Here is a 116,042-nt window from a genome sequence, read left to right on the forward strand (position 1 = left end):
GCAAGCACCAAGAGGAGCCTCAACCCTGAGAGAGAATCTCCACCATAAAGATCAGGGACCCACCCACGATATAAGGTCAACAAAGGGGACCAGCCCTAACTGTAAAAGTCGTGGCTGGGGGAACCCCCATTCCTCAACCACCTTGAGGGTGCTGGGCGATCAATGATCCTGTCTCAGGTCAGTAGAGGAGTGTTTAAGCTGACCTAGGGGAAAACTCACCAATCTGAAGCCGGGGGTGGTTGTGGAGGAGAGCATCTGGTTGAATGGAAGGTGAGACCAGCATCCCGAGAGGGAGTAGGAGAGTCTGGGGCGACAGATGGGATTCCACTCGCCTAAGAGGCAGTAGAAGAGACCATCCCAGTCACGGCACCATTAAAAACTGAAAAGGCACCCAGACAAACCACTCCGGACGCAGAAACTCACACAAGAGATTTTATTAGGCAGACGAACAGTGTCTGCCCTAAAGAGAGAGAGAGCACACATGAGAGAGCATGGTGGGGAGCTTTGCTCAAGAAGTTGAATTTCCCGGGCTAAGGATGATCAGGTCAATTGCTGAGCACTTAAAATTCAAGGGCTATGGATTAGGCCAATGACTGCCGTGCACAAGCTGACAGGTGAACCAATGGCTGGCTAGGATGGTAGACTCAAAAGCTGGGGGTGCTGTCATGCCTCCTTGCCTTCCCCGCAGGCATGTCCTACAACCAACTGCCCAGGGGGGAGCCCCACAAGGTGGTAGGGTGCACTGGTTGTAGGCATCCCGAGGCCGGAGGTGAGAGCCAGACTGCAGGGCAAACCCAGCGCCCACCTGCTGCCTGCCATGGCTAGGCAACACCTGGCAGGTTCATGGGGGCAACGCACTGCATTGGCAGTTGCAGATCTGTTGCACCACTGCGGACCTGCTCGCCGGGCAGCCTACTGAGCACTACAAGGGGGTTTCAACTTCAGTTATTGCTAAATCCTGGGACTTAAATCACTTATTCTCTTCTGTTTTCCCTCAGATCTACTTTTTTTAAATGTTGGCCTCATTCTTTGTTGCTAAAGGTCAAACTCCTTCCCATGGTAAGAAAAAAGGTTACTGTCATCCATGGTCCTTATCAGCCAAGTACCATGACCTGGAAGGAAAAAGATCCTGTTCTGACTTTAGCAGTGAAGTCTTAGGGAGGCCTTTGATTGGCTGGGCTTTGGTCTTGTTGCCATCTTTGTGATGCAACATGTGGATATTACAAGGCAAGAACTCTACGGACTGAGCTATCTCCCCAGCCCCAAGGGAATAGTACTTAATGCTCTCCCTTGAAGTAGCTCCAAGCTCCTCTTTCAGTTTTGCCCCCACCTCTCTGGTTTAAGCCACCTTTATGTCCCTCTTCAGAAATGGGAACTTAACCCAGGGATGCTCTACCATTAAACTACATTCTCAACTCTTTTTATACTTTATTTTCACTAAATTTCCCAGGCTGGCCTTGAACTTCCTCCCAAGTAAGTGGTTCTAATGCACCACTATGCCCAGCACATATCTCACACCATTAAGCATACGTTTCTCCAGGATAGGAACACTGCATTTCTTTTTTCATTGCTAGATCGCCAGTGTCTAAAAATAGTCTTCAGTTCAAAGCTAGCACTCACTAAATATTTACTTAATGCATGAATGATGACACTCAAAATGGATTGCAGTGCAAATATTTTGAATTAAAGCTTTTGTCCTACAATGTTTGAGGTATGATTTTTACAGCAAATGGGATAATTAACCCTATGAACCTATGCTGTAGAGAAATCAAGGGATATGGGGAAACCTCCTTGGTGATATGAAGTCACTAATCACATTTGGGTAGGTGATTTTTGGAAGAACTGGAGGAAGGATAGCCAACATGTCAAGCAGGAAAGGATTAAAGTGAGAGAGAAATGAGGAAGAAGAGACGAGTATGTAGCCTTTTTTTTTTTTTTTTTGTAGTCAGATTGAATTTATTTTACTGAACTTAGACTCAAATATGATCAATCATTCTAACAAGTAAAAAAATTCAAATATCAGAGGGAAATCTATTTCAATCACAGAGTATGTAGCCTTTATTTTGGGAAAAACTTTATTTCAGGGGAGCATATTTATTTTGTATTACTGGGGCTATAACTCGGGGCCTTGAGCATGCTAGGCAATCTACCACTGAGCTAAAACCCGCCTCTTTGGGGGAAGAATTTAGAGGACAACCATTTCAAGAAGATAATGCAGTTGAGATAACAGTGCCCAGGATTGACATAAAGAGAGAAGACTGACAGCAAAGAGGTGTCATCTTTTCATTCTAAGCAAAACTGGGTAAATATCACAATTAATGAAGAAAGTAAAGTATTTTACAAAGAAAGATTCATGTTTTATATTTCTGTGGATCATCTGAATTTAATGGATGAGGTTAATTTTTCAAAAACTGGTTATTCTCAGGCAAAAAAATGACTTTAAAACTTCTGGGGTTGTCGCCTCAGATACTTAGGAGGAAGATCACAAGTTTGAGGCCAGCCTCCAATCCTGAGACCCTATCTCAAAAAATACAATCTACAGATAGAGCGCTAAAGATATAAAAATAAAAGTGGAATGTTTTCTAAAATCCTCTTAAAAATTTTAAGTTTTATACCTGTCTTGGAAAAGTACGATAATGATCCACATGGCTCAGAGGATTCTCCAAACAAGAATGGGATGGTGCATTCTTTCTGATAAGATTCCAAACAGCAGTTTCTGAGTCTTAGGACCAAAGTTTCGACGTCTATGTCCTTTCATTAACCAACAAAAGGAGGTTCGCAACGGGAATCTGCTCAACTTTAGCGTTCAGCACGCATGATACCTCCCTAAAGTGCTATTTATTGCCCCTTTGGTTGGGTTAGTGAAGCCCTCTATCTATTGCTTTTGCCGTGCAGGTGATCCACGGCCTTGCTCCTGACAGGTGAGCTCTCTAACAGCTTCTGTTTAAGCCCCGCTGTCACGTGCTCTGATCACGTGTCACACCCAGGGCCGGGCGTTTATTGAGTACCGTTTCTCGGTCCTCACAGCACTGCGTTGCATCACCCCTGGCTCTGGAGTGAACCCTGCGCATGCTGGGCAAACGCTCTACCACCGAGCCTTGTCCCCAGCCCTATCGTTAACTTTTCACAACCGCGACGGCGATGGGTGGCGGCTTTTCCTATTTTGTTTTCTGCACTTGCACTCATTTTCATCCCGCCTGCTGTCCTGGCTAGCTGACTTCCCTTTGCCGTCAGGGGGGCGCCGGCGCGGTGCTCTGTGACTTCGCACTGCCTACGCGGTAGACGCCCTGTCAACGTCACGCGCAATCTCTCTCCGGGATGGGAAGCCGCTGGGTGAGGGCCCTGAAGCCGGAGCATGCGCGATCACTGCACTGTCCTGTAGGTTTAGGCGCCGGGATCGCCTGGTCAGCAGCCGGCGGCTTCGGTGCTGGGGTTCCATCTGGGCACGCCGGTGCGTCCCCTGCCAGCTCCCTGGGCCGCCGCTCACTCCGTGGGGCCGGACTTCCTGTCTCCCCGAGGCACTTCCGCCCCGGCCGGAAGCTCCGCTGCCAGCCGCGCTCCGGGTGCCGCCGCCCCGACCAGCAGCTGCAGCGGTCAGGTGAGCCTCGGGCGTGGGGCGCGGAGGCCGGGTTGGGGGCTCGCCCTGCCGCCCCTTGCCCTTTCCTTTCCTGGACTTCCCCGGTCGTCAGCGCGACCCGGGCTCTGAGCTGCCCGCCAGGACGCGGTCGTCGCTCGTGAGGAGGTGGAGCTGCGCGGGCCGCCGCCCGCGGCTCGGCGCCCGGCGAGGAGGGCCGGCCCGCCGGACTCAGCGTCGGCGCGCGGAAGCCGGAGTCCGCCCTCCGCGGTGCGCTCGGCGCCGGCCGGGGCCGCCGGGGGTCGGGGTCCCACCGCGCGGGCCTGACAGCGGCTGGCAGGGGCAGAGAGCGCGGCGTCGGCTGGCGGTGTGAGGGCAGGCGCGGCCGCCGCCTTGCGGTTCGCTCGGTGGCCTCTCCGGTCTTTTTAGTTGTCTATGAGATGTGCTGTTAAACAGCGCGCCGCCGGGTCTCCGCGTCATGGTGACGGCCTGCCTTCTGGCTTGAGGTTCGCGTTGAACTTAACCGGCTCTGCCCGTCATGTGTTCGGGTCGGAACCGGGGGAGTCGGCCTGACTCCGCTCTTCGCAGGTGAGCCTTGGCAGTTTCTGTCGCCACGACCTGTCCGCACGGAACCACCCTCACTTGTTCAAGTTCTCCCTCACCTGGGTTAATGACACCTAACTAGTCTGCTGTTTTCCTCCTTTAGTCTGTTAGCATCACAGTATCTAGAGTGATCCTTCTGAAAAAAACAAAAAATCGAATGATCTACCATTTTACTCAGTAAAGTCAAGTGTTTGGAAACCTGGTCCAGCTTCCTGCTGGGTCTCATCTCTACTAATCTGATGACTGTGCTCTGTGGCCTGCCTCCCCAAGCACTTCCCCAGGATGTCTGCCTGGAGTGATCTGTGGTTCATTCTCTTTTCCAGTTTTTAGAATACTACCTTCTGCGGGAGGCCTTCCATTCTTAACATCGTGCTTGCCCTAGTGCTTATCATCACATGACAGTGATTTATTCTTTATTCTTTATCACATGTGTTTCTCCCCACTAGGTTAGAAACTCCATGGGGGAAGGGCTTTTTGGTTGGTTGGTTTGTTTTTTGGTACTGGAATTGAAAACAGAGGGGCTCTTTACCACTGAGCTGCATCCCCAGCTCTTTTAATTTGTTATTTTGAGCCAGGGCTTGCTAAATTGCAGAGACTGACCTCAATCTTGGAATCCTCCTGAGTCAACCTTTTGAGTCCTTGCCATTACAGGCATGCGCCTCCACACCCAACAGGTCTTCTGCCTTTAAAGAATAACAGTTACAGTCTGGGCACAATAACCCACCCACATAATCCCTGCGAGTTGGTAAACTGAGTCAGGAGGATCACAAATCCAAGGCCAGTCTGGGAAATTAGAAAGCCCCTTCTCAAAATAACAATCACAAAGATAATAAAATTTCAACTGATATTGTATAATTGAGAGAAAATAAAAGCAGCTTTGTAAAACACTATAGTTTTAAATTTTTGCTTTGTCGATGATACTCAATCCATGAATTCCTCTCATGGTTCTCCAGTTTTCCCAATTCTTAGTCTGATGAAGCTTGTAGATTTCTCCATAGACTGTTTAATTACAGAAAATAAAATACATAGGATTTCAGAGGTAACCAGTCACACGAAATAGTTATCAAAATACTTTGAAACAGTAATGTAATGTGTGTTTCTTTATTAACACATTAAAGGGCAAGATCTAGGTGGCAGGTCTTTTTGTTTTACAGTAGTGGAAATGGATCCCAAGTAGGCGTGCTCTTATCACTGGGCCATCCCCCCAGATCCAGTAGGTCTAAGAAATATTTCAGCTTTGAAACAGTGATGGATGTAAACTATATTTTGAGAAATCTACAACAACTACAATGTGATATCAAAATATTTGTGATTTCTAAAAATAGAATCACAGATGCTGCTAATTCAACTGATATTTTTCTGCCTATGTGTAAGGAAAGTGCAAAATTTTAGTTAAAAGTTAGTGAAAATTTTCAGTTAGAAAGTTTTTTTTTTTGTTGTTGTTTTTTTAATGCAATAATGCCTGAAATCCTAGCGGCTCAGGAGGCAGGAGGTTTGCAAGTTTAAAAATTTTAAAAGGCTAGGCATGTGGCTTAGTGGTTAAAGGCCCCTGGGTTCAATCCCTGGTACCAAAAAAAGTCAATTTTTTTCTTTTCTCTTTTCACGGTATTGGGGCTAGAACCCAGGGCTGTGCACATGGCAGGCAAGTTGCTGTACCACTGAGCTACAACCCCAGCTCTTTTTTACTTTTTAAAATTATGAGGTAGGTTTTACTGAGTTGTGCAGACTGGCCTACAGCTTGAAATCCTCCTGCCTTAGCCTTCTCAGCAACTGGGATTACAGGTGTGGGCCACAGTGTTCACATAGTGATTTACTGCATTGCGCTTGATCAAGTTCACTTTAGTCCCTTTAAAGATTGAGGCAAGATTTCCTTTCACTGTAGCCTTTTTTTCTTTTGTTTTTCTTTTTTCAGTGTGTGTTACTGTGAATTGAATTCAGGGCCTCACACATACTGGTCAATTGCCCTATCTCTGAGCTATATCCACAACTCTTTTTTATTTTTATTTGGGATAGGGTCTTGCTAAGTTGCTCCAGTTAGCCTGGAACTTGGGATCTCCTGGCTCAGCTTCCTGAGTTGCTAAGATAACAGGTGTGTGGCACTGAGTCCTGCCCATTTCTTTTTAAAGAAAAATTATCTAACAGGTTAGAGTCACTCTAAAATTAAATGGGCTATCTTTATTAGTTAGCCTGGCCACCATAGCCTTTTTTTTTTTTTTAAATAGTTATAAGTGGACACAATACCTTTATTTTTTGGTTATTTGATTATGTGGTACTGAGGATGGAACCCAGTATTTCACACATGCTAGGCTGGTACTCTAGTGCTGGGCCATAATCCCATCCCTCTCTCCCTAGTTTTGAGAGAGACTAGTCTCTGAATCCACTGATGCCAGATTTAAACTTGATCTTCTAATGTGACTTTCTGGAGATCGTGGCTTCCCCACTGAGATACATTCCCTCCCTTCCTTTACTTCATAATAATATTCACATCCTGACCCATTTCCTCTTTTGCTTCCCAGATTATAATCAGAATTCTGAAGTACTGGCTGATGCCTGTAATCCCAATGATTCTGGAGGCTGAGACAGGAGGATTACAAGTTTGAGGCCAGCTTCAACTAATTAGTGAGGCCCTCTGCAACTTAGTGAGACTTTGTCTCAAAATTTTAAAAAAGCTGGCTGGGGAAATAGCTCAGTTGGTAGAGTGGCTGGGTTCAATCCCTAGCACCAAAAAAAAAAAAAATTAAAAAAAGCATTGGGAATGTAACTCAGTAGCTCAGCAGTAAAGTATCCCCCAGTACAAAAAAAAAAAAAAAAAGTGTTTGTGTGTGTGTATACTAAAACTTAATAGAAGGAAAAAAAATTATTTGTGAAACTGTTGGAATCGGTTGGTATGAAAAAGAAAAAGTGTGATAGGATTGGGGATAGCAGTTCAGTGGTAGAACACTTGCCTAGCATGTGCAAGATCCTGGATAGCTCCCCAACCACCTCCCAAAAAAAGAAGAAAGAAAAATGTTATAACCAAAGTAGTGGAGGAAATACCCAGAAGGATATAGGAAATGATATTGTGGCCAAAACAGTCACTCAACTTATGGTCTCAGGTATCTAGTCCAGGAAGATATATACAGTACTGTTCTGAATATCAGTAAAAATTTGCTGAGATGGGCTCATCATGGGAATGGAAATATGTTTAAAGTAATCTTACATAAAATTTGAGAGATGTATTAGGTGTGTCAGGAAAACATTCTTGTTCGGTGCTAAGAAGTGGCATTAGGAAAGCATATGTGAGAAAGGAATAAGAACTCACATGGTGGCACAGGCCTGCATCCCAGCTACTTGGATCACAAGTTTCAGACCAACACGGGCAATTTAGAGAGGCCCTGTCTCAAAAGAACTGAGGATGTAGCTCAGAGCTGGAACTCTTGGGTTCAATCTCCAGGAATGCCAAAAAAAAAGAAAAAAAAAAAAAAAGGGGGGGGGCTGGAAATGTAGCTCCATGGTAGAGCTGTTGTCCAGCATGTCTTCTGAGGTCCTGGATTCAGTCCCCAGCATTGCAAAAAAAAAAAAAAGGAGGAGGAATAGATGTGTAGATTATGTCCCAGATCATTTGGGACATAAGCCCAATATTGTTCTCTACTACAGATTATAAAGTATCACAAAAATAAGACATGTGCTGGAGATTTCAGTTAGCATACAGTCTGCTCCAAGGACCGTTCTTTGTTTTTTTGGGGGGGTTGTATGTAGTGCTGTGGATTGAATCCACAGCCTTGTGCATGCTGTGCAGTACTGTACCACTGAGCTACATTCCCAGGCCCATTCTTTTCTAGGGAGAAAATTTGATTTTTTTTTTTTGCGGTGCTGGGGATTGAACCCAGGGCCTTGTGCTTGTGAGGTAGGCACTTTACCAACTGAGCTATCCCCAGCCCGAAAATTTGATTTTTATGTCCACTTTCATTTTTCACCATATGAGTTCTCTGGAAGAAGTGAGAGGAGAGGAAATATTCCTTTGGATTGAATTCTCAACAAGGAAGAAACAATAAATGGAAGAGCATGAAATATTGTGTGGAAAATAACTGCAGTTTTTGAAATTCTCCCCAGTGTTGAATGCAGTGCCCAAATTGCTGTCTTGAACATTAGGAAGGTGTAATTTGAAAAGTAGAGTAGAAAGACCATATTCTTATGATTCTGTGTCCTAATTAAAGCTAAGCAAATCAAAGCTCTATAAAACCTAAAATTTTCCAGATGCAGCGGTACATACCTTGTACTCCCAGTGACTTGGAACAGATGAGACAGGAGGAGACCAACTGCAATAATTTTAGCAAGGCCTTGTATTAAAATTTTAAATATTAAAAAAAAAAAAAAAGACTGTTTTGTAGCTCAGTGGTAGAGTGCTCCTGGGTTTAAGCCCCAGTATTTATGTGTGGGGGGGTGGACTATAATATTAAAATATTTACAATTTAATTTCAAATTATTAATTGTTAAAATATGCATTGCAAAACTTTTTCCATCCTAAATATTTTTGAGTGTATAATTTACTTATTTTAAGTACTTCATAAAAGTCTAACCACAATATTTGTTCTTTGGTAACTGACTTATTTTACTTAACATAATGTCCTCAAGGTTCATCCATGTTGTAGCCGGTGTCAGGATTTCTCTTTTTTTTTTGTTTTTTTGCAGTGCTAGGTATTGAACCCAGGGCCTTGTGCTTTTGAGGCAAGCACTCTACCAACTGAGCTACATCCTTATCCTCAAGAATTTCTTTTTAAGACTGAATAGTATTCCTTTGTGCGTACACACACACACACACCATATTTTTCATCCATTGAAGGACATTTCCATTGCTTGCATCTTTTGGCTCTTTATGAATAATGCTGCTACAAACATGTAAGTGCATATAGCTACTTTGGTCCATACTTTTCAATTCTTTTAAAATTAATTTGAGGAATTATGTTATTATTAAGATAGTAATGGAGGGCTGGGGGTTGTGGCTCAGTGGTAGAGTGCTTGCCTAGCATGTGTGAGGCACTGGGTTCAATTCTCAGCACCACATATAAATAAATGAATAAAATAAAGGTCTATCGACATCTAAAAAATATATTAAAAAAAAAAAGATGATAATGCAGGGCTGGGGAGATAGCTCAGTCGGTAGAGTGCTTGCCTTGCATGCACAAGGCCCTGGGTTCAATCCCCAGCACCGCAGAAAAAAAAAAAAAAAAAAAACGATAATGCAGCCAGGTGTGGTGACTTCAACTGCTCTAGAGGCTGAAGCAGGAGGATGGCAATTTCAAGGCCAGCTTTGGCAATTTAGTGAGACCCCCATCTCAGGGAACAAAAGAAACCACAACAATTAAAAAAAAAACCCAGACTGATGAGAAAAAAATCAAACCAATAGGAAATGGGCAAAGTACATGAATGGGTAGTTCACATAAAAGAAGAGATACTCAGCTTCCCTCATAATACTTCTGATGGGATCGTAAATCGGAACTGCCATTTTAAAAGGGGTATTTGGTATTAGCTATCAAAATTTAAAATGTTTGTGTCCTTTGACTCAGCAATCCGAGAGTTTTGGATGGGGATTTTGGCACTGGGGATTAAATCCAGAGATGCTCTATCACTGAGCCACATCCCCAACCCTTTTTATCTTATTTTGAGACAGTCTTAAGTTGCTGAGGTTGCCCTCAAACTTAAGATCCTCCCACCTCAGCCTCCTGAGTCACTGAGATTACAGGTGTGCACCACCATGCCTGGCTCACACCTGAACATTGTAGTGATTCTGTGGCCATGTTCAAAAGTGTTTATAGAAAAATATTTAATAAAGGAAGCATATGTCTCAGTTGTAATAAAATGTGTTTGCATGTAAGTGAAGGTTGAGCAGGTACTTAGAACTAATAAAAACCATTTTTAGGGTAAAGTAATTATAGTGATATTTAAGTGTTATGGTGGTAATCAGAAATGACTTTGGTGTTTATTTCTTTGCAACCTTAATCATCTGCAACTGTCTTTCCCATGAGAAGGGAGAAATGTATGAAGTCTTTGCTGCTGGGTGAGTGGTTTTCTGATCATTGTATGCCCAAACAGATCACATGTCACATTTGGAACATGGTTTTCATTTCTTGGTGTTAAAATTTACCTATGAAATTTGTAAATGAATTATGGGGGAAAACTTTGATTTTTTTTTTTTTTTTAAACTTTTTTATTTTTTTGGTACCAGGGTGCTTAATCCCTGAGCCACATTCCCAGCCCTTTTATATACTTCATTTAGAGACAGAGGCTTGTTAAGTTGCTTAGTGCCTTGCTAAGTCTGAGTCTGGCTTTGAACTACTGATCCTCTTGCCTCAACCTCCTGAGCTGCTGGGATTACAGGAGTGCAACATTGTGACCAGCTGAGAACTTGGAATTCTTATGAGGGTGGTTTAAATAAAGGCCTGTGAATGTTTACCTGGTACAGAGGTTTGAAAGATAAGACAGGTAGAAGGGAGAGCAGAAATGATGACATCATGATGTCCTTCAAACATTCTCGTGTCAGCTGGAAAGGGAGTGCGTTGCTGTGTCACAGTTGGAGAGGGCAGTACTAGAGGATGAGAGGTAGATTTCATGTCTGTGTGTGTGTGTTTGGTCCTGGGGATTGAACCCAGTGGTGCTCTCTTACTGAGATACATCCCTAGTCCTTTTTTTTTTTTAATTTTGAGATAGGCTCTCACCAAGTTGCCAAGGCTGCCTCAAACTTGTGATCCTCCTTTCTTTGCCTCCTGAGTTTCTGGGATGACAGGCATGCAGCACTGAGTCCTGCCCATCTTTATTTATTTATATATACATATGTATGTATGTATATGTGTGAATATATTTATTTTAGTTGTAAGTGGACACAGTACCTTTGTTTTTTTGTGGTCCTGAGGATCGAACCCAGGACCTCATGTGTACAGGGCGAGCTACCACTGAGCCACAAACCCAACCCTTGCCCATTTCTTTTTAAACAAGAATAAGCTAACAATGAGAGTTACCCCAAAACTAAATGGGCTACCTTTATTCATTAGGGAGCATGTGTATTTAAAAAGGCATCCCAGCTTAATGAAGGTTTGCAGGGCACCCAGATAGGCCACCACAGAAGAGAGATATGCCACTCAGATTCACGTGATTAGGAGAGGGCCCGGTGCAGGCAATTACAGAAGATCTAGGTGAGCAGCTAACTTCAGCACGGTGTTTGAACACTACAGTGAAGGTGAGAGAGGGAGGATGAAAGTGTCGTGTCAGCAGGGGGACCAGGAAGGCATCAAGTAGGTCCAACAGCAGGAAGCAGGGTAAACTCCTTGAAGCTGAGACAGGGGTCCAGTTTTCAGGTTGTCACTGAAGATCACAGCATCAAAAAACATTATTTGAAGGGTAAAGAGACTAGGCAGGATCATCAAAAATACTGACTTGATGCAGAGCCACTTCATGATTGAACATAGATATCTTATACATCCTGTGGCTGTGGGAATGAAAAGAATTGCTACTGGAGATCAGAGAGGATCTAGCATATGGAACTTTGTAATTTGTGAATTACGTGTACTTGTTAAGCGTGTCAATGGGAATGACTTCCTAATGTCTTGCTTCCTCCTCTTGCAGTTGCACACCTTGACTTTACTCACCCATTGATCACCAGCCTATTATTTTTCACTGGTAGCCCTATTTACAAGGTGGAAAGTTAGGGCTGAGCCCCAGCCAGAGTTTCAGACTTATGGTGGGACCTTAAGAGTTTCTGGTTAGATAACTCCATGCACTCTAGTTAATGGAAATTTCTTGTAGGAATGGAGTTCTCCAACCATTTATTAATCTCTCCTCAGGGAATAGAACTCAGCTTCTGAACATAGCCTTGGCCAGACCTTTTATAAGCTCTCTGTCTCTGAACTTCCTAAAACAAGTTCCTCCCACCAGTTCCTACCAGCCCATGGATCTTACCTCAAAATCATCCCGACTTTTCTATCATGTTTAGGCTCTGGAATGATTCTGTTGCTTTTCAGTGCTACTGGGCAGGTTTGGGTCTAGGTCTAGTATCCTGGCTCCTTGCTGTCTTCCTTTTTTGCTGCTGTTGTTGTTGCAAGAGATGGAACTCAGAGCTTCACATGGGCTGGGCAAACACTACCACTGAGCTACAGTCCCAGCCATGTCACCCTTCCCTGCCCTTTTTTTTTTTTTTTTTTTTTTTTAGTATTTTTGTTACGCATTATAGCTTTAGGTAATCACCGGGGTTCATTTTGGCATATTCATAAATGCATACCTTTCCTCCTATTTTTCAACGAAATTCAGCACCATTTGATATAGGATTTGTCTTGCAAGAATTGGGGAAAATGTTTTTTATGAAAGCCAGAGGACTTGATTTAGAGGAACTAATACTGAAATTTGATAAATTTACATTCATACAGATGATAATGCTCAGATTGTTTTGTAATATGGGTATATGTGACATAGACAATTCCAGGAACAGAAGAAATGACTACCATTTCTCAGTGGCGTGGGGAGAGGTACACAGGAGTAATACCAGAGCTGCCAATAGCCCACATACTAATGAAACTGTAATTATAATCCAAGAAGGTGTGATTCACAATGTATGCTTTTATTATATTCATGTATTATTACATGGTGATATTATTAAAATATAGAACTGTTTTCTTCAATAATCCTGTAACATGCATTTTAAAAATCCTTGCACTGGCATGCATGAGGCCCTGGGAAAAGGAAATTCTTGCACTGCCACATTGTTAACCTTTTGTAAGAAAAATCAAGGTTTCATGGGACACTGATGAGGTTGTGCTTGTAAACCACTTCTGCCAACAAAAGGAGCCCAAGGTTTTCAAGCTCTGGTCTCACGAGCTCTCTGCAGCATCTGGCACTATTGCTGCTCTGCTCCTTCTTGTAAACTTTGCCTCTTGAATTCTAAGACCCCAGAGTCTGGTTTTCTTTTTTCCTTTCTGGCTCTTCTTCCTCTTACTTAGGATTTTCTTCCTTCTCCCTTTCATTGGGGGTTCTGCTGTGGATCCTCTTTTTTTTTTTTCAGTGTCTTCCACTCTCACTGTATTTATTGTAAACTACGTGTTGATAACTCCTAGGTACTCATTTCTTTTTCTTTTTTTCGGTCCTGGAGGTTGAACTCGGGCACTTTACCACTGAGCTACATCCCCAGCCCTTTTTATTTTTTATTTTGGGATAGGGTTAATTGTTGAGTCTGACCTCAAACTTGCGACTCCTATGTTGTTGGATTTACAGGTGTGAGCCACTGTGCTGGCTAGATACCCAGTTCTGGTGCCAGCATGTCTTTTGAGCTGGAGGCCCTTATCCTTCATGACATTCTAGATACCTCAGGCACCTTTTAAGACCTTCTCTTTACTTTTAGGGTTCTCTGTGTGTGTGTTTATTTTAAATTTTTTTGTTTTTTTGTTTGTTTGGTACTGGGGATTGAACCCAAGGGCACTTTACTTCTGCGCTACATTCCCTGCCTTTTTGGTTGTTGTCGTTGTTGTTGTTTCTTTTGTTTGGCACCAGGGAATTGAGCTTAGCACTGAGCCACATCCCTGGCCCTTTTTTAATATTTTTGTTTGTTTTTTTCTACAATCCCACAGTGCTGGGGATTCGAACCTGGGCCTTGTGCATGCTAGGCAAGCACTCTACGAGATGGGCTATATCATCAGCACCTTTTTTTATATTTTTATTTAGAGAGAGGATCTCATTGAGTTGTTTGTGCCTCGCTGTTGCTGAGCCTGGGTTTGAACTTGTGATCCTCCTGCCTCAGCTTCCCAAGCCGCTGGGATTAAAGGTGTGCACCACCACGCCTGGCTCCCCTTTTGGGTTTTTTTATTTTGAGACAGTGTCTTTGGTAAGTTGCTTTGGCCTGGCTAAGTTGCTGAGGCTGGCTTTAAACTTTTGATCCTTCAGTCGCAACCTCCCAAATAGCTGGGATTATAGGTGCTTACCACTGCTCCTAGTTTTCTTAAAGAAATTTTATTAAAGTCTTCTCAATGCTGTGATTTTTTTTCCCCCTCTAGGTCTCACATTTTGGATTCTGGCTGTCTTATAATGAGTGATACTTTGATGTTAGATGTCATTGGTCGAAGAGTTGAAGTAAATGGAGAACATGGAACAGTGCGTTTTTCTGGCATTGTCCCTCCTGTGGCAGGTAAGTGGTGTGTGTGTGTGTGTGTGTGTGTGTGTGTGTGTGTGTGTGTGTTTTGCAGTTTTTTTCTGTGTAGGCATCTCACTAGCACTTTTTTTTGGTACCGGGTATTGAACTCTTGGTGGGGGGGGGGATAACCACTGAGCAACATTCCCAGCCCTTTTTTATATTTTATTTACAGACAGGGTCTCACTGAGTTTTTTAGCATCTCATTGAGTTGCTGGGGCTGACTTTGAACTCCAGATCCTCCTGCCTCAGCCTCCTCAGCAGCTGGGATTACAGGTGTGTACCACCACACCCAGCTCAGTAGCATTTTTTAGTATCAGTTTTGAGGAAATCAACAACCAATTGTAGATACTTTATACATAGCATTTTATTTGACTGACAAATGTCATGTAGTACACATGGTTTTGTTTAATTATATGCTATTATTTAGTACTTCTGTTTTATATTAATTCAACCATAAAATGTTGCCTTAAGAAATTCTAAAATGCCAAGTCTTGAATTTTCATAATTTGCTACTCAAAAAATAAGTAATTTTTCTATAAAAGTCCTTTGCCATTAATCCATATGTACATGTAAATTGTAATACATAATACATTGTAAATTATTACAATTAATACATTGTAAATTGATATACATACAATTTTTTTGTTACCTGTTTTCATTTATTTGGTGTATACTTACCTGTTTCTATAAAAACATTTTACTTGGCTTTCTTAATAGTTAATTCTTCACTTTTGAACATTGCTTTCTACGTTTTTACTTTTATAACACATGCTTATTCGCACCTCTTAGTCAGTGAATATTTGAGTATTTTCTATATATTCTGAACTGGCCTGAGTGGGTACAGGGAGACTCAGTGATAAACTTAGACCAGAGGTTCTCAGTGTGTGGCCCCTAACTAGAATCAGCTTCATCTGATTGTTAGAAATGTAGGTTCTTGGGCTTCACCCTGTATCTAATGAACCTACTCTGAGAGGAAAGCCCAGCAATTTTGTGTTTTAAGAAGTTATCCAAAGCCAGGCATGGTGGTACATGTCTCTAATTCCAGTATTGCAAGAGACTGAGGAGGATTGTAAGTTCAAGGCCAGCCTCAGCAACTTAGGAAGACCTTGTCTTAAAATTAAAAGGACTGGGGAGGTAGCTCAGTGGTAGAGTGTCCTTGGGTTTTATTCCTAGTACCGCTCAAAAAAAGTTGTTCTCCAGGACTGGGGTTATAACTCAGAGGTGGAGTGCTTGCCTTCATGCACAAGGCCCTGGATTATTTGACCCTCAGCATCACAGTATTTAAAAGTACAGCCTTCCAGAAGATTTTTATGTGCACTAAGTTATTTTGGGGGGAGGTAGGGGTAACTAGGGGGTTGAACTCAGGGGCCCTCAACCACTGAGCCACATCCCCAGTCCTGTTTCGTATTTTATTCAGAGACAGGTCTCACTGAGCTGCTTAGTGCCTTGTTGTTGCTGAGGCTGACTTTGAACTTGCAATCCTCCTGCCTCAGCCTCCTGAACAGCTGGGATTACAGGCATGTGCCACTGCACCCAGCTGTGCACTGTTTTAATTTGAAGCCCTATGTAGATCAGTGATGCCTGTCTTAATGAATATTGCCACGAAAGTTTTTTTTTTTTTTTTTTTTGCCACGAAAGTCTTTATAAACAAGTATGTAAAATGGAAAAGTGGTCCCCCCTTCTTTTCCCATTTGACTGGGATTATTGGTAAATGGGAAGAGAAATAACATTTAAATAATAATGACTGTGTGCCAGGTACTGTCACGTATGCTCTTCCCCCCCCCCCCCCCCCCCGCCATGGACCTTTATTTTGTTCATTTATTTATATGTGGTGCTGAGGATCAAACCCAGTGCCTCACATGTGTGAGGCAAGTGCTCTACCACTGAGCTACAACCCCAGCCCCCTATTTTGAATATTGTAGTAACAGACCTAAGATATGGATGTTAGTAGTCCCATGTTTGCAGATGAAGAGACCAAGTCTCAGATCTCAAAGCTTCCAGATAGCAGAGCTCAAGTGTGAGTCTGTGCTTCAGAACCCTTGCCATTTCTACTCTGTTGCTTTCCAAGAACATACATATTCTCTAGATATATATTATAGCCAAATTGCCATCTGCAAGTATTGAATCAATGAGCAGACTTGGAAATTTTTAATACCCAAGTTCTTTGGGAAGCAGAATGGGGTTAGAGATTTACATTCAGAAAGCTTAATGTTCAGAAAGCTCATTAGGAAATACTCTGGAACCAGTATTCATGGAAGGATTGGGCAGAAGAAGGTGGACTGTGGTGGTCTCAACAAAGGGAGCACTGAAGTTAGAGGTCATTGATGAAATCGTACAAAGATATAGACAGACTGAACACACATTTAGTCATTACTGTCAGGGGCACTTCACCAGGTGTTGTTTTAGGGCCAACGTGGCAGCTAAATGCATTGTTGTGTTTAAAGCACTTAGACCAGTTATTGATCATATTGTTAGCTATTGTTATAAGTAAGCATTTGAAAAATTAGGAAAAAATTCTAATGTTTTACAAATGGATTTTTGTGGTTGGAGATACAATTTCCTATGATAAGCATTCCTGTAGATTGAAGAGTGTTATGTGTTAAAACTGTTTAGATGGAAGTAAAGATGGGCTGCTAATGACCATGAAGTTCTGCCACATGCCACAAAGATGGATCTCATCAGAGAAGGTAGATGTGCAAGAATTTGTACGTGTATACAATTGCATTTCTGTAATGTTCAGAACTAATCTATGATGTTAGAAGCCAGAACAGTGGTACCTTGTGGTGTGGTTGTCTTTTGGGAATGGCAGTGGGCATAAAGGAGGGGCTTTAAGGTACTAATAACATTCTATCCCTTAAACTGATTCATCAAATATGTTACTTTGTAAAAATTCATCTGGTTGTTCACTTACCATTTGTGCACTTTTCTGTATGTGAGTTATGCTTTAATAAAAGTATTCATTTTTAAAAAAGGGGGCTGCTGTGGGAGGCAGAATGCTAGTACCCCAAAGATGTCCCCAAAACCTGTGGTTTGCTCAGCTACACGCAGGTGGGATTAGGGTTGCAGGTGGAATTAAGGATGCTAATCAGCTGATTTTAAGATTGGAAAATTATCCTGGTTCAACCAGGTGGGCCTGGTGTACTCACAGGAAGCATTAGAAGCAGAAGAGGAGGCAGAAGAGTCATTGTCAGTGAAGAGATGTAGGGATGATTCACTAGCCACATCTCACCTTGAACATGGAAGGTGATCACAAGTCAGGGGTGTGTGCACCCTCTACAGCTGTGAGAGTTGCCCTGGTATGGTAAGGAAGCTGTCAAGAGTGTAAGATTCATTCAGCACTTCTGGTCTGTTTTTTTAAATGTCAAATAGCATGTAGAGAGGCCATAGTCTGGTGTCCAGAGGTACTCATTGCTACTAGGCTGGTCATTGTTTCTAGGTCTTCTTAGTGAACAAAGATGTATCTGAAGGATTACTTCTTAGAAGTAGAATAGGTTTAAGGAAGGTTTGCATGTATTACTAAAAGTTTTCAAATGTAGAGAAAAGAATAGTATAATGAACACCTGTATATATATACTTGTCATGTTGATTTAACAATTGTTAGCATTTTGCCATATTTGCTTCATCTCTTTTTTATACTTAACTTTTTGTTGTTGTTATTACTGGGGATTAAACCCAGGTATGATCAGCCACTGAGCTACATCCTTAGCCCTTTTTTATATTTTTTTTAGAGACAGGGTCTCACTGAGTTGTCTAGGGCCTCGCTAAGTTGCAAAGACTTTCTTGAAGTTGCGGTCCTCCTGCCTTAGCCTTCCTGGTCACTGCGACTACAGGCATGTGCCACCACTTCTGTGTTGCTTAACATTTTAAATTATATGCATAGTAGAACTCATCCCTGAATTCTCACTGTACTAAAAAATAAGAACATTTTCTTACAAAATAGTATGTACATGTTAAATTTTGATTCATGTTTTCTGTGGGTGAACAGAGGCCTTTTAAATCAGTAAACTCAGATTATTAAAAAAGCTTTGCTCTTTTTTTTTTCTTTTAAATATTTGTAGTTGTAGATGGACACAATACCTTTATTTATTTATTTATGAGGTGCTGAGAATTGAATTCAGTGCCTCACACATGCTAGACAAGTGCTGTACCACTGAGCCACAACCCCAGCCCCCCCGCCTTTTTTTTTTTTAAACTTTCTTCTTATTAACCTCTTGGTCTAGTTTTTGAAGATTAGTCCCAAAGTGGAGTATGTCTTTTCTTTAAAATGGGTAGTTACATGGACCTGCTTTTATGCCATCAAAATTCTTTATTAACTTTAGATGTGAGTAACTTACTATGTCGTAGGAAAAAATCTCTATCAGATGCTTATTCCACCATTTCCTGTTGTAACACAGTTTTTCACAATAGTGAAATGTTTATCATTTTAGCATTTATTTATCTACTATAGGTTTTTGACATTATGAGCTGATTTATATTGCTAGTACTTTTAAAAACAACATTCATTGATTTTATTTTATTGTGGTTTTATCTTGTTGTTGTTGTTGTTCCAAAGTTTTTAATGTTCTTTTTTTTTTTCCATGGTTTTTATTGAAATAGTAATACTTAGAGCAGGCCCAGTGGCACATGCCTGTAATACTAGCAACTCAGGAGGATGGCAAGTTTGAGACCAGCCTCAAAATAAAAAGGACTAGGAGTGTAGCTCAAGGTAGTCCATACCTGGGTTCGATTAGTGACAAAAACAGAGTACTTCAGAAGAGACACACATGGTCTGGTAATAAATCCCTACACACCACAGTGCTCTTCTTTTAGCATTTTTGATACAACTTTCAGATAAATCATACCTTTATCTGGATTTTTTTTCCCTCACTTTTATCTTTCTGCCTTTTACCAGAGCAGATGAGGTGTTTGCTTAAATGTGGCAATGGTGTGAGATGGCAGAAACAACTAAATGACTATTGTCTAGAGGAACATAGACATTATGCCTGACCAAAGCCTTTGCCTTTTGTAGACAGATTCTACCAAAGAATGGTAAATGATGATATTTATATGAAAAATTATGACTACTATAATTAAATAGCTAATATTAATTAATTAATTTCAGAACTCATTGGTAACTTACTTATTACTGGGATGCAGCCCCACTTAAACTTTGTAGCAACTTTTATTATAGACATTTGGTTATTTCTAATTAATGTCTAACCTAAAATTTTCTAGTTTCAGTTATCCTTTTTATACTTCATAGATGCAAAATGTTTGGTTCTCAGGTGTTAACTTGTTTAGGCTTTGAACAGATGTGTTCCCAAGAGAGAATTCCTTCTCTTGCAAGATAGTGCCATTTCTGAGGCACAGATGTGCTGAAGTGAGTGGCCCTTTATTATGTCAGAGGGCTGTATGAGGATTCTGTGAACTAATGTGTGCAAAGCCCTTAAGCCATAGCTAACAGTACAAATAGTTTTAAGTGTTAGAGATTATTACTGTTTTTGTTGTTATTGTGAATTAACAAAGTACTCCTTTCTCAAGATCCTTTTTTTTTCATTTGTAGGAAAATTGCCATATTGATTTTTTTTTTTTTTTTTTAAGAACTTGATGCTTTGTTACCATCTGTCAGCAAATTGAGTTAGTAAATAGAGATCTACAGTGTATGGCTCACAGAGACAGGATGTGTGATTATTAATTCTCAGATTAAGACATCATCCTTGTCAGTCCTGGCCTTCTATCTGAGATCAACATCATAGATTACCTGTCCTTGAGTTTGTTATAAATTTGAAATTGTTGTCATTTAATTGTAGTCAGAATTAGTTGAGACAGTGTCTCCCTGGGAAGGGAAGTGTGAGGCAGTAAGCCTGCACTGCTTGTTAAGATATAAATTCTGTGCTGCTATGCCCAGAGATTCTAGCAGCTCTGAGTTATGAATCACAGGACTCCTCCCCCATCTTTAATTGTGTTTTTTTTTTTTTTTTTTTTTTTTTTTTTGAGTGGAGGCCCCATTTTTAACATGCTCCCTAGTTGATTCTGTCTCCTCATGCTCTGAGAAGGGTTGTTTTTATTCTTTAAGAAGTGCTAGTGTTCTGGTAGAAAATGAGATCACCAGAAAGCCACATAGAACCTCTGGGCCCTCTGTCTAGCTGCCATTGCAGAACTGAGCTTTTTACCCTGAGCCCCTGCTGAGGCCTGTGTAAGTCATGGCCCCTGTGAAACACCTGTGAGCACGTGATGCTGCGGTTTCTGAGAGCAGCATGCTCCTTACACAGGGACTCCTGTGACAGGAGTTGAACTGTTGGCTCAGGGAAAAGGAAAAAAATTTTTTCTAATGAATTGAAACGATTCTAATAGTGGTCAAGAGAACTGCGTCTTTCTGTGAGGAAGCTCAGAGCCACATTTTATACTTCATCACTCTTTTCTCAATTATTCTCTTTGAAGGCTTTTTCCCCCTCCCCTTTTTGGGAGATTGATGACTTTTTTAAAGTGGATTTTTTAAATAATAGATTTATTTTATTTAGTTTTGTATGTGGCGCTGAGGATCAAATCCAGTGCCTCACACATGCTAGGAAGCACTCCACCACTGAGCCACAATCTCAGCCCTTGTTGATGACTTTTGATCAAGTCAGGTTTTTTTTTTTTCTTGAAGTGTTGGTGTTTTTTAATTGCAGCTCTTTTGAAGACATCTCATGTTATAGGTTATAAAAACAAAAGGCTGTCTTCAGAGGCATTGGAAGGTACTGAGCTTGAGACTGCTTAGAGTAGTGTTGAAACCAAGCTGCTTCATAATTTCCAAGAGCCTGCGGTTGTTTTACACTAACAGTGAAATAACATAGTTTTAGATATTGGAGTATTGAAAAATTGTTTTGGCAGTGGGCTGTTGTCCATATTCTGAAGCTCTTAGGGGTACCTCTCTGAGTGTAATGTAGAAATTAACAGAGAATTAAATCAGGTAAGCAATATTGCCTAATGGGAATGTATAATCTGAATTTCTTGGATTTATATCATTTAAATATAGTTACATATCATTAAAAACAACAAGTTATCCCAGGAGTTGGTCAGTGCAGGAAGCCAAGGAACAGGAGAAACAAGACGACAAAGGTTGGCACTGCCCATCTTCATCTTTTTCAGAGGTCTCAGTCCATAGCAGTGGGCTGCATTGCTCTGTGAGGTAGAACATCATGGTGGAAGAGGAAGGCAGCTCTGGACATTGATAATCAGGAAGCAGAGAAAAAACTTCTCTTACAGGGACAAAATATATACCCACAAAGCACACTCCCAGTGACCCCCCCCCTCCCCCGCCTCCGGCCACACCCTTCCTGCCTGCAGTCACCACCCAGTTAAATCCCTGTTAGCAAACTAATGCACTGATTAGCTCAAGGTTCTCATAATATTCACCTTTATAGTTTCTTGCATGGTCTCACATTTGAGCTTTTGGAAATACCTCATATCTAAACCATAACAGAGAGTTACAGGGAATCACAGTGAAAGGCTGGCCTTGTTCCTTCTGCCTGCTTCAGCTGAGGAGTGACTTGTTCTTCGTCAGGTGAAAGATGGCCTTGTGAAGTGCTTTCTTCTTGTTAACAACCATCAGCTCAACCTATTCTGAGAGTTTCTTGAAGAATATCACCAGTTGTACTTATTTTTCACGTAATGGCTTGGGAGGCTGAGGCAGGAAAATCACAGGTTCAAAGCCAGTTCAGTAACTTAGTAGGGCACTAAGCTACTCAGTGAAATGGTCTCAAAATTATAACTAAAAAGGGCTGGGGATGTGTCTCAGTGGTTAAGCACCCCTAGGTTCAATCCCTGGTCCAGGGACCAGGATTAGAACACAAAAGATTTGTGTATTAGAGTACACTAGGCCTGGGCCGGTCCTTGTTTGCAGTGTTATTCTGGCAAGTCAAGTGTTTTCCCTGAACTTCCATTTCTTTAAAACAAATCATTTTCACCTTGCTTATTAACAGGTTCTTGGGAGAAGAAAGATGGGGTGTGGACTCTTTGTGGTTTGTTGCAAGAGTTTTAATCAGGCCCCACCTCAGCCTGTTGGGGTTCAGCCTCTTTCCTCACCTTTACACGTGTTCTGTGCCCTGCTCTTGCCCCAAGCTGTGGGTGGCACCGACCCCAGCTATACTGAGTAGTTTCAGGTCCCATAAGTCCTCTGTTTCTGTCCCATAGCACCTGCACCTCCCTTCCTGTCAGATCTGTCCTTCATGGCCACTGGTGTACACGTCTGTCCTCGCTAGAAAACTGAGGTGCTTTAGGGCAAGAAAATGTCTTTGTTTATTTTCTTACTCATGTCTTTGTTGTCTATTTCCATCTGCTTGCTCTGAGTTTAATTTTCTTATTTTACCTTCTAGCCTTTGAGACAGATGATTTATTTTCATTTTTCATATGACTTATGAATCTAAACACAACATTTAGCTGCATTCCACAAATTTTCATGTGTAGTCTTGTGTCATTCTGTTGAAAATATTTTCAGGTTTACATTGTGATTGGGGGGATGGGTACCAGAGATTGAACTCAGGGTCATTCAACCACTGAGCCACATCCCCAGCCCTATTTTGTATTTTATTTAGAGACAGGGTCTCACTGAGTTGCTTAGCACCTCGCTATTGCTGAGACTGGCTTTGAACTTGCAATTCTCCTGCCTCAGCCTCCTGAGCCACTGGGATTACAGGCGTGTGCCATGGTGCTTGGCTGTGTTGATTGATGTTCTGAGCATAAGGTTAACTTGTCTATTCCCAAGATAGTCTTTCTCCCCGAGTGTTGTCTATGTGATGTGGTTTCCATTATAGATTGTATTTACTTGCAGGAAAGTGGAGCATCCCTCTGTCTTACTTTATTACTCATTTGTTTTTTTTCTTGTTCTTCTAGGACTCTGGTTAGGAGTGGAGTGGGACAATCCAGAGAGAGGAAAGCATGATGGGAGTCATGAAGGAACTGTGTACTTTAAATGCAGGTAATTCTTCCTTCTCACTTGGCTTGGTCATTTGGTCAAGATCCTATTGAATCATTGAGTGGGAGGGATGGAGAAAAGCAGCTGCATTGTTTGGTTCATGGGGTGGTTATATGTACAATTGGGATATTCTGAAAAGATACCTCTTTGATATGTGACTTAATCGTGCTGTTTGTAGGTTTTCCTGTTTTCAAATTGACTTTTTCTTTTTTGTACTGGGGATTGAACCCAGGGGTGCCCTATCCCTAAGCTACATCCCCAGACCTTTTTTCTTTCTTTATGTATTTATTTTGAGACATAGCCTCTCTAAATTACTGAGGCTGGCCTCAAACTTGTGATCCTCCTCCCTTAGATTCCCAGGTCACTGAAATTACAGGGGTGTGCCTCTGTACCCAACTTAAATTCTGACTCTTAACGTCCTAAGTGGGATTGCTTTGTCTTTTTTCCTTTTTTTTTTCTCCCCCGTTTCTGTTTTGTGGTACTTGGAATTGAACTCAGGGGTGCTCTGCCACTGAGCTACATCTCCAGTCCTTTTTATTTTTTCAGAATCAGGTATTGGTGAGTTGTGTAGACTGTCCTCAAACTTGCCATCCTCCTGCCTCAGGTTCCTGGGTAGCTGGGATTATAGGTGTGTATCACTATACCCAGACTTTTCTTTCTTGTTTGTTTTTTTTTTTTTTTTTTTTTTTTTGCCTTTGTATGTGTGTGTGTGTGTGTGTGTGTGAATGAATGGTATTGAACCCAGGGGCCTCACATGCTAGGCAAGTGGTCTGCCACTGAGCTACATACTCAGAGCCAGATCCCTAGACTTTCTGCGGGGAGCTGGGGGTGGTAACTTGGGATTGAACCCAGGGGCACTTAACCACTGAGCCATGTCCCAGCCCTTTTTTTATTTTGAGATAGGGTCTTGCTAAGTTGTTTAGGGCTTTACTAAGTTGCTGAGGCTGGCCTCAAACTTGTGATCTCCTGCCCCAGCCTCTCAAATCACTGGGCTTATAAGCATGCACCACCATGTGCAGCCTTTTGTACTTTCTGACCATTTTTTTTAATTGAATAATTGTAAATGTCATTGATTCAGTAATTTACAATTCATTAAGTGAATAATGGAGACGAGAATTAGCCTAAATATTCAGGAAGTGAACCAACTTTTAAAATTTCTGCCATAGAGTGAGTCACATGTGATTTCATGTATCTACTAACATGCTTAATTGCCTGATGTTTGAAACTGCATGAAGCTCAGAGCACTGTGGCTTTCAGATAGAGCTGTCTTCTATACTTCTGGTGTCATTTGTTTTCCTTGTCCCTCAGTGTCCCGCTTTCCCACTAGGATCGCTTACTCTCAGCCCATTTTTCCTTAAGCAGTTGCAGTGAGCAGAATGCTGGCCTGGAAATTTAAGTCTTCATGACCCTAAGCAAGACCAGACTTCATCTGAGATGAAGACCAGAATTCGGGATAGTAGACACTTTCTGGTTCACCATTTTATAACTTAGAAAGTCAGGTTAGACAAGCCAGCATGTTTTTCCAAGGTTAGCTGCCCTGCCATGGCAGACGTGGGATAGGTCAGCTCTTTGTCTTCAGTCAGTAGAGGATTAAGAGAATCCTTTTTAATGTGTTTAGCCAGATGTGGAAATAGAAATATCTCAGCCAGGACCATGATCTCACAAACCCTGCAGTGAAGGGAGTTTGCATTTTGAGTCTGCCCCAGTTTAGTTCCCTTTTCTAAAAGCTTGCCTGAATTATCCTTGGCTATATGGTCCCTGGTGGTCTGTGGATACAGTGGAGGTGTCAAAGTCTTGGTCACTAAGCAGAAAAACCCAGAGTTAAACAACTCTGGATTTTTGTTTGAGTCCTTGGCAGATGTAGGATTTACACTGCAGTACTAAGGCAGGCCTTGAGTCGGACCTGAGCTCAAGTATTAGTACTTACCTTGCCATAGCCATGTTCTTACCTCACCCATGTCTGCTCATCTCCACATATTGGAAAACATATTACCTTAGAAGTTATTTTTCATTTCATTGAAATGGGTAGTTTGTTGGCTTAAAATGTCCTGATAGGTAAAGTTATCTATGAATTTCATGTCAAGATTTGAGGCAGTACAAAAGGGAGCCTGGGGGCAAAGGTGGAAAGCCACTGGAATATAACTTGTTCTTATAGTTGTTGATCCTTCTGTTTACTGTTACTCTTTATTAGAACCTGACTCAACTAGTCAAGACTTTACCAGGATCTTAGACTCTTGGAATCTGCAAAGCAGAATGCACCCCTTAGAGTTGTCATGAAGCTAGTGCAGATGTCTTAATATGCCCTATACTTTGCTTCCATTTTTTTGGTTCTTTTTTTCTTTTTTTGCCCCCTTCACTGCATCCCTTTTAAGAATTTTTTTTTGGAGCCAGGCACAGTGGTACACACCTTCCCAGTGACTCAGGAGGATAAGGTAGGAGGATCACAAGTTAGAGACCAGCCTCAGCACCTTAGCAAGGCTCTGTCTCAAATAAAAAGGACTGCAGATGGAACTCAGTAATAAAGTGCCCCTGGTTTCAACCCCTAGTTCCAAAAAAAAGGAATTTCTTTGAAGTCTTTTTTTTTTTTTTTTGTAATATTTTGATTAGTTGTTGAACAATGGCACACTGTTTTATTTACTTATTTATATGCAGTGCTGAGAATCGAACCCAGTGCCTCACACATGCTATTTCAAATTTTACTTAAACCGTCATGATAACGATGAGTCTGAAAAACTGTTTTGCCCCTGTAAATTCATTTTTAATCTTTAGATGCTATTTTATTTGGTTTAAATTTATCCAGTTCAGGTGGCAAAATTGGGGTGTACCTATTTCAAATAAGCAAAAGTTTAAGTGAAAGTTGTCATAGCAGAGCCAGGGTCTCATCTCTTCAGAATTATGTCTTAATATCAAGTGACTGATGGTGTGTTCAGCATGAAGCAGTGCAGCCATGGCCTTAACTGGGTTTTATACAAGTTAGTTTGCCTTGCTCTGCTTCTGAAGCATTGAGCGGGATGTTTGATGAGCACAACCTTCATGAGAGTCTACCTGGTGTCTCAGCTTGATAGGGATGGTGTGCCACTGTTCAGGCTTGAGTTCCACTGCTCTGTGACATAATTTGGGAATAGCAATGCAGTTTTCAAGGTCTGACCAGTGGTTCAACCAGTTCAGCTCACTTTTATCTCAGGATGAGATACAAGTGCAAGAAAGAGTGTTGCATGATGCTAACATGTGTTTCCACAGCGATCTTCAGTAGAACCTAGGAGAGTTTCCCCTGGGGCTGAGCTGTTTTTCAGCTTGTGTGCTGGGTTTCTGTATTTATCACATGTCCCATACTCTAAACTGTCTGAGGTGGTTGGGAATAATACCTCTCACTGAGGACCAATTAAATAACGGTTATGAGTGCAACATGAAAAACTGGAGTTGAGCTAAAATCCAGGTCGTGGACTTCTCTTCATTGTGGGTCTCTAAAAACTGGACTTTTATGGAGCAGTTGTTGACTAGAGAATGAACTGGATCATCTCATAAAGCCCCCTCTGAACATGAGTTCTGATGGTACCATGTCACACTTCAGTTTCTCTCTGATCTCTTTTCTCTTGTATAATCTACAGTTCATAATAGCAATCACCTGAGCTGTAATTACCCATGGTTAATATTTGCAACATTATCCATTAATAGTCATTTATAGGTTTACCCAAAATTCATGTCTGTGAACCAGTGTCAGCATCTCCCAAGTACTTTTGCTCTCCACCTCTACCTTTTGGGGAACTGAGAGGTTCACACCTGACAGTTGACCTCGAGGACCTCTCTGCTTGTCGCTAGACAGCAGAGTAGTTCCAGTTTTCTTCTTTCAATCTAAGCTTCAGTCTGCTCTAAGCACAGCTGCATGGGTCAGTACCTCACCCACTCAGCTTTTACTTGAAAGGTTCTGTTTCCAAGCAGTGGTGTGATTTCTCTTTTCTAGTGAGAATTAAATCCTAAAATGTGATGTCCAAGCACTTACAAGGAGAATCTAACTTTAGTCCCTAGCATCAGAGAGAACACAAAGTTCCAGACCCTGTCCATATACTGGGCACCTCAAGAGGCGAAGCCCTTGATTTCTTCATCACGTGTGAGTTACAGGTTGTCGTAAAGTGTTTTGAGGTTCTTGGACGAGCACTAACAGACCCAGTGTAAAGTATTCTGGTATGATGTTAGAAGAATGTTAAGAATCATTAACAGTGGCAGTCGTTTGTAGGTAGGGGTCACCTGACCAAAAGACAAAGGCAGATCTGCTTTGTTTTTGAAAGCTTCTCTCTAGTATGGACAGAGTCATAATTGTCACCAAAAGCAGCCTACAATCAGATGCTTGTTGGCCATGCTGCTTCTCTCATGAGACAGTATCACCAGGTCAGCTCCTTAGGTAACACAGCTCTGAGAGTTCAGGAAAGCCAAGAGTTCTTTCCCCATTGGATGTTAGTTAACACCAGTTTGCTGGAAAGACTTGAATATGCCTGGGACAAATAACATTTTCAGAGAGACCAACAACATTGATTAGACACTCACCAGAGATCTGGACTTTTCCATCATCCTGTCTCCAAAGTCCAACAAGAAAGAACTTATTCTGGGAGTTTGATAATCTGTTGGGGAGTCTCACCTTTAAGTTGTTGTCAGATTCAGCAAATGAATCTTCCAAATGCACAGTGAGACTTGGATTTCAGATGTACACTAAAATGATTTGCTGTCTGCCTGAAATTCAAATTTAACTGGACCTCCTGAATTTGATATGGGATTCCTACTGGGGCCATTGGCAGATTGAGACTCACAAAGTTTCATGAGCACCTGCCGTTTCCATGAAGACCACAGTGTGGATGCTGTTGTAGTAGGAGAAGGAAGAATCTTGAACAAGCCAGAGTGCTCTCAAGGTAAACATGTTTGGATGCTCCTTTATTTCTACCCCCACCAGGACTTTACTTTTTAGATAGAGTTCAGAATTTCAGTGTTTGGGTGAGCTTCTAGATGTCAATCTAGAATTTCAGTAGAGACTGTGATTTATTACAGTTTTTGTTTGTTTGTTTGTTTTTTGGGAGATTTATTTCTGCTGATGGACCCAAGCCCAGCTAACATTTTTCATTATTTACTGGACTGTTTTGTTTTCTAAGAAACCTGCTGGGAATGTTCCATAAAAGATTGTTTTTTGCTGGACATAGTGATGCATACCTGTCGTAATCTAGCCACTCTGGAGGCTGAGGCAAGAGGATCACAAGTTCAAGATCAGCCTTGGCAACTCAGAGAGACTGTGTCTCAAAATATAAAATAAAAAGGCCTGGGGATGTAGCTCAGTGGTAGTGTGTCTCTGGGTTCATTCCCCAATACTGAAAGAAAAAAAAAAAAATCAGATTAATCTTCAGCATTGGCCCTGAATCTGTAAAGGGCCCAGCATCTGCTTTGCAACTACCTAACACCCTTGCTAATTCATTCATCTACCTGCCAACAGCTCAACAGTAATAAAGATCTTTTTTTTTTTTTTAAATATATATGTTTTCTCATTGTTGATAGACCTTTATTTTATTTATTTATATGTGGTGCTAAGAATTGAACCCAGTGCCTCACACATGCTAGACGGGCGCTCTTCCACTGAGCTACAATCCCAGCCCTAAAGATCTTTTCTTGACTTCTTCATTACCACTGTTTTAAGAAGTGTAAATGTAGGACAAAAATATAAACTACAGGCTGTGTGTATACTACTGTAAGTACATGCGCTGACTGTGCCACTGGAGCTCCATAAACTATGGGATTTGTAATTTGCATTCTTATAGATGTACTGTTTTTGTGGGGCTTTGGGGTGTGTTTGTTTGGTTTTGTTCGTTTAGTACCTGGGATTGAACCCAGGTGTACTTTACCACTGAGATACATCTCCAGTTCCTTTTTTTCTTTTGAGATGGGGTCACACTGAGTTGCCCAGGCTGGCCTTAAGCTTTCGATCCTCCTGCCTTAGCCTCCCAAATGTCTGGGATTACAGGCAATCACTTACCCCACCCAGCTAGATGTAATTTTTTTTTTTTTTACTGTGAGTTCCTACAATTTAGTTTTTTTTTCCTATTTAAGTCACATAATGTTTCAAAAGTAACCTTTACTATTTCTAATTCTAGTACTTTATTTTTATAGCTTTTTACATGTCAGATTCTGCCTAATGTCAATGTTAGGACAAAAAAAACTAGCAGATTTTGTGTGAGAGTATGTGCACGCATGTGTGTGCGCTACTGGGGAATGAACCCAGGAGTGCTCAACCGCTGACCTATACCCTCAGCCCCTTTTTTTTTTTATTTTTTATTTTGAGACTGTGGCCTCCTCACGTTGCTGAGGGTGGTCTCAAACTTGTAAACCTCCTCCCTCAGCCTTCTGAGGGATCACAGGCATGTGCCACCACCCACTGTGAAACCTTTTTTTAAAAAGCCAAGCTCCTATTCATCCTTCAAGGCCCAGCTCAGCTTCTGCTTCTTTATTGAATGTACTCTAGGGGGTTTTTTTGGTGCTATGAATAATTTTGGCACCAGCTATAAAATATTTTTTAAAGCATGAAAAAACATATTGCATTACAAAGGAAATCTGTTACATTGAAATGTAGTACTCAAGATAGTTTTGAAGCCAGGAGAGTGGTATGTGCCTGGAATCCCAGCTACCTAGGAGATTGAGGCAGGAGAATTGCATGTTGGAGATCAGCTGGGCAACTTAGTGAGAACTTACCTCAAAATAAAAAAGGATAGGGATGTAGCTATGTAGCTTAGTGATAGAGTGCTTGCCTAGCACGTTTAAGCCTTGAGTTCAGTCCCCAGTACTGCCAAGGGGAAAATGTTTAACGAGTATAATAATGTATATTTCTCTCTCTCCTTCTCCCTGCCTCTTTTTTTTGGGTGGGGGGGCAGGTACTAAGGATTTAACCCAGGGATATTTAACCACTGAGGCACATCTCCAGCTCTTCTTATTTTATTTTTTAATTTTTAGTTGTAGTTGGACAAAAATCTTTTATTATTTATTTATTTTTATGTGGTGCTGATTGGACCCAGTGCCTCACATGCTAGGCAGGTACTCTCCCACTGAGCTATAGCCCCGCCCCTTTTTATTTTTTATTTTAAACCAGAGTCTTGCTATGTTACTGGAGACAGCCTCAAACTTGAGATCCTCCTGCCTCAGCCTCCCAAGTCACTGGGATTATAGGTGTGCAGCACCATTTCCAGCTATATTTCCTCATTCAGTAACATTAAGTAATAAGATCTATCAGTACCTCTAATAGCTACTAAATTTTGAAGTAATGATAGAAATAAACTTTTTTAAAAGTATATATCTTCAAGAAGTATAACATGTGAAAATATCCCTCTCTGTGATGTCAGAAAGTTGTGAACACTGATGTGATTTGTTGATTAGGATTTATGATTAAAGGAAATACTGAATTTTGATTAGAGACTAGTGAAAATACATCTTCCCTCTTCTCCCAAAGTCTTTTTCAGTTAGCTGTGACAAACCACCCCAAAACATGTGGCATACAATGGCTGTTACATTGCTTGTGACCCCGTGTGCTGGGGAGCTGGACAGCACTCGTGAGATACTTTGCTACAGCTGTGGTGGCTGCAGTGTGTCCCTAGGGTAGCCTGACGTGACTGGGGTCTAGTACTGTTGCTGACTGGGGAGCCCGGGATCTCCTGTGAATGGGCTCAATCTCTCTCCCGCCATGGGCTTTCCTTACCACTGGCCTGAGCAGCTTCACATGCCGTCTGCCTCTAGGTGGGCAAAGCAGGAAACAAGGCTTCTTAAGGCTCGGGCCTCCCTAGGAAGTTACAGGGTGAGTGCGTACAAGAGGAATTGGGAAGGGTGGCAAAATGCACTGCCAAAGGCATGTGGCCTGGGAGCCATCTGAGGAGGCGCTCTGCCATAAGTCACCTTCTGGTCACAGCAGGTCACACCCTCCCTCTGAATGTGGCATGCCTGCTTGCTCTGGGTGGCATCAGTGGTGCCGTGTGGGTTCTGAGATAACGAAATTCTGCCAGGAATTACTACTAAAAATTACTGTAAACCCTGAACAAAAAGTGTGGTAACCTATAGTTCTGTAGAATTCTTCCTATTTGTCTGTATTTTTAAAAGTATATATTTAATTGATTATTCAAAAGATTTTGTACATAATCCTTCACTTAACGTTTTAATTCCTTTGTCTTTATCCATATTTTGAAGAGATTCCTGTCATTGTATTATGTACAATTTGCATTCAATTTTTTAAAAATCTCAGTATTTTACATCTTTCAAGTATTACATTTTTTAATGACTGCATCTCTGTGGTTTACTTAATAGTCACTATCTACTTGGGCATTCTTCAATTATAAATAAATAATATTACACAAAATATTTACAAATGCAATTTTGTTTTGTTTCTAGATTATTTCTGGATAACAAATTCCTAGGAGTGCAAATATATAATCATAGACAACCCAATCTGTAGTCTTTGAGGTTTTATGATTTTTCTGCATTTTATGCCAGAAAAGTTTCTTTTAATTTGTATTTCTTGTCATTAGCAAGGTCAGACTTTTTCCCATGATAATGTTTTTTTCCTCTCATGTAAGTTATCTGTTCCACATTTCTTGTCTGTTTTTGTACAGGGATTTTTCATGTTTGCATAACTCTTATTATACTGATTATACATTTTTCTTCATTGTTTTTCTTGTATGCTGTTTTTTTTTTAATTCAGTTATAAATGGACACAATACCTTTACTTTATTTTTTTATGTGGTGCTGAGGATCGAACCCAATGCCTTACTTGTGCTAGGCAAGCAGTCCACCATTGAGCCACAGCCCCTCTCTATGCTTGTTTTGAGTTTTTAGCATGTAGACATTTTTGAAAACCTTAACAGCATTGCATTTATAGCCTTTATTGATAGATGAAATTTTTATGTTCCCTTTCTTCCGTTTTCCAGGCACCCAACAGGAGGATCCTTTATTCGTCCCAACAAGGTAAATTTTGGAGTGGACTTTCTTACTGCAGTTAAGAACCGCTATGTATTAGAAGATGGAGCAGAAGGCCATGGGGAAGAGCAGATTATTACAATTGGGAAGAAGCCTGTGGAAACCGTTGGTTTTGACTCTGTGATAAAACAGCAGAGGTAAGAGGAACTGATAGTGGTGGAACTAACTTTGGCAGTTTCATCTGCTTCCAGGTCAATATTGCCCAACTATGTATGGACACTCATGAGTCCTTCCAAACTGGCTTATCCTTTCTATGAAAACAGTGCACTAAAATATGAGGAATCTGAGGATCGAGTGTTCTAGAAAATTAAAGTCCTTACTTAGCACAGGGTTGGTAGATTTTTCTAGATTGGAATCGAAACACTGATTTTGCCCATTATTAATATTTTCACTGTATCATCACTGTGGACTGTTCCATAACCAAGGCTGATATTTCAGCCCTTTTCTGTTTCATGATTCAGCTGGATGATAGGTTAGGTGGGGACACAGGGTGACTGACTTGCCTCTGTGTGGTAGAGTGTGCAAGTACCACCCAGCAGAATGGTTTTCTCTTCTGCTGCACATCTTAACCTTAGGAGCTTTGGGACATGCAGAATCCTGGGTCTTATCCCAGACCTACTGAAGCAGAATTTTGGGCTGTATACTTTAAGGAATTTGCTCCTGAGAAGTGCAAATGTCTTTTACAGCTGCTGTGCCAGAGCATCTCTTTTCTCGGAAACTGTGCGTGGTAGCCCTGTGCAGAGGGGTGCACTGCTTGTTGTGATAGATTCAGGATCAGAGAGTGGCAGCTGATGTTGACACAGACTCAGCACCACTGCACCAGAGCCTGGCAGGCTACTCAGGGAAGGGACAGTAGTGCCCCGGTGACTGAATGAACCAGGCACCTGCATAGTGATCCCTGGTGGCCCATAGCCCAGACAGACCTACAATTCCTCCTTGCCTTTTTTTTTTTTTTTTTTTTTTTTTTTTTAAGATCTCTGGCAGTACTGGGAATAGAACCCAGGAGTGCTCTGTCACTGAGCCACATCCCAGCTTCTTTTTTATTTTGAGACAGAATCTGGCTAAATTGCTGAGGTTGACCTCAAACTTGAGATCCTCCAGCCTCAGCTTCCTGAGTTACTGTGATTACAGGTGTGTGCACCACCATGCCTGGCTCACACTTGATCATTGTAGTGATTAATGTGATGATTTTGTGGCCATTTTCAAAAGTGTTTATATAAAAATGTTTAATAAAGGAAGTGTATATCTTGATTGTTATGAAATATGTTTACATGTTAAAATTGAAAAGGTACTTAAAACTAGTGAAAACCATTTTTTAGGGTAATGTAATTATAGTGAAATTTAAATATGTAAGTGTTAAGGTCAGAAGATGGTAGTAATCAGAATGGCTTTGGCGTTTACTTCATTGCACCTATAATGCAGGAGAACATTATTTATATCACATTTCATAATGCAAAAATGTTTTAATCATTTTGGTTTATGGAAAAGTGTAGTGGAAGTATGGACTGCTTGGGAAGAATTGCCCTCCAGATGTGGAATGCGGTTCCCCTGAGGTGGGGAGGCATGGGGTGTAGAGGGTGACTAGGGCCGTGGTGTCTGAGTGATGTTGGTAGTGCTTTCTGTTCATTTTTCTTCTTTGTAATGCTGCTTCCTTTTGGGTTGTGGATGCTGGTATCTGTATGTTATTTTTGGTACCTTTTTATATCTGAAATGCATGTTTCTAAAGGACTATTGTATAGCTTACGTGCTGGTGTGTACATATGAACTCTTGTGTTTTTCATGCAGTCATCTGAACAACTTGCAAGAGATTTCTCTAAGGAACTGTGCAGTAAGTTGTGCTGGTGAAAAAGGAGGAATTGCCAGAACATGTCCTAGTATCCTTTACACGGATTGCTTATTCCTGAACCGGACTTTGGATTTGATATCTGTGCCAGACATTGCTAGTTGCATACCCCATGTCCATTCTCCCTGATTTTCTTCCTATCAGCAAATGTTTTTCTTGGGGCATCTGGTACCCAGATAAATTGACTTCTCTGACTCTTTTGCTTGCAGGTGTGGCAGTGTGACTCAATCTGGCTAATGAGATATAAGGTGGAAGTTTCTTGGTGGGGTTCTTTGCAAGGGGACACACTTACCATTGCCTGTGCCTTCCCAACACCTGAGTGTAGGTGGTATGCCCAGGGCTTTGGCACCGTTCTTGCAAGTGTGGAGAAAGATGAATGCCTGGAGAGCAGTGACATAGAATGGGAGCCTACGGTCTTGAGGGTGTTTGGAGACCAGTTCCCCCGCTCAACTGCCCTCGTGACTTCCTTTCATGAGACAAAGAAGCGCTGTTCTGCGTTCAGGCAGCTGGCTCCATTCAGTTACGGTTGTTACCTCTTCTTTCCCTTCTCTTATCGTGTTTTTGCCATGTATTGCTTTTATTTTGATACCAGGGATTGAACCCAGGGGTGCTTAACCATTGAGCCACATCTCCAGCCCAGTCCTTCTTTATATTTTATTTAGAGACATGGTCTCACTGAGTTGCTTGGGGCTTCACTATCCTCCTGCCTCAGCCTCCCGAGCCACTGATGGTACAGGCATGCGCCACCACACCTAGCCACATATTGCTTTTATGCCCATAATTAGGAGAAGGTAAGTCAAATGGCAAGTCAAATAGACTTTCTAAGTCTTCTCCCAATTCTCTAAGTCTGCCTGACTGCTGCATGATAATTTATGTAAAATGTAGCGATGTAGGTTAGTTTGAATTGCCTCATGATGCTGCGCGAAAGAGCCTGTCTAGCCACTCTCTCTTCACTGCTGCTGGTGTGGCTGCAGGAGCAGCAGAGCTCCCCTGAGAAGTGTGCTTGGGGCATCACTTCCCTGGGGGTTGGCCCTGGGCAGTCTGGTGGGACCTGGGCCTGCTGGACCATGCAGGCTGGTCATTGCTGTCATGAGTTAGCCCTCCCTGTTCATCTGAGCATGCTGCACAAACATGATCACCTTGTGTGTAGGTTGGGCAGCTGGCAGAAGGAGTTGAAGTGGGCATGGAGAAGAGACGGGTAAGGAGAAAAATGCCACAGAATGTTTGTAGCATTTGGCTTCTGCCTGGCTCACTCCGAAGTGATTTCAGAACATCAGGAACCAGGTGGTCCAAGGCTCTTTCAGTGTACAAGAGAAGATCTGGTCAGTCGAAGGGCTAGAAGTGTAGGCTGTTTGGATGAAGAGAATTGTTAGCAGCATGTTGGAGAAGCAGCGAATGGCTTCTATACACCATTCTTTCCTGGGGAAAGAGTCCCCCACGACTCAGATGAAAGAGGTTGCAAGAGTTGATCGGGCTGTGGTTGGTCTTTGCAGAAGTGATCCCTGTCTGTAGTTCTGGATGAGTTCCTAATGCCATTCAGGTATTGCTTGTGTGTGAAAGCAGCCATCCTCTGGGTCGATCTGTCTTTGAGGGTGTTCACTGGACCACGATTCTGGCAGCAGGAGGGCTACAGACGTGAGCCTGTCAACTGGGGTACTCTTCCAGGGAAAGGAGATCAGCCACCTCCTGCCTCGCACCAACTGGCTTTGAACTTGGGGAAGAGAGTCTGTGTGCAGGAGCAGGAACTGTTGGCAACAGCGCTCCCTGAATGCTGTGTGTGTGTGAAGGAGCACTGCAGGAAGTGCCATTGCAGGGTTCAGCCTTGGTTCCAGAATACCATTCCATGTGCTGTGCTGCTCAGGAGAAGTGCATACAGCCCCATCCTCCCTAGTGGAGTGTCAGAGCCACGGCCTTAACCTCTTTCTAAGCAGCCTGTTGCCCAGGTTAGCAGACCTGATGGGGTGGAAGGATGGCCCAAGTTTTGGACTGCGAGGCAATGAGAAGCACCTCTCACATTGGTCCTAGACGGATATCAGTGTCTCTCCAGGATGTGATGGTCTTCAGTGCCTTCGGGCAGCCCAAGAGGAGCCTTGAGGAACAGCAGCATGAACAGCTCACAGCCGTCAGAGCTGCTGAGCCAGGGTTGCCAGGTGGTGGGGGAGCCCTCAGGCATTGGAATGTTTGCTGGGTCTGGTATTCCAGACACTGCACCTGCACTTTGACCTCAGGGTGGTCCTTATATTCTTCAGGACAGAAACTCATAGCCAAAGGCCTAGTGTTTCCTCGTTCCTTCTGTGTTTGCCAGCTGGGAGATCTGAGCCTATGTGCCCCAAAGCAACGTGCTACTCAGCAGCACCTAGTTGTGAGGGGAGTGTTCTGCCCCTAGTGTGCTCAGGTTATTATTATTATTTTTTCTTTTTTAGCACTGAGGATGTAACTCAGGAGCACTTTGCCACTGAGCTATATCTCCAGTCCTTTTTTAGTTTGAGACAGGGTCGTGCTACGTTGCCAGGCTGACCCCCAGTTTGCAGTCCTCCTCCTGCCTTAGCCTCTGAGTTGCTGGATTACAGGCCTGTGCCACCACTCCTGCTCAGTAGAGTGACTTTTTAAAGACCCAGGTTAGATTCCATCACACTGTTCCAAACTCAATTCCCATTTCAGGCAGAAATTGGCAAAGACTTTGACATAGCCCCTAGGGCCTTTGTGATCTGGTCTGGCATGTAGGGACTTTGGCGACCTCTTTTTTGTGGTACTAGGGATTGAACCCAGGGCCTTATGCATGCTAGGCAAGTGCTTTACCACTGAGCCACAACCCCAGCCTCTTTGAGACCTCTTTCAGAACCCCCAGCCTGGCTGTCCCTGTCATAGGCTGAACCATCCTAACCTCAGGCCTTGTTCTTGTCATTCCTCTGCTTTTGATATGCTTCTTTCAGATGGTGTTTTCCCAGTTCCTTCAGGTCTCTGTTCAAATGCCCTCTTATAAGAAGAAGTGGTCTTGCCCTGCTTATCTTGGTCACACCATGAAGACACATGCTTGTCACCTGTCTCTCCCCCACGAAGATGTTTCTTTGCCTGCGGCCATCCTCCTGGCCCTCAGTAATTACTTGTTGGGTAGATGAGCGAATTGAGTAATGGTTACCCATGTCAGAATAGAGCGTAAGGTCCAGCTCCTTTAGCTAGTCCAGTCCTCTCTCACTGGAACTCGCAGAGCCAGGGCCCTCTGAGGGCATGGTGACAACCTCTGATTAGCAGTCACGCTTGCCCTTCAGCTCTGGTGCTTGCTCAGAGCTACTGGTCCTGCTGGCTTATGTTCCTCTGAACCCCTGTGACAGTGACAGTGGGTGTCATGCTGTTTCCAGGATACTGGAGACCCTCTGAATTCCCAAATCTTTCTTGGCACTTTTGAACCTGTGTTCAGACTAACCCGTTCCCTCCCCTGGGGTGATGCCATGTGTTTGGGAATTCCCGTGGTTTATAACTACACGGATGTAGGAAGATGCAGGAGAGCGGGAAGCCTACAGCTGCTGTGCAGCTCTGAAGGCCAGGCCTGGGGTGCAGCTTGGTGCTTAGTGGATCCGTTACCAGCTCTGTTGTCTTCCCCTCATTTTTGTTGGATAATAGTTTAATTATGATACCTGGTTCTTATTCATATGATTGTAGATGTTTGTTTCAAGTTTCGAGTATGTGATGATGAGGTTTTTAGTTTTGAGTTGACAGCTGGATAATTTAAAAAAGATAAAAAGCATTATACCATGCTCACAAAAAAAAAAAAAATTTCAAGTAGAGAGTGTAAAGTGAAAAGTTAAAGATTCCTTGCTCCAGAATAAAGAGGTAATTACTTTTATGTCTTCCATGAATCTTTTGAAATTATTGTTTCTTAACATGTGCTTTTAGATATTACAAGAGTAGATGTGTCAAAAAACCTACTGGCCTCATGGGATGAAGTGATTCGTATTGCTGATCAGCTCGAAAACCTGGTGGTTCTTAATCTCAGGTATGAACTCCTGGTCACCCTATTGTCACAAAACTCCTAATCTCTCTTTCTCCCTCCCAGCATCTCTGTGGGAATGAGTGGAGAGCGCGAATGGAGTAAGGCTGCCGCTTAGTAGGTTGTGGACAGATTTGGGCTTATTTAAACTTACCTGCAATTAAATTATTCTTTAAGGGCACATTGATTATTACAGTCTTTTAGAGGATTGTATAAAGTGATTCATTAATAAGAAATGTGTTTGACTCTTGATCTGGAGGGGATGAGGTAGGTTAGCATTAAGCTGGAAGATCTTCAGGTATCTTGTAAGTCTGACAGTGAAATGTGGAGCATGGGGGGGAGGTGATACTATTGAAAGTGCTTTTTCATTTGAATCTTTTTAGTGTTTTAGGAATTAATAGATTCACTGGGATACTGTTTAATTCAGTTTTGGTGAAAATTTTCTGCTCATTTTACTACTTTGTTAATGTCACAATTTTGTAGGCCTTTCTGAAATTTTGCTATTTTTAATCTCAGAACCTGACTTTCCAAGGGGTCAGCCAGGAAAGTCCTTTGTTCCTCCCCTTTTGTTCCTTCTTGTTTAATTTTGCAGTGCTGGGGGTCAAACCCAGGGCCTTGCATATGATAGGTATGTGCTCTACCACTGAGCTGCATTCCCAGCCCTTTTAATTTTTTATTTTGAGACAGTGTCTAAGTTTCAAGGCTGGCCTCAAACTTGAAGTCATAGGGTTACAAGCTTCCCAAGGCTCTGGGATTATAGGCATGTGACATCATAGCCTGTTCCTCACTTTTCATTCTTTTTTTTGGTGGGGGGTGGCTACTGGGGGTTGAAATCGGTGATACTTAACCACTGAGCTTCAGCCTCCTGAGCTACTGGGATTACAGGTGTGTGCCACTGCACCCGGCTCACTTTTCTTTCTTGAACCAACTTTACATATACAGGTGAGCTGTACTTGGCCAAGACAGGTACTGTAGTGCAAGTAATTTGGCCTAAATGAGTTGTGACCCCCAGTAAATGGTATGGGTATAAATTAGCCTGCAGGGTCTCCATTGCTGGAAATATGGGCTAATGTTTTGGTCCTGGGGATTGAACCCAAGGGAGCTCTACCACTGAGCTACACCCCAGCCTTTTTTATTTTTGAGACAGGGCCTCACTGAGGTGTTGAAGCTGGCCTTGAACTTCTGATCCTCCGGCCTCAGCCTCCCGAGTGCTGGGATTATAAGTGCATTACCACTCCTGGCTGAACTTTTTAATGTGACTATTGAGGCTGACTACTTTCCAAGTTGAGACTTTCTCTTCAGAGAAAGATGTGAAAGGGCAGCAGTTTATTTCATCCATCCTAATAGCACAGGAGCAGACTCCATGTTTAGAGAAGAATTCTAGCTCGTGTTCTAGCATGAGATCCGTAACACTTTTAATAATGAGACTGCTGTTTGCAACATCCAGAACTTCATCCTGTGAGTCTGGAATCTTACCTTACAGATGCTTGTGCCTCAGGCTTCTAGACACCTGCAGCCTCACACAGATGCCTAACCCTGTGGGAACACTTTTGCATATTAGCTACTAAAAGGTTGTATGTTGTAAATATCAAGATTAGGTAGTGGCGGCTCACTTGGTTTTTGTTTTTAGTTGTAGATGGACACAATACCTTTATTTATTCATTTTATGTGGTGCTGAGAATCAAACCCAATGCCTCACACATACTAGGCAAGTGCTCTACCACAACCCCAGCCCCTCACTACTTTTTAAAATTTTTTAGATTTAAAAAAAATTGATGGACCTTTATTTTATTCATTTATTTGTATTTGGTGCCAAGGATCAAACCCAGTGCCTCACACATGCTGGGCACACACTCTACCACTGAGCCACAACCCCAGCCCTCACTTTGTTTTTAATAGAATTTTATTTTTAGGTTGAAACAAATCAAAGTCCTCAGATTAAACCCCAGATCATTGCTCTCTTCATTGGTTCAGTTGTACAAGCAGTAAGTACACCGTATCTTCCCTTTCTACACAGTGAAAATAAGCTGCAGTTTCCCTCTGGCTCATCAGCTGTAACTGGAACATTTTCTACATTGAAGGTTTTAGTTCTCAATCAAACAGGAATAACGTGGACGGAGGTAATTGTGTTTCTTTGGTTTATTACATAGTAATAAGCAGTTGGAAATGTTTGCTTTATAGGGAATTGAAGCACAAATGTTGCTTCATTTAAATCATCTTATTATCCAAGTAATGGGTTCTTCAAACTGCATAACAAGAGTTAAAAAAAAAATCATTGTAGTTAAGTAGTTATATCTAGGAATCCACGTTCGTTCAGCCCTTCAGTTCATTTGGATTTGCTCTGGTGGCCTGATAAACACTGGTATTTCATAGTGGTATGCAGTAGATATGTGCTGAGCTTTATTTCTATTTATTTATTTATTTTTTTGGTATGGGAATTGAGCCCAGGGGCACCCAACCACTGAGCCCCGTGGAAGCCATGCTGCTGGCTGGTGGCTCCTCCATTTTATTGCAGCATCCTTAGGCCGGAGGCCAAGTAGCAGAGATCTCACACTTTCCTTGTAGAAAGTGCAGCTCTTCACACCCACTGCTCCTTATAGACAGGTGGATTCAGAAGTGGACTCTGGGTCCTTGGCACGCAGAAATTGGCACTTAAATCTGGTAATGTCTTCAGTCATAGTTTCTCTGCCTCTGCACCCAAAATATTCCACATCAAAGCAAGCACAGAAATTCCCAGCCACATCCTTCATCTGTAGAGTTGCTGCAGAAGTAGCTCCGTGGGGACCCATAACCCTTAACCTGACCCTAGCCCTGGCACTCCACTCCCATGCTCCTTCCTTCCTTGGGAGGTTCTTACTGCCTCTCCAGGTGTAGATTTAGCCTCAGGACAGGAAGGATGCTTAGAAACATTGAGACACTTTGAGTAGTGCATCCTTTACACACCAGATTGGCATCTGGAACTGAGAAAGAGTGCTCAGCACCATTGTTCCTTGGGCTAAGCAGACTCTGGTCACCATCTCCAGCTCCACTTCATGACCGCCTTTACTAAGCCAGCCACTGAGGCTTCAAAATGCTCCAGCATGTTTCAGCACAGCCCCTCAACATTTTCATTTGTCACCCTGCCACCCCACCCGGGACCACGTGCAGCTGGTGAGAAGTGTTCGAGGCGCTGTTTATAAAACAGCAGCTGCACGGAATTGCTGAACTGACAGTGAGCATGCAGGAGGCAGCGCCAGCAGAGGCCACTTAGCCCTGAACTGATTTCCCTTCCAGGTGCTGCGGTGTGCCCCTGGGTGGCCAGTCCTCGAGGAGCTGTATCTGGGCTCCAACAGCATCTTCATTTCAGAAAGGTAACGGGCGACTTGAATGCAGTCTGCGCCATTTAGTCCCCCTGAGCGAGATGGTTAGACCCGACTTTAACTTGTAGGAGGATTCAAAGATAAGATTCTGAAAAATACTGGCCTTGAGCCTCTCTGAGGCTCAGCCTGCTCCACTATACCTGGTGGAGTGCTGCTTTTATCTTCACCTTCAATAAATCTGGTTTGCCTTTAAAAAAAATAATTTGAAAAATACTTATTATTTGTTGCCTTCACCAATTAGAAAGTCAGCTGAATGGAGGGGAAACTCACCAGGGTGACACCCTGAATTAAATATTTGTAGTTTTGCAAAAATATATTCAATTTGCCGTTTCTCAGTAGGAGTTCTGTAGAATATCCTGGGCACTTTCTCTTGTTTATTTGCTAAGGATTAAATAATAGATTTTTTTTAATGTTGGTGGTACTGGGGACCGAGCCTAGTTTTCACCACTGAGCTACATCCCCAGCCCCTCCTGTTTATTTTGAGACTGTCTGAATTTCCCAGGCTGGCCTCAAATTTGCCATTCTCCTGAGTTGCTGAGATTACAATCATGTGACATTCCCTGGTAAATAGTGAGGAAAAAAATTTTTTTTTTTTTTTTTTTTTTTGGTACCAGGGATTGGACTCTGGAGCACTCAAACACTGAGCCACATCCCCAGCCCTATTTTGTATTTTTTTTAGAGACAGGGTCTCACTGAGTTGCTTAGTGCTTCACTAAGTTGCTGAGGCTGGCTTTGAGCTCATGATCCTCCTGCCTTAGCTTCCCAAACCGCTGGGATTACAGGTGTGCACCATCGTACCTGGCTGGAAAAATAGTGAATATTTAATTAGTAGTATTTGCTTAAGGTCATTGTACCACCATATAGGTAAAAGTGTGCTTTCTTTTCAAGAATGTATTCCTCCGGACCATTTTTTTTTTTTTTTTTTAATGGACACAATTCCTCTACTTTATTTATTTATGTGGCACTGAGGATTGAACCCAGTGCCTCACACATGCTAGGCAAGCACTGTACCTCTGAGCTACATTCCCAGCCCCCAAAAAGTGTGTTCTTTTAAATAAATTAAATGTGTACTGTTGCCTCTCCTTATCAAATCATTAAGCCCCAAGCTTTCAGTTGTATCTATTTCAATGAAATTGACACAGGTACATTAAAATAGGTTGGAAATCATAATCTGAAGCTTATTACGTAATTCATTAATTTTAATAATGTCAGTAATATGATGAATATTCTTACTAATCATTCATCTATTATTTTCCTCAAAAGAGTAGAATTTATCTCAAAGTTAGCATAAGTGATAAATTTGTTACTCAATTTGTTTTTTAGGTTTTCCATAAATGGGATGTTTGGACATCATGGGTTAAATTATTCATTATTACACCATTAAATTGTATGAAATAAACACTTGTGGGAATTTTTTCAACAAAATTGGATTCAAATTAGTAAATTTTATTGTACAGAATGGTTTCATTATACAGTCAAATGCAGTTGTTTTTCTGCGGTTATAAGAAATAATATACAGAAGTTACCTGTCCCCATTATCCAGTTTCCTCTTTGATAAGAAGCTGCAGATCCGTGGCACAGTATCACAAGTAGGATCATTTGAATCACCACAAGGGTCTTTTAGGTTCCCTTTTCATGGTCACACCCACTTGCCTCCACCCCAGCCTTCCCTAATACGAAACGCCATGTTCTTGGCAACAATTAAGAGATTAACACATGTTGAAAAGATGGTGTTTTCCATACAGGCCCAATGATGTTCTACAGAGGCTCAAGTTATTAGACCTTTCCTCTAACCCGTTAATTGATGAAAACCAGCTGTTCCTGATAGCCTATCTCCCCAGGTAATTTGATCCTAAAATGCCTGTTACAGTAGGCCTAGTAAATTTTTAGAGAATGAATTTTCATATGCTATTAATTTTCTCAATAGAAATATGGTAGTGATGATAGGATTCCTAAATAGAGCAATTCCCTATAGGAAGTTTTTTTTTAATTCATTTGGAGAATTTACCTGTGAACCATATACAATGTGGACCATGTACTAGATAACTTGAAGAACGGATAATTTGACCTTGTTGATATAATACCGAGTCTGCATTTGTTAAGTTTGGGGGAATGAGACTATTTCTTAGACCCTTTTAGCAATAGACACAGCAGTAGGCACTGATGAGGCCTGTAGAATCACCAGGCTGGAGCATGAAGGGTCCTTCTGCAGGCCTTCAACTGGACTCTAGCTTCTGGAGCATTTTACATGTGATGAAAACCCAGGGTAGAGGAAAAAAGTTTTAAACCTAGACTGGTTGATAGCCCACGGCATTTATATTGTTCTGTATAATCAAATTTAACATTTGTAATTTCAGATTAGAACAACTAATCCTTTCTGACACTGGAATTTCTTCTATACATTTTCCGGATGCTGGAATTGGTATATGAGATTAGTAAAAACTCCTCCCCATCCCCCTGTTTTGTATATTAACTGGAGGTTTAACCCAGAGGCACTCTACAACTAAGCTACATCCCTATCCCTTTTTAAAAATTTTGAGACAGGGTCTTGCTATAATAGCTACCAAGACTGGCCTTGAACTTACGATCCTCCTGTCTTAGCCTCCTGATGAACTGGGATTATAATAGGCATGGTTCACTGCACCTGGCCTCCTTTCCCCCATTCTTAGCTGTTTCCTTTCACTTCTACCATATGACTTAATTCTCCTTTTTCTAGGGTGCAAAACATCCATGTTCCCGTCCCTGCAGTACCTTGTAGTAAACGACAATCGAATATCACAAGTAAGGGCTGCGCCACAGTGCGCCCAGCACATCATCACCTGTTCCCACTCTTGTGGCATTCCTAGGTTCCTTCTTCTTTAAACCTTTTAAATCAAGAGAGAAATAACTCCTCAGAGTGAAACTGCTCATGCAGAGTGAAAAATACCTAGCGCGAGCTTGGTGTAGTACGTCCAGGCAGGCCGCGGTTGGTGTCAGGGGGCAGTTGTGGAGTCAGTGTGGTCCTCCCATTGGGGTGCTCCGAGTTGAAGGTTCCCTGCCTCGGGTTAGAACAGGGACTTCTGCTCATCTGTTGTTGATTCACAAAATCTGAAACATTGCTTTTATTTCTTCTTGTTGGGTTTCAGTGGTCATTCATCAATGAGCTAGATAAATTACAGAGCTTGCGTGCCCTGTCCTGCCTAAGGAACCCCCTGACTGAAGGGAGCAAGGAAGCACAGACCACTCGACAGCTCATTATTGCCAAAATTGGTCAGCTGAAGACCCTGAACAAATGTGAGGTGAGCGCTGGTATCGTAGCGTGACTGGATTCTTTTTTTTCCCCGAGATGGGTGTTGCTCAGCTGCCCTCAAAAGTGCTGGACTCAGGTGCTGCTGCCTCAGCCTCCCAAGTAACTGAGACAACAGACACATCCCCATGTCTGGCTTTAAATATATTTTAGACTAGAAGGGAAATTATCAAAAACTGTAAAAACAAATTATATTTGGATGTTGTGAAAAGGTGTGAAATGTAACTTTCCTTCAAATGGTGGAACATTGTTTTTGTCCATTTTAGTAATAATGGTTCTTTTCTGACTCCTCAGGAGAGAGGATTACACTTAGATTAGTGCCAGAAATGCCTGTCGCTCTACTGCCCTGGCCGGTTTATTTTCCTTTGAGGAGAGGTAAAGGAGTGCGCCCGAGGAGCGCTGGTACCCTCCTGCTTCCTTGGAGGAGTTAAGGCAGAGCGAAGACAAAAGCACAGTCTCCTCCCCTTGTCAGCCGCTTCTCCCCATGGAAGTGGGAAGGCCAGGCCTGGCCACACGGTGCCGGTCCCAGAGAGGGGACCCCAAGCACCCAGCATCCTCCATCCTGTGGGCAAATGTTCTCATGAAGAAAAAGATAAAACTGGAATTCTTTTTGAACAAACTCCTGAGTTCTGTCAATGTTAAAAAAAGAAAGGTGAAAAATGTCATTATCTTATCCCTCTCAATTGGTTATTCTGTGCTTGGGCAGTGGAGGAAGGGCAGGGTACAAAACACAAGTGACTTGTTAGAAAAACACTTTAATAGACTTGTTCTTATTTCACATCAACATAGATTCTTCCAGAGGAAAGGCGAGGAGCTGAGCTTGATTACCGAAAAGCTTTTGGAAATGAGTGGAAAAAGGCTGGTGGACATCAGGATCCAGAGAAAAACAGACCAAATGAAGAATTTCTTGCAGCCCATCCTAGATACCAGCTCCTCTGCCACAGTATGTCCATGTGACCTGCGTCCTTTCCCGGGGCAGCACAGGCAGTTCAGTGTTCTTGCTTTTCTCCTTTTCTTGGGGCTATAGGTACTTTCCTGGGGCCACTTCAAGTTAAGAGCAGACAGAGGTAAATCAATAGTGTCTCTTGGCAGGAGCTGGGAGACTTTGAGGTTCCTGAAGTGGGAGAGTTGCATTTGAGGAAGGGAAAGCAGTCCTTAATGTAAGTCCTCTCATCTTTGCCACTCGACCGTAGATTTCAGGAGGTGGGTACCACACTCCCCTCCAGGACAAATGGGCAGCACTCCAGTTCATCTCACAGGCATTGGTATTTTTTAATGCCCTCTGGGTAATTCTAACTTGTGAAGAAGTTCACATGAGCACCTGGCTCCTCAGCTCTCCTATCCCTGGGCTTGCTCATGTTGAGTTTGGCATTTGATACACACGATGGTCCCTTAAATCCTCTAACCTGGCTTCTCAGGCTTCCAAGCTTAAGAATTTTAGAGTCTTGTCCCTAATATACTTTTAATTTTTTTTAACTTAATTATTATTCCACATTTCACTTATGGTATTTTCCTTTTTATGTATGTCCAAATGCAAGAAGCTCACTGCATAAATGCTTCAGGCTGGAACATTATCTGTGAGGAAGAAAACCTGCCTATGGGAATTGCTTTCAAATTACTCCATTAGCCGGCCCAATTTCCTGGCCACTCTAGGTGAATTCTAAATCACTTGAGTTGGAAGGGAAAGGTTCTAAAGCAGCTGGCAGGTATGGCTGAGCATTTCATTGCTAAGAATGCCAAAAGAGAAAAGCAGATCTCAGGAGCATGTAGATGAATTCCCTCATTTGTTGGCCCAGAGCAGAGAGGAGTACAGTTCCCCTTTACCTGCAGCTGCAACTTTTTTTTAGGGGTTGGGGGTACTGGGGATTGAACCCGGGGTGTTTAACCTCTGAGCTACGTTCCCAGCCCTTTTTAGTATCTTATTAGAGATAGGGTCTCACTGAGTTGCTTAGGGCCTTGCTAAGTTGCTGAGGCTGGTTTTGATCTTGTGATCCTCCTGCCTCAGCTTCTGAGTCACTGGTACTACAAGTGTACACCACCATGCCTGGCTTGTATTTGCAACTTCTGTTGTCCGTAGTCAACCCTGGCCCCAAAACATTCATTGGAAAAAATTACAGAAATAAAATATTCGTAGTTCTAAACTGCATACCATTCTAAGGAATGTGATAGTCATTTTGTCCCACCTAGGACAGGAATACCTTTGTCCAGAGCATCTACATTGTATACACTGCTCACCTTTTAAGTCGCTTAGCCATCTCCTTGTAGACCTGTCACAGTGTCACAGTGCTTGTGTTCAAATAATCCTTATTTTACTTGAAAAGATCCCCAGAGCACAAGAGTAGTGATGTTTACACTTTGGATAAGCCAAAGAGAAGCTATAAAATGCTCCATTTAAAAGTGTGTATCGGGGCTGGGTATATAGCTCAGTTGTAGAGTGCTTGCCTCACAAGCACAAGGCCCTGGGTTCAATCCCCAGCACCGCAAAAAAAAAAAAAAAAAAAAAAAGTGTAGGGGCTGGGGTTGTGGCTCAGTGGTGGAGCGCTTACTTAGCACGTGTGAGGCACCAGGTTCGATTCTCAGCACCACATAGAAATAAATAAAATAAAGGTCCATTGACAACTAAAAAAAAAAAAATTTAAGTATATAGGTAAAAATAAAATTTATTTTTTTTGGGGTGCTTGGGATCAAACCCAGGGCCTTGTGCTTGCAAGACAAGCACTCTACCGACTGAGCTATCACCCCAGCCCCAAAATAAAATATTTTGAAAGAGCACATTTATATAACTAATTAGTTTAATGTTACAGTTGTTCTGATAGCTATTATTGATCTGTTACTGCTATTGTTATTGAATATTATTACTGTGCCTAACATTAACTTTATCATAGATATGTACATAGAGCAGATATAGGGCTTGGTACTATCTGCAGTGCCAGGCACCCACTGGAGTCCTGGAATGTCCCCACAAATGAGAGGTCTACTGTACTGGATTTTCAGGCAGAAGAGCTGGTCTGCAGTGCTGGCACTGGGTACCCAGCCTGGTCTTGCACCATGTTAACACTTGAAGGTTTCCTGTGACTTGTATCCCAAATAGTACCAGGTTCCTCTCAGACCTTACAGAAAGGGAACAGTTTCCAAAGTTGAAACTGTGGGCCCACTTGAAAGCATGTTAAGTCTTAGTTGGAGCCAGGACGCTGTCAGTCCTGAGGAACAGTAATGTGGTGCACACTGGAGCCTTCTGTCCTTGGGAGAGGTGCACCACTCTCCTAAAAGTCAGAGCGGCTGAATCAGAGCAAACTGATGCAGGGTAGCACACCAGCGGTTGCTAGGCTTATCCTGGGGAAGGAAAGGGCTCTGTTCACATGCACCCCGATCATTTATCCCTCTTGATTTCTTCTAAAACAGAGTATGGTGCACCTGAGGATGGAGAACTCAAAGTACAACAACCATTTATGCTGAAAAACCAACTCCTGAGTAAGAATCCCAAGTTCACATACAGCTTTATATTCTAGGCTGAAGCAGACAGTGAAGGCCTATGCATTTCTTTTAGAAGAACTGAGTGAAGTGCCTTGAGTTTTAAAGGAATTCTCAGACTATTGAAATTCCTGTGTGTGTGTGTGTGTGTGAGTGATGCTGAGTATGGAACCCAAGGCCTTGTGCATGCTGGGCAATCCTCCACCACCAAGCTACACCCGGCCCCCCAAATCTAACGTTGAATGTTTTTGCAATTCCCATGCTTTAAACTCATTGATAGTGTTATAAATGTGGGAGGTATTTGAGTAGTAAACTACGTTGTGATTTGGAAACGTGTTACTTTTCTTACACTTGGAAATCCAGCTAAGTTGTCAGGAAAGGAGTGCTGAAGAGAAGGGGAAAGCAGTAGGAGGCCAGTGCTCCAGCTGTTTTTGGGAGTCCCCAGTAATTCATGGAGGTGTTAACAGGAAAAAAAATTTGTAACATCATTTAGACAGATTTCTTCATTAGGACTGATGCAAGTCATACTAACCAGCTGTTATCTGGTAGTGATGTGAACTTGCATGTTTTGTTACTGGGATTGAAGTTAGGCCCTTGCACATTCTGAGCACACTTCTGCCACTGTAAGTACCCCAACCCTGCATGCATGCTTTAAATCAGTACTCTAGTAGACATCAGTGTATTCTTCTTCTTTCTTTAAAGCACTGAAGATAAAATATCCAAACCACCTTGAACAGAAGGTCTTAGAGAAGCAACTGCCAGGTAAGAAGAATGAACCCATCTTTGCCTTCCTTGCATTTGTGATCACTGGTGTGGGTATGAGTCAGCTCTTGAGTCTAGACTAGGAATTGAAATGTTTCATTCATATCTATAAGTGTGGACCTCACAGGTTTTCATTAGTCTTTAGTATTCTAAAATATAATCAGCTGTGCTAATGTCACTCCTCTGGCTCCCCAAAACTCAGGCCTCCCATACCTTTTAGGAGTACTGGGGATTTTAGCCAGAGGTACATTACAATTACATCCCCACCCCTTTTTATTTTTAGATATGGTATAAGTTGCCCAGGCTGACCTTGATCTTGAGATCTTCCTGCCTCAGCCTCCTAACTAACTCCCTGGAAGTATAAGCCAGGCTCAAGTCTACCATAACTGTATTAGCTTATCTGGAAAAGTTCTTTGTTTTTAATTGGGAGCCTCTGCATGTGATATTTTTGCCCAAAGGGCTTGATTGGCTTTGCCTCTCAGGAATTCCTCAGGCCCACTGAGCTTATTTGTGATCATCACTCTGGAGGCTTTTCTTGTCCAAAGAGGAGACATGTCCTAGTGAACTGAGTGTTGAGGTACTGGCACATTTGTGACTTTCCTATTCTGCTTCCATTCATCCACTGATCAGGACCCCATAGAAAACATTTTCAGATGCTTTTTTTTTTTTTTAGCAGACTCATTGGAATAGTTTCCTTAGAAAAAAATGACTTCAGGATTTTTTAAAAACATTTGTGACCAGCCACAGTGGCTCACACTTGTAATCCCAGTAACTTGGGAGGCTGAGGCTGGAGGATCACAAGTTCAAGGCCAGCCTCAGCAACTTTTGAGACCCTCAGTAACTTAGTGAGAACCTGTCTCAAAATAAAGGGCTGGGAATGTAGTTTCATGGTAAAGTGCCTCTGGGTTCAGTCCCCAGTATGTGACATACATACATAAAATAAAAACGGGCTATATAACTCAGAAGTAGAGCACTCTTGGGTTTAGTCCCAGAAAATATATCTGTGCTTCTAGAAATTAGTTTTAGGGGAAATATGTCAACAAATTAGATCAATATCTTACCTTAATTTTTTTTTTTCTTTTTCTTGGTCTGGTGATTGAACTGAGGGGCAATCAACCACCAAGCCACATCCCCAGCCCTATTTTGTATTTTATTTAGATTACAGGCATGCGCCAGTGCACCTGGCTTAATTTTTAGTATACCATGGTGCTAAAGATTCCCAAGATTAACTTGATTCATAACTACACACAGGTTAAATCTGGAGCCATGAGGACTTGAAGAAATTAAATGCAGATCAGTTTAAATGATTCCAGTAGACTAAATTTACATATCTGCTTCAGTGCAATAAATCCACATAAGCAAGCTTACCATGACATTGCTTATGGTATGCACAGATGGTATTCAGGAAGTAATTTATGATTGATAACTGTCCAATTAGTGTTAATCTACCACTATTTCCTAGCAATCCAAAGTCTAGACCTACAGTATATAATTCTACTGCTATTAAATGATGAATTAAAGTTAGTAGTGCTTCTCCTTCATATTCATTTTTTCAAATTTAAATGCTGTACAGGGACAAAATAGTGAAAGAGCCAGAACTCTATTACTAGCTTTGGATGTCTTTCCTTTTTCTTTCCTACATTATGGGAATGTTATCACTAAGGAATACTGATACTCAAGAATGCTGCTGTCAGTCAGAGGCTGCAGTCTGGGAACATTTGCTAACGTAGCTCTTCTGCACTGTACGCCTGCGTGTTGTCCCAGGTACACTTAGATTCAGTTATGCATTCTGGGAACACTGCCATGACCATGTGCTGTTTCTTTTGCTCCTTGGATGAACCAGCAGAGGTTAGAATTACCACAGAAATTATGTGTGGTACATAGATAAATACCCTTTAAAAAGTAGCAAAAAGATGCAGAAATATTGCAATGTCTGTTTTTTTTTTTTTTGGCCCATGAATTTAATAAAACTTATTGGCTGGCATGAAAAAATCCATATACCCTTTTTGTAAAGTTATGTGGTAATTGATATAAAAATTGAAAATACATACATGCAGGGGCTGGGGAGATAGCTCAGTTGGTAGAGTGCTTGCCTTATAAGCATAAGGCCCTGGGTTGGATCCCCAGAAACCGCCCCCCCCCAAAAAAAAAAAAGAAAAAGAAAAAGAAAAAACATACATGCTCTTTCCAGGCTATCCAGTGTTCTGTCTTATAGCACTTGTAATGGTAAAGACAAAACCAATGTAAAGGTTGAATAAACTCTGGCATGACCATACTGTCATGCAAAGTTAAACATAAGGAAGCAGGCTAGCACTGCCACTGCTTCCACATGGCTAAGCAAATTTAAATGCACTAATTCCTGTCAGGCGTTCCGTGGCCATGTGTGCCTGCTATATTGGTTAGTGCAGGTCTAGAGGAATTGGCATGTGAAGATACACAAGCTGTGGACCAACACTTAGTTAAAGCCTAGGCACCCTCAGGTGAGCACAGAAAAGCAGCCTGGAGGCACACCCATTCAGCTTTTAACACTGGTCATAGGGAGATAAAAAGAAGTAACTATCTTCTTACTTTCTAAATAAGACAGTTGTGTTACATTAAAAACAATAGTTATTTACATACAAATTGCCACTTTCTTATAGAGACAGTGCAGGTAGGCAAGTCTCTTAGAAACTTTTGGTTTCTGGAATTGATTAGGAGTGTGTCGTTTCCCATTGGTTTGCAGGAATCAGTTCCTCACCACCTTCCAACAGTGAAAGCCAGTCCACTCAAATCTTTTGAAAGGACTAATTATCATAATCACATCTAAGAGCAAAATTGTAATTAAAATTATAAATATACCAAGTAGCTATATCCAATACACAAGAAAAGGCCAGTTTTTATTCTAAAATAAAGATCACATTTATTATCACAAGGTGCATAAAAACACACAGCTTTTACAAAAATGATAGAAAAATACTCATTTGACTACATCGTGATATTTGTGGGAACACCACACTATTGCTGTACCTCCAGCTAAAGCTTCGAAGACACTGTTTTTCATAATCAAAATCTCCACTATTACCACAACCCATCTTTGGAAAGAAGTTCATAACGTCTTCTGAACAACCAAAGCATTTGCTCAGTTAAGTTACATTCCCAAGCCTGGGGGATGCTTGTGTAAGTGGCACACATTTTGATAATCACGGATGGCTGTGCTGAAAGAACCTTGTCCATCTCTCAGTCTATACTCTTCCTTCCCAGAGGAGGCAGAGCAATCTCCTCAGGACACCTGAGCCCACTCCAAGTTTCTTTCAGTAACTCAGAATAAGAATTAATCACAAAGACAAACAAAACATTGATTTCACCCCTGCCTGTTCCTCTGAACTGAAAATATAATTTCTAGTTTATCAGATTCAGAAATGATACCTACCTACTGAAATGGCACGCAAACTGTCAAGGGCACCTGGGTCAAACACTGGCTTCACTTCTGTGGAATAGACTCAAGTCTACTTCTTATTTTCTTGGGTGAATTGATAATTGAACAGGGCAGCTGTCACTGCAGCTTGGCCTTGTTATTGTGTCCTCTGAGACATCTTCCTTTTCTTTGACAGGCTCCATGACAGTTCAAAAGGTGAAGGCATTATTGTCACGTCTTCTCAAAGTTCCTGTGTCAGAACTTTTGTTGTCCTATGAAAGTCCCAAGGTGAGTTGCCCCCAGTCAATAGTCTCAGTTCCCCACAGTAAGACATGTTAAACTCTACCACACGGCCGGGTTCTGGTCTGAGGTGGGCGTGTGTTAGACCGAGTCCCTGTGGCATGGAGGTCATGTTTTGTCAGATCTGTCTTACCCCTACCTTTGTTCTCATTTTAGATGCCGGGCAGAGAAATTGAACTAGGAAATGACCTACAGTCATTACAGTTTTATTCTGTGGAAAATGGAGATTGTCTGTTAGTGAGATGGTAACAACCAGCTTTAAAAATTTAGAGACTAGACTGTTCATCATGACTGGGGTTCACTGGAAATGATTTACTGGGACAGTTCTACTGTCAAATGAGGTTTTACAAGTTGCCCAAAGTATGACAAAGGATGTACTTTTCACTGAGAAGAGACCATTTGTAGGCTTGTATGTAATAAAGGCTTTGACTACTCATGATCTTCTGATCTTCATATGTATTTTTATAGCTCATAAATATTATATAGAATCTAGCCAGTTTAATAAAATCTGTATATAGTTAATGTCAGACTAATTTTAATGAAATTCTCTACTATTTTTAAAGGTTGCTGAAATGATTTAGTTTGTCGTGTGGGGAAGTGTCCCTTAAATTTAGGGAGACACATTCTTTACTATGCTATACCTGCTATTTTTTCTTCTCAGGTGCACCACCTTAAAAAGGCAGTCACATGCTTTTCCCTGCAGTTACACCTAAACCAAGCATGGTGTGCGCAGTTCTCAGCTCTGACTGACATTAGGTAAACATGAGGCAGTGATAAAAGCAAAATTCTTCCCTATGCACTAAAACCCTGAGAGGTATATTCATAAAAATGTATTTTAACAAGAGAACTAAATTGATCTTCAGTATTTGTTAAATGGCAAAAAAAAAAAAAAAAAAAAAAAAAACCCCATGGATATTAGTCCAGGTAAATGAACATATTTAAGCCAAGTCCACAACCAAGAATCATATTAGTTCCTTTTCAAGGTCAAACTGCCCACACTTCAAAAACCACAAAATCTGACATTATTTCCAGAAACCCCAAACTTTGGTATAAAGGATCACTGCTCATGTAAGTGAGCACACAGTATTTGAGTTTTTGGGCCTGTGTTGTCCTAATCAGGCCATACAGACCTGTGCAATCCAGGCTGAATTACTAATCATGATTTAGAAATACTTTTCCTTTCATAAAACAATGCAGTAATTTTAAATCACTTTCTAATATATAAATAAAATCGTATGCTACAGTTATCATTTGATTTTTAAGAAAGAAATCCCGCACAGTTAGTATCACACTGTCCAGGTGAAGGTGCCAGCCAGAGATCTCCTGAAAGACCATCTGTTCTACTGCCAACCCTGGCTGTTCTCAAGACTTGCGTGGAGGTTATCGTCCGCCTGCCCTGGTCTTTACACAGCCTGGACAAATCACTGTCACCTTGCCACACACTGACAAGGGTCACCGCACACTCCCTTCAGTTCCCACAGCTGCATCAGCTCGTGAGGGGAGTACTGAGGGGAGGACAGCATCCCCGCCTCGCAGGTCTTCTCACACAGCCACAGGCTGTCCTGTGGAGAGAAAGCAAGCTGAGCTGCCTGGGCACGCACGCACGCACGCACGCGGTGCTTTTATGTATGCTGACGAGGCCGAGATCATTTCCAGGACAACTCCATGGGGAACAGACTCACGAGGTTTCAGGAGGGGTATCTTCTGACCCCACAGTCCTGCAGCTGAGTGTGGATTAACAGTCAGCAACTGGCACCCTGTACATGTGCCAGTGTCACCCTGGACCCCATACATGTACAGTTTGTTTAAAAAAGGGTTAGCAAGTGGACAAGAGGAGTTTGGAGACCACTAATGGTGAGTTTTATATTTGCTTTTAGAGAAAAAGTATTTAGCACTGTTCATAGCAGCTACCATTCTGGTGAAATGCTTGCAGTGTTCTGAGAACATGCCAAGTCTTTACAAATATGACCTCATTTAATTCTCAAGGACCCTGTGAGGCCAGGTGCCTGACACACACTTGGGATTACAAGTACTAGGGAGGCTGAGGCAGAAGGATTGCAAGTTCAAAGGCCAGCCTGGGCACCTTAGCTCTCTCAGAAAAAGTGTAGGGTCTGGAGGTGTAGCTCACTGGTTTCAACCCCTGATGAGATTAAAAAAAATCATGAACTAGGGATCATTTCCCTTTCATAAATGAGAAACTGAAATTAGGAGACTTAACTAACTTGCTCAAGGTCACAGTGCTGGTAAGGTGAGTAGGATTCAAGAATCCTCAGTGACATGAATTGTCTTCTGTTTCCAGCAAAACAACAGAAAACAGAGAAACCTACTGAATTAGAGAACAAACAAATGCTGGGTAAAATTAAAAATCTTTAAAGCCTGGTTGGAGTCCATTTGTGCCCTGAAGGTACCTGGACCCTTCGGCTTTAAAATAATGGTCACGCCTGCACAGGACAAGAGACCACTCAGTGATGGCCAGAGAGCCAGCACCCCTGAAGGGCCCAGGGTGTGAGAAACGAAGGCAATGCTCCATCCCAGCCTTGCCGAGTGGGATGGAGTAGAGTCTCCCCGAAAATCTGGAGCCACAGCTCCACCTGGGTGAGCCTGGGGCCAACAGGACAATATGTGCAGCCCCCCAAAATCCCAAGGCAGAAACTGGATACATTCACAGATACTAGTGCCCTTGGTGCAGGCAGAAGAAAGTGCACACCAGGGCTGCATTTTAAGACGCCCTGGTTTCCAAAAATGTGAGGCCAGAAAGAAAACACATTAGGAGCAAAAGCTACAGAGGACAATCTAGAAGCAGCACACTGGAGAATCAGACCTGCCAAGACTGCATACTTCAGAATTCTCAGGTACAACAAACAAAAACATCATATTCAACACAAAGTAAAAGATGAAACAAAGTATGACAAGGGAACAGGACCACCAAAGCTGCCAAGCAGACTTGGGCACATGGTCTCGTTCACTGAGTAGAGGGTACGCTGCACTGGGGCCATAGCCAGCTGCAGCTTCTCACAGGAACAGTGCACGTTCCTTCATCTCCTGCACCTTCTGAGTCCAAAGTGGAAGCTGCCAAGAACCCGGAATGTAACAGTACTGTGTGAGGGAAAAGCTTGCCTCCTTCCACGGCTCTTACTTTCTGATTGGGTCTTTGCAGGTTCATTTTTTTCTGGCTCGGCAGTCGGTGTGTTTTAAAAATGCCGTCTTACCAACAGAAGACTGGGTGAAGTGGTTACCAGTCAGGAGGGCCCACGGGTCCTCACACTGCCATGCTACCAGGATCTCAAGCCAGCACATTTCTAAGTTTTAAAACTGTAAAGAATTTCTGATCAACTCTGTGAAAACCAAATTCTCCTTTGTGGGTCAGAGAACTTTGATTTGTAGCATTTCCTTTTAGTTATACTCGGAAAAATACTGGATGAGAAATGAGGTGGACAGTTCTGAATTAAACCCAGAGCAGAACTGTGGTCCAGGCTAGCCGTGCACTACGTGGCCTCATCCCAAAACTCCTGGGACTGCAAGGCCAGCACCTCAGGTCTGCTTACCTGGTGTCTTCTAGGTCCTATGGCTGCCATCCAAATGCCCATGCTCACATCTTCACCCTACACAGGCCCCAAAGTGTAAAGGTCATGACTGATGCCACACCTCCCAAATAAACAGTCTTTCCACTTCTTTTGCTATTATTCTGTTAAGGCCAAACATGGATACACATCTAAAGGCAGTGATCACTGACAGGAAGCACCACACTGCATGGTAACAGGACGACACAGCAAGCAGACAGCCCCTCCTCTCAGGAACCTTAGAATCCAGCACTAATAGCAAAGAGTGGCTCTAGTGACCAGTTAGAACTGCAGGTTGACACTATACCCAGAATCTTTCCTTCTTATGAACAGCAATCTTTATATTCACACAGATTATGTTTGTGGGCTCTACTCAGGAGTAGAATTTACTGCCAGGATTGGAGCAATAATAATCCCTGACAAGTGATTCCCAACAGAAGAACAGCAAGCCTTCCCCATGGTAAGCTGCTGCTCCGGGGATGGCACCCTGGACTGCGTCTACCTTGCGCTGCGAGCTGCCTCAGGTTGGAGATCTTCAGTTACCTGATAGGTCTTTAATCTCCCCGAGTTGCTGGCCAGCCAGTCCACGACGTCCTTGGAGACCACATACCCTGACCCGCATGCAAAGGCAGGGTACGCGGGGCTGGGGTACTCCAACTCCTGCCACTTTCCAGTTCTGTCCACTGCCCAATTCAACCTGAAACTGAGATTTTAAAAAAAGATGTGGCTTCTCTGTATTGTTCTGACATATCCTGCCACTGTCGGACTGGACTCCTCTGTTACCACTACAAAAGGAATGAGCTTGAAGAGCAGAGAACAGTGAGAAAAAACTAAGGATTCGTATCCAGTGGTATTTTATATCAAAGACAGACATACTAAGTTCTAAGTTTCTGAATGGAAATGTAACAGTACTACCGTGTTTTATTTTACTTATTTAGGTACTGGGGATTGAACCCAGGGTGTTTTATCATTGAGCTAAGACCCCAGACCTTTTAATTTTGAGACAGGATCTCATTAAGTTGCTGAGGCTGGCCTTGAGCTTGTGATTTTCCTGGGTTCAGCCTCCCAAGTTGCTGGAATTACAAGTGTGCACCACTGAGCCTGGCTCTCATGATTTGGTGTATATTAAAAAACAAAATCAAAAACTCCACCAAATCATTAGCCCTTCGCAGTGCTCCTGAAGCAGCAGAGAATGGCAGAGATGTGTCACGTTCACTCTAAAACGGACAGTTCAGCAACTTCCGAGCACCATGTATTTCTAGGGCACAAGGATACGAGCCACATCTCTTGCTCTCCTCCATTATCTCAGCCTGAGGTTTTTTTATTAAACAGATTTTTTACCCTAATTGCAGAGTAATGATAGTAAGCCAGGCATCTAATAGGAACTGCATTTCTCAAACACATTCTTGTGGAAAATGGCTTGCGCATTTCACTCTAAATTAATCACATTTGCTCAGGTACACAAATGCCAACAGCTAACCATCTTTCACTTACTTTCCCCACCAAAAATTCGGCCCCTCCAGATTCTTTTGGGTAATTCTTTTAAATACAGCTTCTAAGTCTATGTAACAGTCATCGTCTGTCTTCAGCAACAAATTGAAGCTGGTTGTTTCCACGGTCCTGTTGGCAGAAAAGGGTATGTGAGTTGGTACAACTGTGTAAGAAACCAGTGTGACACTAGTGAAGACCCCTCACTAGCATCCTATTCACAGCTGCCCCTGCACGACCTGGGCACTGTGTCTTACTCCTGTAACACCAAGAACGCTGGCTTCAGCAGGTGCTGCTCCGTCACAGTCCTCACTGTGTCCACTAAGTGACACAGCAGCAGCACCAAGCTCATGTAAGCAAAGGAAAAGGAGCACAGTGAAAAAGTACGTGGCTGAAGGAACACGTTTTCAAACAGATGTCTCGGGCGTCCACGTCAGGCTGCCACGCCATTAAACTCTGAGCCTTGCCCCATGTGTTCATAGTAAGTGCCAGTCCAATGGGGCAGGTATCATACGTGGGACGTTATTGTACAAGATGCATTCTATGCTGCTTTTCATATTCCAGTCAAGATACTTTATAATAAAAAAAAAAAAAAACTGAGTTATAACACTGAAATCTACCGTTGTAAACAATTTCCAGCAATTAAACTATTATTTATGATCCTTGGGAAGAACAAGATGATGACTTAATTTGTCCATACATCAAAAAGTGTGTAATGGCAACTAAGTGGTGACTTAGGGAATCTTCCCGCTTCAGCCTCCTGTGTAGATGGGAATAGGCACATGGTAATGTGCCTGCTCAAGGCGAGCAGCTTTTTCCAGTAGAGATTGGAAAAATAAGGTGGGTATCTGGTTGAGCAGAACTTGGATTAGTGACGTGGCTGGGAGTGAATATATATAATTAGGGGCATCTGGGTAGGTTGCTATGTGTCCAGCTGAAAGGAGCCATTTCCAAACTCACTGGTTTTTATCTACTCCTAGTTTGACACTCCCAAGGCAAAGAGCTATCAGTGCAGATGGATTAGTTTCTGCCTTATTTTCTATCATTAATACACTCATTCATCAAAATAAGAAAGCAGAGGCTAGGCCTGGGGCTGGGGCTCATCGGTAGAGCACCTGCTTAGCATGTGTGAGGCACTGGTACAATTCTCAGCACCACTACAAATAAATAAAGGGTCTTCCCAAGGAACCAGGACACAGTAGGTCACATCCCAGGTGTGCAGTTACCTTAAGTTTAAGTTTCCATTTTTTGAAATCTCAGTGGTTTGATGTTGATACATTTTTTTCTTCATCAAAAGACCAATAAAACAAGTTCTAGCCACCCAACCTACCATCGATAGAAGTTCAATAACTTTGCAGGAACATTCCGGTAAGTGTCGACAACATCCACAAAAACGATGTCACCATGGACACTGCTCTCCTCTGTCAGCAAGGCATCTTCCTCATGGAGTCTCCTCATGTGACTGGCGAGTCGCTGAGGCCGAGTGTGAAGGCTATGCAAGAGAGCATCACCTTCTGAAAGGACAGTAGAGAGATGCCATTGCAGGCCCAGAGACAGAACTTGTGTAAGTTTCTGAAGTTTGTTATTCCCAAAGGGAGGTGGGGTTACTAGGGGTTGAACCCAGGGACACTATACCACTGAGCCACACTCCCAGCCTTTTTTTTTTTTTTTTTTTGTACCGGGGATTGAGTCCAGGGGTGCTTAACCACTGAGCCACATCCCCAGTCCTTTTTGAGACAGGGTCTTGCTAAATTGCTTAGAGCCTTGCTAAGTTTCTGAGGATGGCCTTGAACTTACAAGCCTCCTGCCTCAGCCTCCTGAGTTGCTGGAATTCTAGGCGTGCACCTTCACGCCTGGCCTTTTTTTAAAATTTGAGACAGGATCTCCCTACGTTGCCCATGCTGGCCTTGAACTTTGGATCCTCTTGCCTCAGCCTCCCATGTAACTAGGATTATGGGCATGCACCCCTAAGCCCAAAGTAACACATCAGAAGGACAGCTGTTAGGAGCTTTGGGCAGGGAGATGGCTCCCATGCACTGCGAGTGGGAGAGCACGTGGGGAGCGTGGGGAGGTATCTTGCTGGGCTGAAGATGTGCACGCCTTGTGGCTCAGCTAAGCACAACTCAGGATGTGACTCTGGAGACCACACGTGACCTGGGCACAAGGACATTCTTCACAGCTCTGTTTGTAACAGTAGAGAAAACCTAGACCCTAAGAGAAAACCAGCCCAATGGTGTATATCTACATAATACAGCAGTTCCAAAAATCAACATGACCTTGAAGGTTAAAAGGAATGACACTGAAAGGTAATGAGGGAAAGGCCACTGAACAATGTGTGTGCACCACAGAAGCCATGACTCAAAAGTACACTACTCGAAACTATGCTGTCTACAGCAATGTTACTACACAGGAGGAAGTCGCACAGCCACTGAGGCACGCAGCCCTGGAGGGGCAGAGAATACAGGGCCCGGAGCACTACAGGGAGGGCGTCTCAGCGGCTCCTGGTCTTCCCCTGGTGCTGGGGCTGAACCCAGGGCTTTATACATGCTAGGCAAGGGCCCTGCCCGAGCTCCAGCCCAGCCCCAAAAACAAGTGGGAAGCAAACAGAAAAAATAAACATTTGTTAATTCTGAACAATGTGTAGCCAGATGTTTCTTATTCTTTATTTTTGGTGCATTTGTGATATTTCATAGTAAAAATCATTACTAATGTCATTAAAAGACACTTTATTTACCAGCTCACAAGCTGGTAGTGAGTCCTGAGCACGTGTACAGGGACTCTCCCCAGATCCTATGGGTTTAGGGCAGCAATTCTTTCAGGATTTTCTCAAACATCTCATAGAAACCTTCTGAAAAAAAAAAAAAACAGAAGTGAGTTGCTGAGGGGCAAGGAGGGCACAGCACGTCTGGCCAGCGCTGCTGCTGCGCTGCTGCGGAGGACGGCGGGGCCTGCAGCCCTGGCAGCACTGCTGGGCTGCCTCTGCCGCTGCCTGAGACACGCGCACCCCGAGGCATCCCTGGGCCACGGGTGCTTCCTGAAGGCCAGACTCCAGGGCCCAAGCCTGAGCGCTAGGAGGTCTGGGGTGGGGCCCAGGAATACGCACCTAGTACTAGGATTTGAACCCAGGGGCAGGCACTCCACCGCTGAGCTACGTCTCCAGCTCTTTTTTTCTAATTTTTTATTTTGAGAGAGGGTCTCATTGAGTTGCCTAGGCTGGCTTCAAACTTGGGCTCCTTCTGCCTCAGCCTCTGGAGGAGCTGGGATTATAGGTGTGCACCACTGCTCGCAGCTCAGCTGGGTGGTTTCTTTTGGGATATATAGAGAGAGGGGGGTGGGGGCCTGGTGGTACACACTTGTAATTCTAGCAACAGGGTAGGCTGAGCAGGCGGACGGTGACTTTGAGGAGGGCCTAAGCCACTTAGCCAGACCCTGTCTCAAAATAAAAAGTAAAAAGCACTAGGGAAGTTAAGTAGCAAAGGGGTAGATGCCCCTGGATTCAACCCCCAGAACCAACAAAAAGAAAGAAATTAACCCCATTTAAAAACTGGGAAAAGGATTCCGAAAGACACATTTCTCTAAAGATACGCATATGGAAAAATGCTCAATCAGCATCACTGGTCATCTCGAAAATGCAGATCAGCATCAGTGAGATCCTACTTCACACCCACTAGGATGAGTATATTAAAAAGGCTCAGACGATGTACGTGCTGAGGACGTAGAGAAACGGGAACCCTCAGGGTGACGGGCAGTGCACACCAGGGCAGCTGCTGCGCACAGTCTGGCAGCGCCTCCAGGGCCGCACGGGGTCACCAGGGCACCCGGGACTTTCACTCCCACATATTTAGCTACGAGAACTGAAAATACGTGACCACAGAAACTCGTGCATGAGTGTTCACTGCAAAATTACTCACAACTGCCAAAAGCAGAATCAACCCAACTGTCCATCAGTTAACAAGTGGAAAATATAAAATATGGCATTATATACCCAATGGAATGCTAAAAACCAAATGTTGGTCAATAAGGCTGAACCCTGAAAAGCTATGCTAAGCAAAAGCAGCAAATACCACCTATTATATCACCCCATTTGCAAGAAATGTTCAAAATAGGCAAATCCACAGAGAAGAACCAGTAAATTAGTAGTTGTAATGGGGTGGAGGAGAACAGAATGGGAATGCCTACCAGTGGGCAGGATGGAATGTTCTTGAGTCAGTGTGGATGGTTGCAGAGCCCCATGAATACACTAAAGATCATGACCTGACACCTTAAAAGGGTGAACTGTATGGTGTGTGAAGTTTATCTCAATAAAGCTGATTTTTTTCAGGGACTAAAAAGATCACTTTTTACATCAAAGTATACAAAAAGATTAGTAAAACAAGTTCAGTATGCTCTTCAACCGGCCAGCTTACCCTGAATGGTGTAAATAAAGCCACCTGCAACTCCTTCCACGCCTTCCATGAATTCTCGAGGCAGCGCGCCCTCCCCAGCCTGAAAGGAAGGAGAAGGCGCAGTGACAGTGGACGTGGAGTGCTTGCCTAGCATGTCTGAGACACTGGGCTCGATCCTCAGCCCCACATAGAAATAAATGAATAAAATAAAGGTCTATCAACATCTAAAAGAAATATTTTATAAAAAATTTAAAGAATAAGGAAATTAAAAGCGACCTATAAACTCCACAGAACTTCCTACTTAAAGGGCTTTTCAGAAAGGGTGGAATCGGAACCGTGGACGTGATGTCAATCAGTCTGTCTGCTCAGTGCCTTTCCTCTCCCTGGGCTGTGTTCCCCTGGGGACGTGAGGGCCTGTCACATGCCTGCCACAGAGCAGGTGCAGCAAGTGTTTCAGAACAAGCAGCAGCAGCATGTCACAGAACGCTCTCTTCAATCCGGGAATTAATTCCTGCCAACAGGATTAATATTCAAAGAAATCACTGGGCGTGTGACTGAATGCCCCACGTCCATTCCTGTTGGCCCAGGAATGAAAGAGGGTCCCTGACAGGACCACCCAGGCCCACTGCCACCTTCCTGGTTATCCTACATTTGAGACATTTACCTACCTGATTTGCATGTTTTAAATTTGAAGTAAATCAGAATAAATGAGAAACAGGAGAATCAGAAACCCCAGATTTGCTTCAGCAATATAAATAAAAGCAAGTACTCCACCTTATTTTCCATTCCCTGCTCCCCCTTTTTTTTAAGATGGGGTCTTCACTATGTTGTCCAGGCTGGTCTCAGACTTCTGGGCTCAAGTGATCCTCCTGCTTCAGCCTCCCAAGTAGTGGGAACCACAGGTATATATCATTGCACCTGGCTCAAAACTTCTTTCTCTTTATTTTTCAGATTTTTTTTTTTTTTTTTTTTTGGCACTGGGGATTGAATCAAGGGGTACTTTACCACTAAGCTACATCCCCAGTCCTTTTTACACATTTTTATTTTGAAATAGGGTCACATTAAGTTGCTGAGGCTGGCCTCCAACTTGTGATCCTCCTGCCTCAGCCTCCCAAGTAGCTGAGATGACAGGCGTGTGCCAGCTATCTATAGCATTTTACCTGACATTTTATTATTAAGGGGAGATAGTGAATATTCTAAGTACTGCTGAACCAATCTTCTTAAGTAACGCTGATTTTAAAATCACTGAGAAATATTACACTTTAATGATGCACTTTTTGGGGGCAGTGATAGGATCAAACTCAGGGTCTTTCACATCGGCCAGTGGTCTACCTCTGAGCTACATCCCCAGTCCCCAAAATGTGCACCAGTCTTAAGGCTACACGTCACCAGTGTGGGAACTGCAGGACCACACAGAACACTTGAGCTTTTCGTCTTCACAATGGCGACTTAACAGCACATGGCAATCTTTACTTGATACTGCCTGGGATGGGGTAGATTCTAGAACACGCTTAGGTGTAAGAAGAGCCCAACAGAAGGCTGGCTTACGGTGAGGACCCTGAGGACGCCGCCGCCGTCGCGCACCGTCACCCTGTGCAGGTTCCCCGACAGGAGCCCGTGGAGGTCTTGGCTCTCCCACACAACCGTCCCCTCAAAGCTCTTTGGGGAAGAGATAAAAAAGAGTGAGCCAGTTTCCCTACTGTTGACAGTCAGGTTACGCTAAGTGTTTAGGTTAAGACTCAAGAGCAGCTTCTTTTTTTCAAAACACATCAGTTTAGTCTTCAGCTCTAACACCAGGACCGTCAGATCTGAGACCCAGCCAGAGCACACAGCGGCCTGGCAGACGCCTCGGTTCCCCTGGCCAGGCCCCGTGGCTCTGTCTGACGGGCACAGCATGCTCTGAGTGGAGGCACCCACGTACCCGAACACTCCCTGCTGGCAGACATCCGGGCTACCAGCAGCTGCCGCCTCAGCGTGGGAGTGTTCTGGTGTAAACGTCTGCTTTCCCTGAATAACTTGTTTTTCTAAAAAACTAGATTCCCAGAGGAAAAATTCTTAGGGTGAGGTTTGTATATGTGCTTTTCAAAAGTCCTTGCCACTACCCGATGACCAGTTCTGAGCATGCCCGGTGTGGAGTGCAGTCACTTCTGACCCCAGGGCTGTTCTCTTCTAGGGACGGCCTTGTCCTCTTCTGTGCCATCTGGTGCCTGCGTTTCCTGTTCCTGTTACTCTCTGTGCAATTCTACAGAGCGTTTGTCTCAATCCTGTGCATACTGTGTACACTGGGAGCATTTTTCAGAGTTGTTTGTTTGCCACATCATACATTATTTTTTTGAAATTCAAGTCCACAAGTGTTTCCTCACTGACCCTGACAAGCGTCTCTCTGCTCACCACTACTGAACGCTGAGCTGGGCAAGCTCGCCCGCACCCGAGGTCTGACGTGGACTTGGGCCCTTGCACCTTCTAACTTGGAGCAAGCTCGCCCGCACCCGAGGTCTGATGTGGACTTGGGCCCTCGCACCTTCTAACTTGGAGGCCGCGGGCAACTCCCCAGCTGGCTCCTGACACCACGCAGCTCTCAGCTCCTCTGCCATCTCTTCCGCTTTCTCCAGAAACATAAGCCACCAAGGCCCAATCTGCCCACCACATCCACCTGTTTTATTTCCTTAATGCCACTTGCCGCTCTGCTACGTCTTGTTTTTCCACCGACTTATGGTTCCCAATGGATACAAGAAGCCGCCATCTTTTCAACGACCACATCCCCCAGCAGCAGAATGTCCTGACCTAACTAAAAATGCAAACCACTCGCCAAACACAGCGTGGAACTAAAAGCCAAGTGGAATGACCTCCGTGCAGCACATGAAGCACAGTTTCACGTATGAAATGAAGAGGTCAGGACTCGGAGTGTCTCATCCGGCCAGCAGCACAGGAAACGAGGCAAAGGTGAATCTGTCTGATGAGCCAGGTCAGAGGTTTACACACCGTTTTTAAAGCAGTAAAACTTCTTTGCTAAAACAGACCAGAACTGGGAGAACCTGGGTTCTGCAGCCATTATCCTGCTCATGTGCCCTTGACCTTTACCATCTGCCAACCTGCGAGGTGCTAGGCGGGGCCCTTGGTTCCCTGGACATGGTCCTGCAGACACACTCAGGCTGAGTCCTCCCCGCTTAGTCCTTGATGAAGCGGAAAGCGGCAATGGCCACCTCAAAGGGCTGTCCTGAGGTGAGTGGCAAGGCAGAGCGCCCCCCTTGGCACGCATGAGAAGGTCGGCTGTCCCTGAGAGAGACGACTTTCTTCTCTACTCCTTCCTAGGTGTCCTGAACCCTCTGTTAAACTCGAGGTCGAATCTGAGCTTTATAGAAACAAAACCGTCTCACAAATAGACACATGTACAGAAGGGGAAAAAAAGACAGATCAGCGAGACCTACACCAACATACTGAGCAACAGATGGGGCAGGTCGTGGCCTTGAACTTTTCTGTATTTTGCCAAATTTTCAACAGTGATCACATTTTACTTTCATACATTTCCATACTTTGATAATTAGGAAAAAAAGGTAAACCAGGTACACATGACCAACGAATAAATTCAGGGTCAATCTTCTTCCAGACACGAGCCATTATCTAAATGTCTCAGTGTCTACGATTTACCAAGCCTTGGGCTATGTGTTGGAAGTTGAGAAACAAAAATGGAAGAGCCTGCATCTTACAGTTCTAAGATGAAATCATCTACAAACGCCGCCACGAGGCTCCGCGATGAGGAGAGTCACCGCTGGGGCAAGTTCGGCTGACCTAAGCCCTGCTCCCAGGGACTCGGTCAGAAGTGGGAGGCCATTGCACGGCACACGCAGAAAACCACACGAAGGCTGGCACCAGCCAAGGGCGGGGCGGGAGCTGCCCACGGTGACAGGAAGCCCGTGGCGATGGGGGCACAATCACATCTGCGTCAGGAGGGGCCTCCGAAGAGCGGCCACGGGCAGGGGTGGGCAGGAAGGCTGGGGAAAGGGCAAGCACCTCTAGGGCCATCTGGGGAGTGGGGAGGGCCCAGGGGCTGCCTCGGCGGGTCAAGACCAGCTGCCTGTGAGGAGGCAGTGTCTCCAGAACCGGAAGAGCTATGGGAGCAGGGCTGAGGAGGCAGAACCAATGCCTCCACTGGCCCCTACGGAGGACCTCAAAGCTGTACCCTCTGATCTCTACAGAAGGACCTCAAAACAGTGTGCCCGCTGGCCTCTACAGGGAACCTGAGAGCAGCACGCCCACTGGCCTCTACAGGAAGGTGATGTTGAGGGGGAGGAAGGCAACCCTGGAGGACATGAAGCCTTCTGCTCACCCTCCTGGATCAAGGAGCACACCCTCTCCCCTGCTGCCATCGGGGTCACGTGCAGACTGGCCTTTCCACGTCTGGGAGGAGGCTGCCCCACAGCGGCCATGGGCTCTCCGAGCACCAACCAGCCAGCACCACTCAAAGGAATGAGCTGGCGCTCTGGCATGCACACTGAGTTCCGGAGTTCAGGTGGCGTCACCTGGTGAGCCTCACCTCTGACTGAACTGCGGGAACGCGAGCGGAGGGCCAGGTCCCGGCCACGGGAGGCTGCTGGGGCAAGGTGGGCCCCATCACGGCAGCCCCTTGCCCTTGGTATCTGCGCTTTCTTCTAGAACCTCAGCAGGGTGCGGTCTGGAAGCACTGATCACGGTCTAACTGGAATCAAGGTGTGGCAGGACTGGCTGACGCGGGGACCTGAGAGCCGTGTGCCCCACGATTCTGATTCAGGAGGAGACACCAGACCCACGGCTGGAGACACAGGAGGCGAGAAGCAGCGGGAGGGAGAGGATGTGCCCGTCAGGAGCCCCTGGGATGTGCCGGCAAAGTACTAAGCAGCCAGAAGGAGAGCAGTCTGGGCTGTGGTGACGGGCCACCGGCCCACAGGGTCACAGATGAAATGGCCCAGAAGAGCAGGCAAAACAGGAGGCTAGAACTGAAGAGCGAAGGGGAGGTAATGGCCACGCACAGCAGACGCTGGCGCGCCAAGGGAAAGCCCCTCCTCGACTCGAGACCACGGCCCGAGACGCAGCTCTCTCCCGCCTGCTCACCTGACCCTCTTCCCTCTGCTCCCTCAGCACACCCAGTGCCACTGCGCCTGTGACACACCCTGACCGGGCAGTGCCAGAGGAGTTCACTGGCCCAAAGGAGACCCCTCGGCACCCCAAGCTCTGGGACCACAGGCATGTGCCACCAGGCCTGGCTCAGAAACCGTCCTCCTATCGCTTCCCCGCTGTTCTGTTGCCAAATTACTTGAAAGTAAAATAAGGACATCGCAAGAGCTCACCTTAAACACGTCAGCATGGATTTCCCAAGAAATCCCAAGAAATCTTCTCTTCCTCAACCTCAGCACCACTGACACTGGCCAGGTCACTTCCCTGTGCAGCAAGGACGTGCAGCATCGTCCCTGACCCTCAGCCACCAGATTCCAGCTTGGGCATGTCTCCAAGCATCGCTAAACGGCCCCCGCGGGCAGAATGCCCCGAATGAAAAGCTGCTCCTAAGGAACGAGACCCAATCCAGAGAGGGAGCAGCGGCCCGGGAGTGAGTGCGAACACCGACTTCGGCCTTCTGAGCAGCCTCCTTCCTGGACCCACCGGCTCCCTGGAATGGCCCTCCGATCTGAGCGGTACAGCTCTGCGGCCCAGAGGAAACACGCAGCGAGGGCAAGCTCCTCGCAGTGTCGCAAGCCCCAAGCGGCAGAGCAGGGGCTCCAACTCAGTCGCATGGAACCCACCGCGCCTGCCACACCCTCGCGTCCACCCGCTCCACTCCCAGACCAGTCCTTTCACATCTTTGTGAGAAGCAGGCACCTAACATCACACCAGTGCTCCTGTCCCTTGGGACAAAGTGACCCTCTGTGTGGGAACCAGTTTAAGTGAGGTTCTGCCCATCCTGGTGCGAACGGACAGGAAGGGTTCTCCTGACCTGCTTCAGTCCAACGGAGCTAAGCCAGCCAGGGACAGGAAGACACCTCGGGCAGCGCTGCGCACAGGAAGGCGCCCACAGCACGTGAGCGGCCCAGCAGGCAGCACTTCGCCTGAGCGTGGATGCGGCCCATGCGCGGCACACAGAAATGCTTTCTGGGTCAACGTGTGTATAAACTAACCAATAAATAGTTTTCCTCAAAAACTGAGATCCAAAGCTTGGCAGCACTGCCTAGCTGAGCCACCACCTTAATCCAAAACAAAGGATAACTTAGTGGCACATGCTGGCCAGCTCGGGCGGGACTGCTGAGGCCCACAGGCAGGGTGGGAGGCTCCAGCACACGTCTGCTCGACTGGACCCCGGCCCAGGGCGCCACCCTTCAGAAAGCTGCCTTCGACTTGGAAACGTGGCCTGCCTCTCTGCCATTATCCTGCCTGCACGGACTGCATTTCTCCTTCCTTTTTTGGATAAGCAAACAATCTGAATTATCCAAATGTCTGTGTCTCATCTGTCCATCAGCACCTCCCACTAGGCTTTCAGGGGGACAGTCGCGTGGTCGTCTGCTGAATGAGCAAACACGGCAACGCGCGAGACTTTCCCCAGCCTCCCAAGTCCTCTGGAGGACAGATGCGAGCGCTTCCGCCCAGCACATCACTCCTCACCCATGGCCGGCGTCCGGCAGAGCCACCCGCCGGCAGCACACCCGTCCTGTGGGGGACCACAGTGGTCCTGGGCTTTACCTCTGGTAAGATGAACTGTTCCACGGGCTTGTACCACAGCCTGTTCACCTGCACGCCACAGCTCGGAGGACTGAAGCGCGCCGTGAGGAGGGCCTCCTGCACACAGGAGAGAGACGTGAGGACACACACTTGCAAAATCCACACCATGGTCGCCAAGGCCGTGCCACCACGGTTTCAGCAACTTTGGGGTTTTCTAGTACCGTTGTGGCTATTAAATAAATGTAAGATAATCAAAGCTGTCATGAGGGCTGGATTGTGGCTCGGGGTGGAGCTCTGTGGCACATGTGTGAGGCTCTGGGTTGGATCCCCAGCACTGCATAAAACACACACACCTACAACAACAACAAAACAAAACAAAACAAAAAAGCCACCCTGTCATGGAGTTCTCAGATGCAACTAATCCACATAACCTTAAGAAGAAACTCGAAACGCAGCCCTCAGGCAAGAGCGGTGGTGACAAGTTGGCACCGCAGACTCCCAGGGCTCCAGAGGGTGAGGAACAGACGGAAGAAAGACTACAGACGCCAGAGAGCAGGAGCACTCGAAAGCCCCTTCAAGAGAGCCTCCAGACTCTTCAGAGAAGGAAGAACAGAGAGACGGCAAAAAGAAATTTAATCTTAAACAAAACAGAGACCTTGACAGGATGATGCTCAGGACCTCACGGTGGGACTACGTGTATGCACCAGGTCACCATGGGGAGGCGTCCAACACAGTGGTCAAGACCACGCGGGTCACAACCATGAGTGCCTCAGGGGGTTATCACCACCTCTTTCATGAAGGGAGGACACTTCTGGCACTGTGTCTACCCATGGACCCTTCAGTATCCACCTTAGACCTGTCCATCCTCAAAGCAGAGAGTACAGACTTCTCCGGTTAAAAAGCACAAGGTTAATTCAACATGATCAAAGTATTTATTGTATCTGAACTAAACTACCTGATAGATAACATAAGCATTACGGAGAGTTTTTAAAAAGACTACGTGCACTAAGACAAGTACTGCAAAAATTCAAGAGTAACCCCAACCTCTAGAAGGACAACAGCGGAATTCAGAGTTATTTATCACCCCTCTGAACTCCAGTATCAATTCAATCTTTTGTGGGTGAGCAGTACTGGGGACTGAACCCAGGGACACTCTACCAACGAGCTGCATCCCCAGGCTTTCTAAATTTCTTTTTGAGACAGAGTCTTGCTAAGAGGCCCAGGCTGGCCTTGAGCTTGCAATCCTCCTGTCTCAGGCTCTGGAGTGGTTGAGATTACAGACATGTGTCACGACACCTGGCTTTTTGTTTTGTTGGCAGCACTGGAGATCAAACCCAGGGCATGCTAGGCAAGCCCTGACCACTGAGGTACAAGTCCAGCCCTTCCACGAGATCTCTGACCACAGCAGCACAGACTACTAGAGTTGAGTAACCTGAAAAAGCTCTTCACACCATGATCACAACGGCTGGAATCATTTGTTTCCTCTCTTGTATCTATGTTCATTAACACAGTAACTACAGGTGCCCAGAAGAAGAAAGAATAGGAGAAAGTGCAAAATAGACCCTTAATCTTAAGTAGATTTGTACACTATCTGTGACTCCAACACTGTATCTGTTGCTAACAATCAACAGTAACAGTAACAATACAAAAATATTTGAGAAAACAGAGTTCTGTTTCCAGCACTATCAGACTGATTATGCTATAGGTAACAAAACAAAAAAGTTGACCTGAAAGCACTGGAATTCCACCCAACGTGGAGGAGAATCAAAACCAGAAGGGACACTGGGTGCACACTCCATCTCTGTCTGAAGGCACAACTCTAGGGTGACTGAGAGTGAGTGCAGACCTGCAGTTTTTCCAGCTGAAGAATGAAGAGGACAGAGTTTCACAAACACATCAGCTAAAACTGCAGAGGAAACCCCTGCAGGAAAGGGCCACAGAGGGAGGGCCACACATCTTCCTGTGAACTCTGCCCAAACCTGCGGCTGGCTCAGGAAGCACCGTGTGAGGGGAACAGAGCAGCCCACCTGAGGCCCAAAGAACTGAACAGAGATTTCAGTCGCTGTCCTTGGCAAGGGAAGCACGTAGAGCCTGAGTCTGGCCAGTACAACTGCTGAGACAGAACAAGAAAACCAGCACTCTCCTAGGAAGACAGCGGGACCAGAGCTCCCTCGGTGACTCATGCCAGCATCTGGACACAGGCTGAAGTATGTGACAGAGGATGAACCAGAAAATGTCGCCCATTCTCAAGAGAGAAGATGATGCAGCCTCCAGGTGTTCGGACAAGCGGACAAGGGTTTTAAGACAGTCTCTCTAACGGCAGCCGAGGGTCTGCCAGGGAGAAGCACACTCAAAATAATGAACACACAGGAAAGTCTGGAGAAACAGAAACTGCAGAAGTGAGCTAATGAAATCGAAGAGAAGTACAAAACAAATCAAATAAAAAATTCCTTGGATAGGCTTAATTGCAGAATTGAAATGACAAAGGAGTAAAGGAACTTTAGAGTAACAGAAATTATCTAAATCTGAAAAACAGGAAAATCAATGGAAAAATGAACACTGGTTCACAAACAGGATGATACCAAAAGAAGTACCACGCACATACAGCCAGATCTGGGGACCCACCCGCAATTCTAGCAACTCAGGAGGCCCTAAAACCCTGTCTCAAAATAAAAAGGGCTGGAGATGTGCCTCAGTGGTGAAACATCCCTGAGTTCAATCCCCAGTTCAAAAAACAAACAAACCAACCCAGAACCCAGTAACACACACAGAATGGGAACCCCAGGAGAAGTGGAGAGGAGAAGTGGCAATGGAGAAGGTCCTCCAAATCCCCCACATTTTAGAAGAGAGATGCATTTGAGGTTAAAGAAACTTGGCGAACCCTGAACGTGACAGACAAGGAGAAAGCACTCCAAGGTACATGACATCCAGACTGTTTACAATGAAACAGAAAGAATCTTAAAGGCAGCCGCACACAAACACACCACCCTGCACACGCATCACACATAAACAACACAACCGATGGTTGTGTTCTCCCTAGCACAACTGTCACCAAAACACTGGGATTGGGCTGGGGTTGTAGCTCAGTAGTAGAGCGTTTGCCTAGCATGTGTGAGGCACTGGGTTCAATTCTCAGCACCACATAAACAAATGAATGAAAATAAAGATCTAAAAAATATTAAAAAAAAAAACAAAACACTGGGATGCCTTTTTGAAATACTAGAGGAAAAAAAAAAACTGCAAAATTCCATATCCAGAAAATATCCCATAATAGTAAAGGGGAAAAAAGAATAAAAGTAAAACAAAAATATTTTCAAAAAAATGAAAACTAAATCACTATCATTAGTAAACCTGTGTGTAAGAAACACTAAAGGTTATTTTTGGGTTGAAGACAATGAAATCAGATGGAAACTAGATATTCAGGGAGGAATAAAGAACATCAGAAATGGTAAATATGTGGGCAAACATCAGAGTATTTTCCTGTATATTCCCTTAACATGCATTCAGCTGTTTAAAGCAAACATCGTGATCAGGACCGCGGGATAGACGTGCACACAGAGGAAACCCACAGGCAACCACAGGAAACAGCGGAGGGCGTGGAGGAGATACTCCCGTGCTATGTGTGAAGGAACCACAGAAGCAGAAATTAAGTTTGGAACATATACTGTGATTCTTATGGCAACCGTGCACACAGAAGAGAATGGTACAAAGAGCTAAAGCTAAAGGGAGAACAGAAATTAAAAAGAGCATTCTAAAAAATATTCAATCAACCACAAGAAGGCAGAAGAGGAAAAACGAGAACCTGAAAAAAGGTAGAACAAAAGACCAATGGCAAAATGAAAAAAAACCCCAATGATCATGTTAAATGTAAATGGAATAAACACTTGCCATAAAAACAGATTCTAGGACTGGATGAAAAGAGACCAGACTTTTCAACGTTCATTAAGAAACACCACTTCCAGCACTGGCTGGGAAGCACACTGCACTGACCAAGAGGAATTCATCCTGGGAACAGGAGGCTAAGGCCGAGCAATGTGGCTCATCACAGGGATAAAGCGGAGAAACTCCTGGACACGGCCTGGGTGCCCATCAGGGGAGAGTGGGCAGGCGGGCACAATGCCACCACACCGCTTACTAACCACAAGGATGAAGGATACCACGGGACAAGGGAGTCTGAAAACAGGAAGCAAAGGAACCTTGCACCAGAGTACCTCAGCAAGGCTCCATGCATGGGGACTCCCAAACGGGTCTTCTCAGATACAGTGTTGTCCTCTGCTTCTTCAGATCAGATGTCCCCAAATTCAGGTCACCTCAGTTGTTGTAAACTTTTATTTCCCATATATCTCATTACAAAAAAGATCTGAAGCAGCTATTAACCTTGTATTACAGATTTTAAGGGCTGGAAGAGATGCAATACTCTTATCCCAAGAATTCCAAACTTTTATATCCATTACTAGCTGCTGAAATTCTTGAGGCTTTAGGGGAGTTTAGGCTGGGAACTTCTAATCTAGCCTAGTTAGTTATATGTCTTCTAGATCGAACACATTTATTCACAGGCAATCTCTCCCAAACCAGCATTATAATGTATCACACTACAAAGTACTCAATCAGTGAGGCAAGAAAGGGGGCTCTCCAGCCAGAGAGAACTGCCTGGTCTCCCAGCCTAGTGCACCCCAGGAGGAAGAGCTGGGCTTTGGGTCGAGGCGGCACGTACCTCCTGTTCTGCCTGGTAAAGCTTGACCGTGATGTTTCTCTGGAAACCCTCGTCGCTGGCATCGTAGAACACTCCGAGGCTGGTAATGACAATTGGGTGGAGCACTCGGAAGCTCACGCTGACGACTCGGTCCTCAGAGAGCCCTGATGAGCCTTCATCAGAAAGGCTAAATGCCTCAATCTCCTGATTCAAAACTACAAAAGTTACGAGAATAGGGGTTTTACACAAACATACATGACCTTTTACTTTACTAACAAGAAGTAGTGGAGTCTGTAATACCAGCAACTCTGGAGGCTGAGGCAAGAGACTGGCAAGTTCGAGGTCAGCCTCAGGAACACAGCAAGGCCCTAAGCAACTTAGCAAGACCCTGTCTCAAAAAATCAAGGGGTAACGATATAGCTCAGTGGTAAAGTGCCCCTGGGTTCAAGTCCCAGTATCAGGGGAAAAAAAAAAAAAAAAAAAGTAGTGAAGTGGACTTAACAGCAAAATCTAGGTAACTATTTACTATGATTCTTTCAGAAATGGCAGATTTTTTTCTAATGCTTGAAAATCAAGGGTGCGCCCAGAACAACAAAACCTATTTTGAAATTTAAGAATGAAATTTTCAGCCAAATCTAAATAAGCCATTCAATTATCAGGACAGCTTTAATGGGGTTTGCACACATGTGTGCATATGCATGTGAAAAACCACAGAAGAATACCAAATTCAAGTCATCAGGAGAGCTGGATGAACAGAAGTCATACAAGCAGTACTGACTGCAGTCATGAAATCTGGTCTTGATAGGCAAATCCCCAAAATGCCACACAACACTGACAGTTGGCGTCTCTGGTCACCTTCCCCAGCACTGTCTTCACAGATTCCTGGGTGGGGCCTGTTTCCAACCTGCAGGTTAAGAAACCAAAGCAGGTCACCCAAAGTTGGAGAAAGTGGAGGAGCAGGCACCAAACCCAGATGCAAGGACTCCAAGGCCAGTGCTGCTTCCACTCCCCCCGGGCGCCGACCGCACCCAGGCCTGCTGGATTCCTCTCTCTAGTTACCAGAAATGAATCATCAGGGGTCATGTGAAACTTGATATGGACAAGAATATCAGAGCTACTTTGAGAAATGATATAAAACGTATTTTTAAGTTACTATATTAAGCTCTTTTAGAGATGTACACCGTTCAAATTTTGATTACACCACTTCATCAATTTAAAAAAATCTACCTGCAAACCCATATACTTACTTACAAAGTAAGAACGTACATTTTGGTCACTCTTTATGTTTGGTATTAACAGATTATTATTTTCTTATTTTCAGATAAATGAAAACCATATTTGGCTGGGTGTAGGTCAGTGGTAGAGCTCTTGCCGAGCATGCACAAGGCCCTGGGTTTGATCCTTAGCACCACACAAAAAAAGGTAAAATAAATTTAAAAATTTTAAAGCCTTATAATTTCTTTCCACACACCTGGAGACCATTTAGATCCCAACCTCAGAGTTCCTAGGAGCTATTTTACACTTGGATCTTCAATAAAATGTGACTAAAGGGAAATGATGGATCCTACTCAATGACAGACATGTGCAGGAAGGAAGGAAGACGGCAGTCCGTCATGGGCCGGGCAAGCACCGTCAGAGTCTAGACTCCAAATACAGCCAGCAATCAGAATTTTCTCTTTCCTACATGCAAGAAACAAAGGATACAAAAAGTAGAAGCATACAAAAAGTAGAACAGGTCAAACAGTCTTAGGAATTTTCTATCTTAGCATGTCTTGCACTCAAGCTACGTGGACACAGGAAATTCTGTTGCTTTTATTAATCACATCATAGTATCATCATTAATCCCTCACGTCCTTTTAGGCACTGAAATAACCGTAAATGCTTCCAGGGTAGTCAAAAAGATAAAATTAGATTTGTATTAATTTAGATTTTATATAGTTAAAAAAATTTGTGACCCATGTATCATATGCATTGAAATTTTCTACTAATGCCAAGGTCCACTCCTTTGCTGTTGGTAACAGCTCTTAAGAATGGAAGTTCCAGTTAGTTTAAGGTAAGGGTTTTCTCTGGTTGTGTTTGCTTTTGGTTTTCAGTGGTAACTTGCCATAGGACAATGCAACATTTTATGGAGTTCAAGACCCTTTGGGCTTCCAGTGAAAGCTAAAGGACTCCTCCCCAGAAGAACGCAATTACAACATTCTGCTTACAACAGTAATATTAATTAATGTTAATTCATTAGACATCCTAAGTAAGAAACTCCGCTTTATAACAGACCCAAATACACAGCCCAATTTATTTAAAAAGCTAAAACCCAACCTCATAAAAAGGCAGGCTCTTTAAAATAAAACAATACAGAGAGCCACCTATGTTGTGACTGTCCCAGGCACAAACCCCCCCATGGGGTTGGCGAGTCCTGCTTCCACCTCCCAGGATCCCTTCCAGACACTTCAGCGGCCTGTCCACCTCTCGGCCCCCATGAGGCAGCTCTTCTTGTCCCTGTTTACAGGGGTGAAAGGAAGGCATGGAAGGCCACAGAGCCAGAGCAGGGCAGGTCCGGCTGCAGGGCACACCTTACCAGTACACTAGCACTGCCTCTCAAAGCGAGGTTCAGGTAACTACAAAGGCCGGACAAACTTCAAATACCAGAAGTGGTACTCAGCACACTGAATACTGGGTAAAGTTCAACCTCCCTTGGAGTCACAGCCCAACATAACAGGAAGTGCTAATAAACAAACAAACATAATAGGAAGTGCTGAAAAGGGTTAGCAATGTCCTAAAATTGGTTCTTTGGTGACACAGAAAACCTAACTAACATCAGCTTTCCTCATCCTCACCAGAAACCCGGCAAATTGTGTGTGTGGGGGTGGGGGGGCGGGTTACTGGGGGTCAAACCCAGTGCCTCTGACCCTCTAGGCAAGTGCTCTACTACTGGGCTACTCCATCCCAACCCTTTTTATTTTGAGACAGGGTCTTACTAAGTTGCTGTGATTGGCTTCAAACTGTGATCCTCCTGTCTCAGCCTCCCAAACACCTGGGATTACAGGCATGTGCCACCATACTGGGCGCCCACACATTTTTAATTCTGAGAAATAAAAAACACTACTTGCATTTTAAAAATTTATGATTCCTTTTGTAGAAGCTTAGGCAATGATTCTAAGAGAAAGTTGATTTACAATATTTGTATCAAGACTGTTATAAATCAACTGGTGAAATCAGCAGTTTCCAAAGTTCAAAATTCAGTAATTCATGATTTATCTAAGCATAAAGAATTTCTATATGCATCTGAATATCACAGAATTTTAGGATCCTAAAATTCTGTATCTGTCAAGAAGCTCTACAGATGCCTTGAGTAATTAGTCGCTGTGTCAAGAAGGAAGAAACACAATTTTTTAAAAAAGCATTTAAGTTGTTGATGAACCTTTATTTTATTTATTTATTTATATGTGGTGCTGAGAATGGAACCCAGTGCCTCACACATGCTAGGCAAGCACCCTATCACTGAGCCACAACCCTGGCCCCCAAAAACACAAATTCTGATGACAAACATGTAGTCTGTTAAAAACAGACTTCATGCCTCTCAACTGGGAGACGACTGGACTCGGCGTCAGAGCTGTCAGTGCAGCTGGGGGGCAGCCCACCTGGGTTGGAGATGTTGAGCAGTCTGCAGGAGTAGGGGTCCTCTCGGTCCTCCACAGGCACGGCACAGCCCCGGGCGCCTATGATGAACTTCACAAGCACGCTGAGGGACACGTGGGCATGGACACGTCATTGACCTTCGCCACACCCGCACCCACCTCCTCACCACTCAAGGCTTTCACTCTGAGATGCAGTGTTCACGAGGACCAATGCCTGCCGGCGGTCTTCCAGTCAGCAAAACGGGGAACAGGCAATCTGCATGTCGCCCACCGCCGCGCGGGCCGAGCGGGCCTCTGCTGCAAGGCCGCACCAGCAGCAGGCAGGAGTGTCTGGCCCGCTGCAGCAAATGCACAAGCGCTGCGAGAGCAAAGCACCCTAGAGGCAGTTTCTCAGAAACCACTGAGGCCGCAGAGTCCTCCTCTGCTTTCTTCTGTTCCCGCAGGCACTCCCGTTGCTCCAGATCAGTCTACCCCAAGGGAGGCTCCCACCTCTCTGCGACCTCCTCCGCCAGGAACACCACTCAGACGACAAAGAATGGCGCGGTGCCCTCGGATCTCTTCGCACTCTGCCCTCCTTCCACTCCCTCTCCCTGACAGTGTCGTTCACCCCAGGGACGACTCTGAAGCTGGTCTCTAGTTCAGACATGGCCTCTAACAATTTGCCAGCCACCTTCGCCTGCACACCCCCTGGCAGGTGTGTCCTACCCTGCCAGGGCCACTCTCACAGGAACGCTGTGAGATGACTATGAAGCACGGCCTTTATTAAAAATCAGAACTACACCTACCACTAAATACATCACAAACAAGGAAATGCGCAGATTCACCGTTCTCTGATTTTACTCTATTTTACTATTCTCTGTGTGCTTGAGGTTATTTGTCTCTGCAGCTGTATGATAGAGAGATGAGGCAAGGTTTACTAGCATCTTTCTCCCATTCTGCATTCAGCAATGTCACATTAGTGGTGTGCAATTTCCTTGGTGGGAATACTTACACCCTGGAATCTGGCAGAAGCACAAAGAAGGGCTGGACACATTGCTGTCTTGACTGTCTCCATTCAACAAAGTATGGAAAAATGTTAATAATGCAATTACATGTAATGTGATGCACCCATAGCCGTTACTGCGATGGTTCCCCAAATTAAGGAAACATCCTCCAGTGTTCAAGAGTACGATCCAATTTAGCCAAATCATCGCTGACTTCATTGTCTGACAGTCAAGTTCTGACATATTTTTTTTTGACACTAGGGATTGAACCCAGGTGTGCTTAACGATTAAGCCACAACTGCAGTCCTTTTTATTTTTTTACTTTGAGACAGGGTCTCACTAAGCTGCCTAGGGCCTCGCTAAGTTGCTGAGGCTGGGCTTGAACTTGCAATCCTCCTGCCTCTGCCTCCCATCTGCTGGGATTACAGATGTGTGCCACAGCACCCAGCAAAGTCTGACATATCTTTCAGTCTTACCCTTTAACATTCCTTTGTCAGTTGAAACCAAAAGTTGGCTAAGATACAAGAGTCAGGCAAACAACAAACCGACTGACTACGTGGAATTCACTCGGCGTACTGTGCCTTCTGTCACGGATGAAGTGTCGTACCTCCTCGCCGTTACGTTTATCATGAACCCACATGTGCACAGAAGCCCTTCCTTCCAGACAGCCAGGCAGTGTGCCTTCTCAGCACACCACCGAGCCTCCTGCCCCTGCGAGCTGCTCTTCTCACTTGGCACCTCGACAAGAGCTCACAGTCACCTTAGTCCCTCCTTCCCCAACCAGGTCACCACTTAAGTGGGCCCGCAGCAGCCCTGGCTGAACAGGCCCAGCTCCCTCGACCTCCACACGCCGGCAGCTTGCTCTGGTTGCTGCCCGCTCCCCCAGGCACAGCCCCTCCCCGCTTTGCCTCATGCGACCTCAGTCCCTCCTTCCTCCCCTGCCTTTCTAACACTGGCCCTCATCAGTCCCTTGGCCCCCAAACACCCCAGGCTGTCTTAAACCTATTTATAGTTCCTGGCGAAACTACCTCATCCAGTTCCCTCCAAGCTGCGAACCCTCCAAAAGCCAGGGCTATCCTGTGTCTGCATTTGTGTTCTGCGACAGAGCATGACCTGCGTACGAAGGACACCTACAAACAGGTGAGATCGACAAATGGTGTAAAGGCCCAGAACTGGGGAAGGGCCTCACAGTGTCTAGTGCTGTGTCTGGCTCCCAGGGAAAGGCAAGGCAGGAAAGCGCGCCATGACCCCGGAAACACTCCCTCCACGAAGGCCACGCGGGCAGACCCCGCACACAGCTGGCCAGCACTGGAACAGAGCCTGACGCCCACAGACACCCTGAGTCACTGCGTGTATCGACCAGGTCTTCTCTTCCAGCTGTCTTAAATGCTCTTACTAAACTCATGTGATCATTCCCAGCAAGGTGCCTTTAGCTGGTACCTATTTGTATACAGACAGCCCATCGCTTTCATAAAACAAACCAAGCTTACTAAATCTAGAGCAAGAACTGCTGTGAAGGTAGATAAATTGCTGGTGAACGTCTGAATGGCGATTCCATTTATCACATGTAGCTCTGAGGGTCGCGCATCTCACTCCAGGCCACGCAGTGAAGACACAGAGGCTGTCCTCATGGAAGTGGGGAGACCAAGGATGCCTAAGTGGACATCTAAACACAAAGCGTGCCAGCAAGTGGAGCGGGCAGCACAGCCCAAGGAGGGCAGAGGCGGCGGGGCAGGAACGGGCGCCGCCCCTGTGCACGGGAGGACAGTTAGTGGAACCGTGGTCTCGGCAGGGACGCAGGGGTACAGCCTGAGAGGAGCAGAGTGCACCTCAGTAGCAGCACAGGGGAAGAGAGGCAGGTAAGGTCAGGCCTCTGCAGACACAGAAGGCAGGGAGGGGAATGAACAGCCATCATCTGACTGATTTTAAAAGGATCACTCTGGCTGCTGTTCGGAAAATAAAAAGTACAGGGCCAAAGGTAAAAGCAAGAAATTCCCCTCAGGCTCCTGCATGATGCAGGTGAGGGTGATCAAGACCCAGATGAGGAGGGCGGGCGAAGGCAGAGGAGCCCAATTCCAGATCTGACCTAACGCAGCACCAAGGGACCCTGAGGGACTGGATGTGGCACATGGAAGCGAGGCCACAGTGACCCTGGGTTTTGGTCTGAGCAGCTGGTAGGAGTCCCTGTTTTCCGAGATGGGAAGCCTGCAGGAAGTGCATGCCCTGGAGGTGGACCTGAAAGCGGTGACAAGGCTGAGGCCTCTGGTGGCTGGGTAACAGTTCCACTGTCACTGTGATCATGCGCTAAAAAAACCTGGCTTGAAAACAGTGAATGCTGCCGTGAGGACAGGGAATCTCCAAATGTTCACTGCCAGTGACAAGAAACTCACAGCTGCAACTCACCTGCGCTGCTACTCAAAAGCGCCAGCTCAGCCCTCCCCAGAGGCCCTCTCTGCTCATGGCCCGAGTGTCTGCGCATCACTGGGAGCCCAGCGTCTAAGCTTCCCTTCACCAGCCCCTCACTAGGTGGAGAACAGACAGAGGCCCTGAGCTCCTAACCAAAGGCTGAGCCACCCCCGGCAGCAGGAGGCACGAGCACAGCGCACACTACACCCCAGTCGACACCTCTGGGAAGTTGGTGAAAGGACTCTGGGGTGGAAACGTTTAGGGATTGCTAGACTAGGTCAAAGCAAAAAAGAAATCACACTCCATGCCTACAAATATTCAGCCTGGAACCAAAGAGCCACTGGCTTCGAACTGGTCAAATCTACTTCGGGGGCCCAACAATGGGTAAGAAAAGCTGCTTCTCCCAGGAAGAGAGGCCTCATTTCTGAATCAGCACCTCTGGTGCTTCAGAACAGGGCGCTGAGCGCTGTCGGAGCAGGTGAGGAGCTGCAGAACACTTACCGCGCGCTCAGGGCTGGGTGCTGCAGCGAGTGCTTCAGCCAGGTGTTTCTGATCACATCCCGAAGCTCACGGTTACCGCGAGCTGACAACACGCCCACCACCACATCGTAGTGACTCGATTTCCACTGAGGAAAGAAGGCTGAGTGATCTACAAATAAGCAACAAGAAACCAGAAATAAGTCACGTCTCAATCACTGTTAGCTCAATGTATGTCACGAGAAGTTTATTATAAATGAAGTATCTTTGGGTATGCGGTAAATACAAAGAAAAAAATGTCTTTAATCACCCACAAACCCTCATCCAGAGATAAGGACTACTTCTAGTTCTTGACTTCCACATGTGTGTATCCACGCTCATGCAAGCATGTGAGTTTCTCAAAATGGGTAAAATGTTTATGGTAAGAATCAGTTTTAAAAGGCAATGTGTCACTGGGCGTGGTGGCTCAGGCAGGAGGATCTCGAGTTCAAAGTCAGCCTCAGCAATGGCGAGGCACTAAGCAACTCAGTGAGACTCTTCTCTAAATAAAATACAAAAACGGGCTGGGGATGTGGCTCAGTGGTCAAGTGTCCCTGAGTTCAATCCCCAATACCAAAAAAAAAAGGCAATGGGTTACAAACACTAGGCAACAAGTCCATTATGCCACAGAATCCTGGTTCTGCCACAAACTAGCTGAAAGTTATTTAACTTCTTGAGTCTCAGTTTCCTAGACTACAAAATGGGTATAACAATACTTCCCAAGGTCCTGGCTTGTTCCAGGCACAGAAAAGGCCCCCAACAGCAACACCAGAAGGAAGGTGCTCCGGCAGGCATGGTCCTACACGCGGTTATTAAGTTCACCGGGTGAAGTCGAGGGACTGCCATGCTGGAACGGGTCCAGACCCTTACTGACGTCGATGGAATCCAGCTGGCAAAACTTCCATCACATATACGTTATTCTAAAGAAAGAAGGAGCTGGGGTGTGGCCCAGAGGCAGAGCGCTTGCCCAGCATGTGCAAGACCCCAGGCTGGAGCCTCTGCACTTCGAGAAAAGCAAAAAGGAGGGCGAGCAACATTTTTAGCTAAAAAATAAAGATCATGAAACAAGTCATAAACGGTTCATTTTTCACTGTCAGTTCTACGGGGCAGTTCACTGCAATCGCTAAAACTTGTCCTTAGAAAGAGGGAAGCACGCCCTGACCTTGTTTTTCACTGCGAGCTTTAAGGTCGACGAGAGCTACTAGTTTACACAGCTCTGATGGCGATCTACTTCACCTTTCTCCAGTGCTGGAACTGACCCAGAATATCTGCAAAAATAAATTATGAGCCAGGGATCTTCACTACACTAAGTGCAGTGCTTTTATATGCCACAGATTCAGGTTCTCAGTCTAAAACACAACAAAAAACCATGCTGATGCTTTTTCAAAGGCTCAACTAAAAATGTTAAGGCTGCTACATTATTACAATAGGAATACAGGAATTGTCATGTACATATCTAATTATCCACATAAGATCATACATAACATATATTTTAAAAAGACTTCAATTCTAAAAGGAACAGATAGTTATTACACTTGTACCAAAATTGATTTTTTTTATAAATACAGAAATTATCTTTAAAACAAACCCAAACTTTCATGGATCAAGTTTACTAGCATTCATATTCACTGAACACCTGATATGTGACAATGATTATATACAGAATGTCACTTAATGCTCAACCCAGTTGGTAGGCTCATGCTGACAAAATGAGGAAGTGAGGAAGCAGGTTTAGAGAATTCAGAAAGTGCCCTAAGTCACTAGCCAGTCAGGCCAGGCTGACACTTGCTCCGAGGCGACCCGACTCCAGGCCTCGTTTCTGTTCTGTTCTGTGGCTACACAGTCCCACGCAATTTATTTGATCTTCTTATGCACAACACTAGAGAAAAAGGGGAGTCAGTGATGAGCAGAACACTGAGCATGCTGGTTGACACATTATTATTTTTTTTTTTAGTTCGTGGCCCAGAAACACTTTTTTCTCAGATGTATAACACCACCACAGAATGCACCTACTGCTGGAAGTAAATAAATCTGAGCTTGGAGGACTGAAATGCATAGGTAAAAATGAGGAGAGGAGTACCACCCCTTCACAGAGAGGCAATAACAGGAAGGACCTTCTAGTGACAGGAGGGAGGCAAATGCCATCACCAGCCAAGTCAGACATGGATTCCACAGCCGACATGCTGTCTGACCTCAGCAAGAAGCTATTTAAATCCCTGCCTCAGTTTCCATTTTCCTTCCAGTACTGGAGAAATCCAGGGCATTCTACCACTGAGCTACACCCCCAACACTTTTTATTTTAAGACAATCTCAGTAAGATGCCCAAGCTGGCCTTGAACTTGTGATCCTCCTGCCTCAGCCTCCCTTGTTCCTGAGATAGTAGGTATGTGCCACCAGGCTCAGCTGTGCCTTGGTCTCTTGTTAAGAGAACACTTGAACAAAAAAGTATTTAGATGCTCTAGTTCAGTCTTTCAAAACATCTTCTCAAAAGATTTAAAGCTGTAGAAGGGTAAAAATTACACTTAGCCTAAATGTCCCATTTAATCTGATGCCATCAGACAATAAGGGTGCTTCACAAAAGCAAAATCTCAAATAACTGAAATAGCCTTCTGAATGCCAAACAGCTATGACCTTAGTTTTGATGGTAATCAAAAAAATGTAGTCTTTCAAGACAGTGTCTTGTTAAATTGCTGAGGTTCTAAGTTACTGAGGCTAGCCTCCATCTTGTGATTCTGCTGCCTCAGCCTACGAGTCGCTAGGATTACAGGCGTGTGCCACCATACCCAGCTAACCTGTTCTTAACGACTCAAAGTCTTCATGAAAAATGCCTCACATTCATCACAGTCTCAGCATTAATTCCAGCCGCTGCCTCGGTGGTAGTTTTCACTTAGCAAGTACGAAGGTACACGAACTTTTCTCCCTGATTTCTCCATATTACTTCCAGACAAGCTTTTTCTAAAAATAAGTAAATAAACACATTCCAAGAGAAACACGTGGCATGTGAAAACCCCATGGGACTATGGCTGTAAACTACTTTTTGCTCCCACTCCACCTCTGCCATCCTCAGTCCGCCTGCTTCTCCTCAAGAGCTCTGCTCCGCGCCTTTCCCACTCCCGCAGAGGACGAATGAGGGCACATTCTGGTCTTTTAGAGATTTACGGAAGTCAGACTTCAGAAGAGTGGGCCTCTCCGACCCCAGGCCATCAACAGCGGGACAGACTCGAGTGTTACAAGGTCTACGCCCCAAGTGGGTGCTTCAGGAGCACGCGGCAGGACTGGGCGGCCGCGGTGCCCTCTGCCAATCCCTCACCACGCTCCCTCCAACCTGTTCTGCGCACCAAGTCTGACTCTGGTGCCTGAAACGGAGGAAGAAAATGAAAACTAAGAAAGAAATACAAGACGAGAGGACATAAGGATCATTCACAAAAGAAGGCAAACATCCAGCCATGGAAAACATCTTCAGCTCCACTAGGCATCAAGTCTGAAACAGCACTTTTCCTCTACCAACTGACGATCGTCTTCAGTGACAAGAACTAAAGGAGGGCAGGGACTTCCAGGAGACGGACGCTCTCCTTCATTGCTGTGGCAGCGTCATCTGGTGCTGCTCCTGCTGGACACTCTGGCAACAGGTGGACACCGTGGAATGGATAATGACCTTTGTCCAGCAACTCCAGCCTGAACACGCCAGACACAGCCACTGGGCAAAAACCCACTCACCACGGCCACTCGGTAGCCCACGAGGGCACAAGCAAGGAACCCGTCAAACAAACCATGGTGTAGCGAGGGCAATACCACAGACAGTGAAATCATCGGCGGCAACAGACACTGTCCTACATCCTGTTAAAAGAAGCAGGCTGCGAAGACTAGGCACACACTGTGTGGTTCCACTTGTGTACAGCACAAAAGCAGTCAAAGTTCTGCCCTCAGGCCAGGGTGGTGGCTTGCTCCCGGCAGGGACGGAGGAGAGCAGCAAGGGAGCTTCAGCGTGTCTCCTTAAAATCTGAGCAATTAGCTGGGGATTTTGAACTTGTGCAAATAAATTAAGCTGCACAGATACACGCCATGAAAAGAATGCATATTCTATATCAATGACATTTAAGTATATTAAATAATTTCCCCCAAACATGTCTCAGATGTAAGTGCTTTCAAAAATGGTCTAGATTATTTTTCTTTCTGTATAAAAATTAATTTTTTCTACAAAGAACTTGTTTCACTTTTATAAGAAACAATTTTAAATCATAAAGTCACTGTGGCATGCAAGCAGATGACCTAAAATGCAAAAGTCATTCATCCCCTCCCCGTTTTATTCCCTTGATTCATTCATTCAGATTACTGAGCTTCTCCTGTGTTTCCTGTGTTTAAATGCGCAGACAGCAGCAAGCAAGTTCTTCGCAACATCAGGAATAATGCGCAGCCCCAGGGACGCTCCCCAGGGGTACTGACCATTTCTGTAATATATTATGAAAGCCTAGCTACCTGCTAGGCTCTGCACCAAGTGCACATCCAAAAACCCAGCAGCGTCTAAGCCAGGTTGACCTCAAAGCGATTGTTCAACATAAGCTCAAGGAACCCAAAAAACCAAAATTCCACTCTCACATGCATGTTCCGGGACGACATCAACCACCAAACGTGGAAATCCTGAAAATGAGGAATACACACAGGCTTCTCCCAGGCCTACTGAGAAGGACAGTTACCACGTACGCGACCACAGCGTGCTCTTGCCAACCTCCAAGTTACCTTCCCAGACAGCGTGCAGGCACGGACTTCTGCCACCACATGCACCCTACCACTCCCTCTCAAAGTCAACCACTTTAGAAACAAACTGAAGCCCAGAGATAAAACTGGCACACAGCATACAGGGATAACTGTAGAAGAACTAGGCCAGGGCAAACCTGCAGAGCAAGCTCAACTGGTTTCTGACCTACTTGCCCTAGGTCTCCCCAGACTTCTGAGCACACCACAGCTCAGCATAACACCTGGCACCCCAAGTGCACCCTCGGGGAAAGTGTTCCTTTCCTTTCCTTGGGTTTCCTCCTTTCCAAACAGCCTACACAGGGAAGCACTTTCCCGCCCCCCCCCCTTTTAAATCACATCATTTTTCTAAATTAATTGTTAATTCCTACTAAGGCATTACCCAAAACCAGTACGCTGCGACCAGGAGCACCTTCCCCTACAGGCCTGGTCTGACGGCCTCTCCATGAGCCCGCTGGCCCCTCCAGGAGCCCTGACTGCACAAGGAGGCCTGCTTCCCAGCAGGTCCCGCTTTCAAGGCAAGGCCCCAGAGCACAGATCCTGCCGCGACACAACTCACTTCACTTGGGTCCCTGCTCAACCGCCCCTCTTCAGAGTGGCCTTCAGTGACTTCCTGCTGAAACATACTTGTCACTGTCCCCTGACACTTATAACTATTTTCTTATGCTCTGTCTTCCTGTCTAATTAGTAAATGCACAAGGGCAGGCCCTTTATCTTGATTACCGCTGAATTCCACACCTACAAGAGGAGCTGGCAATGTGTGCTAAGCCAACTGCCAGCTAGAGGGACTTCCTTAATATTCAGGGGAGGTAAATCACCCTTCCAGAAAATACTGTCTTGACTTAGTGGGATCGAAGGTGGACAAAGAGGCAGAAGAGAGAAAGAAGTAAATCTTAATATGCTAACTCATGGGAAGAATATTTAGCAAAACCTTGGGGTTTTCTCTCTCTGTTTAAAGAGTAGGATCAAAATGCAAAAATGCCCACATGTTTTAGTTCAAACATGGTGACTGCACAACAGGGAAGGCAGTTCTGGGAAATCTTGGCAATCACAGTCCCTATACTGTTTTCAGTTTTGAAAGTGCTTACGGGGGAAAAAAGGTGAGAGTCTGTCAGGTTTTAGATTAAAACAGCCTATTAAATATCCACTCAAAGTCAGAGTTAATTTCTTTTTTTAAAAATATCTTTTTAGTTGTAGATGGACACAATACCTTTATTTATTTATGTGTGGGGCTGAGGACTGAACCCAGTGCCTCACGAATGCTAGGCAAGCGTTCCACTACTGAGCCACAAATTCAGCCCCTCGGAGTTAATTTCTATAACCAGTATTGGTCTTCTCACTCATTGCCCTGTCCCTTTCCACAGTTTTCTTAATCTAGCCTGGCCTAACAGGGTGACAGACACCTGCCACACACCAAGCAAACAGGAAACACCTGTCTCAAACTAAGAAACTGCAGGCCCACTGAGACTGAACTGGAAGGAAGGTGTTTGTTTTACTGAACCCCCAAGACTGTTAAGGTCATAAATCTCTTAAGGGTGCTCTGCAAGTAGATTTCAGTAGGACTCACTGATTAAAAAGGAAGCCCATAAAACACAAACCCAACAGATGTTACCAAGCCTTTCAAAGGTATGGCACTTTCTTAGCTCGGTCTAGAAAACAACAAAACCCAACTTGTGAGCAGGTCAACAGCACTGTGAAACTGCACCTCCGTCAAACCATTTAAGTAATATTTCATTCTATTCAGGTCACATAAGGAGCCTTTTCTAAAGTCGGTGGTCTGTCAAATAGGAAATAAGTCAAGGCTCGGAGCCATCTGCCAAAACGGCAAATATTTCAGTTTTTAAAACTTTCTGATTGAAAAAAAAAAAAAGAACCAGCTGCTGGAGGAGAGGAGGTAAGAAAACAATCCCAACGTGTTGAGTCTTTAAAATAGCGTCTTTCTGGCTCTCCTCACCCGCCCTCGGGCAAGCCCTTAGAGGACCCAAGGCGGGGAGGCCGAGCCCCGCGGGCTGGACCGCGAGCCGCGAGCCGCGCCCCGTCCCCGCGCCCCGCCGCCGCCCCGCCGCCGCCCCGCGCAGCGCGCCCACCCCGCGGGCTCCCGTCCGGCCTGCGCGCCTGCAGGCCCGGCCCCGGGGCCCGGCTCCGCCGCAGGTCCGCCCGGCCCGCCCGGCCCCGCGCCTCACCTGCCGCGCCGGCCCCGGGGGCGCGGGCGGGCGGCGCGGAGCGCAGCCGCAGCCAGAGGTGCAGCGCGGCCCCGAGCACGCACGGGCACAGCAGCACCAGCCAGTTGCGCATTGGCCGCCCGCGCCGGCTCCGCGCGCCCCGGCCCGCGGCGAGGCCCCGCCAGCGCCCGGCCCCGCGGCCGACTCGGCCCGCGCCGCGTCTGCCTCCGAGCGGGCGGCGGCCTCGGCGCCCAGGCCCCGCCCCGCCCCGCCCCGCGCGCCGGCCCCGGGCTGGAGTCCCGCGCGGGCCGCAGGCAGGGGGCGCGCCCGGGGCCCCGCGCCCCGGAAACCGCCGCTCCCAGGGCCCCGCGCGCCCGGCGCATGCGCACGCCGCCGCGGGCCGGGGCGCGGGGGGCTCGGGGGGCGCGGGGCGCGGGGGCCGCGAGGCTGCGGGCTCTGCCTCAGGGATCGCAGGGCGGGGACCCCTGGCCGGCCGAGCCCCGCGCAGGAGAGCCGGGGGGCTGGGGGCGCCCGCACCGCGCGGAGTCCGGCGGCCTCCCCAGCAGGCCTCCGCGCGGACCAACGGGAGTCTCGCTGCGCGGCCTTGTAGTTTCTGCAGAGCAGGCCTCTTGCAGCCACTTCGTAGTGGATCCTTCTTCAACACCGTCGCACTGTGCTTTACTTTAACGGCTATTTGATGTAATGGTCGTAGCAAAGCGGTCAGTCTAGGGCGTTTGTCTACTGCTTGTACTTAACTCGTGAGGCCAGAAACATTTTTTTTCTTTTGAACGGGATTTGTGTACTTTTTAGTCGTCTCTTACAAACCCAAACCTCCTAGGACAGCCGTCGTCCTTTGCTGTCTCAGTTTCCGTAGGTCAGGAATTGGGAGCTAAGTCCCGGTTCAGGGTCTCATGAAGTCCTAGGCAGATGTCAGCGGGCGCCGGTCACCGAAGGACGGGCAGTGGCCGCAGAGCCGCGTCCTGGGTGACTGACTCGCGGCGGGCGCCTGCGGTGCGAACCCGTGGAAGAGGTGGCGCCTGCCTCAGCCTGTTGATCGCACACAGCATCCCTGATTCACTGAGGAGCGAATACCAAGGGGCCAGGATTACTGGGCGCCATCTCAGAGGCTGGCTGCTCGGGTATGGGATGCAATTTGAGCAGGACTGCTGTTTCTGGACAGTTTTCCTGAAGACAGAAAGGAACATTTTCCCTCCTGTGGGAAACAGATGGAATTAAAACACTGACAATTGTGACTGGTGAAATGTCACCAAGATCTGCCGTCCCCTCTCAGGCATCCTGTAGATATTGAGGAAGGGGAGAACATGTAATGTCTTCAAATACCCCAGTAGAAATCTCTCTTTTAGGGCTGGGGATGTGGTTCAGTGTTAAAGTGCTTGCCTAGCAAGCCCAAGGCCCTGAGTTCAGTCTCTAGTACGGCACAAAGAGAAAGAAAGGATTTTCTCTTTTAGAAGCTCTGTTGATATGCTTTCTACATTTCAATTAATAGTGGTCAAGAGCTGGCCTAGTGGCATACAACTCAGGAGGTTGAGGCAGGAGGATAGCAAATTCAAGGCCAGCCTCATCAACTTTGGTTCTAAGCAACTTAGCAAGACCCTGTCTCAAAATTAAAAATAAAAAGTGCTGAGGATGTAGCTTAGTGGTAAAATCACTCTGAGTTCAAGTCCCAGTACCAGGGGGGAAAAAAAAGTAATAATTGGTTATCACAAAGGATCTATTTTTATCCTTAAAGGTAGCAATGGCCTCTTAATAATCAATAATTTAAATTTTGTGAATAATGAGATAGCCCCAAAAGAGGAATTGTCAACTATTTTGTCAGATCCATTCATTCAGTAAACATTGAATATCTATTATGTACGTGCTGGGCACTTGATTTATGTGATTAAGTGACATCTGCCTGTGGTGACAGAGGAGAGCTGCAGACCTTAGGCGGCATATATGCATATGTAAATGTTGGAAGATGATAAGTGCTATGTAAAATATTAAAAGAGCAGGTGTGTTAACTTTTCATTGCTGTGACAAAATACCTGAGAAAAACGAGGAAAGGTTTACTTCTGCTCAGAGTTTCAGAGGTGTGATTCCATGTTCAGCCAGTTCCATTGCCTTGGGTCTGAGGTGAGGTGGAGCATCATGGCAGAAGGCAGAAGGGTGTGGCAGAGGAAAGCCACTCAGCCTAGGGAGGAGACTGGCAAGCCAGTCAGGAGAAAGGAAGGGCTGGGGACAAGACACAGTCCCAAGGGCACACCCCCAGGGCCCTTCGCCTATCCCTCCCACAGTTTCCACCATCTCCCAGCAGTCCATTCAGCTGGGAGGCCAGTGCATTTGGTGGGGACATTCCAGATCCAAACCATAACAGCAGGGTGGGGAAATTTTGAGTGTAAGCCTGAAGTGGGCAGAGTACAGTTTGTGTGTGTGTGTGTGTGTGTGTGTGTGTGTACACAAGCATACATACACACACTGGGGATTGAACCCATATCGCTGAGCCCTTTTTATTTCTTTTTTTGGAGACAAGGTCTCAGCTAAGTTTCTGAGGCTGGTCTTGAACTCGTGATCCTGCCTTAGCCTCCTGAGTCACTGGGATGACAGGTGTGCACCGCCACACCCAGCTAGAATGCAGTATTAAATGGCAGTATCTAAACAACTTGAGTGAGTGCTAAAGGTAGAAATAAGCAAAACCACCATGAAGTCTCACTGATCAAGGTGGCATCCCCTCCAGCCAGCAACCTAGCGGGGCAGGCCTTCACTGGCTCTCTGACAGCCCTGTGGCTGAAACAGTTTGGAGTAACTTGTTAGCATCCTTCAAATCCCTGCACCTCTGGGTGGGACCAGCGACCCTCCCACTTACCTGTAGTCTCCTGTGTCTGGTATACTCCAGACCAAGGTGGGTGGAGACTGCAGGAGAAAGTTCCTGCCCTGGAAGGGATGGAGTCTGGAAACCTAGTGCAGAGGTCAGCCGTCGGCGGTCGGGTGCTCCTAGTTCACACGGACCAGTCGCCAGCGTTAGGGCTGGAGAGAGGTGAGCTCAGAGGGCTGGTCACCTGCACCACCATCCAGTGCTACCAGTGCCCTGAGGAAGGAATGCACGGGCACTGTGATAGCACAAAGCAGAGCGGGCTGTCCCGGGAGAGCCCAGGACTGGGGCCTGACGCCAAGGGTGGGGAAGGACGTTCAAGGACACCCTGGGCAAGAAGTGGTGCCTAGGAATCAAGGAGGGGTGAGAGCTGCCAGGAGGGCGCTGCGGACTGTCCTGGCGGGACCTCAGTGACAAAGTGGAGGAGAGGGAGGAAGTCAGCCCACATCACAGGCTGTGCCCAGGGCCTGGCGTTCGGTTTGAGGGCTCCAGAGGAGGGTTTTTTAAAAATTTTTGTTCTGTTACAAAATCAATATGTGACTATGAAAAGAAATTTGGACAACGTAGAATAATATGTGAATTACTAAGTTACACCAAATACAAATCACGTGTTTTCTTTAGTTTTTTTTCCCACTTAAAATATTTATGTGAGTGTTATGAATAAAAGTTTATATTCACTTATTTTCTCCTATCCTATAAGTGTAGCAACTCTGATTTTCAATCAGTAATCATTTATCCACACTGTGACATTTGGTAGGCCTATCATCGGACATACAGATTGTCACCATCATTCTACTAGAGTAAGTAACATGGGCTCTTCTGCTCGCAAACTACCCACATTTCATAGAATCTTCTTTTTAAATACTATTTTCGGGGTGTCTGTTCATGCTGCCCTATCACCAGTGCATATGGCTGCCTTGAACAAGAATCTCTTATCCTACCTCCCCTGACATTGAAAATGTTTCCTTCCAGGGCTGGGATGTGACGCAGTAGTATAGGGCTTTCCTACTATATCTGAGACCCTGGGTTCCATCCCCAGAACTAAAAAGAATTCCTAATTCAAAAAGCAAAACATTTGGTATGGAATATTTTTATGGTTTTCAGTTTGTTTCTATTTCTTCTTTTGTGGCTTACCCATGTATTTGCTTTTTACCCATTTGGATGAGCTTTTTATATATTAACTTTTTTAATATATATATTTTTAGTTGTATATGGACACAATGCCTTTATTTATTTTTATGCAGTTCTGAGGATCGAACCCAGTGCCTCACACATGCTAGGCAAGCGCTCTACCACTAAGCTACAGCCTCAGCCTCTATAAATTAACTTTTCATATTTTACTTTTATTGAAAATATTTTTCTTTTGATTTTATGACTTTTAGGACACAAATATGTGTACCATTTTTATGAATCCAAATTATTAAGATTTTATTTTTTCATAATTAGGAAGTTACTGATCAGGGCATCTGATCAATATTCTTTTTTTTTTTTTTTGTATTTGTGTATGGACAGAATGCCTTTATTTTATTTGATTATTTATATGTGGGGCTGAGGACCAAACCCAGTGCCTCACACATGCTAGGCAAGCGCTCTGCCACTAAGCTACAACCCCAGCCCTGATCAATATCCTTATTTTTTAAATGTTTTAATCTATTTGAAATTTATTTTGAAATATGGTATAATGCAAGAATCTTCCAAATATATTTACTTTTTGAAATTTTTTAAATTTGTTAGATAGATTTATTTTTTTCCATACAGCTAACTCTTACCCTGGGCACATTACATCTTTACTTTATTTAAGTCTTTTACTTTGCTCTACTAGAGAGTAAACCTGGGAACGCTCTACCCTGAGCTCCACCTTCAGTCCTTTTATTTTTTGAGACAGGGTCTCCCTAAATTGCCCAGGCTGGTTTCAAACCTGTGACCTTCCTTCTCCAGCCTCCTGAGTACCTGGGATGACAGGCATCGGCCATTGGACCAGCCCCCTGCTTTATGATGTCACCTAACTTGATTGGCATTTAAACGCACTGGCTCTTGTTTCTGAACTACTTTTTGCGATCCTCTGGCCTTACCTCGGCACCACAGCCCTCTAGTCATGGGGGTTGTTTAATGTTTGTAATCCAGAGGGCAACGCCACCTCCACGTGCTGATGAGTTTTCACACGTGTCACACATGTCACACATGATGATGAGTTCTCACATGTGTCACACATGTCACACATGTCTCACACGATGATGAGTTCTCACACGTATCACACAGTCACACATGATGAGTTCTCACACGTGTCACACGTCACACATGATGAGTTCTCACACGTGTCACACATGTCACATGATGAGTTCTCACACGTGTCACACATGTCACACATGATGATGAGTTCTCACACATGTCACACGTGTCTCACATGATGAGTTCTCACACGTGTCACACATGATGTTGAGTTCTCACACGTGTCACACATGTCTCACATGATGAGTTCTCACACGTGTCACACATGTCTCACATGATGATGAGTTCTCACACGTGTCACACATGATGTTGAGTTCTCACACGTGTCACACGTGTCTCACATGATGATGAGTTCTCACACGTGTCACACATGTCTCACATGATGATGAGTTCTCACACGTGTCACACATGATGTTGAGTTCTCACACGTGTCACACGTGTCTCACATGATGATGAGTTCTCACACGTGTCACACATGTCTCACATGATGATGAGTTCTCACATGTGTCACACATGATGTTGAGTTTTCACACGTGTCACACATGTCACACATGATGTTGAGTTCTCACATGTGTCATACATTATGTTGAGTTCTCACATGTGTCATACATGTCACACATGATGAGTTCTCACACATGCCACACATGTCTCACATGATGATGAGTTCTCACACGTGTCACACATTATGTTGAGTTCTCACACGTGTCACACATGTCACACATGATGAGTTCTCACACGTGTCACACATGTCACACATGATGATGAGTTCTCACACATGTCACGTGTCTCACATGATGAGTTCTCACACGTGTCACACGTGTCTCACATGATGAGTTCTCACATGTGTCACACATGATGTTGAGTTTTCACACGTGTCACACATGTCACACATGATGTTGAGTTCTCACACGTGTCACACGTGTCTCACATGATGATGAGTTCTCACATGTGTCAGCGCCGATGCTTTCCTGCTTGCTGCTCGTGGTTACCCTGCCTCTCCCAGCCTCACGCGCAGTGTGGAGGGCTTGCCTGCTCGTCAGAACAGCCCAAGTAATAAACGGTCCATCAAAATGTGAGGCTGCAGTCCTTCTCAGCCCACCTGCCTCTCTCCAGGGTTAACTTAACCAGGTTAACTCTAACCTGGTTATTTCTTCTCCACGTATGGTCTTTACTTCTCCGGTGCTGAATGCAGCCCGTCCTTCGCCTGCGACTCCACAGGTGCCTCTCCTCCCTGCTCACTCTCGTGTGCCCAGGAGCCATGGCTCCCCCTTTCATCTGGATCCTTGCCTGCCTGTTTGGTCCCAACCACTGCCCCTTCTTCCCCACCACCACCTGCACTCATGCCACTTCTCTGGAACGCACACACGGACACAGTGCCTCCCTTTGTCCCCCAGATCACAGCTAAGGCACAAGGGGCATGTCCAACACTTTCTGCAGGAACTAGCTTAACAAGCTACAGACGGGGAACTTTAGAACCAGGTGTGAGAGGAAACTGCTCCTGGCGCCCAGGAGCCTTTTCCCGGCTGCCCCTCTCTTGCCACAGGTCCCCATCCCTGTGCTGCCACTTGCAAAAGCCTGTCCCTTTCCTCCACGAGAGGGTCCTTCTTGCTGACCATCTTTTCTTCAACAGAGCCCAATTCTATCATCAAGCCACGAAATCAAAATTGTCCCCCCAAATCCTGTACATGGCTTTGTGTGTGTAATTCTGGGGAAGCTTTTTTAATCCTATCGTCTCCTCCTTCGCGATGCTGGGCACCAGGCTCCTGGCCGGAGCTCGCCGCCTGTGAGCCGCACCCAGCCGCTCTGAGGCCCCACCATCCTGTTTCTCTGCAGTCCCCGACCATCCACGTTCTTCCTTGAGGAAAGCGTCTTACCTGGTCACGTCAACAAGCAGGCTCACCCTTGTTGTTGTTACCAAAACCCTCAAACCCATTCAGCCATCCTTTCAAGGCAGTCTTTGCCTCAGGTACACACCCTGACAATGTGCACTATTTAATGACGCCTTCTCTTTCGGCCAACTGCTGAATCCTTTTTTAGAATTTTTTTTTTTTATTTGTAGGTGGACACAATACCTTTATTTTATTTATCTATTTCTGTGTGGTACTGAGAATCGAACCCAGCGCCTCACACGTGCCAGGCAAGTGCTCCCCACTGAGCCCAGCCCAGCCCCTGAATCCTTTTTGAGGGCCTGGGAGGGACCACCAGGCAGTGTCTGTGGAGGACCCTTCTGCCCTGGCTGACGGAGTTGCTCACACCTCAGCCTGAAGCACCTTGACGCTGGGTTCCCATGCTGCTGGTGGGCCAAGGCTTTCCCCAGAAGACTCTGCTCAGTTGCCCACAAAAATGCGTTCCAGGAAGAGAAGGAGGCGGCCTAACGGTAACAGAGTGAGCAGAGAGAACAGTGGGGAGGAGGGTAGAGAGTGGCCTCCAGCAAGACAGGACATGGGTCTTGGTAAGGACCTTGGCTTTTCCTCTGGAATGAGCAGCGGAAGTGACTGATCACGTGTGCGAGGAGGAGCTCTGTGGTCTGACCTGTGGCTTAGCAGGGTCACTCACCCTGGGCGCTGCACATGGGCTGGCTGAGGGTGAGGAAAACTACCCGGGCGGGCAGAGGAGGGAGCTTGGTGCCAGCTGTGCCCTGAGATGGGCCGCAGTAGCAGGAGCCCCACCCCACTGCTCCTGGAGCCCAGGCTGGTTGAGAGGCGGCCCAGGAGGTGTGTGTGCATCTCCTCCTGCAGGGAGAGTGCGGCCGCTGAGGACGCAGCAGCACCTCTCCTGCCCAGGCGCAGGCGTCTCCTGAGCCACCACCGTCCAGTGACGACTTAAGCAGGGGTAAACAGAAGAGGGACGGCTGAGAAGACATCCGTGGCCTCTGTTGCTACTGCTGACAGCCCAGCTTCACTTTCCCTGCCCGATTCTGCCTGCTTCACTCCCTTACAGGGGTCCCAAGAGCAGCCCCCCAGAAACCCTGTTTTAGGTCTGTTCTCCAGGAAACCTGACTTCAGTGAATCTGATAAAACACAAATCAGGCTGGGTGTGGTGGCGCACGCCTGTAATCCCAGCGGCCTGGGAGGCTGAGGCAGGAGGATGGCGAGTTCAAAGGCAACCTCAGCAAAAATGAGGCCCTAAGCAACTCAGTGAGACCTTGTCTTGAAATAAAATACAAAATAAGGCTAGGGGTGTGGCTCAGTGGTGGAGTGCCCCTGAGTTCAATCCCTGGTAACCCCCCTAAAACACACACACACACACACATTAGGCTGTGATGCTTCTCAACTGAAAACTCCCAGACACGTGAGTCCTTACAAGGCCCCCCTGCAGCCCTGTACCTCTAACCTCATCCCCACTGTGGTTCCCATCCACTCTGCTCCAGGGGCTACTGGTCCCCGTTTTTTTTTTGTTTTGTTTTGTTTAATTTTTCATACTTTATTCCTTGTATCAATAGGTTAAGAAAGTGAAATTTTCCCAGGTACTGATTTATAGATACAGTTTATAAGTGGAACCAAAAAGTTCAGTTTCACAAACAGTAACATTCAGAGATCTCTTTAAATGAATTTTAATCCTTATTTTAAGCCAAGGTAAATAATTTAATGCAATAAGCTAACTACACACAAAACCTGTATATTCTGAACTACAACAGTGTTTTCTGTAGTTACATATGGTTTTAGTCAACTACACATTTTCATGAGTACTTACAAATATGTTAAAAAAACGCTACCCCAAATGCTTATCCTGCCATTAACACATTGAACATTGTCATTCCTGCTACTGAAAAGAGATGATCAGGAAAAATGAGTTTTAAAACTTAAAAAGTAATATAAGTCCCAAAAGGTTTTCAATCAAAAAGGCCTCTCAACATAGAAGCATCAACATGAAACTTTAAGTTTCTAAAAAAATAAAATAAAATAAATCACTCTTTAGAAAAGAATATTAAAACAAATTATCTTTTAAGACACATAAACATTCTTAGAAAAACTTGTAGTTTCAAATATCATTTCCTTAAAAGAAACACAAACCAGTTCACTATCTTTACTAACCTCTCAGACCACAGTTGTCTAAAAACTTCAGAATATGTAAGGCATGTGTCTCAGTTGTCATAGTCAAAATGACATTTAGATTTCACATATTAAATAGCTATAGTATAACTTATAATGGCACAAATATACCTAATACATAAATACTACTTCATCCTTTAGATAGTCAAAAGTCAGAAGGAACTGCATAATTTTCAAGATACTTTAACGTATGTGTAGTCATTAAAACTCAGTAATTAATTCAAGTATGGTTGTGTAAAGGCAGGCAATTGAAGGCTCAAGTATCAATCGAAAATCAAAGACATGGGCTAGGGATATGGCTCAGTTGGTAGAGTGCTTGCCTACCATGTGTGAGGCACTGGGTTCCATCCTTGGCACCATATAAAAATAAATAAAGGTGTTACGTCCATCTACAATTTAAAAAATATTAAAAAAAAAAAAAAGAAAATCAAAGACATGAAAATAAAGGCTGAAAACTTTGCTTCTCCATCTTTCGTTTACATGCCTAGGTATTAGGACATTACTGTAGAAAAGACACAATTATTTTATATGATTTCCACAGAAGATAATGAAATTTCATAAAGTACAAAAAATATCAAGCTCCATAGTTTGCTTCATCAAATGCTTTTCTAGCGCGTTCCAGCTCTTCGTTCATAGTAAGCAAGTCTTTAACCCTAGCAAACTTCCTTGGGTCCTTTCGAATCAAGAAGACGACATCTTCCAATTGGCATTGTCTTCCAATTGGCATTGCCTTGTGAGTCATTTCAGTGATGAACGCTATGACAAGGTCTTCGTGAATGTCCACTACTCAGTGTAAGGTTCTGGCCATCCCCAAACCCATACATCATACACTGAAATTCTTTAGAAAAAAGTCTCTTTCTTTTACCCCGCCCACCTTCTGCAACTCCTCCAGTCTCTTCATTTTCCCCCTCAAAGGTCGGATCTTCTCCCTCATCTGCCATTCCACTAGCCCACCAGCCTACGGTGCCTCGCCCCCTAGCTCCTAGCTGGTTTTACCGTCTACTGGTCCCCATTCACTCTCCGCTGGCCCTTGCACACAGGTACACTGTCGCCTTGGGACCTTCACCTTTGGCCTTTCTGCTCCTCCTCCTTGAAGTCCGTTCGGTGTTCCCTTCTCACTGAGGCCCCTGAGGCTCCCCATCTCCCCCAGCCCCTTCTATCCTAGACCACTTCTACTCCTGAACATACTGTCCCCTTCACCTGGGGTTTTGCTTGGCAAGTTGGTTTCTGTCTACGCAGGGCAGAGACCGCCCCCTCCGTTTCGCTCACTGACGTGTCCAGGACCTGACTGGCGGCTGGCACCTCGGAGGGAGGTGCTCCCTAAACCTGTTGAAGGAGTGAGCAGGTGATGAACTGGGGAATCCTCAGCTGGCTGGTCGTAGTAGACCCACGGGGTGACGTTGACCAGGTACGGTCTGTAGAGCAAAGATGAATGACACACCAACACTTAGGTGTGAAAAGGGGCAGCGAGAACAACCCAGAATGCAGGAGGAGAGCTGGGGAGTGTGCTGGAGAGCAGAGGGGGGCGGAGAGCTGCAGCTGTGTGCAGGGAGACGGGGCGATTCAGAGGAGCTGATCCGCTGGAGGAGCCTGCGGGCAGAGGGACAGTACGTGGAGGTGAGGCAGGAAAAGGAAGTGGTGACCCAGAAATGGTGTGTGCCTGGCTATTGTTAGTCAGGGAAGGGGAGGAATGGGAGGTGGAAGGGGGTCTGAGGCCGAGCCCAGGGGGCATTTGCAATGACATGGAAAGAGCCAGTAGCAGCTCTGCCATCATCTAAATCAGGGCTTTGAGGAGAAGGGAGCTGGACACATGTGAGGCTAGACAGCCTCAAGACAGCAGGGATTTCCTGCAGACGATGACCAGCCTCCCTGCCCCTGCCTCCATGAGACAGGCCAACCTCCCCGCACCTGCCTCTATGAAGTCATTCCTATTTGCACTCTGGTGGGCTGTTTTTTCTCGACAGTAGGTGGCAGTAAAAAACTTGCCTCTTTTTGCCTGTCAGTTACTGGTTTGGCGGAATTAGATGGCAAACAGGGTTGGCACGGGATAGTCAGCCTCAGTGGTGAGCGCAGAATAGATTCCATCTTAGGTTCTCCTTTGAGCAATCCATATTGTACATTTTTACAAAAAGGAGAGCACCTATTGGTCCTCAAAGAGAAAATAATGTTTTAGTCATTATAAAATAGGTTGGTTGCATTGTACTTCAGTCATTTTGCCTTTAAAAAGATGAAATTCTGTCTTCCTTCTCGTACAGGATGATTTCTATTGATTTTGCCCTTCAGCACATGCACTGCCCTGTGCAGGCATTTCTTATTCATATGGACATATTTTCAGTCAAGTTCAGGTTCAGTGGACTTTGGAATTCCTTGTTACTGGTTCTTTTTTTTTTTTTTTTTTTGCGCCAGGGATTGAACTCAAGGGGACTTAACCCCTGAGCGACATTCCCAGACTTTTTAATTTTTATTTTGAGACAGGGTCTCACTAGGTTGCTTACATTCTTGCTCAGCTGCTGAGGCTGACTTGCAGGAAGCTTACCTCAGCCTCCTGAGACTCTGGGATTACAGGTGTGAGCCACCACACCTGGCCAATCACAGATATTTTAAAAACAATTATACAAGGCAGGAAATTTCTTATTATCAAAGCTAGGACTAGAGACGTCCAAAGAGAGAACATTTTAGAGGTTCCCAAATGTAGCATGAAAGACCGTGTGTTATCAAGGCACCTGCGTGACCCAGTCTAATGTTACAAAGTTTAAAATTTAGAAAACTCTGTGAGAGGAAAAACAGAATCAAAGTACTCTCTGCAGCTCCATTAGACCACTCTGAGTTCAAAACCTAGGCTGCCTTTATTTCCTTGTGTCTGTCGGTCTTGGGTATCTAATCTGTGGAAGGAGACTCATGGGACGTCCTTCTGTGGGTGGTTTTGAATATTAAAGGAGAGAAGATGAAGGTGACGTCTGCATGCGATCACTCCTTCTCTTCCCTGAACACAAGTGCGAAGGCTTTCAGACGGCAACTAGGTACACACCACCTTAACCCCTGGAAAATATACCACAAAGACTTAGAAGAAGAAATCAGTTCTAACGATTGCTTTTAAAACAAGGGAAACAGCCAGAAAAGGCTTGAACATAATCTTAATTGGGCAATTCTTCAGTTTTGCACCTCAGATTCCAATTGTCCAGGCACTTCTTGACCCAGGGAGAAGTGTCCCTGTAAAGAAATTTGGGGACAAGGGGGGAGGGTTCTTTGCGATATTTGAATTTGTGCCAGAATTCAAACTCCTTCTGCTGAGAGTCCCCTGCCTTTTCCTGCTTAGAGAACTGTTACTCTCTCCACACTCTCTTTCCCTCTTCATTGGCATAAAGGAAACACTAAAAGCCACGCGAGGTGTCTTGCTCTGGAGACTTCCCCACAGTGCCTTGCTGCGTTACAGTGGTCCTGGTGACCAGAGGAGGCTCTGCCCAGCCCGGAACTGGCAAAGCTGGAATCACTACTGGATCCGATGACAAATGAGAAGCGCCCGTCGGTCTCTGTAGCGTTCTCTAAAATGCCCGGTTCCTGGGACGTTCTCCTGGCTTTCTGCCAGTAACCTAGACAAGCTCGTTCATCAGCTGGAGGAGCCCTCGTTCCTGGGCATTCCACTGGCTAGAGTTGGCAGTGAGTTGGGGAAGGAGGGTAGGAAAGTATGGGGAGGAGGGCTAGAGGGAGGTGAGGGGCTGAAAGGTGAAGACCCGACCTGGCGCCCGACTGCCCCAGGAAGGCCAGCTGACCTGTCCTCAGAACGTGTCCAGCTGAATGGCATCCATTCCTTCACTCGCTCTTCAACGTTATGGTGCATCTCGGGGCGCCTGGCCCCACTGAGGGTCTTCACGGCAAGCACGTCCCTGCTGGTGGGAAGGCACACCAAGAGCAGGCAGGCGGGTGGGGTAGCTGTTAGTGTTCTTTGGACTCGATTGAATTTAGGACCCATTGCCACAGGACAGTGACACCTTCACGGCTCCGTGGCCCTGTCGTCTGCACAACCAGGTTTCCCACTGAAATGAACAACTGGCAGGTTTGCAGGCACGACTGTTCAATTTCTTTCTACAAAGAAAGGTTCATGATTATAGTTAAACACATGAATGGCGAGCTGGCCCTCAGTGTGCCCAGAAGCCATGGCAATGATTGCTGCATGAACTAAACCACGCTACCCCTGCCCTGCCCGAGGGCTCCAGCCACGCGTCCTGCCTTCAGGGGACACCCCGGGCCTTCTCATGATACCCGCCTGAGTCTGGAAGCCACACAGTCCTGTGCCTGTGGCCAGTCGCAGTGGGCAGGAAGGATGAGGGCCGATGTCCCGGGCCGTGCCCACAGGGCCAATCTCAGCGAAGGCTGCCACTGCACCTCTCCACCTCACGGAGGACAGACGGAGGTGACTGTGAAACCTGAGGATTACCAGTGGCAGGGGACAAAAGGAATCAAGTAAAACGTGCTGAAAGCAAAGAGGGTCATCAGGAGGAACAGAAATAATCCCAGAGGTGTCAAGGAAGAGGGCAGCCATGGCCCCGGGGGTCAACACCCAACATGCAGGAGTGATCTGCTTTGTGACGTGGACGGAAGGAGCCGTCGGGGTCGTGGTGGGCGGGCAGCAGGGCTCCACAAGGTATAATAACAATAATAAGTAAAAACCCTGGAAACGAAATAGACTGCCCTACTGAGCAAGTCTGGAGACCCGAGAAGCATCTGATCTCTTCATCTCGCCTGCCGTCCTCAGTCACCATGGAGAACACAGGAGCCCTGTTCTGGGGAGACTTGACTTTCCCACTTTCGCCCATCTGAGAAGTCCCCCCAACGTCCCTCCAACAGTCTCCTCTACAGCAGGACGTCTTTCTCCTAAGCCTCTGTCACCACGTGCCTTTCCCAGATCGCAGGGTTCTGCAGCTCCAGACCCTTCTCTTCTGATTTCTTCATCTTGTTCTTTCTTGCTCCTTCTGTGCCTTGAGATGTGTTCGAAATCTTGCTTTTAGGAGATCAAAGAGAAAGAAAACCCAGTTTCTCCCATATTTTTGTCTTTTGCTTAGGTTAAAAATCAACATTATTTGTATATTTGCCCAAGACACTTCATTAAAATTACTTCAAAGCTTTTAGACCAAAATGTGTGCAAAGAAGTCTTGCACCGAATTGCAGAGCAAATTAATTTCAAATGCTAGCAGAGGGGTTGGTTTCAAAATTATGTTACATGAATTCAGCAAGGATATCTTAGAGCCATTCTGAGTCAGAGGACAGGATGATATTTTGATCTTGAAAGATAAAAGGGCAATTCCAAGTAGTTTATTATGCACAGGCTTCGCTATTAGTGTTGGTATAAGTATTAGGTAAATTTCCTGTATGATGTCATGGCTAGATTCTGCTCTTATTCACTACCAAACAGTTTTCCTTCTGGTTTATACACAATGAGGCGAGTACCTCTTTCTCCAGATAACAAACACTGGAAATGAAACCTATAATAATATTCTGGAGAGATGCGGTGGAACACCCGCGAGCTCACCTTCTTCATAAGGTCATAGGCAGTGGAAACAGGGTTCTCGTGACATCAGAAGACCCGGCAGGGAATCCTAACTATGATGTCAAAGGAGCTATTCAACTCCTCTAAGCCGCAGATTCCTTGTATGTAGAATGTGAAAACTAATGACTACAAGACTTTAAAAAAAACTTTATACTATTGGTGAAAGTATGCAGCACTAGCAGCTGCTTAAGAAATGAGTTCTGAGCTGGGTATGGTGGCACACACGGGTAATCCTAGCACCTTGGGAGACTGTGGCGGGAGGATCACAAGTTCAAGGCCAGCAACTTAGCAAGACCCCAGCTCAAAATGAAAAAAAAAAAAAAAAAAAAAATTAAAAAGAGGGAAGTAGCTCAGTGGGGAAGCGCACCTGGATCCAATCCCAGCAGCTAAATAAATAAATCAAGATGAGCCGTGAGGCTAGAGGAAGGAGGGTATGGCTGTATTAGCTACTCAGCCCGAGAAACCGTCCCTGAACTCAAAACTCAGTGTCATTCCTGCACATGTTCTGATGCAGCAGGAAGTGGCTGCGGGATGTGTCCTCCTGGCAGAGGCAGAAGCACAGGAGGCCATGCAGGCCCAGGCTGAGTTGCTTGGTGTCACTTCCACCCCCAGGCCCTGCACAACCTTGGGTGGGGCAGTGAGATAAAAGCCACCTCCAGAGGGAAGAGCTGCAGAGCCACAGGCTAAGGGCCAGGGCAGCGGCAGGGATGAGGTCAGGAGCAACCTCCGGGCTGCAGAGAAGCAGTGCCCGACCTCAGTGGAGGGAACTGGGCCGGGTCCGGGTCAGGCTAAGAAGATGCAAGGAGCCGGCTCCTGCCGGTGCAGCTGGTGGAGCACTTGCCTGGCATGTGTGAGGCCCTGGGTTCAACTCCCAGCACTGGAGGAAAAAAGGAAAAGAAAGGAGCTGGCAGCCTATGAACTGGGGGAGCAGGAAGAGGAGTGGCCACAGTGGACGGGTAGCAGTGAAATGTCACAGGAAGCCTGGGTGGACACAGTGGAGTGTCCTCTGCAAAGTCAGACGACAAAATGAATGATGCTGGCGAAACGACTTCTGCTGTCCACAGTCCTTGCCTGGTGTTCACAAACGGGTAGTGGGTGCACACCTGCTTCCTGAAGCTCCATGGCCTACCCGTGAATGGACGCGCACAGGTGTCCTTCCTTCAGGTCTGGTCTCGGGGAGGGTGTTGAGGTCTCCCGCGTTCCTCGAAGCTGCCATGGGATTCCAGGGAGGGGGCAGCTTCTGGAGGCACAGGCCAGGCACTGTGTCCCACATGGGGAAAAAGGCTGTGTGACTGCAGCGGAGGATGAGGCTGGGCTGGGGGTCTTCTGCTCAAGAGGGTTTGTTCTCCAAAGGCAGAGGGACCACAGCGCCAGGCTTAGGACGAGGTGTGCGCCTAGGCCGGCCTCTGCTCATGGCAGTGCCTGCAAAGGGCGCCTGGGAGGGAGGGCGGGGAGGGAGGGAGGGAGAGAGGAGGAAAGAAAGGCAGGTCAGGGGAATCCCCAGAACAAACCTGCCTGGACCATCTGGGGGGCAGCGGGTGCTGGGCTGGAGGCTCACAGCAGAGGCTGGTGGCAGGTGACCCACAAGCCACACCAGGTGGCAGGCAGCACTGTGGTCCAAGGACACCCTACTAGCCCCCACGCAGCACACGCCAAGCAAGGCCTCAGGGGGAGGTGTGGCCCGCCAGGCAGCTGGAGCCACCGTTGCGGGTCCCAGGAGGAAAAGGTCACCTGCTTACCAGGTTTCAAGCCCAGGTCACCGACTGGCTCTGGAAACTAGGAAGTGGTGTGAAGGAAGCCCCAGAGGAGCAGGGGCGTGGCCACCTGATCAGGGAGAGAAATGAGGGGTCTGGGTGCTGGGCCTTCAGAGGAAGGAGGGGAGAAGAGAGGGCGGAGAGAGTCAGGCTGAACTGGTGACTTCAGGAGGGATGGGTACCCGCGCCTCCATTGTTCACACAGCCTTGAGGTGAGTGTGCACTCGGCTCAGGGCTGAGGTGGGCTGGCTTCCCTCTGCCCTCCCGCACTCAGCAGGCTGGGCTCCCTCGCTTTGAACCCCACCTGGTGACTTGCTCATCCAACGCTCCCTCCCCGGCCCGATCATCCTACCTTTCTGAGTCATTAGGACTCTATCATCTTGACATTCTGTTCGGTTAAACATTTCACTAAAATGTCCTGTTTTTCAATGGTTATGAAGTGCCTCTGGGGCCAGACGCCCAGGCAGGTCCTGGGCTCTAATGGAGCAAAAGCCGCACCTGGTGCCTGATGTGCACGGCTGTACTGGGGTGGGGCTCCCCGGGCCCAGGCCTCACGGGGCGGAGGAGCTCGTTCCTGGAGACGCGGACTTCGCTGTTGTCAAGACGAATTCAATAAAACCCTGCGGATCCATCTGAAGTCATTTCTGTTCCCCTTCAAATTCCGTTCCCTTCTTTCCCTGCCTCTGAAAGTCCACCTTAGGGAATTGGGGGTAGACTTTCTGGTCTGTTGTTATACCTTATAACCTGTGTGTGTGTGTGTGTGTGTGTGTTAAAGTGTGTAACTATCAAAATAAAGATCTTCCATTCACTCAAACATGTTTCACAACTTTTTCTTCTTACTCAACAGTGTATTTTCAAGACTTGGTTGACATACGTAGACCTGATTTGTCTGTTTCAGCTGCTCCTTAGTCTGCGACTGTGCCACTGGATGAACGTGCCGCAGTTGACGTGAGACCTTCCCCGCTGATGGCCAAGGGGGCAGCACCGTACTTTCTGCTGGGCACAGTTCCACGCGATTCACAAATGCTCCTTCGCGTATTCTTGTGTTGGTGTAAACACTAGTTTCCTAGGCCCTGGCCTAGCAGAGCTTGCCCGGCAGTCAGGCAAGAAGGACTCTAAAGAATGTGATAACCAGGGAAATGGAGAGGGCCACTGGTCACTTCCCCGGTCTCCAAACTTTAGGTGAGGATCAGAGCAGCACAACCCTCGTTGTAAAGTAAGAGAATATACTCATGAAACCTCTGGAAAACTCCACCCGGGCAGCGGACTCGCAGCCCACCCGACGTCCCCGTGCCTGTGGGCCCGGTGTGGCCCTCCATTGGTTCCCCGTCTGCTGCCAACGAGTAGTGTGCAGCAAGATGCCCCCAAACGTCTCTGTCCAGTCCTCCGAGTTCTTTCTTGGGGACAGGAGAGGAGAATGCTGGGTCTTTGCAATGCTGGGGTTGAACACCTGGGACAGGTGATATTCTTGCTCTCCTTATCTTATAAATGAGAAAGCTGACACGGAGAGGCTAACTAACCCAGGTGAGGTCACACCGCTGGCACGTGGGGAATCAGGATTCAAACCCAGGTCCCCTGTCACATCAGGGTCTGTGTCCTGGCCCTGGGCCTGCTGCCCCTTTGAAGAGTCTCAGCTCCTGCTAGCAGTCTCTCAGTACTCACCCGCACGGCCCCGCCGGTGCACACAGGTTTCTTTCCAGTCATGCCTGGAGGTGACATCCCTGGGTCTGGTATCTCCACTGTGATGAATTTCCACAGTGCGAGCTGGAGCGGGAACAAAGCATCGCAGGAACAGTTCTGAGGCTTTCGCGAATTCAGAGCAGTTAGGTCGCTACTTCCAGCTCACCGAGCCCCTTTCGGTCACTGCAATCATCTGAGATGAGCTTCACAACATGGAAATACTTTGAGAGAAGACAGAGTGACCCATGTCCAGTGATTTTATTTATTTATTTATTTTTTTGCGGTGTTGGGATTGAACCCAGGACCTCACACGTGCTGGGCAAACACCACTGAGCTCTATCCCCAGCCCAGCCAATGGCAAAGGAGTAACTCTTCTGAGTTGTCTTTCTCTCTCCTCGCAAACCCACCTTCATACAGCTGTATGATGCTATGTGTTCTGCAGGAACTGGGCATTTCCTCTTTATAATTTCAGCCCATAAATGTAACTCAAGTCTGCTAAAACACCTCGCGTTACAAAAAGTCTAAGATGGATTCCATGTGTTGGCCTACACCAACCACTTAGAACAATTTTGCGTATTTCTAGCGCTTGGATTGCTAAGCATCCTGTGTAATCGTCGAGTCTTTGAGAACGTTTGTGGAAGTCATCCACAAGGCCCCTCACAATCTTCTCGCTGTCTTGTTCCCATTCGGGCACAAGATACGGCATGTCATTTACAAAGGACCAACATGCTTGGAGTGGCCCAAGGCGTTGATTAAGTCAAACGAGGAAAATGATCTTACCCAGGAGATGCCACCGATGCCCTTAAGGGTCAAGTGGAACTGGGCCTGGGCCCTTTGGTTAGTCCTCTCTGAAAGCCCTTTTGCTCGGCTCAGTTTGAACTAGTGAACCCACAACGCCATGGTGTGCCCCTCAGCAGTGGTGAGATAGGCCGGCTCTTCCCGTCGCTGACTCCTGGGGCCACGTCAGGGTGCTGAAAGAACTGACCTGCGAGTCCTGCCTACCTAGGCTGGCACGGGACAGGGGGCTCTCTGCTCACCAGTGGAACCTGCCTGCTGCTGGATCCCTGTGAGCCTTTCTCCTTAACGTAGAAAATGGGTGAATCGTCCGCTTCACTGGTTAGTGAATCCATGGACTGACTGGTTCTTTGTTGAGCACCCGAAGTCCCTGTTCTCCCTCACAGTGGAGCAGGGGACACGGACGACTGGAACAACAGGAAAAATTCATTAGTTCTCAGCAGGTTGTAAGAGGTGGACAGGACGTTGTACTGAAAGGCATCAGCTGTGCTGGTCAGTGGGAACATGGAAAGGGATGCATCTGTCTCCGGGAGGGACGGACAAGGAGGAGAGGGGCCTGGTCCTGCCAGGGCGGAGGCTGGGGACCTCAGTTGGAGGGGCAGACACATCCAGAGGAACTTGATAAGGCTGTGGTGATGTGGAGACCTGTCCCTCACCCCGGCAAACTCTCCAATGACCACTAGTGCATCCTATGTGCATCCTATTTTTCTGGAGAATTCAAAGGCATTAAGACACCATAACCATATGTTGTGCAAAGGCAGCTTCTAAACATCGGGTCAGGACCCACTGGTGTATGTGAAAGCAATGTAGTGCATTGTGCCCAGCATTTAACAAACGAGAGAACAGAAGAGAAAATACGGGATCCTGTGCGTGGTAAGGGTCAGAGAGCATTCTGAACCTCTCTGCAGGTTCCGAGTTGTGATATACAATGCATTTCTCTTTGTGGCCCATGGTCAAGTAGGGAGAGGCTGGCAGCAGCATGCAGCAACCTTGACAGCTTGCTGCAGTGCCCAGGGGACCGGCTCTGACCACCTGTCTTCCCCTGTTTCAAAGTCCTGTGGCTCTTCCTTTTGTGTCTCTGCTGAGCCCTGCTCCCCTGCTCACACTACCTGCTCACCTGCTCAGGTGTTGCCCTCTTCCATCTGACCGCACCATCTCCCGGACCCCTGGGAGGCTGGGAACCATCACTCTCCTGTCCCTACACGAGTCAGACTTTCTGCCTGCCCTCCATCCCTCCAGCTCTGTGGCTGGACTCGTTCCTACTTATTTTCCAAGTCTTAGCAGAAATGGCACATTTCCCACAAAGTTAAGGAAGCTGAAGCCTCAGAGGCGATGCCAAGCCCTTGCACCTGATTTGGTAATCTGGTTTTCCTTTTCTTTTTTTTTTTTTATTTTTTTTGTGCTTTTTTTTATTGTAAACAAATGGGATACATGTTGTTTCTCTGTTTGTACATGGCGTAAAGGCATACCATTTGTGTAATCATAAATTTACATAGGGTGATGTTGTTTGATTCATTCTGCCATTTTTTCCCTTCCCCCCACCCCTCCCACCCCTCTTTTCCCTCTATACAGTCCTTCCTTCCTCCATTCTTGCCCTGCTCCCTAAACCCAACTCCAACCCCAATACTAACCCCTCCCACCCCCCATTATGTGTCATCATCCACTTATTAGCGATATCATTCTTCCTTTGGTTTTTTGAGATTGGCTTATCTCACTTAGCATGATATTCTCCAGTTTCATCCATTTGCCTGCAAATGCCATAATTTTATCATTCCTTATGGCTGAGTAATATTCCATTGTATATATATACCACATTTTCTTTATCCATTCATCAATTGAAGGACATCTAGGTTGGTTCCACAATCTGGCTATGGTGAATTGAGCAGCTATGAACACTGATGGGGCTGTATCTCTGTAATATGCTGATTTTAAGTCCTTTGGGTATAGGCCGAGGAGTGGGATAGCTGGGTCAAATGGTGATTCCATTCCAAGTTTTCTAAGGAGTCTCCACACTGCTTTCCAGAGTGGCTACACTAATTTGCAGCCCCACCAGCAATGTATGAGTGTACCTTTTCCCCCACATCCTCGCCAACACCTGTTGTTGGTTGTATTCTTGATAATCGCCATTCTGATTGGGGTGATCCTTTTCTTAAAGTTGCTGAGCCTTAGGTCTCAGGAGACTTGAATCTACCCCGGGTCTCTGTTTAGACAATCCTGCCCTCTGACTCCCGGAAATGAAGCCCATACAGCTTCTGACAGAAATGAAGAGGAATGAAGCCCAGTGAAGAAGGCTGACCTCCCTGGCGTGGTCCACACAGCACCACTGCCCCTGATTAAGCCCCATGTCTCAGAGGTTAAAGGAATTTGAATCGGACTCCACCAAATACTCAGCTGCCTGCCCCACCACATAGGAATCTCTGGAACACAGTGTTTTTATTAAAAAACAAAAACAAGAGATATCACATCGTTTTGAATTTAAGAACTGCCAAATTTGTCAGTGTTTCTTCCTCTGAGACAACACAGACTGGCGCTGTCTTCCTTCTTTGTGCTGAAATCTGCAGGCAGGGCGGCTGAACGCTAGAGCAAACTGCGCCAGCTGCTGTTACTCAGGGGCAGCCCTGGGGGCCCGTGTGTGTCCCCTCTTCTTCTTTTCCCCGCGAAGATTATCCTTCCCGTAAACAGTGGTTCTGAGGTCTGAGTTCCTGAGTTCAAACCCTAACTCCTGCCTCGACTGATCCTGGTCCTAGGAACAGGAGCAGGTACGTGATCGGCCAGTCGCAGTGGGCTGTTGACTTTGCAGGAACTGCCAAGCCTGCCGGTGCTCCTGGGTAGCTTGAGATTGGCCCTGGAGGGAGTCTCTGCACCAAGCCAACCGTGAGATGCTGTGGGTCGGCGCCGGCCCCTCCTCCACACTGCCCACCACTATGGACCAGAGCATTGCGGTGTGGTATCCTCATCCGTCAGCTGGGAGCAAGAGTCGTGCACACCTGCCGGTGGAGCCTGAGAGAGCCACATGAACCGTGTGGGTGTCACACGCGTGGTGAGGACCAGGGAGCCTGTGCCACCCTTGGCACGTCTCTCCCTCTTGTGGGGTCCAGTGGCTTCTTGCTTCACGTGCTGCTCATCAGATCTTAAAAGATCACTTAAGACTAGGATCTTAAAACAACCAGTTTGTGATTGATAGGAAACGAGTGGCCTCGTGGTGTTTATGAGACAGTCACTGAGGACATGTGTGTTATAAAGTCAGAGTTCTCCTAAATCTCGCACGAATTACCTTTCTGTGTCTACGTGGAACACTGCCGGTTGAAGCCAGAGGTGCTCTACCTCTGAGCCACGTTCCATTCTTTCTTTTTTATTTTGAGACAGTGTCTTGCTAAGTTGCTGAGGCTGGGGATTGAACCCGGGGCCTCCTTCATGCTAGGGAAACCCTCTACCACTAAGCTGTGCCCCATAGTGCTTGGTTTACTGATTACCTTGGTTGTACATGTTTCATTTGGCTGGGTGTTTAGAGAGAATTTCTTTGTTGAAATTTCTATTTTTCTTCTTCCAATTAAGGCTAAGACTATAAAGATAGTTTATTACACCCTTTGCTGGTTCAGTAAACAAATATGTTCTAAAAAATGTAAATAGTTGTATTGACGTAATACATGTGCCAAAAAATAGCTTTAATTATATGCAAGCCAATAAAGACTTTGGTGAGCAAATAAATTCTTGGTAATATATTGCTGTTATCTGGATGCTAAAAATATAATATACATTATAAATATCTGACTCAGTGTGATCACAAATGAATTAATCACTTATATCTAAATATAAATATGCTGGGAAAGCTTAAGATTAATAGGCTTCTTTTTTCAGTACTAGAGATTGAACCCAGTATGCTTTACCACTGAATTGCATGCCCAGACCTATTTATTTATCAGTACCAGGATTGAACCCTGGGACACTCTACCACTGAGTTACATCTGCAGTTCTTTTTATTTTTTATTTTTTTTTAATATCTGGGACAGGGTCTTGTTAAGCTGCCTAAGCTGACCTTGAACTTGAGATCCTCCTATTTGATTATACTCTTAAATGGGTCCACTTACTATCCATAGATGTGGGGACTTTATTTTCTACCAAAACACACGCGCAATTAGTGAATTAGACATAGCTTCAAGTAACTTTATCAGCATATGAACATTAGGGGGTAAAGGTATTTGGGGGGTTGGGATTGAACTCAGGGGTGCTCTACCACTGAGCTACATCGTCAGTCCTTTATTTATTTATTTTGATACAGGGCCTCACCAAGTTGCTGAGGCTGGCTTCAAACTGGAGATCCTCCTGCCTCAGCCTCCCGGGTGGCTGGGATTGCAGATGTGCACCCCCTTGCCTGCACTGAAGATGCCATTAATACACAGTTGGTCACAAAGGCGTCACCGACTCTGAGGTGGGGGTGACTGGATCCTGGAGACGGGAAGCCGGGCCCTCCTCTTCAGAACACGCAGAGGGACAGTCCCAGGCCTGCATCTGTGCTCCCCATTTCCGTGTCTCCTGCCCTGGGATGGCAGCCCGTCTGCCAGGTGCCCTGACGCCTCTGCCTCCTGTTCGGTTGCCCCCATCACCTTTTGAACCTGACACCGACCACTTCCCTGCCTTCTCCCGGGGGCAGCCCAGCAAGGTGGTTAGGAGTTTGCGCTCTGGCCGGGGCCTCCTGGGCGCCCACCCTGCCTGGGCTCCTCGAGTGCTTGGGAGACTCCCGGGGTTGCCTTGGGCCTGGTCTTGCCACCCTCTACTCCTCGTGTGGGGCGGCCACCAGGATTTGTAAGCTGCTGCCTGTGAAGCAGCGGGAAGTCCTGGTGAGGACGCCAGGGCTGTGCCGATGTGCAGGGGCGGCCATGAGGATCCCGCAGGCGGTGCTGTTGTGCCCAAAGGCTCGAGACCCCACGAGGACCACCAGAGACCACGATCAATGCAAGCAGCAAAGAGTCATTTATTAGCAAGCTCGAGCCTGGTCCTCTGCGTCCTTAACCAGTGACGCTAAGAGAGGCCCCGAGCCCTCGTTAGCAGGGTTTTTGTAATGAAAGGCAAGCAGTTTTACAGTGTTCTTTTAATTGGTTAACATTTGAACAACTAAACATTAGTCCTCCTCTGGTTGGGTCCTGCCAACCTATTTGATTCTCATTGGGTCCCGCCAGAACTGAACGGTCCTGGTGGAAGAAGGGAGGAGGGAAGGGGTGAACTATGCAGGAGATGAGTCGGGGCTAAGCCCCGCTCCCGTCCTTGACGGATAAGGTCTCCAGGCAACTGCACATTCCTCGGACAAATATCTCTTAACAACCTTGGTGAGCACAGGGGCCCAGCAGTCCTGTTTGTCCTTGAGACAGTTAGCAGCACAGATACCACCCTGCTCTCCACAGTGCGGCTGAAACAAGTTATTTCCTGACAGTCCTGGAGGCTGGGCGTCCGCCACCAAGGCGCCAGCAGGGCAGGTTATCTGAGGCCTCTCCCTGGCCTCTGTGGTCTGTGCCCGGAGGCTCCCTTCACATGAGGACGCAAGTCAGATCCTGTGCTGACTCACCATCGGCCTCATTTTGAGCCGGCCATGTCTTCGAAGGCCATGTTTTCCTCTCCTTGTTTTGTCCAACCCCAGGGCTTCCTGCGTGCTGAGTGCACACCTGGCCACTGTGCTGCCCCCAGCGCAAGGCTGTGTCCAGAGGGACGCTGTGAGGGACCGCGGCCGGCTTAGAGCGTGACGGCTGCTGGTGAGGGACTGACCTGAGTCCCCAGATTCCCACTGCCACCCGACCCTCCTGTGCTGGTGCTGAGGGGCGGGGCCTGTGGGAGGTGCTCAGGGTCATGGGGTCAATGCCCGGGAGGCCCTGCGAGGGCCTGCTTCTCTGTCCACACAGCAAGAAGACCCCAGAACCCCTGGGCTGCAGCCCCGCTCCCACGTCTGTCTGGGGGAAGTCAGTGCCTCTCTGGTAACGCGTTTGAGAAGCCGGCCCTGGCTGACCCCTGAGGGCTGCCCAAAGCCGCCCTCCCCAGCCCGGCGCTGGGCAGCTGCTGGACATCCCTCAGCTCAGCCCAGGCCACAGTGGCCATGCCTCCTTGGCCTGCTCTTCTAGTCCCCACGTGGTCTGACCCTGCAGAGACGGGGCTCAGTCTTTGACTTCTTTTCTAAATGTATTTTTTATTTTTTTAGTTGTAGATGGACACAATACCTTTATTTGACTTATTTTTATGCCGTGCTGAGAATCCAACCCAGCGCCTCACACGTGCTAGGCCAGTGCGCTACCACCGAGCCACAGCCTTTGGCTTCTGGATGTGGTGTGTATTCATTGAAAAGTTGTCAGAATAAAACCCATACCATAACAGATGGAAAAGCCAGCTCGCCACAGCAGGACGGCACTCCTGGCTCATACTGGAAACAGCAAAGTTCCAGCCACCAGAGCCCAGCACAGTGGCACACACCTGTAATCCCAGCAACTCGGGAGGCTGAGGCAGGAGGATCACAAGCTCGAGGTCAACTTAGAAAACTTATGAGATCGATCCTGTCCCCAAAAACCAAAAAGGTAAAGAAGGGTGGGGGGTATAGCTTAGTGGTAGAGGGTTTCCCTAGCATACAGGAGGCCCTGGGTTCAATCCCCAGCATTGTGAAAAAAAAAACGTGCCAGGCACCAGAGATCGCAGGGGTCGCTCCTTGGGTGAATGCCCCGGTCCCCTCATAGGCTCAGACAAACACTGACTCTCAAACACCTGTGATCAGCACCCCTTCAAATAGCAAATCTGAAGTTCACGCACTTTTCCCTACGGGCCTGGCCGTCCTCCTGCAGCTGACTGTGCTGAGGTCCTGTCTTCCCTGTAGGTCTCGAGGTCCCGTCTCCACAGGGCAGTCCCTGGAGCGTGGGCACGCTAGGCTATATCCATGCATTAAAAAGCCGGGAACCGTGGTGCGTCCCGGTGCCAGCGGGGGATGGGGGCCTGTGCTGGCTGGCGGGCTTTGCTTCTGGCCTCCCTCCGGGCCATCTTTGGTTCGCCGCAGTCTTCTTTCAAATTCTTTGCCTGTGAGGTCTTGTGTCCACAGTGAATCTAGTGAGTGCCCTTCTGCTGAGCCAGTGCTCCCTGCCTGGGTTATCTTGCTGAATCCTCAGGAGCCCTGTGACAGAGCTGTTGTCCTCCGGTGACCACACGAGGACACGAAGCAGCGACAGAGCCGGTTCCCCAGCCTGAGCCTCGCTCGAGCAGTCGGGCTCCTGCACTCCTGTCCCTCATGTTTCCTTCTCCCGTGGAATCTTAACCAAAGCAGGGCGCACGTGTGGACCTGCACTCCAGATGTGGGACACCAGCAAGGGCTGAGACAGAGCGACCACCCAGCCCTGAGGAGGCAGGTGCTGAAGAGGGCACTGGATCCTCTCTTCTGCCCCGCGCATTGGCGTGTACTCAAAACTGAGCTGAGTCAAGTCTCATTTAACTTAAGGGGAAAAAAGAACAAACAATAAAACGTGTAAACGGCTCCAAGTGCAAGAGAAGCTTTTTACCGAAAGAGCTGGAGAGAAGTCAGAGAGTGAGCACCGTGCACTCACCTGGCCTCAGGAGCGCCCCAGTGCCCCCCACTCCAGGTGATGGCGTTGGGCGTCGGGCGTGAGCTAGCTGAGCAACGTGGCCTTTGTGCTGCACGCGACGCTCCCTCCTCTTCAGGCTGCCCGGCCTCGTTACCACAAGCCCGCCCGTGCTCGGCTGCCTGCAGGCGCCCCTGGAGCGCGCGGGCTTTCAGGTGGCAGGAACGCGTAAGGAGCTTGCAGAGCCGCCATGCTCTCACACCCCGGCAGCTGAGGGCCTCCCGGGTCACAGGCCCCTCAGCGTGACAGGGCAGGGCGGCGTGGTGTCAGGTGGACCCATCTAAACTCAAGTCCAGGCTTCAGGGGCGCTCTGATGTTGGGCAAGCGACTTCGCCTGGACTGCGCCCCTGGACAGGCAGCGTCTTCCACGCGCCTTTTCAGATAACAAGCAGCAAGCACCTTTCGCGGGTCAGGTGACAGGCTGGGTGCTGGGGTGCCGTGGTGACACCAGGGCCCCTGCCCTCCTGGCATCCCAGCATCGGGGAGAGACAGGTAGGTGTCAGCTGGGTGATTCCTCACACGCCTCGGGTCGAGGACCATACAGGAGAATCTCAGGTGCCGGCTCTAGAAGAGCCTAGAAACAGATCGGCCGGTCAGAGAGGCCATGGAAGGCTGGCGCCTCCGTGACACTTGGGTTGAGATCTATGAAATAGGGAGACCTGGCCAGGAGAGGCCGTGGCTGCAGCCGAGGCCGAGGTGCTGCCCAGGGAACGTGGCGAGGGAGGCGCTCTTGTGGTGGCACTGTGAGGAACACAGGGCTTCGTGGGGACGGGACAGTGACACGGGGAGAAAGCAGAGGCAGAGCACACCTGTGCCGCAGGATCCATCCACACTGCAGCGCAGAGCTCCACAGACCGGCAGAGCTGCACGGCCGAAGCAGAACTGAGGGTGGGCGGAGATGAGACCCCACGTGGGACCTCAGGGGACGACCAGCGGGAGGTGTCCGGGTTCATCTGCAGAAGCTGAAAGCCCACAGAGTTCCCAGCTCATCTCCAGCACGAGGGCCGTCTGGGGCTGGCACCTGGGGGTCGGGGTGGGTAGGGGCACCATCCTGGTGCCACATAACCACCCCCACGACAGGAGTCTTCTCTCCACGGGAGAGCTGAGGAAGCGGAAGTCCCGTGGGCCTGCTGCCGAAGCCCAGGTTCTCAGGCCAAAACCCGAGTTGTTGTCATCATTATCTTTTTAAAAATATTTTTTTAGTGGTCGATGAACCTTTATTTTACTTATTTATTTATTTGCATGCGGTGCTGAGGATGGAACCCAGGGCCTCACACATGCCAGGCAAGCGCTCACCACTGAGCCACACCCCAGCCCATGTCATTACTGTTTCGTCTCAAGCCGGCCAGCCACCAGAACAGCATCCCTTCTGACCTTTGGTTTGCTGTCCTCCGCGGCTCCCTCGGGGGCCTGCTGACAATTCCTGACTCCTTGTTGAGCTCTGCGGGGGCTGGAGCTCAGGATCAAAGGCAGCCCTTGGACTTGTGGTGGGGGCAGCATGACGCTCTGGTGATCACCCTGGGGTTCAATACAGCAGAGCCGCCAAGGGGATGGCAGGGCTCCCCTGGCAAGGGCTCTCGGCTCCCGGCCTGCAGCGCTG

The 116,042-nt window shown here is 46.1% G+C and overlaps 2 protein-coding genes and 1 pseudogene across 8 annotated transcripts; 1 reads left to right on the forward strand and 2 right to left on the reverse strand.

The window, feature by feature from the left end:
• Nucleotides 1-3,380: 3,380 nt before the first annotated feature.
• Nucleotides 3,381-53,087, forward strand: Tbce (tubulin folding cofactor E). 4 transcript variants are annotated; one of them, XM_047520598.1, is made up of 17 exons: nucleotides 3,381-3,598; nucleotides 14,191-14,321; nucleotides 23,181-23,265; nucleotides 32,202-32,387; nucleotides 34,036-34,124; nucleotides 37,988-38,087; nucleotides 40,099-40,201; nucleotides 41,355-41,431; nucleotides 43,186-43,281; nucleotides 43,798-43,862; nucleotides 44,157-44,221; nucleotides 44,566-44,718; nucleotides 45,516-45,669; nucleotides 48,129-48,197; nucleotides 48,900-48,959; nucleotides 52,550-52,641; nucleotides 52,810-53,087. In XM_047520598.1, the coding sequence occupies exons 2-17, from the start codon at nucleotides 14,222-14,224 to the stop codon at nucleotides 52,900-52,902; spliced, it is 1,587 nt and encodes a 528-aa protein (XP_047376554.1). In that variant the 5' UTR covers nucleotides 3,381-3,598; nucleotides 14,191-14,221; the 3' UTR covers nucleotides 52,903-53,087. The 4 variants fall into 4 exon arrangements, with proteins under 4 accessions (XP_047376554.1, XP_047376556.1, XP_047376552.1 ...); XM_047520596.1 differs by lacking the exon at nucleotides 3,381-3,598 and adding an exon at nucleotides 3,614-4,162; XM_047520599.1 differs by lacking the exon at nucleotides 3,381-3,598 and adding an exon at nucleotides 16,941-17,014 and having other exon boundaries at nucleotides 14,207-14,321.
• B3galnt2 (beta-1,3-N-acetylgalactosaminyltransferase 2) lies at nucleotides 41,478-88,171 on the reverse strand. Of its 4 annotated transcripts, none has more exons than XM_047520603.1 (12): nucleotides 87,939-88,166; nucleotides 80,989-81,136; nucleotides 77,102-77,202; nucleotides 73,485-73,678; nucleotides 68,792-68,887; nucleotides 63,635-63,745; nucleotides 62,108-62,186; nucleotides 59,032-59,215; nucleotides 57,708-57,833; nucleotides 56,757-56,916; nucleotides 56,199-56,255; nucleotides 41,478-41,627 (listed from the first exon to the last, which is right to left on the reverse strand). In XM_047520603.1, the coding sequence occupies exons 1-12, from the start codon at nucleotides 88,048-88,050 to the stop codon at nucleotides 41,610-41,612; spliced, it is 1,386 nt and encodes a 461-aa protein (XP_047376559.1). In that variant the 5' UTR covers nucleotides 88,051-88,166; the 3' UTR covers nucleotides 41,478-41,609. The 4 variants fall into 4 exon arrangements, 3 of the variants coding, with proteins under 3 accessions (XP_047376559.1, XP_047376558.1, XP_047376557.1); XM_047520602.1 differs by lacking the exon at nucleotides 41,478-41,627 and adding an exon at nucleotides 42,311-45,840; XM_047520601.1 differs by lacking the exon at nucleotides 41,478-41,627 and adding an exon at nucleotides 51,805-54,215 and having other exon boundaries at nucleotides 87,939-88,165.
• Nucleotides 88,172-97,641: 9,470 nt separating this feature from the next.
• LOC124961150 (transcription initiation factor TFIID subunit 13-like) lies at nucleotides 97,642-98,008 on the reverse strand (annotated as a pseudogene).
• Nucleotides 98,009-116,042: the final 18,034 nt, after the last annotated feature.

The sequence above is a fragment of the Sciurus carolinensis genome, chromosome 12 (assembly GCF_902686445.1).
Source record: "Sciurus carolinensis chromosome 12, mSciCar1.2, whole genome shotgun sequence".
NCBI classification, from domain to species: domain Eukaryota; kingdom Metazoa; phylum Chordata; class Mammalia; order Rodentia; family Sciuridae; genus Sciurus; species Sciurus carolinensis.

Coding starts and splice junctions, on each gene's coding strand:
- Tbce (XM_047520596.1), top strand. CDS start 4,113: ATGTGTTCGGGTCGGAACCGGGGGAGTCGGCCTGACTCCGCTCTTCGC. Junction 38,088..40,098: donor CTGGTGGTTCTTAATCTCAG/GTATGAACTCCT, acceptor CTTTCTACACAG/TGAAAATAAGCTGCAGTTTC. Junction 48,198..48,899: donor GCTGAAAAACCAACTCCTGA/GTAAGAATCCCA, acceptor CTTTCTTTAAAG/CACTGAAGATAAAATATCCA.
- B3galnt2 (XM_047520601.1), bottom strand. CDS start 88,050: ATGCGCAACTGGCTGGTGCTGCTGTGCCCGTGCGTGCTCGGGGCCGCG. Junction 81,137..87,938: donor CCCCGGGGCCGGCGCGGCAG/GTGAGGCGCGGG, acceptor GCTTATTTGTAG/ATCACTCAGCCTTCTTTCCT. Junction 62,187..63,634: donor GCGTCCTCAGGGTCCTCACC/GTAAGCCAGCCT, acceptor CCTTCCTTTCAG/GCTGGGGAGGGCGCGCTGCC.